This window comes from Babylonia areolata, chromosome 33 (assembly GCF_041734735.1).
Source record: "Babylonia areolata isolate BAREFJ2019XMU chromosome 33, ASM4173473v1, whole genome shotgun sequence".
Taxonomy (NCBI): Eukaryota; Metazoa; Mollusca; class Gastropoda; order Neogastropoda; family Buccinidae; genus Babylonia; species Babylonia areolata.
The window spans coordinates 18,426,395-18,566,765 of NC_134908.1; the positions used below are offsets into that span (position 1 = coordinate 18,426,395).

A 140,371-nucleotide genomic window follows, 5' to 3' on the forward strand; every position below is an offset into this window, starting at 1 on the left:
CACCATTAAAAAGATAAGATAGAATAAACTCCATTTTCTCATGTCATCATGATATGCTCCTCAGGAGCAGGTGTACATGAATGGTTCTGTGCATGGCTGGAGATCAGAAATGGTATTGAGTGTTAAAATGTGCCTGGATTTTTTTTTTTCAGTGTCTGTGAACATAAGCAAGCCTTTATAATAATTATGAACAGTGTGTTCCAATCTCACTTCACCACTTCAGAAAGGTTTGCAGAAACACATGCACAGAAAGGTTTGCAGAAACACATGCACGCATACACTAAAGCATGGATACACACACTCAAACACTAACACACACACATGCACACACACACACACACACACACACACACACACACACACACACACACACACACACATGCGCACACACACACACACACAGACACACACAGAACCAGAACCTCATTACACATGTGTATAATGATGTTTTGAAATTCAGAATAATATTTACAAACCATATTGGGGTTTATCAGTTGTAAAAAACAAAGCTAAAAAAAAGATGATAAACAACAGTGTCATATTTCTAACACTAGTAACAGCAATGAGCACAGTAGCCAAGTGATTCAAGAACTGGAATTCTATTTGCATCCCATTGCCAGTCTCCAAGTTGACATTCACAAATGCGGTCCTGCTTGTGCCTTGATTGCCTTAATCAGTTTATGGAAATAAGCTTACAAAAGATTAGATATGCACATTAAAGATCCTGTAACTGATATCAACACTTTAGTGACTGAGGACAGAAGTTGTCAATATCAATCCACTGACATTCAGTGATTGAGGACAGAAGTTGTCAATATCAATCCACTGACATTCAGTGATTGAGGACAGAAGTTGTCAATATCAATCCACTGACATTCAGTGATTGAGGACAGAAGTTGTCGTTGACAAACCACTTTCAATCAGTGATTGAGGACAGAAGTTGTTGTCATTAACAAGCCTCTTATACGTTCTGTCTGTTGCAGATTATGCATGTGACAGGTCTGTGACTGATGTGAGCACAGCCACCACACCCTGTGAGACAGACACTCAGAATCCATCGGCTGCTGTCATGAAGTCTGAAACAGACAGACACACAGACAGTGGTCCAGGTATTAAAGCTGAACCAGTTGATCAGGATGCAACAAGTGGTGTGTTTCACCAGTTCCAGTCTGTAGTCAAAAGAGAAGGGGATGTGAACATCAAATGTGAATCCTGTACCTGTGTTCATTTGTCTTCTTCACCAGTGACTCCATGGAATGTGAGGTGTCATTTTCAGTGTGAGAGATCAGAAGTTAAGTTTCCTTTTCAGACTGAATCCATCAGCACAAACATAAACCACGATGTTGTAAAAACTGAACCAGTCACAGCAAACATCAGCAGTAATGTCATCAAGACTGAAGCAGTCACAACAAACATCAGCAGTGATGTCATCAAGACTGAACCAGTCACAACAAACACCAGCAGTGATGTCATCAAGACTGAAGCAGTCAGAACAAACACCAGCAGTGATGTCATCAAGACTGAACCAGTCACAGCAAACACCAGCAGTGATATCATCAAGACTGAACCAGTCACAACAAACACCAGCAGTGATGTCATCAAGACTGAACCGGTCATAGCAAACACCAGCAGTGATGTGCAGACTGAAACAATGACAGACATCATGATGACGGTGAGACCTGATGCAGTCAGATCTGAATCCACCTTCAGGAAGGATGAAGACAACAGACCAGCAGGTGATAACCAGGTGGGTAAAACTTCTGGTATGGGGTACTTCATATTTTCTACAAGACATGTAATAAACACTTCTCTCTCTCTCTCTCACACACACACACACACACATATATATATATATATATATATATATATATAGATATATATACTTCCGTTGATTTTTTTAAATTTTTTTATCTCTCTTGGGTTGTGGTTTTGTTTCTTTTCCTTCTAAGTTATACTTTAACCAAGTGCACACAAGTTTTTCAGACAGTTTCTGGTGATCTAAGAACTTGCCATTGTTACTTGTAAATATGTACCATGACTGTCATTCTGTGACCATTTTTGACAGGCGTGACTGTAAACAAAGTGAATCTATGACATAACCCTGTTTTTGGTGTGTGTGTGTGTGTATCTGCGTGCATGCATATATATGTATGTGTGTGTGTGTGTGGTATCTGTGAGAGAGAGATAGAGAGATAAACTTTAGTAAATTAATCTTAATGTGTTGTCTGTTTTGTGTTAGCATCACATTTGACTATAAAAAAAAATTCTTTACACATTCCAATTACAGTGTCAGTGCACTTCTGTGAAGGACACAAGAAATAATGGAGAATTAAACATTTCCACAATCATTTTACTGTTACTATTCTCAAGTTTTGTTGTTTTCCTAATATTTAGCTCTTTAATGACACAAATTGAACATTGATAAATGGGTCAGTCTCCTGAAACGGGTACCATATGTGTTACATGGGGGTCAAAAATTAAAATTGCTATTTTGCCTTCAAAACCCATCACACACTGTAGATCATGACTTTATCCTTTCCTCTATATAATCTCTATACAAGACATTGATTTTTTATATGGTGTTGTTTATGGCATGTGTCATGAGTCTTGGTTGTAACGTTAACACTAAAATGTACTGCAATGTAATTAATTTTACTGTTCTATTTGGTCAATGAATATCAAAACTGATAACAAGTGCTGACTAGCACATTTGACATCAATAGGAACAGGTTTTAGTAAACCACTAGCAAGTATGTTCTACATCTTGATATGCAGGTTGCATATGCCCTCACACATTCACACAATTTTCTTTTTCACACATTAGGAAGCCAGAAGACAGTTATTTACATTACATTTTTTTATCATATTATTTCTACCATTAGCATGACAAAAAATAAAGCATGATAATTACATTAGATCTCAATGAGCAGCCATTCAATTTTATTTGATCTTGGTTGTAACACAGACATCACATGCCATATCTTGATTGTAACACGGACATCACATACAAAGAACTATTTACATTTGGATAATTTTAAGTGAAGTTTGTCTCTTTCTTCAAAGATCAGCTGAACGAAACACATTATCAGAGAGGCATGACAAAAAATAAACATGTTAACTGCACTTGTGTTACATGAGCAGGCAGTTAACTTTTTGTCTTGGTTGTAACACAGACATCAGATACAATACAATTTACTGATTACACACTTATTCAATCAACTTTGTGTCTGTTTTCTTACAAAAAGAAACAGCTGAGAGCAGGAAATTGAAAAAGAAAAGGAAAAAAAAAAAGACAAGTGTCATCTGGCACTAATATCAGGTTTGGCATTATCTTTCCACATCACCTTCATCGACACATGGAATATATTCTTTATCAGCTAAGTGTAATATTTTCCATGTGCTTTGGGCCACTTGATCTGTGGCTCTTGTGTTTTTTCATGTGTTCAACATGGTACAGCACCTAAAACAAAATGAAAAAATTTGCATGTAAAATCCCAGATTAGACAGAAATTTTGTTACCATTTTTCTTTTAATGATGGAGTCTCCCGTCGGAACGACGGATGAGTAGGCAGGCAGGCTTATCTGTCGGTGTGTGTCCCATATGGGAGAAGAGGCCGAATCTGGATGCGCAGCACTTCCCACAGGTGTTGCAAGGGAAAACGTCTCCAGAAGTTGAGCCCTGCTTCCTTCGCTCACTCTTCTCCTTCATGGCCAGCATTCTCTTGTTTTCAAACGTCTTTATGCCACTAGAGCACAGCATCCTCCAGCAAGAGCGGTCAAGGGCATCAGTTTCCCAGGAAGTGATGTCTATGTCACAGGCTTTGAGGTTTGTCTTCAAGGTGTCCTTGAAGCGCTTGCATGGTCTTCCAAGTTCGCGGCGGCCTTCCTTCAGCTGGCCATACAAGAGCATCTTTGGGATCCTGCTGTCTGTCATGCAGACAACATGTCCTGCCCAGCATAGCTGGCACTGGATCAGCAGGCTTTCGATGCTGGGCAGGCCGCTCCTCTCAAGGACCTGGAGGTTGGAGACCCTGTCTTGCCACTTTATGCCGAGGATCTTTCGTAGGCATCTGTGGTGAAACTACTCAAGTTGTTGAATGTGACGGCAATACGTTGTCCATGTTTCACAGCAGTACAGTGTGGTCAGCACAACAGCTCTGTAGGTTTTAATTTTGGTGCTGAGCCTGATGCTTTTGTTGTTCCATAGCCTGTTGTTGAGTCTGCCAAAGGCGGAGCTGGTCTTGGTGATGCGCAGCGTCACTTCTGCATCAAGGGCTCCGTTGCTGCATAGGGTGCTGCCCAGGTAGCAAAATTTGTTGACTGACTTGATCTCTGTGTCATCGATCTTGATTGCAGGTGGGGGGGAGGCACTGGCGTTCTGTGAGCTAGCTGGTTGGTACATGGACTTGGTCTTGCTGATAATGAACTGCATGTTCTCATGGGTGTGTACAGCAAGCGCGCAGTCATCAGCCTAGATGAACTCTCTCAACTGTGCCTCAAACACCCTGGACCTAGCGTGGAGTCGCCGCAAGTTGAAAAGTTTGCCATCTGTACGAAACTGGATGAAGATGCCCCGGTCACAGTCTTGGAAGGCGTCAGTCAGCATGGCAAAGAAGAGAATGGAGAACAGTGTGGGTGCCAGGACGCAGCCCTGCTTCACTCCATTTACCACAGGGAAAGGATCCGACTTGTCATTATTTTCCTGTACTGTCGCCTGCATGCCATTGTGGAATAACGCAATCAGTTGGATTAGGCTCTCTGGGCAGCCGAACTGTAGGAGGATCTTCCACAGACCATGGCAGTTCACTGTGTCGAAGGCCTTAGTCAGGTCTACAAAGACCATGTGGAGCTCCTTGTTCTGCTCACGGCACTTCTCTTGCATCTGGTGTATGGCAAACACCATGTCACATGTTCCCCTGCCTGAGCGGAAGCCGCACTGTGCTTCAGGGATGACTGTGTTGGAGACATGGTCAACCAGTCAGTTCTACTAGTATGATGTGGGCGAAGATCTTGCCGGCGATGCAGAGGAGAGAGATTCCACGGTGGTTATCGCAGGATGTTTTGTCTACCTTCTGTTTGTAGATGTGGACAATTGAAGCATCCTTGAAATCCTGGGGGACCTCCCCTCTCTCCCAGATAGACTGGAACAGGGTTTCGCTCGGGGCTGCTATAGTATATCCACCTGGTAGCGATCAAGCATTCTAGCATTGAGCGCTCTGCGCCTTTCTGGTCTATCGTCTCTGTCTAAAAGGGTGCCAACATTCCAGGCACCCAGACTCAGGGCATGACTCCTGGTTCTTTTCTTCTGTTGTTTTCGACCGCTAGTGTTGGATGTCCAAGTAGGTGCGGTTTCCTACTAGGTACTAGGTGAGGCAGGCTTTGTTTAGGGATCCTTTTATCTCCCCTTGCCCATGTGGGGAGAGCAGTGTTGTCCCTAAAAAGGGCTGCTCTGATGCTGTGGGAGGATACAGGCGCCGCATCTGCCCCAGTCTACGGCAGACGACCATCACCCCACAGCCGCCTGCATGCAGAATCGTGACTAGGAATTGCCAGCAGCATCCTCTGCCTGTCCCCGTTACCACTTCTCCATCGCCGCAGGGCTTGGGAAACTGGGTGTTGAAGGGCTAGCTTGTTCCGGCATCAAACAAAAGAGTATGCAAACACCTGGTCTCAATTGTCTGTATGTACCTGTCTGTCTGCATGTGTACCTGTGTTAATTAAACTTTGTTGGCCTTTGCTTGACAACTACTGTTAGTGGAAACCGTATGCAAATAAAACTCAGTGGTGTCGTAGGTATGAGTGAGACCGGAGATTAGAAAAGAGAGATAAACCACTCGCGGCAGGCCCCTTCTTACTGTCTATAACATTGCTGAAGCCGTTTTGGGGCACACACACAGTGCGGAAGGGTGGGGGTAAATCACCCTCTCCTTCCCCACCTGAAGGAAACTGGTCGGTTCTGACGGTTCAGCTGCAGTAAAGCGAAAGTTAAGTTATGCCTGGAATTTCCCACGTGTAGTAAGATTCGCTGTATACAATGAAAACCGATTCATTTTTGCTTGGTTTTTAGCACGTTTGCATCTGCTTGAATGTAGATAATATAAAAAGAAAATAAAGCAGCTCCCCCCACCACCAACTCCCCCCCCACCCCACCCCCACCCCGCCCCCCACCCCCCAGCGCAATGTTGCACATGAGAGAGACAGTTATAAATTATTGAACTGCGTTTTCGTAACGCTACTTTTTCTTCACACTTTCTGGTTTACATCACCATTTCTTCAATATATATATATATATATATATATATATATATATATATTGGTGTCATATACTGTACCATGTCAAACTGATGCGAACTAGGCCTATTGGTTTGCTCTGCTTGGCCAAATTTCGCGCGGCTAACAGTGAAAAGACGGGCCCGCCCGCTCTCAGCCAATCAAACGCCTCTAAAAGCTATAAGCGCTGAAGCATTCCTTTGGCCAAGGCTCTCCACGCCATCTTGTCAGGTTTATGCTCTGTCTCGTCTTACGCTTTTTTCGGCTATTAAGCGTATCCTTTTGGCCTTATTTTGTTGCATGCGGCTTGTGTTTATTGTATTCTTACATTCTGTGTACTCGATTCAACTCGGCACCCTCGATTCGTTCGTTTTTTTCTGCCTCTAAGTCGATCCTGTCTTTCCTTTCTCTGTTGGGGGTCGGATTTTCGCTGGGTGCCTAAGCGTGGGTTCCATGCCTCGTGTGCCATACCACGAAGGCAGGGGTCATGACGCTGGGATTGAGACTCGGCAAGAGACTCTCCCAGGCCCGGAGCTCATGATTCCTCCCGATACGGACCGCGGCGATGCGTCGTTAGACGCGGATCGCGGAGGCGACTTTCGTACCAGTAAAACGGTCATGAAGGGGACCGTGGGGAAAGAGGTACGAGCGTCGCCTCCCAAGGTGTCCCAGCGCGAGGCAGGGAGGGGGGGAATGGCAAGTCCTCTCCTGGCTATGGGGACTCGCAGCTAGGCGCGAATTCCCAAGGGGAGGCCGCGCACGGCCATTACCCGGGTCCCCACTCGGAGACGGCCCTCACGGGCCCCATTGTTGTTCCCCCTCCTCCCTTCTCTGTCGACCCCCCTCCCCCACCTCCTTTTGGTGGGGGAGAAAAAGTTGGTTCCGGGGGGGGATCTCTACTTTGCCCACCCCGGGCCAAGCCACCCCAGTCTCCCCACGGGAGGGGATTCGGGGCGCGTGGCAACCTGCTCTGCAGGTCTTCCCGCTATCCGGCCGGTCTCCCCTGCTGGGGGAGGCCCGCGTGTGTCAGGCGGTTCCGGGCAGTCAGCCCGCTTGTCTGCGAGCGGGACTGACACCCAAGTCGCACCTGACCTCCCTCCGACTTGGCCAGGTTTTTCCCTTCATGGAGGTCAACGCGCCAATGACCCTTGGGGTTCGGGTCACAGTATGGCTGGTGCCCATGGGTAGTTAGCCCCATTCTACCCATACTGGGGTGCACCTATGGTGCACGCTGGGTTGCCGGGAGTACCAAGGGCCAGCCCCTTGTCCGCTCCCCACCCGACCCAACCCAGCACATCTCACAGGGTGACACACACAGCCCCGACAAGTGGGATCGACTTCTTGTCGGTCAGGTCGAGCTCCTCGACCAATATTGCCACTCTGTCCACAAATCGGGTCTCTGTCAACCCACAGGTGACCTCCACGGTCACAACGGCCTTTTTGTCAGGACCGACGGCGGCTGAGGGGCCCTACTTGGCCCGGGGGAGCCTGCGGTTCCCACCTGCCCAGCCCTCGGTCCTACAGTGAGATGAGTGCGTGTTTGTCCCCTCACAGCACCCGTGGGTCCCTCTTGCATCCAGGGACGCCCTCTCAAGAGGTGGCACCCACCATCCCAAACATGGTTGGACCTACGGTCCACACGCTCCCCACCCGCTTCAGGTGTCAAGGACATAACAGCGGTGGCCATGGTCCCGGCTCGGGATCGTCCCAGCTCATCCCGCTGGGCTGACCACAGCTCACAGGACTCCCCAGTGGGTACATCCACTTGGGATGGCACCCAGCAGGGGATGGACTGCGAACAAGAGTGGGAGCCCCTGTCTTCGGATGAGGACGAACAAGCAGATGAGCACTCTTCGCCCACATCCCAGGGGGGACAGGTTGAGCCCGCGCCTCCCTAGGGACCAGCCTGAACCAAACTCGGACTTTGCCGAGCTCGAACTGACCCTCCCCAATAGGGTCACGTATGCCGAATCAGTCCCTCAGGCTACTTTGTTACCCTTGACCCTCCTTACGCCATGTGACTCTAACTCCAGAACCACAAGGCGACTCAGAGTGCCAGAAATGGTGCAGGAATGGCTTAATAAGCCAACCCGCACTGTCAGGGGTGCTGCTTCCATCCCTCCTCCAGGCAGGGAGTCCCTCTCTGCCCCGGGCGCCTTTTCCCCGGGAAAGTTCCTTAAAGATTCCTCCAAGGGAGGCGTGTGGTCCTGGTACACACAGATCCACCCTGCCTACAGCGGAGCAGAGCCCTCCGCACAGGACAGGATGTTGGTCTCACAGCGCATCACCTTCAGCTACCCTATCCTTTAAAACGTTAGCAGAGTGGGACAAATTGGCCCGCCTCTGCCTCCTCGAGGTTTCCACGGCGTACACCTTCGACGCGTTCCTCCACAGGGCCAATGAGCTGTGGGAACAGTGTCCGGTTAATCAGGACACGGGGTCTCCTTCCTCTGTCCCGCCTGGCCTCTTCACAGACCAGAGGTTACACGCTTTTGGCAATAGGGTAGCATCTGTTCTCACGGCAGCTGCAGACACAGCTACCAGCCTTTACTTCAATACTGTGCTAGCGTGGCGTGATGCCATTCTCAGCCTCTCTAACATTCCTGTGGAGGAGAGGGCTGCCTGCGGTCCATCCCAGCACAGCAGCACTCCCTCTTCGGCCAGTTCCCGCCCCATTTTGTCAGCCACAGGGCAGAGACAAACAGGGAGGTGGCCTCATATTTGGCCCACACCTCTCATGGGCTCCAGGGTTCTATGCCATTGAAGAGACCGGCCACCAGGGCCCCTCCATATACCACGCCGCCTAAGTCAAAGCAGCGTGTGCAGAATCAGTGGCAGAGGAATAGACCACCTTATGTCCGTCCAAGCCGACCGGCCATGCCCAAGGCCAGAAGGCAGCACCCCCAATGACTGGCCCCGATTCAGCACCGCCAGTCGTTCAGCCCCTCCAAGTAGGAAACTTGTCCCGGCATGCACATCAGGGGCGTGCTCTGGGACTCAACGACGGGATTATGTTGGTGCTAGAGTCGGGGTACATGCTGTCTTGGGTGGAGGACCGCCCCCCTCTAAAATCCACTCCTCCTCCTTAGGTGCCCAGCTCGACAGAGCAGGAGAGCGTCCTAGAAAAAGAGATATCGCACCCACTCCTCATGGGGCTATATCTCAACTCTCGGACCCGGGCCCCGGTTTTTACGGCTGGTTGTTGGTGATTCCAAAGGTCTTGGGAGGGTGGAGACCAGTTTTGGACTTGTCCCCCCTCAACAAATTCCGCCCCAAAATCAAATTCAAGATGGACACACAGGCACAGATTCGGGAGACCATCCAACAAGGTGATTGGCCTACCTCTATCGATCTGGAAGATGCTTATTTTCATATACTCATCCATTCGGCATCCCATCGGTACCTGAGGTTCGTGTGGAGGGACAAGGGATTCCAGTTCCCGGCCCTCCCATTTGGTCTGTCCCTTGCCCCTTTCCTGTTTACCAAGGTGGTGACAAGACAGATTGGAACACCCGCAGCTGATCCTCATTGCACCGAAATGGCCAGCCCAGACCTGGTTTCCGGACCTTCAGTCCCTGACACATGTTTCCACCCCTGGATCTTGAAACCAAATCTCATCTGCTGAGGCAGCCTCGCTCGGGCACTCCTCATTCCAATCCTCAACTGCTCCACCAGCACGCATGGCTGCTGTGCGGTCGGAACTGTCAGCATCACCATTTAAGTCCTCGACCCCTCGGTCGGCCTCTGTGTCGGCTGCGCTGACCCAGGGGTGTGCCTCCTCTCACCTCCTCTCCATGGTCACCAGAGCAAGGAGGCAGAGAACGGAGACCTTGTATGACTTTCGCTGGAAGAAATGGTTGCGGTGGTGTACAGCTCAGGGCATTCCCCCTACGAACCCTACGAGCATGGAGCTGGCCAACTTTCTGGCTCTCTGCTCCTCGGTTCTCATCCTGTCTGCTAGTTCTGTGCGAGGGTACAGGTCTGCCATCTGTACCACAATGCAATCAGCTAGGTGGTCCCGCCTTTGAAGCGGATTTCCTGCTGAGAGAGGTGGCTAGGGGTGCCCCTCTGAAGGAAACTAGAGACCCCAGAAGAGTGCCCCTCTGGGACTTGTTCCTGGTGCTGGATTTCATTCGAAAACAGCCCTTCCAACCATTGGGGACTATTCCTTTTGACATCCTCACCCTCAAGACCACTTTCCTTCTGTGGCTGGCCACAGGCAGTCGTAGAGGTGAGCTGCATGGTCTTAGTGGAATGCCACAAGATCTGGCCTTCCACAGAGATGGTTCCATCACTATTCGTTTCCTTCCAGAGTTTCTGGCTAAGAACCAAGACCCTGAGGTTCCTTCCCCCTCTCTTGAGGGTCAGACCTTTGTCTGATATTCTTGCCCAAGATGATGCGGATAGGCACCTCTGCCCTGTTCGGTGTCTCAAATATTATTGGGATAGGTCTCGCCATAGGCGTTCTTCTCAGAGGCGTCTCCTCATCTCCCTCAATGAGAATTACAAGAAAGACATCGCTGCAGGCACCATTTCCCGCTGGGTTCCCCAAGTCATTCGTAGAGCCTACTCTCATGCACACAGGGATATCAGCTGTCTTCATCCCAGAGCACACGAAGTGCGGACCATAGCTACTTCGGCTGTTTTCCAGCACTCAGTGCCAACGCAGCATGTCTTGGAGGCAGCCTTCTGGCGGTCTGAGAATCCCTTCATCAACTTCTACCTCAGGAATTTCCGTATGACCAGGGCTGACGGTTCCAAGGGGATTTCCTTTGTCGCGGCTAACACTGCCGTCTCAGTTACAAGGGCTCCCCATACGAACCAGTAGGCGTTGCCCTCCTCCATTTGTTTTAAATTCTGCATCAGTTTGACATGGTACAGTATATGACACCAAAAGGAGGAGTTTGTATTATACTCCATGTTTGGTGTTACATATATATACCATGTCAAACTCGAATGCCCGCCCGTCCGTCCCCGCGTCTCCGCCGTGGTTCTCATGGGGCATTTTTGTTCATGGCCACGGAATGATTCAGCGCTTATAGCTTTTAGAGGCGTTTGATTGGCTGAGAGCGGGCGGGCCCGTCTTTTCACTGTTAGCCGCGCGAAATTTGGCCAAGCAGAGCAAACCAATAGGCCTAGTTTGCATCAGTTTGACATGGTAAGTATATGTAACACCAAACATGGAGTATAATACAAACTCCTCCTATCAAAACATAAAACACATATTCAGCTCTGTCTCTTTTCTAACATCTGTCTATACATACATACATGCATACATGAATACATACATACATAAATAATTTCATATAGATCTATCAGTATGTAAATCTAAATCTATCTATATGTACATAATCATATATATAATTCATATATATACGAACGCTTCATGTTGCCCGAGCAGGCCGTTGTATTGTGCTCTGTCTCTCTCTCTAAGTCTCTGTCTCTGTCTCTCTCTCTCTCGGGAGTTTTACATGGCTGTTAAAAGCATCTACGATTCTGTACTTGTATGTGTTCGTGACAAAGGTATTTATTCAGACTTTTTTCAGTGTCCAAGAGGGGTTAAACAAGGTTGTATGCTAAGCTCACAGCTGTTTTCCTTTTTCATCGGTGAATTGGCAGTGGAGTTATCAAAGAAGGGGAGACATGGAATACAAATGATACCTGGCGCAACAGATTTGCTCTTAATGCTATTTGCTGATGATGTTGTTCTCTTGTCTGACACACCCATAGGGTTACAAAATCAATTAAATGCCCTTAAGCAAGAAACAGACAGACTACAACAAACAGTGAATCTCGATAAGACCAATATTATAGTTTTCCGCAATGGAGGTCATCTTTCGACTCATGAAAAATAGTGCTGTGGTGATAGGGAAATAAAAGTAACCAATGCATATAAATATTTAGGAATGTTATTCACAACAAAATTGAGTTTGACATCTGCGTGGGATGAAGCAAACAGAAAAGGGAAAAAAGGTGTAATCCAAATTATAAAATCACTCAGGAGACTGCGTTCGACTGACGCTTTCCTTTAGTTTGGGCGGGGCAAAGGCAGCTCATGAATAATGAATGTGTGTCGCGGCGCAGGCTGCCTGGCTTCAGCAATTTCTGCAAGTGGTTTATCTCTCTTTTCTAATCTCCGGTGAGACCTATCCAGTCATAACCTGTACTGTGTACAATGATGTGTTAAGGTGCTCAGTAAGAAGTCAAAGGTCAAGGTCACTTTCAAGACAATATGCTTTACAGTATCCTTTTTATTCCAGTGCCGTAATTCATGTGTTCAAATCAGTGGGTATTATATATGTGTGAGTCTTGAAGGCTTTGCCTCTTGGGGTTTTTTTGTGTGTGTTGAACATACAGCACATTGTGTATTGGTTGTATTTGTATTACTCAATTTACTGTTAACATTGGTTATCAAAACTGATTTTTCATTTCAGAAACTAGTGAAACTTCATTCCTCAGTCATTGACAAAACAACACCTCAGCTGTCAGTGTCTGGAGCGAACAGAACTCCTGTACACAAGTCTGCCAACACTTCTGGGTCACTGCTGTCCCTGAACAGAAGTCATGTGTGTCAGCAATGTTTTGCTGCCTTTGTGACATTCAACAGTTTAAAACTACATCTGATGCATGTTCATGGTGAGAAACTGCATGCTGTGTTACCTGTGCCCTCCACACCTAGTAGTTGTGATGCTGGTAACTACAGCAACATGAATGTGGAAAAGGTTGCTGACCTTGACAAGAGAAACATTGTGCAGAGAAAAAACAACAAATTTGATGATAACACTGACAAGGAAAGTGAGGAGAAAAAGAGCAGGCGCCATGTGTGTGACGTGTGCAGTAAGGCTTTTACAAAGGCTGGTCACTTGAAGACACACAAGTTGATTCATACTGGTCATAAACAGTTTGTGTGTGATGTGTGCAGTAAGGCTTTTACTCAGGCTGGTAACTTGAAGAGACACAAGTTGATTCATACTGGTCATAAACAGTTTGTGTGTGATGTGTGCAGTAAGGCTTTTACTCAGGCTGGTACCTTGAAGACACACAAGTTGATTCATACTGGTCATAAACAGTTTGTGTGTGACGTGTGCAGTAAGGCTTTTACTGAGGCTGGTACCTTGAAGAGACACAAGTTGATTCATACTGGTCATAAACAGTTTGTGTGTGACGTGTGCAGTAAGGCTTTTAATCGGGCTGGTATCTTCAAGATACACAAGTTGATTCATACTGGTCATAAACAGTTTGCGTGTGACGTGTGCAGTAAGGCTTTTACTCAGGCTGGTCACTTGAAGACACACAAGTGGATTCATACTGGTCATAAACAGTTTGTGTGTGATGTGTGCAGTAAGGCTTTTACTGAGGCTGGTACCTTGAAGAGACACAAGTTGATTCATACTGGTCATAAACAGTTTGTGTGTGATGTGTGCAGTAAGGCTTTTAATCGGGCTGGTATCTTCAAGATACACAAGTTGATTCATACTGGTCATAAACAGTTTGCGTGTGACGTGTGCAGTAAGGCTTTTACTCAGGCTGGTCACTTGAAGACACACAAGTGGATTCATACTGGTCATAAACAGTTTGTGTGTGATGTGTGCAGTAAGGCTTTTACTCTGGCTGGTAACTTGAAGACACACAAGTTCATTCATACTGGTCATAAACAGTTTGTATGTGATGTGTGTAGTAAGGGTTTTACTCATGCTTGTACCTTGAAGAGACACAAGTTGATTCATACTGGTCATAAACAGTTTGTGTGTGATGTGTGCAGTAAGGCTTTTACTCAGGCTGGTAACTTGAAAACACACAAGTTGATTCATGCTGGTCATAAACAGTTCGTATGTGACATGTGTAGTAAGGCTTTTACTCATGCTTGTACCTTGAAGAGACACAAGTTGATTCATGCTGGTCATAAACAGTTTGTGTGTGATGTGTGCAGTAAAGCTTTTACTCTGGCTGATCACTTGAAGAGACACAAGTTGATTCATACTGGTCATAAACAGTTTGTTTGTGACATGTGCAGAAAGGCATTTACTCAGGTTGGTGACTTGAAGAGACACAAGTTGATTCATACTGGTCATAAACAGTTTGTGTGTGACATGTGCAGAAAGGCATTTACTCGGGTCGGTAACTTGAAGAGACACAAGTTGATTCATGCTGGTCATAAACAGTTTGTGTGTGACATCTGCAGTAAGGCTTTTACTGAGGCTGGTAACTTGAAAACACACAAGTTGATTCATACTGGTCATAAACAATTTGTATGTGAAGTGTGCAGTAAAGCTTTTTCTCAGGCTGGTCACTTGAAGACACACAAGTTGATTCATACTGGTTATAAACAGTTCGTATGTGACGTGTGTAGTAAGGCTTTTACTCTTGCTTGTTGCTTGAAGAAACACAAGTTGATTCATACTGGTCATAAACAGTTTGTGTGTGATGTGTGCAGTAAGGCTTTTACTGCGGCTAGTAACTTGAAGACACACAAGTTGATTCATACTGGTCATAAACAGTTTGTATGTGACGTGTGTAGTAAGGCTTTTACTCATGCTTGTACCTTGAAGAGACACAAGTTGATTCATACTGGTCATAAACAGTTTGTGCGTTAAGTGTGCAGTAAGGCTTTTAATCAGGCTTGTACCTTGAAGAGACAGAAGTTGATTCATACTGGTCAAAAACAGTTTGTGTGTTAAGTGTGCAGTAAGGCTTTTACTCATGCTTGTACCTTGAAGAGACACAAGTTGATTCATACTGGTCATAAACAGTTTGTGTGCAACGTGTGCGGTAAGGCTTTTAATCCAAGACACACAGGAGAATCCACACAGGGGAAAAACCTTACAGGTGACCACACTGTGATGCTAGTTTTAATCATTCAAGTCGCTTAACAGACTAACATCAGGTCAGTCCATGCAGGTGACATACCCTATGTCTGTGATGTCTGTGGGGCAGCATTCTCTGAGACTGGTCACTGAAAAGGACACAAGAGAACCCACACAGGAGAGAAACTTCACGTGTGCACAGACTGTGGAAAAGGTTTCTCTGAATCCAGTGATCTAAATTGACATCAGTTGACCCACACAGGAGAGAAACCTCACACCTGTCCACACTGTGTGCACACATGTATCTTTCTCTCCATCTTTTGATGAGAACCAATGCTGAACTGATGGGTTAACTCCATGCACTTGTGTAAATAATGTGAAATAAATTGTGATGCACTGTGGTTGGATGGATGGTCAATGATGCATATATTTAAGGTGATTGTTTTCTTCACATGATTTATTTGCATTATCATATTTCTGATTTGTAATTCTTTGAGCAATGTAATTTTTTCCCCTTTGTCATTGTTCTTGTTGATTGTCTCCTTTTGTTTTGTTTTTTTTTAAGGTTTTTTCTTCATTTCTTTGTGTTGTTTCCTCATGTGTTGTAAATATTATAAAAGAATCAAAGAAAGGAACCAAGAAAAAGAAAAAAAGAAACCAGATGACCTAGAAAGTAGATCCAAGTGGAACAGTCACATTTTTCACAGATGTAAGAGGAGACTTCTTGAGGACCGTGAGGGTATTGTTCAGGATTCATAAACGACAAGTTAATGTTATCAAACGAGGTGCAGTTTGATTGGGTTCACCATTTTGATCGGAAAACATGACTCCCCAATTATCACCAGATACTGTTGTTGATTTTATGAGAATCAAATCAGTGTTCTTAAAGAAAAGGAAATTGAAAGGAAATGATGTGAAGGACTTTTCGTTTTGAGTGTGTGAAGTAAGAAGAAAGTTGTCACCATATTCAATAAATGCTCGTAGCAATGGACAGAGGTGCTTGATAGTGTTTGAACATCTTGTTATTGATGGGAAGAAATTCTATCTGGATCAAAATGATAAGTTTAAAAGAATCTGTGTGAAAAAGTGACGACAACACAGCAAAATGGTTCACTGCTCAACTTTACACGGCACAACGGTACATTCCATTATTGTACAACTTTATACTGCTCAATGGTATATTTCAATGCTGTACAACTTTACACTGCACAACGGTACGTTCCATCACTGTACAACTTTACACTGCACAACGGTACACTTCAATGCTGTACAACTTTACACTACACAACGGTACACTTCAACACTGCACAACGGAACACTGGTACTGGTACAGTTGTACATTGCTCAATAGTACACTACACAGTGGTACATTGCTCAGTAGTACAGTGCATAATGGTACACTGCTCAATAGTACACTGCATAGCGGTACATTTGCATATGTAATACAGCACAATGGTACACATTGTTTTTTCTCTCTTACATTAATGGTGTATTCTTTTTGTGCCCAGGACATGTGAGGTGGAGGTTGGCAATTTTTTTTTAATTTTTTTTTTTATGCCAGTTATTCTGGATGATGTGTTTTGTATTATTGTTATGTATTATTAATATTATGTTGAGGTTCAGGTTCTTTTATTTTTTCCTCTGCAGAAAAATTGACAGAATGGTCAACGTCAGAGGCATGTCCTATGTGAGCTTTATGTAAGTGAATATGACTTGACTTGTGCCTGATTTTCTTTTCCAGCATTTTTTTTTTTTTTTAATACCCATTTTAGTGGGATCAGTATGTAGTTTTTCAGTCCTGATATGGCCCTGTGTAGTCGGCTGGACAATAACTGTGTAAGCAACAAAAGATTAGAAATATTTGATTCCGATGGCAGTTGCTAGATGACAGTGGCAACTCACAAAGTTTATTCAACTGTAGTTTGGAAAATGAATACGAATGAAAATTATATCACAGTGTTTCATAAAGGAGTTGGGGATTGAGGAGTGGGGACTGGGGGGTATGCCAATGATTCAGTGGTAACATTGTGTCTGTGACTATGTATTGTAAAAATGCTCATACATTTTATGCCATTGGAATGCCTTCTTTCTCTCAGTCACTGTCACTTTCTCTATGTCTCTTTTTCTCTGTGTGTGCATAGGAGTGTGTCAGTCTGTCTCTATCTCTCTGTATCTCTCTCAGTATGTCTCTCGTTCTCTCTCACTCTCTCTTTCTTTATATATGTAAGCACCAACACTAAAACTTACTGAAATGCCATGGGTTATCATTTTCATACGCATGTGTGTTGGTACGCATGTACTTATTTCCAGTATGGATACATACAGATCAGTGTATGGATTGATGTATTCATATTTGTTCTGTTTTGTTAATTGAAAAAGAATATATAAAAGAAAATCAAAAATCATTTTTGAACATTGTTGTTTATGGATGAATATGTGTGTGTGTGTGCTTGCGAGTATATGTGTGTGTGTGTGTGCGTGTAATATTAATTCCAAGCATGCTTTTCCTCAGTGATTTCTTGCCATGTTAGTATTGCCTAAACAAGTAATGGCATTGCCATATGCTATAATTTGTGTGTGTGTGTGTGTGTGTGTGAGTGTGTGTGTGTAACATTCATTCTGAGCATACTTTCCATCAGCGTTTTCTTGCCACACACAGTTATCCACACAAGTCACAGTATTGCCATATACATTATTACAGATCTGCACAAGTCACAGTCTTACATGCTTTGTTATCATATCAACACAAGTCATGGTTTTGCCATACATACTGTTGTCTACAAAAGTCAGTCTTGCCATATGCACTGTTATCTGCACAAGTCACAGTATTGCTGTACGCATTGTTAGTTACACAAGTCACAGTATTGCTGTACGCATTGTTATGTACACAAGTCACAGTATTGCTGTACGCATTGTTATGTACACAAGTCACAGTATTGCTGTACACATTGTTATTTACACAAGTCACAGTGTTTCTGTACGCATTGTTATCTACACAAGTCACAGTGTTGCTGTACGCATTGTTATGTACACAAGTCACAGTATTGCTATATGCATTGTTATGTACACAAGTCACAGTGTTGCTGTACGCATTGTTATGTACACAAGTCACAGTATTGCTGTACGCATTATTATGTACACAAGTCATGGTCAAAGCAATCACTGACATTTCTTTCTTTCTTTTTTTTAACCATGTCCCATTCATGATATTTGGGAAAGAATTTTTGTTCTAAGATATATTCACATGCAATACATAGATAGTCTGCACTTTTTTGCATGTCATGTACGCTCATGTATCTGTGTGGGCTATTGTTTAAAAAGCATCACCTCCCTTGTATCATTGTACTCTCAAAAACATTAGTACTGGTTCATCAGGAAAAAACCAGAACAATCAACACTTGAAGTTAGCAGTTGTTAATCAGTTTATAAAAATATTCATGATTTGCTTTTAATAATAAGAAGAATAGATCATTTATTATAATCATTCTGTGAGAACATGAGAGTAGTGTTTATTTACTTTCTTTCTTCTTCTTCTTCTTTTCATTGGGAAAAATCTCAATTTTTTGTTCAGTCACCAACAGATTTCATAATTTGGAGCACCAGACATAGCCCACATGGCTGAAAAGGGGTATGTAGTGCATGAGACAATAAACCAAGGTCTCATGTGCAGCAGCACACACTTGCAACGCTGAAAAAGAACTGATGGCAACGAGAGTGTCATTCTCTGCCAAATTATGTAAAAATAGATGGGCACAAGCTGATTAAAGCATTGGACTTTCAATCTGAGGGTCCCAGGTTCGAATCTCGGTAACAGTGCCCGGTGGGTAAAAGGTGGAGATTTTTCTGATCTCCCAGGTCACCATATCTTTTTTATGCAGACCTGTTTGTGCCTGAACCCCCTTCATGTGTATATGCAAGCAGAAGATCTAATATGCACCTTAAAGATCCTGTAATCCATGTCAGCCATACACAGCATGTACACCCCCAAAAACGGAGTATTGCTGCCTACATGGTGGGGTGAAAACGGTCATACATGTAAAAGCCCACTCATGTACATACGAGTGAACGTGGTTGTTGCAGCCCACGAACAAAGAAGCAGAATGTAGAAAGAAATCCACTCTCATAGGTACACAAATATATATGCATGTAATCAAGGCTGACAAGCACGTTGGGTTATCATGCTGTCAGGCATCTGCCTAGAAGATGTGAGGTAGCGTATATATGGATTTGTCTGAACACAGTGATGCCTCCTTGAGAAATTGAAACTCTACCCTATTATATGTTTGAAGGATACCCCAAAAGAAGTACTGGTGACTGTGCAAGCCAGTTGCTGGGCCAGTCAGTCTTGAACCATGTATAGTATTCACTGGCTCTTAGAGTCTGAAAGAATTCAGGAACCTAGGGCAGGGTCGTTATTTTTTCGGTGTGACCCTTTGTGGGATAGAACTCGGATCAAACTTCAATTTATTACTGTTAAGTATTTATTCTACCCAATGAGAGGGCATCACCCCAGAATCATGGTTCGAGTGTGCGTGCTAGCTATCTGGGCACATTGGGTTTAGCCCCAACACTAGCTGCTTTCAAGGGCCGCTTGGACACTCACTGAAGCAGTATTCCCACCCTTTATGACCCAGAGTGCCACCACTAATCACAACCACGCATACAAGTTTTAGAACAGTGACGAGCCCAGAACAGCAAACAGGCCACTACCAAGCCTCATGCGTCTGACAAGATCAAGATCAAGATCAAATAAATTCGTGTCCAACTCGTTCTGGGCGTCGGTCGCTTAAAACTCTTAATGGGATACCTGATGAATGATACATTTTAAAGTCTATTGCAGTTCATTATTTACTGTACTTGGATGTGTCTGTTACTCCGATCAAACTTAAGTCTTGAACAGCAGACAAGTCGTTAGTCATCGTGGCGACAATTGCTAAAGGCCAGATCAGTACGTTGGGTTTACGAACATCAGTCGTCTAACTCCTTTTTTGATTTTCTTCTTTTTTTTCAGATGTGGTGACGGTCTGTCTGGATCAGTCCACACGATTTGACGCCTTGAAACTGAAACAAAACCTGCTAGCTGAAAGATGTAGTTGTCATCCTCAATACGTTTTCCGTGTTCATTCGGATCAACTTCCGGATAGCAAGCGAACTACTCGTCACAGTTCCTTTGAGCCGCTCAGATTCAAAGTTTGCTGAGTGTCACATTAAAATATGTGATATGAAGAGGTATCTGTGCTTGTTATTTTCTTATGTTTCGACAAATGATGGGAAGTAGGCTCTTAAGCATCTGTAGCTGTTGTAATAGCACAAAACGATCTGTCAAGTGTCAGGACAAGTGAAGTTTCTAAACAGTCCGTAAGTTGTGCTTGAAAAAAACACACCCAAAAACAGAAACACACACACACACACACACACACACACACACACACAGATGTCCCATCGGACAACGTTCCACAGAATAACTGCCTTTCAAAAAGAAAAAAAAAGTAACTGATGTTTATCGAGGGGAAAAAACAACAAAAACACACCACCAAACTTGACGTTTCTTTAGAAATTGTTCAGTTAATATTTTTAGAAAATGCATCGGATTAGGAAGCTAATAAGTTGATAAAAAAAAAGATGAAGTGATAATAATAATAATTATATTTTCAAAACAAAATCACTTGAGTTGAAATGAAATGTAATGTCGCACTTTAGCATCCTTAATTCCTGGAGCTGAATTCAGGATGCCAAAGTGCGATTATACCATTTCTTACTAATGTTAGTAGTTCTGTTCCTGAGTGAATATTGATATTTTTGCTTTGTTAGAATTTGAACACTTGTCAACTGGTCAAGAAAAGTTCCATCAACATTATTTGTGGAACTATACCGAGGTGAAGAAAAGAGCACAGCATGTGTTCCGAGATACCATTGGATAAATTTTGAACATGTATCCCAAGATACCATTGAACAAATTTTGAATTTAATTCAGTAGATTTTATTTCATGAGGGTAATACTAATAGAATAAGCAACACAATCCTTTCATTTTTTTTCCATCCAGCCCTTGATCTGTTGAGTCCATTGAGCTAGTTATTTTTTCTTTTAGCTCTGTACAAGATACACTGATCAACATCACATTAATATGTTTATAGCATTCATGACTCAGTGAGATAGCTACATACTCTTCTGATCAACATCATATTAACATGTTTTTGCATTTAGGCCTCAGTGAGATATCCACATAATGTGACATATGTACTCTTCTGTCGGCTTAAGAGAAAAGAAGTGAATATTACATATGATAATTGATCATTGTAGAGCTGGTGTCTGAATTATTCCACAAGCTTTGCAGCACTCACACCAGCTCAGCTCCAACAGACTGGGGCTCAAGGAGCAGGATATATCATGTTCTTGTTTTATTACATAAATTTTCTGGCTTAATATTTATTTGTCCCGGTATGCTTTATGAATTCTCCAGTCATTGTACTACTGTAGAAATGACCAAACATCTGTGGAGTTAAAACTGTGCAAGGTACAGTGACATACTGTTTCTTGACATTAAGGGGGGACTTGGCGTGCATTTTTGATGAAAAATCACCAGAAAATGTGTTTTGGGGTTATTGTAAATTTTGAAAGAATAATATATCTACAAACGCTTTTTGGGTGTCTTTTGCTTTAATTTTGCATAAAAGTGTGTGTAATTGTACTTTTTTTAATGTAGGTGGCCTCAAATATTTATCGGAAATCGAAGTCGAATCACAAAAATCGCTATCTTCAGACCCTAGCAACCACCACTTTCGTTTTACCAATTGAGGTGTGTGACCGCTCGTTTGAAAGCTCTTTCCGGTCAACCTTTCATATGCAAACAACCTCAGTGCGAGAGCTCCGCGAAGCACGAAATGGCTCACCCAACAACAGTGTATAAACCGGTGATTGGGCCTAAGCTGTCACGAGGGTAAATCCATGATTCTGATTGGCCGAAACTCCAGTCATCCACCATCTTTGTTCATAGCGTCTGTTTCGAAGTGAGCGAACTAGGACATTCATTTTGTCAGTTTTAGGCACAGTTTTGCTTTTTTTACAATGCCAAGAAAGTTTGGAATGAAGTTTAGAGTACTCCATAAGTTTGGTACAAAGAAGAGAAAAGGGAAATGTGGAAAAGCCAGCCGCCAATCACAGCAAACTGAGGTCGAATCGACAACCTGTGAGCCGACTCCATCAACGTCGTCTGCTATGGAATACCCGTCCTCTACTTCAAAGAAAAAAAAAAGGACTTTTTCTCAAAAAAGAAGGCAGTGTCTGATTCTAGTGAAGAAGTAGATGAGTCTGGACCCAGCAAAAAACAAAGACTGGAAGAGGAAGCTGTAGAAGAAGTGAGAAGTGACGATCTCAACATCATCATGAACCTGAGCTGCCTTCAGTCTCTCATCGATTCCAGTGGTGCATTGTGTCCAGAATGCAAAGAACCGGTAAGTCAATCGTTGATTTCTTTGTTTATTTTTCGTTTTCTTTATCATTCATACTTCTTCCTGGTCCTTGTGAAGTGTGAGAGGAGAGAATTAGATAGTGGTGTGAGGGGGTGAGTGGGGGGCTGTGTGTGTGTGTCGTGGGGTGTGTGTGAGAGGTTATGTGTTTATTCAATGTGTGTGTGTTCCAGGTTGTGTTTATTCAGTGTGTGTGTGTGTGTGGCTGTGAGTGTGTTCAGTGTATTAGTGTGTGTTTCAGGTTATGTGTTTATTCATAGTGTGTTTGTGTGTGTGATTATTCTGTGTGTTTGAATATGTTTCAGGTTATGGGTTTGTTCATTGTGTATGTGTATGAGATGTGTATATTCCATGTGTGTTTCAGGTTATGTGTTTGTTCAGTTTGTGTGTGTGTGTGTGTGTGTGTGTGTGTAAGACTGCTTGTACAGATGTGTGTATATGTTACAAATGTATGAAGCTGTGCAAAAAAAAGTGTACTGTAATGTATCATGTGTTTCAGAGCCTGAGGGTGACTGAGGGAGGTCAACAAAGGGTCCTCGGCCCTGCTGGATGTGATGCTGGAACTGGAGCTTGTGGGAGGAAGCACTCTGGGTGACTTTGTTTTGAAAGAGGACACTGCCAGGGTGGTGAAATCCAGCAGAAAATCATCAGAAAAGGAGAAAGAGAAAAAGAAAATGGAGATGGTGCGACGCATGGAACGCCAGGAAAGACAAGAAAAAGAAGGGGAGGTGTATGGGCCTGGGCAGTTCTGAGTGTTTGATTTCCAATGCCACATAGAAAAAACTGTACAGAATGTCTTGACAAGGTATCATACTTGATAATTATTGGAAAATGATAGTAATACTATTGAAAATTGTTCCTTTCATTTGTCCACATTAAATTCTATCTTTGGAGTCAAATTTCTCAAAACGACTTTTTATTCCATACGTATGTACTGCCCTCCTTTACTGTACAAGTTCTACAACAGCTATTGCCTTGAAATTTTGCATATAGATGGAAAAATGGCTTCTGAGTGCAATGAAACCATTAGAAAGTATGGATCTTGGACAGTTTTAGTGTTATATTAGGTTAAAAATAATTATTTACATTTGTCAATTTTCTCCAAAGTCTTGGCGATGGTATTTACATTTATGTACATTTATACATACTAATTTATGTCTATTGCACTCTTCTATTCATGTCCTTTGTATTGATTATGATTTTAGCTTCAATACTACCTAACTTTGCAAACTGTAGAGGAGGAGCAGACGTACTCGTTTTCGACAGCACAAAAACAAGAAAAAAAATCATAAAATTATTTCTATGTAACATGAACATTTGAAACTTTGCATTCTAGCTCCAAATCCACTTTGCTGTCTATGTGCAAAATTTCATGGCAATAGCTTTAGTAGAAGTCGAGATACAAAAATACTAGAGAAATGCACGCCAAGTCCCCCCCTAAAAAAAAATCAAACATACACTGATATAAAGGAAAACAAAATCCACATGCGTCTGCCTATGGTTTGCTCACCAAAATGTCATGCAGAGGCATACACATGTTCACACACACACACACACACACACGCGCGCGCGCGCGCACGTAAACACACACACACACGCACACACACAGAAAAAGAAAACGAAAACAAACACATCAATCTGTCAAATATTCCAGATAATAATCTGTCATATATATGCAAATATTATGTATGCAAATATGTATATGCAAATACATGCATATGAACCCATATTTGCAAATATGTATATGCATATACATGCATATCAAGTCATATTAGTATATGTATGATATGTATGATTGTCAGTCATGCCCAACTTTGACCACCAGAACAGCAGAGGAGGCATCTGCTGTCCTGACTACTTGGGCTAGAATTTGATATAAATATTAGTGGAGAGTGTCCAGCCAAAGTTACATCCCCAATCTCGGTCAAGAGTGTTTTAGGACAGTTGGTGCTGGGATGGTTCCCAAAGGACAACTAGCCCACAAGGCTGCAGCACTAAGAGCCAGTGCAAGAACTCATTAATGTTCACATGCAAATGCATGCTCACACGCGCACACACACACATGGACACACGCACATGCACGCACACACACATTTAAAGAAATGAACTTAACTACAGGTGTGTGATACATGCATGCTTTCAGACATTGTGAAAAAATGGCATCCCCTGACCAGCAAGCGATGTCAGAGGTGAAGATAGAGATTGATGTGGCTGAAGAACCACTGTGGATGACACAGGATCAGTGTTCAGGTCAGTTGCACATCCATCATTTTGATTTTAATTTAAGAAGACATTTCCTATCCTGGCCCAGTAGTATGGAACAAACTGCCCTTCTCACTCAGCCACGTGGATTCCTCAATACTGCTCAGCTGTAAAAAGTATCAAAACACAACTCTCCCATTCTGCCTTCCATCTTTGTGACAAATTTGCTTGTCATGAATGTGTGTGGGGGGTGTGCATTGGTTTGCATGTCTGTGTTTGCATACACTTGATTGTGTATGGTGTACCTGATGCAACATGTATTGTAAACACCACAAACTCCCAGGTGTGAGCATCAATCTTCATTATAATGATTTAAAGTCCATGTCACTTGAGAGTGTGCCACAATTTGCAGGGTGAGGTCCCACTAAGAATCAGCCCAGTTTGAATCCTTGTTCTTCAACCAGTACAAACTGACAGCTATATAGAGCTAGTTATAATAATAGTAATTAGTAAATAGTGCTGTACAAATTGTACAAATCCAGTCTTTAACATATCCACCAGCTTTTTTTAGATAAGCTTGTTTGTGTATGTATTTTATTTCTTCTTTTCTTTTTCTTTTTTTTTTTGGAGGGGTGGGGGGGGGGTGCTTTGTTTTCTTTTTGTTTGTTTTGTTTTCTTTTGTTTTGCCATCACAGTCAGGTAGATTATGACCATTGTGGCTGACTGATCAACTGAATGTTAAGCAGTATTGCTAAACCCTTTGAATCCCAAACTTTGTGATAATTTTTTTTTTAGAGGATGATGATTCTTTTATGTCTGATAACAGGTCTGGGCCAAATACTTACATTGTGAACGTAGCTGTGATAGTTTACTTCTTATTCTGATTTTTACATTGATCACCTTAGTGATTGATGATGATAGATGATGGTGATCAGTTCAGGAAGAGAGATGTTGTTCATGACATTTGACTGATAAGTGTTGCAGGTAGCACATGTGAAACATCTGAAAATAATGTGAGCACAGCCTGTGAGACAGGCACTTGGAATCCATCAGCTGCTGTGTTGGAATCTGAACCAGACAGACACACAGACAGTGGTCCAGGTATCAAAACTGAACCAGTTGATCACTATGTGACAAGTGATATGTATCACCAGTTCCAGTCTGTAGACAAAGGGGAAAGGGAAGTAAACATCAAGTATGGGTCTCATACTTCAATGACTTCTGAATACTCTCAAGCAAACTTTTGTAATGATCGTTCAGAGGTGAATTTTGATATCCAGAGTGAATGCCGTAACACAGGAAACACCATCACTAATGTCATCAAGACTGAACCAGTCACAGCAAACACCAGCAGTGATGTCATCAAGATTGAACCAGTCATATCAAACACCAGCAGTGATGTCATCAAGATTGAACCAGTCATATCAAACATCAGCAGTGATGTCATCAAGACTGAACCAGTCACAGCAAACATCAGCAGTGATGTCATCAAGACTGAACCAGTCACATCAAACACCATCACTGATGTCATCAAGACTGAACCAGTCACATCAAACACCATCACTGATGTCATCAAGACTGAACCAGTCACATCAAACACCATCACTGTTGTCATCAAGACTGAACCAGTCACAGAAAACACCATCACTGATGTCATCAAGACTGAACCAGTCACAGAAAACACCATCACTGATGTCATCAAGACTGAACCAGTCACAGAAAACACCATCACTGATGTCATCAAGACTGAACCAGTCACAGAAAACACCATCACTGATGTCATCAAGACTGAACCAGTCACAGAAAACACCATCACTGATGTCATCAAGACTGAACCAGTCACAGAAAACACCATCACTGATGTCATCAAGACTGAACCAGTCACATCAAACACTAGCACCGATGTGCAGACTGAAGCAGTGACAGACATGATGGCAGTGACGTGTCATGCAGTCAGATCTGAATCCACCTCCAGCAGAAATGAAGACAACAGACCAGCAGGTGATAACCAGGTGTGTAAAACATTTACTTGTGATTTCTTCAACAAGAGATGATGTAAAAGAACTTAACATCCTTTGCTTCCTGTAACCATTACAAGTTCTCTGGGCTGTGGCTGTGTCATTGCTCAGATATCTGCCTGTTATTATATTTCTTTTCATTAAAGTTATACTTTAACCTGTTGCACACAGCTGTTGCAATTTATAAAGCTGACAGGGATGATGAGCTTTTTTTTCTGACAATTTTGTGATGATCAGGGAACATGCCATTATTACCTGACAACCTTTTACTAAGATTGATACAAAGAATATGTTATTGTGTGACCATTTTTGACTCGTGTATTTAAACAAAGAGTGTCCATGTAATAACCCAGTTTTGGTTCTCTTTGTGTCTGTATGTATGTCTGTGAGTGAATGTGTCTGTGTGTGGTTGCCATGGGGGGTTACCAGTACTTACATCTTATTGATCCAAATTCTGTTTTGCTCATCATCAGAAAAGAATGTTTGTCAAACTGAAAGTTGCATGCTGGAAGTGGAACAACTCAATCTTAAGTAACCAACATCTGTTGGCATTTCATTGTTTTTTCATTATAATTTCGATTTATGAAATTTTCAAACCATTCCTGCCTTAATCACATCTTTACCTTTTAAACGGATCATAACAAAATTGTCAAATGTATTTCTGGGCCTAATATACACCATAACCACTCTGGAGAAATCCAGAACTTTGGGTAAATTATTATCGGCAGATCTGACCCATTGTCACACTCCGCACAGTACAGACTGAAGGTCCATCACAACCTCTCTGTCTGATCATAGATGCCATTAAAAAAGGCTACTCATTCTCAGAGCCCATGGGAATAAATGCTCATATTTAAAAACTGTGAATATTTCTTTCCAAATAATAATGGAATTTGCCTTCCGTTTGTATACTGGAAAAGTATTATATGCATATGTGTAGTGTGAGTACAGACTGAACGACACATTTTGGACCACAAGTCAAGACGTTTTGCTCATTTATCTGGTAATTTGTGTTTGTCTTACTGTTGGCAGTCATTTTCATTATTTTCATTTCAGAAACAAGTAAAAGTTGAGTCTTCAGTCACTAACAAGACAACACCTCAGCTGTCAGCATCTGAAGCAAACAGAACTCCTCTACACATGTCTGCCAACACTTCTGGGTCACTGCTGTCTCAGAACAGAAGTCACGTGTCTCAGCGTTGTCCTCCTTCCTTTGTGCTGTTCAGGAATTCAAAACTAGATATGGTGCATGTTCATGGTGAGAAACTGCATGCTGTGTTACCTGTGTCCCCCACACCTGGTGTTTGTGATGCTGGTAACTATAGCAACATGGACGTGGGAAAGGTCACTGACAGGAAAGTTGTGCAGAGAACAAACAACAAAGCTGGTGATAACACTGACAAGGAGAGTGAGAAGAAAGAGAGCAGGCAGCATGTGTGTGAGGTATGCAGTAAGGCTTTTACTCGGGCTAGTCACTTGAAGGCACACAGGAGAATCCACTCAGGTGAAAAACTTTACATATGTCCACACTGTGCCGCTGGTTTTAATCGTTCAGGTCACTTACAGAGACACATCAGGTCAGCCCATGCAGGTGACAGACCCTATATCTGTGATGTCTGTGGGGCGGAGTTCTCTGAATTTGGTGATTTGAAAAAACACAAGATAATCCACACAGGTGAGAAACCACATGTCTACAGGAACATGGACATGGGAAAGGTCACTGGCCTTGATGACAAGAAAGTTGTGCAGAGAACAAACAACGAAGCTGATGATAACACTGACAATGAGAGTGAGGAGAAAAAGAGCAGACAGCATGTGTGTGATGTGTGCAGTAAGGCTTTTACTTGGGCTAGTGACTTGAAGAGACACAGGAGAATCCACACATTGGAAAAACCTAACAAGTGTCCACACTGTGACGCTGATTTTAATCAGTCAAGTGACTTACAGACACACATCAGGTCAGTCCATGCAGGTGAGAGACCCTGTATCTGTCATTTCTGTGGGGCAGCGTTCTTTCAGACTGGTGTCTTGAAAAACCACAAGAGGATCCACACAGGAGAGAAACCTTATACCTGTGATGTCTGTGGGGCAGCGTTCTCTCATTATGGTAGCTTAAAAATGCACAAGAGAACCCACACAGGAGAGAAACCTCACGTGTGCACAGTCTGTGGAAAAGGTTTTACTCAGTCCTGTAATCTAAAGCGACATCAGCTGACCCACACAGGAGAGAAACCTCACACCTGTCCTCACTGTCCTGCAGCTTTCACCCAGTCACGTGATTTAAAGAGACACATCCAGAAATTACACCAGTAAAAATGTACACAGTACACTGGCAACCTGAAGAAACGCAAGTTGATTCATACCAGTCATAAACAGTTGGTGTGTGACGTGTGCAGTAAGGCTTTTACTCTGGCTCATCACTTGAAGAGACACAGGAGAAGCCACACAGGGGAAAAACCTTACATGTGTCCACACTGTGCCATCAGGTCAGTCCATGCATGTGCGAAACCCAATGTCTGTGGGACGGCATTCTCTGAGACTAGTGACCTAAAAAGACACAAGAGAATCCACACAGGTGAGAAAACCAATATTTACAGCAAATGGATGAGGGAAAGTTTGCTGACCTAGATGACAGGAAACTTATGCAGAGAAATAACAATGAAGCATGTGTGTGATGTGTGCTGTAAGGCTTTTACTCAGGCAGGTCATTTAAGACACACAAGTTGTTTCATACAGTTTGTGTGTGATGTGTGCAATAAGGCTTTTACTGGGACGGGTCATTTGAAACGACAAGTTGATTCATACCGGTCATGAACAGTTTGTGTGTGACATGTGCAGTGAGACTTTTAATGGGACTGGGGATCAATAAGGCTTTTACACAGGCTGATACCCCAAAGATCTGAATTTCCTGAAAGTGGCAGAATGGTTAAGACGTTTATCTGTCAGTACAGTGTCTGTGAAGGTCAGGGTTTGAATCCCTGTCTCACCCTTTCTCCCAAGTTTGACTGGAAAATCAAACTCAACGTCTAGTCTTTCAGATGAGGGGATGAACCAAGGTCCTGTATGCAGCACACACTTGGCACACTGAAAAAGAACCCATGACAACAAATGTTGTCCTCTGGCAAAATTGTGTAGAAGAAATCCACTCTGATAGGTAAACAAACATGCACTCATGGCCTGACTAACGTGTTGGGTTATGCTGCTGGTCTAGCATTTGCCAAGTAGATGTGGTATGGCATATGTATGTAATTAACTGACCACAGTGACACATTGAAAAACTGACACTAAAGTCAGAATATCTAATGTTAAAGTGTCATAACCAAGTTCATGTCATTTATTCTGTCTCCAGCAACATAACTCATTGAATGGTGAATAAGAATAGTGTCTATTTTAAATATAATGATTTTAATCCTAATTCTGATTTGTCCATGATTGACATTGTCTTGTTAACAACAACAACAAAAAAAGAGAGAAAAAAGGCACTTGATTGACACTGCAGATTTAACTAACACACACACACACACACACACACACACACACACACACACACACACACACACAAGAAAAAAAGGCACATCAATTTGTAACCAAGATGGTGTGTATTTGTGACTTTGTGATTTATCATTCTTAACTGTCTTCAGATTTTTATTTTTCTGTGTGTATATTTACAGTATCTGTGTCTCTGTGTCTGCGCGCACATGTGAGTGTGTGTGTGTGTGTGTGTGTGTGTATGCATCAGATTATGTGTATGTGTGTTTGGTATTATGATAACGTGGATTATGTTTGGATGTTTGCTATGTGGGTGAGGTGACTGTACATTGTATACAATGGAGTGGGGGTAGATTTGTTATAAAATTCTCACTTGTGATTATGATTTTTATGTGATTTTTTTTCTTCTTCTTATATTTTAGTCATGCGATTTGCCTTGAGTATTATTGTATTTGAATGAAAACGCAGTACAAATAAAACATTCTTATTATTTCTGTTATTTGATGTTGATGTGACGATTAACAATTCTAAATCTTTTATCCAATCTAATAGGTGTATACTTTTTCCCCTCCAAACATATCACTCAGATAGCCAGTGTAATTGATTGTGAGTACAATATTCATATCAAATGTGTTCTGTTTCGTATTGGATGAAATATATAATATTTTTATGTACCTCCATGGGGTTTCCTGGAATAAACATGTCTTCACATGTCTTGTCTTGTCACTGATAATAGAATGACTAGCATGTCTGTCTGCCTGTCTACCTGTCTACCTGTCTGTCTGTCTGCCTCTGGATATACATACATACATACATATATATATATATGTATATATGTGTGACGGGGTGGTGAGGTGGTGTTTGTGAAGGTGAAGACAGGTAGAAGGTGTTAGTAGAAGAGAGCTGCAGCCAGGCAAGGTAGACTCGGGATGAGGCAGTGCGCTGGTTTTCTTCTTTTCTTCTTTCATTCTTCCAGACCAGGAGAGTTCTCTATATGTCTGGCACTCGCTCACTCCTTATATTCTGTTCCGCCGAATCGCAAAGCCAGCGCCGCGAAGCGACTCACGAAACCGGCCTCCCGCGAGCCTTGAGGGGCCAAGCTTGTGTTTCTTTGACCAAATTTAGCGGCTTCTGACTTTCGGCTCGGGGAACTAACATAGACATATTATATATCACACAAAACTACAAGAGACGAGCATTTTCTTAAGCTAAACCATTTTCTACAAAACAATGTAGTAAAATACTGTAAACAAAAAGAGTCACTGAATGAACGAGCTTTTAACGAGTTCATGTATCATTTTTGTACATTACAACAATTAATACGTCGCGATATGTAATATAATTGCAACAATTAAATAACTGAACAACCTGAATTTCCAACTATATAAAAATCATCTATAGAATCTGCTTCTAGAGTTAAAAAAAAAAAATTATGTAAAAATTCAACAGAAAACTCAACGGGAGCTCCCGTGTCGACAATGAAATACTTCGTTTAAACCAACAACAACACAGCTATACATGTATGATATGAATCAGATTGATAACAGAAATGCAAACATGAGCAAGACACGCTATAAAAATGTGTAGGTATTGTAAAAACGTATTTTGCTCAAATCGGCACTGACGAATTCCAATGGCTTGAAGAAGAGATAGTTTTGTGGGGCCGAACATTTCGTACAGACATTTCGTACTATCGCATGCCTATAACTTAGGTGTACACGGAAAGCAGTACACGAGAAGAAAGCTTAATCATTTACATTTTAATGCACCATCTAAATTCCACGGCAACTATATTGATTTATAGAAAACGAAGGTATTTTGTATGTTTCAACTGAGTGGATTTCGAAGATCGCGCCAAAACTCATTCACATAAATATTAGTTTAAAAGAGTTATAGGCTTTCTGGCCAAATGATACCATTACAGTTGAGAAGTATGATGTTTCTGAAGTCCCATAACATAAAACTATAATCTCATCTATAAGGAAGTGTTTATAATTTAACAAATTGATGAAAATCATCATACGGTTCCCTGTAAAGGGAGATAACTTGACCGATTTACAAACTTCCTTTGTAATCTTCGGCGAGTCACAAAAGTCGTCTGCTACGCTGGCCCAACGAAGATCGTAGCCAACCTGGCTACACACACACACACACACACACACACACACACACACACACATATATATATATATATATATATTAGTGTCTGAGCCCTTCCCAATTGGAAATGGAGTGAAACAAGGTTGTGTCCTCGCGCCGACCCTCTTCACGATCTTCTTCAGCATGATGCTCCAACAGGCCACTGAAGATCTTGGCGATGACGACGGTATCTTCATCAGATACCGCACTGATGGCAGCCTATTCAACCTGAGGCGGCTACAGGCCCACACCAAGACACTGGAGCAACTCATCAGAGAGCTTCTGTTTGCCGACGATGCTGCCCTCGTCGCCCATACAGAAGCCGCCCTGCAGCGTATAACGTCCTGCTTCGCAGAGGCTGCGCAGCTCTTCGGCCTAGAAGTCAGTCTGAAAAAGACGGAAGTTCTCCACCAGCCTGCCCCACGGGAAGAATTCCACGCTCCTCACATCAGCATCGGTGAGACAGAGCTGAAGTCGGTCCACCAGTTCAGCTACCTAGGCTGCACCATCTCGTCTGACGCCAAGATCGACAAGGAGATCGACAACAGACTTGCAAAGGCAAACAGCGCATTCGGCAGGCTGTACAAGAGAGTGTGGAACAACAAACACCTGAAGAAAGACACAAAGATCAGCGTGTACAGAGCTGTTGTACTGCCCACCCTGTTGTATGGCTCCGAAACCTGGGTCACCTACCGGCACCACATACGACTGCTTGATCGCTTTCACCAGCGCTGCCTTCGCACCATCCTCAGCATCCACTGGAGTGACTACATCACAAATGTCGAGGTCCTGGAGCAGGCAAAGACTATCAGCATCGAGGCAGTGCTGCTAAAGACCCAGCTACGTTGGGCAGGGCACGTGTCCAGGATGGAGGACCACCGCCTGCCCAAGATCGCGCTGTATGGCGAACTGTCCACTGGCCACCGTGACAGAGGAGCACCCAAGAAGAGATACAAAGACTCCTTGAAGAAAGCTCTCGGTGCCTGTCACATTGACCATCGCCAGTGGTCCGCAGTAGCCGCTGATCGAGAGACCTGGCGACGCACCATCCACCAAGCTGTCTCCTCCTTCGAAAACAACCGCAGGGCCAGCCTTGAGGACAAACGCAGAAGGAGGAAGAACCACGACGCTGCAGCCGCGAACCCAGACCAGACTTTCCCTTGCAGCCGCTGCGGCCGACTCTGCTTTTCCCGCATTGGCCTTGTCAGCCATGAGCGTGCCTGCATCAGACGTGGACAACGCCCTTCCTAGATCTTCGTCAGCGAAGCCAGGCCATGATGAGTGTCTGAGTGTGGATAGAGGGAAGGGGAGACAGCTTCTTTCAATCAGTGTTTTCACAGTCTGAGTGCATCATCTCCCTATTTACTGAGTGTACAAGATTCATATATTTGTTTCAGATGTAAAAACATCAAATTCATGCACGCATGCTTCCATGTGCCACACATACACATCCACACTCACGTACAATATGTACAAACAGACACACACACACACACACACACACACACACACACATGAACCAGACCCGCATCTATACACTGACGAACATGTACCACACACACACATAGTGACATACACACAAGTTCACACAAAGGTATATAATACCACACACATTCACACTCGCTCAAACAAACACATACACACACACAGAACACACATACTAACATCCTATCCCAGGATGATTTCTATTTCTTAATTTTTAAACGGGTATGATATATACATATATGATATATATACAGTGCAGGGAAAGATGCACAGAAGTCGAAAAATTAAAAAAAAGATGATATAAAATAGGCCACCGGTACACACCAACAGAAGTGTGCTGACACACACACACAGATACATGTGTGCACACAGGTGCGCGCATGCACACACACACACACACACACACACACACACACAAATGCACAATGTATATGTGAAAATTTCCAGTCTCACATTGAGGTAACTGTACCTAGACCCCACACTACACATTAAAGCACAAAAATCTCAACACACGCACATACACATACACTCTTAAACACACACATACACACACACGCAAATGCACATGCACACATATACACACACACACACACACACACACACGCACACACACACACACACACACACATTCTACATGCGTCAATTCACATACACATGCGCGCATGTGCACGCACGCACACACACACGCATGCACACACGCATGCATGCACGCGCGCGCACACACACACACACACACGTTTCTATATATCTCAACTCCCATAATTCAGATATGCACACAACACACACACACTCAAACACAGAGGGAGAGAGAGGTACAAAAGACATGTACCCACACACACACATACATTTGGGAAGGCCCAGAGAAACTCTGTTCTATTTTGAAGAAATATGCCCAAATGATACCAGTATCTGTGTTCTTCATTTTCCAATGAAAAAAATGTATTGTCTAAAGGCACGCATTTACATAAATGGAACCTGAAACATAATCGAAATCTTTTATATTTCTGCATCCCATAGGATAGTCATCTTCAAACAATGTGATGTTGTCAAGTAACGACACTGACAAAAAGAAGTCAATGAAAGACGTTTATTCACACTGGAAAAAAAATCATTTTAAGAAAATGAGGAAGGTGCAATGTTGATGCATGTGCATGCGCGTGTTTACGTGCGCGTGCACATACACACACACACACACACACACACACACACACACACACACACACACACACACACACGAGACACATTATTTTTCGCGTGTTAGTGTCACTGTTTGTCATCAAAACCCAATTGATGTTGTTGGCACTTTCGCCATAATCGGTCTGTTTCGGTTAAAAGACAGCCATGGAATGTTTTTGTGCAGTGGCATTTGTGCCATTAGAGTTGTCTTACCTTACATAACTGGCGCGGAGAGGCTTTGCAATTTTTATTATGTTCTAATAGAATTCCGTGGAATGTAAGTTAATCAAGATTTTATCATTCTGTTTGCTTTGTTGTGGGCAATATTCCTCCTGTAGACGGAATGATTAATGTTCACAACAAGGCGTGGACGTTCACTCCGCCAGTCACACAGGGGAGGGGAAGATCTGTGCATGTCTTCGTTGTTATGCATGGTGATGTTGTTGTTATTTTATTCCATACAAAGCTTACAGTGCAGCTTTTGTTTTTCGCATGGAGCTCGGCCTCTTGCGCTGGGCAATACCTCTGAAACAGTAGTAGTGACTGACATTTCCCTGATTTTAAATCATTAATTTTTGTTCCTGCTTACACGTGCCTGTGTGCGTACACGCAGTTGCTACTTATCGTCTATAGTCTTTCTTTGTTTTCGTGATTAAAAGTCGATAACAACAGTATTTTGTTGTGTGTGTGTGTTTTGTTTGTTGTTGTTTTGTGTGTGTGTTATCAGTTTAAACAAACCAAGAGCTGGATAGCATTGAAATCAACGAAGACTGTGTTCGAAAGCTCCTAGCTACCCTGCACACCGGAAAATCCCCTGGTCCAGATGGAATCAGCCCTCTGATTTTAGCAAGAGCCGTAGACATCCTAGCGAGTCCACTTGCCCACATCTTCAGACTATCGCTGGAGACGGGAGACATACCAGATGAGTGGCGTCAGGCCAAGGTTACCCCCATTTTCAAGAAAGGCAGTCGATCAGAAGCCAGCAACTACCGCCCCGTAAGCTTGACCTCAATCATCTGCAAATGCATGGAAAAGATTGTCAGGCAAAGAGTGATAGACCATCTCCAGGAAAACAACCTCATCAGCAAACACCAGCATGGCTTTGTCACAGGAAGATCATGCACCACGCAGTTGCTAGAGGTACTGGACGAATGGATAAGCATCCTGGATGATGGAGGGAGTGTGGATGCAGTATACATGGACTTCCAGAAAGCTTTCGACACTGTCCCTCATCGCAGGCTTCTTCTGAAGGCAACTGCCCATGGTATTACAGGCAAGGTTCTGGGGTGGATAGACGCTTTCCTGAGGAACAGGCGCCAACGAGTAGTCGTCAACGGCTCATACTCCAGGGAGGCAAACGTCTCAAGTGGCATTCCTCAGGGGAGCGTGCTTGGTCCCCTCCTCTTCGTCATCTTCATCAACGACCTACCACAAGGCATCAGTTCATCCGTAAAAATGTTTGCGGATGACACGAAAGTGTACACAAGAAGTGATGAGGAGGGTGCCACAGAGCTCCTGCAAGATGACCTGGGCAAACTGGAAGACTGGTCACAAAAATGGCTGCTGAAGTTCCACCCACAAAAATGCAGTGTACTCAAGCTGGGTAACAGAAAGTCAGAGGCGAAGTACCACATGACAAGAAAGAGCGGGGATGGAAAGGATTGCACTGTTGTATTGACAGAAAGCGAAACAGAAAAAGATCTTGGGGTCGTCATTGACAACAAGCTCAAATTTAAGCAGCATATCGCTCAGTGCACATCCAAAGCAAACCGAACATTAGGAGTGATACGGAGATCCTTCGACCACCTGACAGAGGAGACATTTGTCATGCTTTTCAAAAGCATGGTGCGACCAATCCTGGAGTATGGACATGCAGTCTGGCAGCCTTACCAGAAAACCCTCAGCGCCGAACTGGAAGACGTTCAGAGAAGGGCAACACGATTGCTGGCGTCAATGAAGGACAAACCGTACCCAGAAAGACTGAGGGCCCTTCATCTACCATCACTGGAACACAGGCGTCTCAGAGGGGACATGATTGAGGTCTACAAATACCTGCATGCCTTCTACAATGTAGACAATCCCAAATTCGAGCTTGCCGACAATAGCAGAAGAGACCTCTGAGGCAACCCCTTCAAGCTGACGAAATCCAGATTTCGCCTGGATATCAGAGGCAACTTCTTCTCAAACAGGGTAGTTGCCGGGTGGAACAGCTTGCCAGACAGTATTGTCACCGCCCCTTCCCTGAACTCCTTCAAGACAAGGCTAGACAAATATTGGGAGAACCATTCAGCTAGGTTCTCCCCTTCCTGTCTAGAGTAATGGACTCACAAACCAGTGACCAAACCACAAATGCGTAAAGTCGTAGGAACAACGAACAGGCAAATAAGCCTCAATCGTTGATCAAGTCAAGTCAAGTCAAGTCAAGTCAAGATGATACGAGGTGACGAATATTTATTCTCTTGTCAGTTCATTGTGCTAGATTAATTATATAGTTTGAATAATAGCTATTGGTATTAATTACCACTTGAAATTTTTGGCACAGTGACGATGATGAGATCCAAAGAAGACGATGGCAATGATGAGTTGTTGATCTGCAGATTTGTCACTATTTTCTGCATTTTGTGTGTGTGTGTTTTTAGTAGCTATCATGCAAATACTATACATATGTTCAGCTTATAATAAAGCATAGTCTTCCCCATTGGTATGCATTCGCTGTTTTCTGATACATTAATATATTTCTTTTTTCTTATATTTTTTCAGCAACACATCAGCACCAGACTTCTTGCTTGACCTGTGCCCTCCCTCAGCCTTGTCTGGCGACACAGTTCGTCATGTCGTTCAGGTGTACAACCTGTGACTTGACGCTCAAGTCAGGCCGGCAGTATGAGCGACACATGACAGGCAGATCACATGCCAAGAAACTGAAGGAGATAGCTTCCAGTGGACAAGGTCTGTGTGGTTTGAAGTGGTAACATTGATAACAGTTTAACACCATTAAAAAGATAAGATAGAATAAACTCCATTTTCTCATGTCATCATGATATGCTCCTCAGGAGCAGGTGTACATGAATGGTTCTGTGCATGGCTGGAGATCAGAAATGGTATTGAGTGTTAAAATGTGCCTGGATTTTTTTTTTTCAGTGTCTGTGAACATAAGCAAGCCTTTATAATAATTATGAACAGTGTGTTCCAATCTCACTTCACCACTTCAGAAAGGTTTGCAGAAACACATGCACAGAAAGGTTTGCAGAAACACATGCACGCATACACTAAAGCATGGATACACACACTCAAACACTAACACACACACACATGCACACACACACACACACACACACACACACACACACACACATGCGCACACACACACACACACACAGACACACACAGAACCAGAACCTCATTACACATGTGTATAATAATGTTTTGAAATTCAGAATAATATTTACAAACCATATCGGGGTTTATCAGTTGTAAAAAACAAAGCTAAAAAAAAGATGATAAACAACAGTGTCATATTTCTAACACTAGTAACAGCAATGAGCACAGTAGCCAAGTGATTCAAGAACTGGAACTCATTTCCATCCCATTGCCTGTGGTATGTTTTCAGTCTCTGAGTTGCCATTCACAAATGCGGTCCTGCTTGTGCCTTGATTGCCTTTATGGAAATAAGCTTACAAAAGATTAGATATGCACATTAAAGATCCTGTAACTGATATCAACACTTTAGTGACTGAGGACAGAAGTTGTCAATATCAAGCCACTGACATTCAGTGATTGAGGACAGAAGCTGTCAATATCAGTCCACTGACATTCAGTGATTGAGGCCAGAAGTTGTCATTGAGTGATTGACAAATCACTTTCAATCAGTGATTGAGGACAGAAGTTGTTGTCATTAACAAGCCTCTTATATGTTCTGTCTGTTGCAGATTATGCATGTGACAGGTCTGTGACTGATGTGAGCACAGCCACCACACCCTGTGAGACAGACACTCAGAATCCATCAGCTGCTGTCATGAAGTCTGAAACAGACAGACACACAGACAGTGGTCCAGGTATTAAAGCTGAACCAGTTGATCAGGATGCAACAAGTGGTGTGTTTCACCAGTTCCAGTCTGTAGTCAAAAGAGAAGGGGATGTGAACATCAAATGTGAATCCTGTACCTGTGTTCATTTGTCTTCTTCACCAGTGACTCCATGGAATGTGAGGTGTCATTTTCAGTGTGAGAAATCAAAAGTTAAGTTTCATTTTCAGACTGAATCCATCAGCACAAACATAAACCATGATGTTGTAAAGACTGAAGCAGTCACAGGAAACATCAGCAGTGATGTCATCAAGACTGAACCAGTCACAGCAAACATCAGCAGTGATGTCATCAAGACTGAACCAGTCACAGCAAACACCAGCAGTGATGTCATCAGGACTGAACCAGTCACAGCAAACACCAGCAGTGATGTCATCAGGACTGAACCAGTCACAGCAAACACTAGCACTGATGTCATCAAGACTGAAGCAGTCACAGCAAACATCAGCAGTGATGTCATCAAGACTGAACCAGTCATAGCAAACACCAGCAGTGATGTCATCAAGACTGAACCAGTCATAGCAAACACCAGCAGTGATGTCATCAAGACTGAACCAGTCATAGCAAACACCAGCAGTGATGTCATCAAGACTGAACCAGTCACAGCAAACACCAGTACTGATGTCATCAAGACTGAACCAGTCATAGCAAACACCAGTACTGATGTCATCAAGACTGAACCAGTCACAGCAAACACCAGTACTGATGTCATCAAGACTGAACCAGTCACAGCAAACATCAGCAGTGATGTCATCAAGACTGAAGCAGTCACAGCAAACACCAGCAGTGATGTCATCAAGACTGAAGCAGTCATAGCAAACACCAGCAGTGATGTCATCAAGACTGAACCAGTCATAGCAAACACGAGCAGTGATGTCATCAAGACTGAACCAGTCACAGCAAACATCAGCAGTGATGTCATCAAGACTGAACCAGTCACAGCAAACATCAGCAGTGATGTCATCAAGACTGAACCAGTCATAACAAACACCAGCACTGATGTCATCAAGACTGAAGCAGTCACAGCAAACATCAGCAGTGATGTCATCAAGACTGAAGCAGTCACAGCAAACATCAGCAGTGATGTCATCAAGACTGAAGCAGTCACAGCAAACACCAGCAGTGATGTCATCAAGACTGAAGGAGTCACAACAAACACCAGCAGTGATGTGCAGACTGAAATAGTGACAGACATTATGATGACGGTGACTCCTGATGCAGTCAGATCGGAACCCACCTTCGGGAAGGATGAAGACAACAGACCAGCAGGTGATAAACAGGTGGGTAAAACTTCTGGTATGGGGTACCGTACTTCATATTTCCTACAAGATATGTAATAAACACTTCTCCTTTACTTCCGTTATATTTTTATCTCTTTCGCTGTGGTTTTATGTTTCTTTTCCTTCTAAGTTATACTTCAGCCAAGTGCACACAGCTGTTGTAATTTTGAAAGTTTATGTAAAAAGGAGTAGTTTTTCTGACAATTTCTGGTGATCTAAGAACTTGCCATTGTTACTTGTAAATATGTACCATGACTGTCATTCTGTGACCATTTTTGACTGGTGTTGGTCTAAACAAAGTGAATCTTAGCCAGCGGGACAAAGGGGAGGTTACCTACTTCCGGGGGGTTATCGGCCGTAGTTTCGTTTTCTCCGCATAGGCGGATAGTAGTTTGCACAGGACAGGAATGTCAGACCCCTGCCGGAGTCTGCACTAGTTGGGTCACGGTAAGTATGTTATTTAAACGTAATTTTAGATAGAAAATTTCCTTTTTGGTGTGTGTGTGTGTATGCATATGTATGTGTGTGTGTGGCCTTTGCTTGATAACTACTGTTAGTGATATATGCAAATAAAACTCAGTGGTGTGATAGGTATTAGTGAGACTTTTCCAGTCATAACCTGTACTGTGTACAATGATGTGTTAAGGTGCTCAGTAAGAAGTCAAAGGTCAAGGTCTCTTTCAAGACAGTATGCTTTACAGTGTCCTTTTTATATTCCAATGCTGTAATTCACGTGTTCAAAACAGTGGGTATTATCTATGTGTGAGTCTTGAAGGCCTTGCCTCTTGGGTTTTTTGTTGTTGTGTGTGTTGACCATGCAGCACATTGTGTATTGGTTGTGTTTGTGTTATTGATAACAGTGGTTATCAAAACTGATTTTTCATTTCAGAAACAAGTGAAACTTCAGTCTTCAGTCATTAATAAAACAACACCTCAGCTGTCAGTGTCTGGAGCGAAGAGAACTCCTCTACACAAGTCTGCCAACACTTCTGGGTCACTGCTGTCCCAGAACAGAAGTCATGTGTGTCAGCGATGTTCTGCTGCCTTTGTGACATTCAACAGTCTAAAGATACATCTGATGCATGTTCATGGTGAGAAACTGCATGCTGTGTTACCTGTGTCCTCCACACCTGGTGGTTGTGATGCTGGTAACCATAGCAACATGAATGTGGAAAAGGTTGCTGACCTTGACAAGAGAAACATTGTGCAGAGAAAAAACAACAAAGCTGATGATAACACTGACAAGGAAAGTGAGGAGAAAAAGAGCAGGCGCCATGTGTGTGACGTGTGCAGTAAGGCTTTTACTCAGGCTGGTCACTTGAAGACACACAAGTTGGTTCATACTGGTCATAAACAGTTTGTGTGTGACGTGTGCAGTAAGGCTTTTACTTATGCTGGTACCTTGAAGAGACACAAGTTGATTCATACTGGTCATAAACAGTTTGTGTGTGACGTCTGCAGTAAGGCTTTTACTGAGGCTGGTACCTTGAAGAGACACAAGTTGATTCATACTGGTCATAAACAGTTTGTGTGTGATGTGTGCAGTAAGGCTTTTACTCAGGCTTGTAACTTGAAGACACACAAGTTGATTCATACCGGTCCTAAACAGTTTGTGTGTGACGTGTGCAAAAAGGCTTTTACTCAGGCTGGTACCTTGAAGAGACACAAGTTGATTCATACTGGTCATAAACAGTTTGCGTGTGACATGTGCAGTAAGGCTTTTACTGAGGCTGGTACCTTGAAGAGACACAAGTTCATTCATACTGGTCATAAACAGTTTGTGTGTGACATGTGCAGTAAGGCTTTTACTCAGGCTGGTCACTTGAAAACACACAAGTTGGTTCATACTGGTCATAAACTGTTTGTGTGTGATGTGTGCAATAAGGCTTTTACTCATGCTGGTACCTTGAAGAGACACAAGTTGATTCATACTGGTCATAAACGGTTTGTGTGTTAAGTGTGCAGTAAGGCTTTTAATCAGGCTTGTAACATGAAACACAAGTTGATTCATACTGGTCATAAACAGTTTGTGTGTGATGTGTGCAGAAAGGCTTTTACTCTGGCTTGTAACTTGAAGACACACAAGTTGATTCATACTGGTCATAAACAGTTGGTATGTGACGTGTGTAGTAAGGCTTTTACTCATACTTGTGTCTTGAAGACACACAAGTTGACTCATACTGGTCATAAACAGTTTGTGTGTGACGTGTCAGTAAGGCTTTTACTCATGCTTGTACCTTGAAGAGACACAAGATTCATACTGGTCGAAAACAGTTCGTGTGCAACGTGTGCAGTAAGGCTTTTAATCGGCCTTTTCGATTTAAGACACACAGGAGATTCCACACAGGGGAAAAACCTTACAGGTGACCACACTGTGATGCTGGTTTTAATCACTGAAGTCGCTTAACAGACTATCATCGGGTCAGTCCATGCAGGTGACATACCCTATGTCTGTGATGTCTGTGGGGTAGCATTCTCTGAGACTGGTCACTGAAAAGGACACAAGAGAACCCACACAGGAGAGAAACTTCACATGTGCACAGACTGTGGAAAAGGTTTCTCTGAATCCAGTGATCTAAAGTGACATCAGTTGACCCACACAGGAGAGAAACCTAACACCTGTCCACACTGTGTGCACACATGTATCTTTCTCTCCATCTTTTGATGAGAACCAATGCTGAACTGATGGGTTAACTCCATGCACATGTGTAAATAATGTGATATAAATTGTGATGCACTGTGGTTGGATTAGAAATATTTGATTCCGATGGCAGTGGCAGGATGACAGTGGCAACTAACAAAGTTTATTCAACTGTAGTTTGGAAAATGAATATGGATGAAAATTATATCACAGTGTTTCATAAAGGAGTTGGGGATTGAGGAGTGGGGACTGGGGGGTATGCCAATGATTCAGTGGTAACATTGTGTCTGTATCTTAAAAATGCTCATACATTTTATGCAATTGGAATGCCTTCTTTCTCTCAGTCACCGTCACTTTCTCTATGTCTCTTTTTCTCTGTGTGTGCGTCTGAGTGTGTCAGTCTGTCTCTGTCTCTCTGTATCTCTCTCAGTATGTCTCTCTTTCTTTATATATGTAAGCACCAACACTAAAACTTACTGAAATGCCATGGGTTATCATTTTCATATGCATGTGTGTTGGTACGCATGTACTTATTTCCAGTATGATACATACAAATTGGTGTATGGATTGATGTATTCATATTTGTTCTGTTTTGCAAATTGAAAAAGAATATATAAAAGAAAATCAAAAATCATTTTTGAACATTGTTGTTTTTGGATGAATATGTGTGTGTGTGTTTGCGAGTACATGTGTGTGTGTGTGTGTTTATCTTCAGTTTAAGTTTATTCACTATAAGTGTTTTTAGATGGGTGTGTGTGTGTGGTGTGTGTGTGTAATATTAATTCCGAGCATGTTTTTCCTCAGTGATTTCTTGCCATGTTAGTATTACCTAAACAAGTAATGGCATTGCCATATGCCATAATTTGTGTGTGTGTGTATGTGTAACATTCATTCTGAGCATACTTTCCATCAGTGTTTTCTTGCCGCACACAGTTATCCACACAGTATTGCCATATACATTGTTATAGATCTGAACAAGTCAAATTCTTATATGCTTTGTTATCATATCAACACAAGTCATGGTTTTGCCATACATACTGTTATCTACAAAAGTCAGTTTTGCCATATGCACTGTTATGTACACAAGTCACAGTATTGCTGTGCGCATTGTTATGTACACAAGTCACAGTATTGCTGTACGCATTGTTATGTACACAAGTCATGGTCAAAGCAATCAGTGACATTTCTTTCCTTCTTTTTTTTAACCATGTCCCATTCATAATATTTGGGAAAGAACTTTTGTTCTAAGATATATTCACATGCAATACATAGATAGTCTGCACTTTTTTGCATGTCATGCACGCTCATGTATCTGTGTGGGCTATTGTTTAAAAAGCATCACCTCCCTTGTATCATTGTACTCTCAAAAACATTAGTACTGGTTCATCAGGAAAAAAACCCACAACAATCAACACTTGAAGTTAGCAGTTGTTAATTCAGTTTAGAAAAATATTCATGATTTGCTTTTAATAATAATAAGAATAGATCCTTTATCATAATCATTGTATGAGAACATGAGAGTGGTGTTTATTTACTTTCTTTCTTCTTTTTCTTCTTTTCTCTCTCTCTCTCTCTCTCTCTCTCTCTCTCTCTCTGTCTCTCTACAATAACGTTTTTAGTTAGACTATTTAATCATTTATTTGATAATGGCATATATCCACAAAGTTGGTCTGAATCGATTATTCTACCATTGTTCAAGAAAGGTAAAGTCAATAACACGAACAATTACAGAGGAATATCGTTATGTAACATAAGTAGCAAATTGTATAGTTCTGTTATTAACTACAGATTACAGGAATGGGTTAATTTGAATAACATAACAGGTGAACATCAAGCTGGTTTTAAGAAAGATTACTGTACTATCGATCACATGTTTACTTTATTAGCTGCTGTTCAAAAACAATTTGCCAATAATCAAAAATTGTATGTTGCATTTGTTGATTTTGAAAAAGCTTTTGATTCGATTTCTAGGAAGTTACTATGGCCGGTTTTGTTAAAAAATGGAATTAGAGGTAAACTGTATAGATGTGTTAAAAGTATGTATAGAGAAGTTAAAGCTAGGATAAGAAGTGGAGCGAAATTATCAGATTTTGTGAATTGTACAAGAGGCGTGAAACAAGGTGATGTGTGCAGTCCTGTTCTATTTTCGTTGTTTGTGAATGAGATTGCCCTTGAAATTGTTGAAAATGGACGACATGGAGTGACTTTTGATTTGATAGAGTTGTTTATGCTGCTTTTTGCTGATGATATGATCTTGTTATCAATATCAGTTGTAGGTTTGCAAAGACAGCTGAATAGTTTATATGAAGCAGCAATGAAATTGGACTTAAAAGTAAACATGGAAAAAACAAATATCATTGTGTTTCGTAGGGGTGGTTATCTAGGTAGACGTGAACGATGGTCATATGGAAATGAAACTGTAAGAGTGGTAAATGTGTATAAATATCTTGGGATCTTTTTTTCAACCAGACTCAGTTTTACTTATGCCTGTCAAGATTTAGTAAACAGGGCAAAGAGAGCTGTTATGGTTATACTTCATGTTATATATAGATTAGATTGTAGCTCATACACAGTATTTGCTAAGTTGTTTGATTCTCAGGTACAGCCTATTTTACAGTACGGTGCAGAAATCTGGGCTTTTGAGAATGATGTTGAAATAGAAAGATTGCACATGTTTGCCATGAAACGCTTCTTAAATGTTGATAGGCGAACACCCAACGATTTAATTTATGGTGAACTTGGTAGATATCCAATATATATAAACTCATATGTAAAGTGTATTAGATACTGGCTAAAGATAACTAGAATGAATAATTATAGATTACCATACAAGGCTTACATGATGCTGTATAACTTAGACAATAACGGAAAAAAGACTTGGGTTACAGGTATTCGAAAGTGTTTGTGCTCTTATGGATTTTCTTATGTCTGGGATAACCAGGGTGTTGAAAATGTTTCATGGTTCATAAAATATTTCAAACAAAGAATTGTTGATTGTAGATGGCAGGACTGGCATAACCACATTCAGAGTAGTGACAGATTTGCTGAATATAAGATGTTTAAGTTGACAAATAATGTGGAGCCATACATTGAAATGAAAATGAATAGATATGTGAAATGTGCTTTGACCAAAGTTAGGCTTGGTGTATCAGATATTGCCTGTCATCGTTTAAGATACAGTGAAAAAAGAGCTGAGAAAGTGTTGTGTCGTTTATGCCATCAGTCAGAAGAAGATGAAATTCATTTTATGTTTTGTTGTCCTTGTTTACTTGACTTAAGGTTGAAACATATCCAGCCTAAGTTTTATAATAACCCATGCCGCTTTAGATTCAATTTGCTAATGTCATCCAGAAATGAAACTGTATTGTGCAATGTGGCGTTATACATTTACAATGCCTTAAAGCGTTTGCGTATTGCTATAACTTAGATCATAATATCAACATAGATTGTCAAACATAACAAGCATCTGAAGTGTAAATGTTAAACAATGTGTTTTTGAAAAGTGTTTGTGTGATTGATATAATTGTGACTTACCCCTTCAGTAAGGGGCTTAGGCCTAAATCTGAATAAACAATTTCGTATTCGTATTCGTATTCGTATTCTCTCTCTCTCTCCCTCTCTCTTTTCATTGGGAAAAATCTCAATTTTTTGTTCAGTCACCAACAGATTTCATAATTTGGAACACCAGACATAGCTCACATGGCTGAAAAGGGGTATGTAGTGCATGGTATGTGTACATTTGCCTGTATTGTTTCGTTTGGGTTGTCTTTGCTTTTTTGAAATATTGAAATGAAAAAAGCTGGCCTATTTATTTGTTTCAGGAGTGTGTGTGTGTGTGTTTGAGCAGAGTATGACTGCCTATATGGCGGGGCAAAAACGGTCATACACGTAAAAGCCCACTCGTGTACGTACGAGTGAACATGGGAGTTGCAGCCCATGAATGCAGAAGAAGAACAACAAGACATACCTCTACCCTATTAGGAAGGAGGAAGGTGTCAGAATGGTTCAAATGCTCAGCTGCCAATACGGAGAGTCCATGAGGGTGTGGGTTCGAATCCCGCTCTCGCCCTTTCTCCCAAGTTTGACTGGAAAATCAAACTGAGCATTTAGTCTTTCGGATGAGACGATAAACCAAGGTCCCGTGTGCAGCAGCACACACTTGGCACACTGAAAAAGAACCCATGGCAACGAGAGTGTTGTCCTCTGCCAAATTATGTAAAAATAAATGGGCGCAAGCTGGTTAAAGCATTGGACTTTCAATCTGAGGGTCCCAGGTTCGAATCTCGGTAACAGCACCTGGTGGGTAAAAGGTAGAGATTTTTCTGATCTCATACACAACACACACATGTACCACACACACACATAGTGACATACACACAAGTTCACACACAGGCATATAATAGCACACACACTCCCACTTGCTCATACACACTCACACATACACACACACACACACACATACACACACATACGTGGTGTGTCCATCGAGATCGATGATGACCATCGATGTCATCCAGATTGGGGATGGGGGGAGGGTGGTGGTGGGGTGGGGGGAAGGATGCTCATGAATCTATCTGTGAGTGCGCAGATGGCTGAATAGTCCAATCTGCGCACGAAATGTTCGCTGACAGTTGGGGCAGACAAAGACAGGCATATCATTGTCAGGGAGCTTGTTTGCCCGTGACTTTCTGGCCTGCCTCTTCTGAACAGCTGCAGCAGTCCTGTTGGCCTCGCACAACTTGGCGCCTTTGTGCACAGCAGCGCGCCATTTGTTACGGTCCACTGCAGATTCCTCCCAGGAGTCAGGGTTGATATCAAACGCTTTCAGAGAGACTTTCAGAGTATCTCTGAAGCGCTTCTTCTGACCTCCGTGTGATCTCTTCCCTTGTTGCAGCTCGCCATAGAAGAGCCTTTTGGGCAGCCGATGGTCTGGCATGCGTGCCACGTGTCCAGCCCAGCGAAGCTGGGACTGCATCAGGATGGTGAAGATGCTGGGAAGGGTGGCTTTTGCGAGCACCTCTGTGTCTGGGGTCCTGTCTTGCCACTTGATGTTCAGTAGCTTCCTGAGGCATGTTGTGTGGAAGTGGTTCAGCTTCTTGGCATGTCGTTGGTACACTGTCCAAGTTTCGCAGCTGTACAGTAGTGTGGGGAGAACTACTGCTCTGTAGACCTTTAGCTTGGTCTCAAGACTAATGCCTCTTCTGTTCCAGACATTTGCACTGAGTCTACCAAAAGTTGCACTTGCTCTTGCAATCCTGACATTCACTTCATCGTCGATGGTCGCATTTCGTGACAGTGTGCTGCCAAGGTATGTGAACCGCTCCACCGCACTGAGTCTCTGACCGTTGACTGTGATGTTGGGCTCAACGTAGGGTTTCCCTGGGGCTAGCTGATGGAGAACTTCAGTTTTCCTCGTGCTGATGGTAAGGCCGAAGTTCCTGCTGGCAGTGGCAAACTTGTCGACGCTGAGTTGCATGTCAGCTTCAGATCCAGCGTTGAGGGCACAGTCATCAGCAAACAAAAAGTCTCTGATGATGTCTGTCATGACCTTCGTTTTTGCTTGAAGCCTTCTGAGGTTAAACAGCTTGCCATCTGTTCGGTACTTTAGGCCGATTCCAACATCGCCATCTCTGAAGGCATCAGTAAGCATTGCAGAGAACATGAGGCTGAACAGCGTTGGAGCCAGGACGCAGCCTTGCTTGACACCATTTGTGACAGCAAAAGGAGCAGATGTTTCGCCATTGTCCTGGACTCGAGCCTGCATGCCTTCATGGAATTGGCTGACCAAGGAAATAAATTTCCGAGGGCATCCGTACTTGGCCATGATCTTCCACAGTCCCTCTCTACTCACGGTGTCAAAGGCCTTAGTGAGGTCGACATAGGTGGAGAACAGATCAGCATTTTGCTCCTGACATTTCTCTTGCAGCTGCCTTGCAGCAAACACCATGTCCGTGGTTCCGCGCTCTTTCCGGAATCCACATTGGCTCTCAGGCAAATGACCTTGGTCAAGGTGTGCTGTGAGGCGGTTTAGTAGGATCCTGGCAAGTATCTTGCCTGCGATGGAGAGCAAGGAAATGCCCCGATGGTTATCACAGGCTTGCCGGTTCCCCTTTCGCTTGTACAAGTGAATGATAGATGCATCTTTGAAATCCTGGGGGATCGTCTCTTCTTTCCACATGAGTGAGTACAGCTGATGAAGCTTCTCAGTCAGCACAGTGCCTCCATCCTTGTAGACCTCTGCTGGTATGGAGTCTGAGCCAGGTGCTTTGCCACTGGATAGCAGACGGATTGCTTTCTGGGTCTCAAGAAGTGTTGGCGGATCGTCCAGTGCTTCGTTGGTGGGGACTTGTGGGAGACGGTCTATGGCTTCATCATTTATGGAGGAAGGGCGATTTAAGACACTGTTGAAGTGCTCAGCCCATCGTTCGAGAATGTTCTCCTTCTCGGTGATCAAGGTATTCCCATCTGCACTGAGGAGGGGGGATGATCCTGAGGATGTGGGGCCGTAGACTTCTTTTAAGGCATCATAGAACCTCTTCATATCGTGCCTGTCAGCATATCCCTGGATCTCATCAGCTTTGTCACTCAGCCACTTATCCTGCATCTGGCGTAACTTTTGCTGAACAGTCCTGCGGATGGCATTGTACGCATCCTTTTTTGATGTGGATTTTGGGTTGCTCAGGTGGGCTTGATGCAGACGGCGTTTCTCATCCAGAAGCTGCTTGATTTCATCACAGTTTTCATCAAACCAGTCTTTGTGCTTTCTGATCATGGGTCCCAGGGTCTCTGAAGCTGTACTATAGATCAGCTCACGCAGGGTCCTCCAGTCAGACTCCACATTCTGGTTGTTCAGAGAGGCGGATTCCAGACGATCTTCCAGCAGCTCCACAAAGGACTGTTTGATGGTGATGTTTTTCAGCTTAGCGATGTTGAGCCGTTTTGGAGCCTTCTGGCCTTGGGGGCGTCTCTTGGGCTGGATTCGAATATTCAGCTTCGAGACTACAAGGCGATGGTCTGTCCAACACTCGGCGCCGCACATGGTCTTTGTTACACGTACATCTTGCCTATCCCTTTTCCTGACGATGACATAATCGATGAGATGCCAATGCTTTGAGCGAGGGTGCATCCATGACGTCCTGTTACGGGTAGGGAGGCAGAAAACTGTGTTGGTTATCAGCAGTTCGTGCTCTGCACATGTCTGAAGCAAAAGCAATCCATTTGGGTTGCAGTGGCCCACACCGTGCTTTCCAATCACTCCATCCCAGGAGATGTAGTCAGAGCCAACTCTAGCATTGAAGTCCCCAAGAATGATGAGCTTGTCTGCTTTAGGGATGGCAGCAATGACAGAGTGAAGGTCCTCGTAGAACTTCGCCTTCACTTCATCCGGGTTGGTCATGGTTGGGGCGTAGGCACTGACAATGGTGAGGTGCTTCTGGCCAGATGCCAGTGGGAGTTTCATGGTCATAAGCCTATCGTTGACTCCCTTTGGGATTCCAGCTAGCTTGCTGACAAGTGCTGTTTTTACTGCAAAACCAACACCAGCCTCACGTCGCTCTTCGCTTCCTCGTCCACTCCAGAAGAAGGTGTAACCAGATCCCCGTTCACAGAGCTCGCCTTCGCCTGCAAGCCGAGTCTCACTCAAGGCTGCGATGTCGATATTGTATCTGGCGAGTTCGGATGCAACTAGTGCTGTTCTCCTTTGGGGTCTGTCCGCGTTATCTCTGTCCAGGAGAGTCCTTATGTTCCAAGCACCAATGGTGAGAGGAACGATCCTTGCTTTTTTCTTTTCTTTCTCTTTGTTTCGACCGCTGATGTAGGGTCCCCGCCAGCCGCGGTATGCTGGCCAGGGTGATATGGAGCAGGCAATTTTTAGGGCACCTTTTCTAGCCCCTTCCTCATGCCAGGGAGGTGAGCAGTGCATTCCTAAAGAGGGCTGCTCAGACGCTCAGACGGCTGCCGAGCTCCATCGCTGCTCCTGTCGACGAAGAACGACCCTATGGCCTGAGCCGCCTGCGTGCAGGTCTGCGGCTGCGACTGCCAGTGTACCCACACCTGTCGTTTCGTCGCTCGCCTGTCGCCACAGGACTTGGGGGTGATGAAATGATGAAGGATGAAAGGTCATTTTGGATGACTGATGACTTGCGCGATGAGTTTGTTTAAAGTGAAGAGGAGCTGCGCAACGTCGACCTCACTCTCTCGTCCGGGTCCACCAATTTCCAGTGGCAAGACTAAGTCGAGACGACTGGAGGATGAGCACGGATGCAGTGGATGACCAAGATATCCTTTCGGTGTCTCATCTTGCTCTCTGCACTCCACAGTGCGTTGCTGTAACCGCCTTCCTCTCCGTTGAACCGATAGGTTTCTTCCGCAGATTCTGCCGGATCCAGACTTCGCATGCATGGATAGACACACCCCGGGGGCCAACTGCGTGTGGCATGCACACAGCACGGTGGAGCTAGATGGCCGTCGGTGGCTCTCCTGAGCCGACGCCCTTTTATGGATCTCCATAAGGGTGTCTAGCCACCCGCCTCACCAGTCCCAGAAGGGAGTGGTGGGAGTGCCGGTTTAGTCGTCGGCAACCCGACCCTGAACAGGTTGTACTGGATTACAGGTTACCAGTAGCAGATCTCATGACCTGACCTGACACACACACACACACATACACACATACACACACACAGAACACCCATACAAACATCCTATTCTAGGAGGATATTTATTTGGGAAGGCCCAGAGAAACTCTGTTCTATTTTGAAGAAATATGTGCATTGTTTGTTTGGCAATGATACCAGTATCTGTGTTTTTCATTTACTAATGAAGAAGGTGTGTTGTCTAAAGGTCCACGTTTACATAAAAGGAACCTGAAACATAATTGAAATCTGTATGTCTTCTGCATCCCGGAGGATAGTCATCTTCAAACAATGTGATGTTGTCAAGAAACCACATTAACAACAAGGAGTCAATGAAAGACGTATACGAAAAAAAATATTAATCATTAATCATTAAAAAAAAAAAAAAAAAAAGAGAAAGGTGGAGTGTTGATGTGTGCGTGTGCATACACACACACACACACACACACACACACACACACAAACACACGTTCATGCGCGCGCGCGCGCACACACACACACACACACACACACACACACACGAGACACATTATTTTTGGTGTGTTAGTGTCACTGTTTGTCATCAAAAACCCGATCGTTTGATGTTGACTCTTTCGTCTTGACCGGTCTGTTTCGGTAAAAAGACAGCCAGTGACTGTTTTTGTGCAGTGGCATTTGTGCCATAAGAGTTGTCTTACCTTGTACGACTTTCAGAGAGGCCGAGATTTGATCCTTGTTATTTTCTGTAGTTCTTATAGAATTTCGTGAAATGTAAGTTATTCGAGTTTTTATCATTCTGTTTGTTTTTGTTGTGGGCAATATTCCTCCAGTAGACGGAATGATTAATGTTCACAACAAGGCGTGGACGTTCACTCCGCCAGTCACACAGTGGAGAGGGGAGGGGAAGAAGTGTGGATGTAATGTTTTATTAAAATTTATAGCATTGTCTTCTTTGTTATGCATGGTGTTGTTGATTTTTTTATATTACGTACAAAGCTTACAGTGCAGCATTTGTTTTTCCCTTGAAGCTCAGCCTATTGCGCTTGGTGATATTTTAAACAAACCAAGACGATACGAGGTGACGAATATGTCTTCTCTTGTCAGTTCATTGTGGTAGATACATTATAGTTTATACCGTATAGTTTGAATCATCACTATTGCCAGTATTGGTATTAATTACCAGGCACATAGACAATGATGAGATCCAAAGGAGGTGATGTCAATGACCAGTTTTGTTGTTGATCAGTGGATTTGTTACAATTTTCTGCATATTATAATATATATATATATATATATATATATATATATATAATTATATACATATTTCTTCTCTAGTAACTGCCATGCATATACTATATTATACAGTTATTAAGGTTATAATCATAGTCTACACCTTTGGTACACATTCAGTGTTGTCTGATACATATGATATATATTTCTTTTCTTTTTTTAGCAACACATCTTCAGCACCAGATTTCTTGCTTGACCTGGCGGCACAGTTCATCATGTCATTCAACCTGTGACCTCTTCCACCTTCACAGCCGTTGGGAAAGGTTTCCTCCTCCGCCTGATCTGTCTTTGGGAGACTTCACATGCGGCAGGTAGTACTGGGTTACATGGTACCACTAGCAAGGGCTGTGCCCCTGACCTGATCCAAACACACAAAACACACATACTAACATCCTATCCTGGAGGATTTTTATTTCTTAATTCTTAAAAGGGTATGATATATACATCAAAATACAGTGCAGGGAAATATGCACAGAAGTCGAAAAATAAAAAGATGAAAGAAAATAGGCCACCGGCACACACCAACAGCAGTGTGCTAATGCACACACACAGATGCATGTGTGCGCGCTCATGCACGCACTCACTCACTCACACACACACACACACACACACACACACACACACACACACACACACACACACACACACTGAAATTAAATTCTTTACTACATGTGTGATACATGCATGCTTTCAGACATTGTGACCAAATGGCATCCCCTGATCAGCAGGCAATGTCAGAGGTGAAGATCGAGATTGATGTGGCTGAAGAAACAGGACCACTGTGGATGACACAGGATCAGTGTTCAGGTCAGTTGCACATTCACCGTTTTTATTTCATGACATTTCTTATCTTGGCCCAGTAGTAACTAGTATGGAACAAACTGCCTTTCTCAATCTCTTATATGGATTCCACAGTACAGTTTAGTTTTTAAAAAGTATAACAAAACACACTCTTCCAATGTTTCATTGTACCTACCATCTTATTGACTCGTTTTCTTCTAGAAGTTATGATGGACGTGTGTGTACATATGCAGTTTATGTGTTAGTGTGTGCACTCACTCACCTCACACTTGTTTTGTATGGTGTACCTGATGCATACAATATGTTTATATGTATAACTTTTTATTGTAAACTCCACAAACTCCCTGTCTGGGATGTGTGAGCATCAGTCTTCATTATCATTATTACTACTGTGGTTCATTATTATTATTGAAATTATCTCTTTTTTTATCACTGATATCATTATTAAAATTTCAAGTCAATTGACAGTGTACAACATCTTGGTGAGGTCCTAGGAATCAGCCTTGTGTCATCGCTCTTGAACCAGCACACAGTGACTGCTATTATAGAGTTAGATGTGTACAAATCCAGTCTTAGACATATTCACCCTCATATCATCGTTCTTGTTGTGTTCAATTCCAGTCTTAGACATATTCACCCTCATATCATCGTTCTTGTTGTGTACAATTCCAGTCTTAGACATATTCACCCTCATATCATCATTCTTGTGTTCAATTCCAGTCTTAGACATATTCACCCTCATATCATCATTCTTGTTGTGTACAATTCCAGTCTTAGACATATTCACTCTCATATCATCGTTCTTGAACCAGCACACAGTGACAGCTATTATAGTGCTAGATGTGTACAATTCCAGTCTTAGACATATTCACTATATCTTTCACTTTCTGTATATTTCTTTTTTTGTGTGGGTGTGTTTTATTTTTGTGGTGTTTTTTGTTTGTTTTGCAATCACTGTCAGTTGAATTGTGACCATTTCGGGTGATTGATTGATTGATTGATGGATTTAATGTTAATCAGTTACTGTTAATTGAGTTTCAAGCATTTGTGATGAGCTTTTTTGGTGATGTGTGTGTGCGTGCGTGCGTGGCATGCGTGCGTGCGTGTGTGAATGGTGGATCTGGGGAATGTGATGGTGATAGAGGAAGAGAGATGTAGTTGACATTTGATGCATAACTGTTGCAGGTAGCACGTGTGAAACACCTGAAAATAATGTGAGCACAGCCACCACACCCTGTGAGACAGACACTCAGAATCCATCGGCTGCTGTCATGAAGTCTGAAACAGACAGACACACAGACAGTGGTCCAGGTATTAAAGCTGAACCAGTTGATCAGGATGCAACAAGTGGTGTGTTTCACCACTTCCAGTCTGTAGTCAAAAGAGAAGGGGATGTGAACATCAAATGTGAATCCTGTACATGTGTTCATTTGTCTTCTTCACCAGTGACTCCATGGAATGTGAGGTGTCATTTTCAGTGTGAGAAATCAAAAGTTAAGTTTCATTTTCAGACTGAATCCATCAGCACAAACATAAACCATGATGTTGTAAAGACTGAAGCAGTCACAGGAAACATCAGCAGTGATGTCATCAAGACTGAAGCAGTCACAGCAAACATCAGCAGTGATGTCATCAAGACTGAAGCAGTCACAGCAAACATCAGCAGTGATGTCATCAAGACTGAACCAGTCACAGCAAACACCAGCAGTGATGTCATCAGGACTGAACCAGTCACAGCAAACACTAGCACTGATGTCATCAAGACTGAACCAGTCACAGCAAACATCAGCAGTGATGTCATCAAGACTGAACCAGTCATAGCAAACACCAGCAGTGATGTCATCAAGACTGAACCAGTCATAGCAAACATCAGCAGTGATGTCATCAAGACTGAAGCAGTCACAGCAAACACCAGCAGTGATGTCATCAAGACTGAACCAGTCATAGCAAACACCAGCAGTGATGTCATCAAGACTGAACCAGTCATAGCAAACACCAGCAGTGATGTCATCAAGACTGAACCAGTCATAGCAAACACCAGCAGTGATGTCATCAAGACTGAACCAGTCATAGCAAACACCAGCAGTGATGTCATCAAGACTGAACCAGTCACAGCAAACACCAGTACTGATGTCATCAAGACTGAACCAGTCATAGCAAACACCAGTACTGATGTCATCAAGACTGAACCAGTCATAGCAAACACCAGTACTGATGTCATCAAGACTGAACCAGTCACAGCAAACACCAGCACTGATGTCATCAAGACTGAACCAGTCATAGCAAACATCAGCAGTGATGTCATCAAGACTGAAGCAGTCACAGCAAACACCAGCAGTGATGTCATCAAGACTGAAGGAGTCACAACAAACACCAGCAGTGATGTGCAGACTGAAATAGTGACAGACATTATGATGACGGTGACTCCTGATGCAGTCAGATCGGAACCCACCTTCGGGAAGGATGAAGACAACAGACCAGCAGGTGATAAACAGGTGGGTAAAACTTCTGGTATGGGGTACCGTACTTCATATTTCCTACAAGATATGTAATAAACACTTCTCCTTTACTTCCGTTATATTTTTTTCTCTCTTTCGCTGTGGTTTTATGTTTCTTTTCCTTCTAAGTTATACTTCAACCAAGTGCACACAGCTGTTGTAATTTTGAAAGTTTATGTAAAAAGGAGTAGTTTTTCTAACAATTTCTGGTGATCTAAGAACTTGCCATTGTTACTTGTAAATATGTACCATGACTGTCATTCTGTGACCATTTTTGACTGGTGTTGGTCTAAACAAAGTGAATCTTAGCCAGCGGGACAAAGGGGAGGTTACCTACTTCCGGGGGGTTATCGGCTGTAGTTTCGTTTTCTCCGCATAGGTGGATAGTAGTTTGCACAGGACAGGAATGTCAGACCCCTGCCGGAGTCTGCACTAGTTGGGTCACGGTAAGTATGTTATTTAAACGTAATTTTAGATAGAAAATTTCCTTTTTGGTGTGTGTGTGTGAGTATGTGCATGCATATGTATGTGTGTGTGTCCTCCCGAAACCTGGAGGGGGTCAGGCTGGTGTTCTCCTGACCCACTCCCGGGAGGGTCACTACCTTGTCGTGGTCGGGAGGCTTAGTGGCCAGTGATCGAGCGAGCTATGTCGGCGGGGGCATCAGTGCTTCTTGGGGTTTGGTGCTCTGGTCCCAGGTCTTAATTGACAGCCTACATAGCCATCGTAGCTGTTAGGGCTGAATAAGTGGTGGTTTTGTACTGATGCCCCTGATAGGGCTTCCCATGCCGAACAGGTCGTGAGTGAGGCCCAAACTAAACGTGACCCACTGTCCCTTTCGCTATTCTTTGTTCTTCTTTTTACCGCCTCTTTTCTGTCCTCAGCTCCCCATCAAGCCTTCTTTTCCACATTCTTTTTTTCTCTGCGGCCTTCTTTAGGCCCGCCGTGTTTGCCGTGCGGCGCGACCTGTGATGGAGGGGAATGAGATCCTGGGGATTGAGAGAGCACGCTGCTCTCAACACATCCCTTTGGCTCGGACCTCTCCTAAGACAGGCGGCACACATTGGCCCGTGTGTGTCAATCGGCTACCCCTTCGTGGGGCTGGGTCAAGACTGGCAGTTTAGTGGCTGACGAAGGTAACCCCCGTAGTGCTCGGCTCTCTGTCCCCGGGAGCTGGGCATGATCGGGGGGGAGCACGTTGGAGCTGGGCTGCTGGTTGTATATCCCTCCCGAAACCTGGAAGGGGTCAAGCTGGTGTTCCCTTGACCCTGGCCCCTAAGTTGGACCCCATGGTGGGTGGGTAAGGGAGGGATGAATTCACATTTTTCTTTCAACATGAATCCTAAACAAATACACCCCCCCAAACTCGGAAAAAGACGACGACAGGGAACGGACGACTCAGACTCTGAGTCGGAGGTCGTCGAGACCTCTGGTTTTTGGCCATCGTGGCTAGTGATGGAGGGCGCTGATGACGACAAGCCCTTGTCGGCTCTCAGCCCCTTCGCTGTCCAGAAGGGCTTTCAGTGTCTGGCAGGATCGCTCAGATCCATCAAGAGGCTGAGGAGCGGAGCGTTTTTAGTACAGACAGAATCCAAAAGACAGACACAGCTCCTTCTCAAGGCGACCACTTTCGTGGATAGGGCAGTGAAGATTTCCCCTCACAAAGGTCTCAACTGCTCAAAGGGAGTCATCAGATGCCCGGAGTTGAAAGGTGTGTCTGAGGCCGAGATCAAGAGCGAACTGTCCTCTCAGGGAGTGACCGATGTGTACAGGGTGACGGTGAGGAAGGGGTCGGACAGAGTCCCGACCAACACTTTCTTCCTCACCTTCTGCTGCCCGGATGTCCCCAAGGACATTCGGGTCGGATACCTGCTAGTTAATGTCAGCCTGTACGTACCGTCCCCTCTGAGATGCTTTAAGTGTCAGAAATTCGGACACGTGAGAGACAGATGTAAGGAGGAAGAGGCGTGTGGCACCTGTTCGAAGGCGGCGCACCAGGGCGATTGCGTCAGTGCAGCCCTGTGTGCGAACTGCGGAGGTGGCCACCCGTCCTCATCGAAGGACTGCCCCGCCTGGAAGAAAGAAAAACAAATTCAGAAAGTCAAGACAGAACAGAAAATTTCCTTCTTTGAGGCAAGGAAACAGGTGGAGGCCGCGTCGCCTAGGACGTCGTATGCCTCTGTCGTCAGATCCGGGACGGTGGACGTCGCAGTCCAGACGACGTCCACAGGAACGCAGACGGACGACTTAACCGCCTCGTCGGAACCGTTGGCCTTGGGTGGAGGCGCTGTGTCCACCCCTTCCCATCCTGCGCGGCAGTCCTCAGGGGCTGCTGGGCGGGAGAGAAAAGCCTCGGGCGGAGGCACGTTGTCCGCCTCCCGCCCCACCCCACCCCCCGGCCCCCCTCGCCCCGCCTCTCGTCTGCCTGGCCCTCGGGCTGGCGGAAGTGGCCGGAAGCCCCCCGCACCTCCAAAACTCAAGGAGGGGAGGGCTGCGGCCACGGCGGGATCGGGAGGGGCCGAGGTGGTGGATATTCCGACCCGGTCGGAACCCGAAAAATTTATGTCAAAGAACAAATATTCCATCCTGGCGGACCTTGAGCCACCGCAAGTGGAGGAGCAGGGGGTAGCGATGGAATAGGCTGCTGCTTTATTTTTTTTTAAAAAAAACCTTTTTAATGGCAGTGATCCACTGGAATATCCGGGGATTCTATGCCAACTTCCAGGAACTCCAGCTGCTTTGTCGTGCTTTGAAACCTTCAGTGCTGGCACTGCAGGAGACTCTGCAAAGAGATGGCAAGGTTTTATCTCTCTCTGGTTTTAACTCCGTTTTTAAACCCGCTCAACCGAAGCAAGAGGGGTTGACGGGAGGTGTCGCTCTTTTTATTCGAAAGTCCCTTTTATACAGTACAGTTCTTTTAAGCACCCCTTTACAGGCGGTGGCAGTCAGAGTCACGCTCGAGAAAACCATCACTGTCTGCTCTCTCTACCTTCCCCCTTCCGTCCGTGTTCTGAGGCAGGACCTCATGAACCTGGTCGACCAGCTCCCACGTCCGTTTTTACTGTTGGGCGACTTCAACGGACACTCCCCGCTCTGGGGAAGTGAGATGACATCAGCCCGAGGTCTTCTCTTAGAAAACCTTCTCTCTGACATGGACTTGTGCTGTCTTAACGACAAATCTCCCACTTACCTGCATCTGTCCTCTGGAAAGCTCTCGTGTTTAGATCTGTCGGTCTGCGATCCATCGTTGGTCCTGGACTACGAGTGGAAAGTGCACGACGATCTGCACGGGAGTGACCACTTTCCTGTCATCCTCCGCCCCACAGATGGAGAAGGTGACTCTCTGCCTGACCGCCTGTACTACGACAAAGCAGACTGGAGTTTTTTTACCACCAAGATAAGAGCGGAGCTGCAGGAAGAAACAGTATTGAAAAGCAAGGACCCTGCTGACGCTCTGACTCGGATCGTTTTAGATTGCGCCAAAGCAGCAGTCCCATCGTCTACCTCCAAGCCTCAGGTCCCTAGAACGCCCTGGTTCAACGCGGAATGTCGGGAGGCCCGCAAGTCTCGGAAGAGAGCGCAGCGACGCGTCTTTCGGAGACCGGAGTCCGATAGCGTTCGAACCCATCAACAGCTGAGGGCGAAAGCCAGGTATGTTTTTAAAAAGAGCCAGAGGAAGTCTTGGAGAGATTTCTGCTCTTCCTTAACCTCCAACACACCCAAGAAGAAAGTGTGGAGGGTTTTAAAAAGAATTAAGGGCAAAAACGCATGCCCGACCTTCCACCATCTTAAACTTTCAGACGCTCTGGTCACAGAGAAGAAAGCAGTTGCCAATTTGCTTGCCTCCACAATAGAACAGAACTCGAGATCTGCTAACAAATCTGCTCGCTTTCTTAAAACCAAAAACCTGTCAGAAAAAACACCATGTAACTTCTTTTCCGACAACACAGAGAATTACAACCTTCCTTTCACAATGAACGAACTTAAATCTGCCCTTCAGACCTGTACGGATTCCTGTCCAGGAATGGACGAAGTCCATTATAAACTCCTAAAGCACCTTCCCCAAACCTGTCTGGACACCCTGCTTAAAGTTTATAACCACATCTGGGTCACAGGCTTCTTTCCACCCTCCTGGCGGAAAGCCCTCATAATCCCGCTGCCGAAACCGGGAAAAGACCCCTCGAACCCCTCCAACTACCGCCCAATTGCACTGACCAGCTGCGTCTGCAAACTGATGGAGAAGATGGTCAACGGTAGACTGATGTGGAAACTAGAGACCGACGGCCTTCTGGCGAAGGAACAGTGCGGTTTCCGCAAGCATCGCTCTACCGTTGACCATCTGGTTCGTCTGGAAACCACGATAAAAAATGCTTTCGTCAACAAACAACATGTGGTGGCCATATTTTTTGACCTGGAAAAAGCTTACGATACCACGTGGAAATTTGGTATTCTTTCCGACTTGCACAAGCTCGGCTTCCGAGGACACCTGCCTCAGTTTATCCACAATTTTTTACAAGACAGACAATTCCAGGTGAGAGTCGGCACCACCCTGTCCGACATTCACGAGCAGGAGCTGGGTGTCCCGCAGGGGAGCATCCTGTCGCCGGCTCTGTTCAGCATCAAAATTAATGACATCGTTCAATCCGTTCAGAGAGGATCGGACAGCTCGCTGTTCGTGGATGATTTTGCTTTATATGCAACCGGCAGCACGTACGCCAGCATCCAGCGACGGCTTCAGCTCTGCGTCAACAAAATCCAGTGTTGGGCAGAGGAGAATGGCTTCACATTTTCGTCCTCCAAAACTGAATGCATCCACTTTCATAATTTTCGCCAATTCTATCAGGACCCTGAAATCCGTCTGGGAACATCCACCATCCCGGCGGTCAAGGAAGCCAGATTTCTAGGGGTCGTCTTCGATCAGAAGCTGAATTTTCTCAGCCACATTAAACAGCTGAAAATATCTTGCCTAAAAGCCCTGAACATCATCTGAGTTGTGGCACACACGAACTGGGGTGCTGATAAGAGGACTCTCTTGCACCTCTACAGAGCCCTGGTCCGGTCCAAACTGGATTATGGAAGTGTTGTATACGGCTCGGCCAGACCGTCCTACCTGAAACTGTTGGACCCTGTACACCACCAAGGGCTCCGTCTCAGCTTGGGTGCTTTCCGCACCACCCCTGTGCACAGCCTGTACGCAGAGGCGGGGGAACCGCCTCTTTCCAACCGCAGACTGAAGCTGACCCTGAACTATTATTTGAAATTGTTTTCGGAACCTACAAACCCTGCTTACGATGCTGTATTCAACAACCCTTTCGATAAGAAATTTACAGACAACCCAAACTGCATACCTCCTCTTGGACTCCGCATTCAGCCGCACTTGGAAAATGCCAATCTGGATGTCGGTGGCATCTCAGATTTCTCTAAGTTCCCTGACAGCCCCCCGTGGACCTTTACAACACCTGAGGTCCGATTCGATCTGGCCCCGTACCGTAAGGACACCACCAGTTCTCTGGCCTACAGAACCTACTTTTCGGAACTGTGCCACAAATTCCCCACCTTTCAAGGCATCTTCACTGACAGTTCCAAGTCAGAGGACGGAGTCGCCGCATCTGCGTTCTGTCCCGCCTTTCCTGACCGGCCCTCAACGGAACACATCCTGTCTGACAGCTCGGTATACACCGCGGAACTGACCGCACTGGTCCTGGGGTTAAAAATGGTTCTCTCTTCCAAACAGAAGAGATTCATGATCTTTTCCGACTCCTTATCAGCCCTGGAGGCGATCGCCTGCAGGAATATCACTCATCCCAAACTGCTGGAATTTTATGAAACTTTTACTCTCGCAACGAAGAAAGGATACGAGGTTGTGTTGGCCTGGGTTCCCGGACATGTTGGCATTCGTGGTAACGAAAGGGCGGACCTGCTGGCCAGGAACGCTGTAAAGAATGAATTGTCCAGATCCTTGGTACCCTATACAGACATGAAGCGGAAGGTCAGTACTTACGTTAAGGATCTTTGGCAAGAGAAGTGGAACACCCAGATGGACAACAAGCTCTTCCAGATCCGTCCGGACCTAGGGGAGACCCTCCCTTCGGGGGTGAAGAACAGAAAGGAGGAATCTGTGCTGTGCAGACTGCGTACGGGGCACACTTTTTTTACTCATTCTTACTTGTTGAAGGGGGAGGAGGCCCCTCGATGCGTTCCCTGTGACGAGCCTCTCACCGTGAAACACGTGCTCCTTGACTGTTGGGATCTGCATGACGTTAGACACAGACATTACACGGCGGTTTCTTTGAAGACTTTGTTTCGTGATGTCCCTCCGTGGGCGCTGATGGACTTCTTAAAAGAAGTGAACCTTTTTAACCAGATTTGAAGGTTTTAAACTATGGAAGTTTTTTTTTAACTTTGGAGTGGAAAGTTTGAAGTGGTGACTCGTTTTAATTGGTTGTTTTTTTTTAGCCTTGTAGTAGTAATTGACGCGGCGATAGCCTTGAGATGGCCTTAGTGGTCGGCGAGGCTCTAAGCACCATAATTTCATTTCATTTCATGTGTGTGTGTGTTGTTGGCCTTTGCTTGATAACTACTGTTAGTGATATATGCAAATAAAACTCAGTGGTGTGATAGGTATTAGTGAGACCTTTCCAGTCATAACCTGTACTGTGTACAATGATGTGTTAAGGTGCTCAGTAAGAAGTCAAAGGTCAAGGTCTCTTTCAAGACAGTATGCTTTACAGTGTCCTTTTTATATTCCAATGCTGTAATTCACGTGTTCAAAACAGTGGGTATTATCTATGTGTGAGTCTTGAAGGCCTTGCCTCTTGGGTTTTTTGTTGGTGTGTGTGTTGACCATGCAGCACATTGTGTATTGGTTGTGTTTGTGTTATTGATAACAGTGGTTATCAAACTGATTTTTCATTTCAGAAACAAGTGAAACTAGAGTCTTCAGTCATTAATAAAACAACACCTCAGCTGTCAGTGTCTGGAGCGAAGAGAACTCCTCTACACAAGTCTGCCAACACTTCTGGGTCACTGCTGTCCCAGAACAGAAGTCATGTGTGTCAGAGATGTTCTGCTGCCTTTGTGACATTCAACAGTCTAAAGATACATCTGATGCATGTTCATGGTGAGAAACTGCATGCTGTGTCACCTGTGTCCTCCACACCTGGTGGTTGTGATGCTGGTAACCATAGCAACATGAATGTGGAAAAGGTTGCTGACCTTGACAAGAGAAACATTGTGCAGAGAAAAAACAACAAATTTGATGATAACACTGACAAGGAAAGTGAGGAGAAAAAGAGCAGGCGCCATGTGTGTGATGTGTGCAGTAAGGCTTTTACTCGGGCTGATACCTTGAAGAAACACAAGTTGATTCATACTGGTCATAAACAGTTTGTGTGTGATATGTGCAGTAAGGCTTTTACTCAGGCTGGTACCTTGAAGACACACAAGTTGATTCATACTGGTCATAAACAGTTTGTGTGTGACGTGTGCTGTAAGGCTTTTACTGAGGCTGGTACCTTGAAGAGACACAAGTTGATTCATACTGGTCTTAAACAGTTTGTGTGTGATGTGTGCAGTAAGGCTTTTACTGAGGCTGGTCACTTGAAGAGACACAAGTTGATTCATACTGGTCATAAACAGTTTGTGTGTGACGTGTGTGGTAAGGCTTTTACTGGGGCAGGTCACTTGAAGAGACACAAGTTGATTCATACTGGTCATAAACAGTTTGTGTGTGACGTGTGCAGTAAGGCTTTTACTGAGGCTGGTACCTTGAAGAGACACAAGTTAATTCATACTGGTCATAAACAGTTTGTGTGTGATGTGTGCAGTAAGGCTTTTACTCAGGCTGATAACTTGAAGACACACAAGTTGATTCATACCGGTCATAAACAGTTTGTGTGTGACGTGTGCAGTAAGGCTTTTACTCAGGCTGGTACCTTGAAGAAACACAAGTTGATTCATACTGGTCATAAAGAGTTTGTGTGTGACGTGTGCAGTAAGGCTTTTACTGAGGCTGGTACCTTGAAGAGACACAAGTTCATTCATACTGGTCATAAACAGTTTGTGTGTGACATGTGCAGTAAGGCTTTTACTCAGGCTGGTCACTTGAAGACACACAAGTTGGTTCATACTGGTCATAAACAGTTTGTGTGTGACGTGTGCAGTAAGGCTTTTACTTTGGCTGGTCACTTGAAGAGACACAAGTTGATTCATACTGGTCATAAACAGTTTGTGTGTTAAGTGTGCAGTAAGGCTTTTAATCAGGCTTGTTACATGAAACACAAGTTGATTCATACTAGTCATAAACAGTTTGTATGTGACATGTGCAGTAAGGCTTTTACTCATGCTTGTACCTTGAAGAGACATAAGTTGATTCATACTGGTCATAAACAGTTTGTGTGTGATGTGTGCAGTAAGGCTTTTACTCTGGCTTGTAACTTGAAGAGATGCAAGTTGATTCATGCTGGTCATAAACAGTTTGTGTGTGACGTGTGCAGTAAGGCTTTTACTGAGGGTGGTACCTTGAAGAGACACAAGTTGATTCATACTGGTCATAAACAGTTTGTGTGTGATATGTGCAGTAAGGCTTTTACTCATGCTTGTATCTTGAAGACACACAAGTTGACTCATACTGGTCATAAACAGTTTGTGTGTGACGTGTCAGTAAGGCTTTTACTCATGCTTGTACCTTGAAGAGACACAAAATTCATACTGGTCGAAAACAGTTTGTGTGCAACGTGTGCAGTAAGGCTTTTAATCGGGCTTTTAGATTTAAGACACACAGGAGATTCCACACAGGGGAAAAACCTTACAGGTGACCACACTGTGATGCTAGTTTTAATCATTCAAGTCGCTTAACAGACTAACATCAGGTCAGTCCATGCAGGTGACATACTCTATGTCTGTGATGTCTGTGGGGCAGCATTCTCTGAGACTGGTCACTGAAAAGGACACAAGAGAACCCACACAGGAGAGAAACTTCACGTGTGCACAGACTGTGGAAAAGGTTTCTCTGAATCCAGTGATCTGAAGTGACATCAGTTGACCCACACAGGAGAGAAACCTCACACCTGTCCACACTGTGTGCACACACATGTATCTTTCTCTCCATCTCTTGATGAGAACCAGTGCTGAACCGATAGGTTAACTCCATGCACTTGTGTAAATAATGTGATATAAATTGTGATGCACTGTGGTTGGATGGATGGTCAATGATGCATATATTTAAGATGATTGTTTTCTTCACATGATTTATTTGCATTATCATATTTCTGATTTGTAATTCTTTGAGCAATGTCATTTTTTCCCCATTGTCATTGTTGTTCTTGATTGTCTCCTGGTTGTTTTTTTTTGTTGTTTTTTTGTTTTTTTAATGTTTTTTCTTCATTTCCTTTGTGTTGTTTCCTCATGTGTTGTAAATATTATAAAAGAATCAAAGAAAGGAACCAAGAAAAAGAAAAAAAGAAACCAGATGACCTAGAAAGTAGATCCAAGTGGAACAGTCACATTTTTCACGGATGTAAGAGGAGACTTCTTGAGGACCGTGAGGGTATTGTTCAGGATTCATAAACGACAAGTTAATGTTATCAAACGAGGTGCAGTTTGATTGGGTTCACCATTTTGATCGGAAAACATGACTCCCCAATTATCACCAGATACTGTTGTTGATTTTATGAGAATCAAATCAGTGTTCTCAAAGAAAAGGAAATTGAAAGGAAATGATGTGAAGGACTTTTAGTTTTGAGTGTGTGAAGTAAGAAGAAAGTTGTCACCATATTCAATAAATGCTCGTAGCAATGGACAGAGGTGCTTGATAGTGTTTGAACAGCTTGTTATTGATGGGAAGAAATTCTGTCTGGATCAAAATGGCAAGTTCAAAAGAATCTGTGTGAAAACCTGATGGCAACACAGCAAAATGGTTCACTGCACAACTTTACACGGCACAACGGTACGTTCCATCACTGGACAACTTTACACTGCACTACAGTACACTTCAACACTGTACAACTTTACACTGCACAACAGTACACTTCAACACTATACAACTTTACACTGCACAGTGGTATGTTCCACCACTGTACAACTTTACACTGCACAATGGTACATTCCATCACTGGACAACTTTACACTGCACAACAGTACACTTCAACACTATACAACTTTACACTGCACAATGGTACATTCCATCACTGGACAACTTTACGCTTCAACAGTGGACAATGGTAACACTGCACAACAGTACACTGAACAGATGTACATGGCACCAATCAGCAGTACACTGCACAAAGGTACACTACATAATGCTACACTGCTCAACAGTACACTCAGTGGTACACTGTAAAATACTACAATGGTACACTGATCAATGAAACACTGAATAATGCGACAATGGTACACTGCTCAATAGTACACTCAATATTACACTGCAAAATACTACAATGGTACACTGATCAATGAAACACTGAATAATGCGACAATGGTACACTGCTCAATAGTACACTCAATATCACACTGCAAAATACTACAATGGTACACTGATCAATGAAACACTGAATAATGCGACAATGGTACACTGTTCAACATTACACAACACAATGTACAGTTGTACACTGCTCAATAGTACACTACACCGTGGTACATTGCTCAATACTACAGTGCATAATGGTACATTGCTCAATAGTACAGTGCATAATGGTACACTGCTCAGTAGTACACTGCAAAGCAGTACATTGCATTTGTAATACAGCACAATGGTACACATTGTTTTTTCTCTCTTACATTAATGGTGTATTCTTTTTAGTGCCCAGGACATGTGAGGGGGAGGTTGGCAATTTTATTTTATTTTTTTTTTTATGCCAGTTATTCTGGATGATGTGTTTTGTATTATTGTTATGTATTATTAATATTATGTTGAGGTTCAGGTTCTTTTATTTTTTCCTCTGCAGAAAAATTGACAGAATGGTCAACGTCAGAGGCATGTCCTATGTGAGCTTTATGTAAGTGAATATGACTTGACTTGTGCCTGATTTTCTTTTCCAGCATTTTTTTTTTTTTAATACCCATTTTAGTGGGATCAGTATGTAGTTTTTCAGTCCTGATATGGCCCTGTGTAGTCGGCTGGACAATAACTGTGTAAGCAACAAAAGATTAGAAATATTTGATTCCGATGGCAGTTGCTAGATGACAGTGGCAACTGACAAAGTTTATTCAACTGTAGTTTGGAAAATGAATGTGGATGAAAATTATATCACAGTGTTTCATAAAGGAGTTGGGGATTGAGGAGTGGGGACTGGGGGGTATGCCAATGATTCAGTGGTAACATTGTGTCTGTGACTATGTATTGTAAAAATGCTCATACGTTTTATGCCATTGGAATGCCTTCTTTCTCTCAGTCACTGTCACTTTCTCTATGTCTCTTTTTCTCTGTGTGTGCATCTGAGTGTGTCAGTCTGTCTCTGTCTCTCTCAGTATGTCTCTCATTCTCTCTCACTCTCTCTTTCTTTCTGTATGTAAGCACCAACACGAAGACTTACTGAAATGCCAAGGGTTATCATTTTCATACACGGGTGTGTTGGTTCGCATGTACTTATTTCCAGTATGGATACATACAAATTGGTGTATGGATTGATGTATTCATATTTGTTCTGTTTTGAAAAAGAATATATAAAAGAAAATCAAAAATCATTTTTGAACATTGTTGTTTATAGATGAATATGTGTGTGTGTGCTTGCGAGTATGTGTGTGTGTGTGTGTGTGTGTGTGTGTAATATTAATTCCAAGCATGCTTTTCCTCAGTGATTTCTTGCCATGTTAGTATTGCCTAAACAAGTAATGGCATTGCCATGTGCTATAATTTGTGTGTGTGTGTGTGTGTGTGTGTAACATTCATTCTGAGCATACTTTCCATCAGCGTTTTCTTGCCGCACACAGTTATCCACACAAGTCACAGTATTGCCATATACATTGTTATAGATCTGCACAAGTCACAGTCTTATATGCTTTATCATATCAACACAAGTCATGGTTTTGCCATACATACTGTTATCTACAAAAGTCAGTCTTGCCATATGCACTGTTATCTGCACAAGTCACAGTATTGCTGTACGCATTGTTATGTACACAAGTCACAGTATTGCAGTACACATTGTTATGTACACAAGTCACAGTGTTGCTGTACGCATTGTCATCTACATAAGTCACAGTGTTGCTGTACGCATTGTTATCTACACAAGTCACAGTGTTGCTGTACGCATTGTTATCTACACAAGTCACAGTGTTGCTGTACATATTGTTATGTACACAAGTCACAGTATTGCTGTACGCATTGTTATGTACACAAGTCACAGTATTGCTGTACGCATTGTTATGTACACAAGTCACAGTGTTGCTGTACGCATTGTTATGTACACAAGTCACAGTATTGCTGTACGCATTATGTACACAAGTCACAGTATTGCTGTACGCATTACCGTATGAAGATCGCCCACACTGATGAGTGTCCATGTGGCACTGGACCCCAGACCCCTGAACACATCCTCCAACACTGCCCAACCCATGAAACTCTACGGCGTCAAACCTGGCCAGGGGGCACGGAGCTACAGGCGCAGCTTTGGGGAGACCGCCACGACCTGGAGAAGACCGTGGGCTACATCGTGGCGACGGGGGTGACCGTCTGACGCAGCCAAAACATCGAACGCAGAAGAAGAAGAAGAAGAAGAAGCTGTACGCATTGTTATGTACACAAGTCACAGTATTGCTGTCCGCATTGTTATGTACATAAGTCACAGTATTGCTGTACACATTGTTATGTACACAAGTCACAGTGTTGCTGTACGCATTGTTATGTACACAAGTCACAGTATTGCTATATGCATTGTTATGTACACAAGTCACAGTGTTGCTATACGCATTGTTATGTACACAAGTCACAGTATTGCTGTACACACTGTTATGTACACAAGTCATGGTCAGAGCAATCACTGACATTTCTTTCTTTCTTTTTTTTTAACCATGTCCCATTCATGATGTTAGGAAAGAATTTTTGTTCTAAGATATATTCACATGCAATACATAGATAGTCTGCACTTTTTTGCATGTCATGTACGCTCATGTATCTGTGTGGGCTGTTGTTTAAAAAACATCACCTCCCTTGTATCATTGTACTCTCAAAAACATTAGTACTGGTTCATCAGGAAAAAAAACAGAACAATCAACACTTGAAGTTAGCAGTTGTTAATCAGTTTAGAAAAATATTCATGATTTGCTTTTAATAATAAGAAGAATAGATCATTTATTATAATCATTCTGTGAGAACATGAGAGTAGTGTTTATTTACTTTCTTTCTTCTTCTTCTTCTTTTTCTCTCTCTCTCTCTTTTCATTGGGAAAAATCTCAATTTTTTGTTCAGTCACCAACAGATTTCATAATTTGGAACACCAGACATAGCCCACATGGCTGAAAAGGGGTATGTAGTGCATGAGACAATAAACCAAGGTCTCGTGCAGCAGCACACACTTGCAACACTGAAAAAGAACCCATGGCAACGAGAGTGTCATTCTCTGCCAAATTATATAAAAATAGATGGGCGCAAGCTGATTAAAGCATTGGACTTTCAATCTGAGGGTCTCGGGTTCGAATCTCGGTAACAGTGCCCGATGGGTAAAAGGTGGAGATTTTTCTGATCTCCCAGGTCACCATATATGCAGACCTGTTTGTGCCTGAACCCTCTTCGTGTGTATATGCAAGCAGAAGATCAAATACGCACCTTAAAGATCCTGTAATCCATGTCAGCCATACCCAGCATGTACACCCCCGAAAACAGAGTATGGCTGCCTGCATGGCAAGGTAAAAACGGTCATACACATAAAAGCCCACTCATGCAAGTGAACGTGATTGTTGCAGCCCATGAATGAAGAAGCAGAATGTAAAAAGAAATCCACTCTCATAGGTACACAAATATATAACCATGTACTCAAGGCCTGACAAGCACGTTGGGTTATCATGCTGTCAGGCATCTGCCTAGAAGATGTGAGGTAGCGTATATATGGATTTGTCTGAACACAGTGATGCCTCCTTGAGAAATTGAAACTCTACCCTATTATATGTTTGAAGGACACCCCAAAAGAATTACTGGTGACCGTGCAAGCCAGTTGCTGGGCCGGTCAGTCTTGAACCATGTATAGTATTCACTGGCTCTTAGAGTCTGAAAGAATTCAGGGACCTAGGGCAGGGTCGTTATTTTTTCGGTGTGACCCTCTGTGGGATAGAACTCGGATCAAACTTCAACTTATTACTGTTAAGTATTGATTCTACCCAATGAGAGGGCATCACCCCAGAATCATGGTTTGAGTGTGCATGCTAGCTATCTGGGCACGCTGTGTTTAGCCCCAACAGTAGCTGCTTTCAAGGGCCGCTTGGACACTCACTGAGCCAGTATTCCCACCCTTTATGACCCAGAGTGCCACCACTAATCACAACCACACATGCAAGTTTTAGATCAGTGACGAGCCCAGAACAGCAAACAGGCCACTACCAAGCCTCATGCGTCTGACAAGATCAAGATCAAGATCAAATAAATTCGTGTCCAACTCGTTCTGGGCGTCGGTCGCTTAAAACTCTTAATGGGATACCTGATGAATGATACATTTTAAAGTCTATTGCAGTTCATTATTTACTGTACTTGGATGTGTCTGTTACTCCGATCAAACTTCAAGTCTTGAATAGCAGACAAGTCGTTAGTCATCGTGGCGACAATTGCTAAAGGCCAGATCAGTACGTTGGGTTTACGAACATCAGTCGTCTAACTCCTTTTTTGTTTTTCTTCTTTTTTTTCAGATGTGGTGATGGTCTGTCTGGATCAGTCCACACGATTTGACGCCTTGAAACTGAAACAAAACCTGCTAGCTGAAAGATGTAGTTGTCACCCTTAATACGTTTTCCGTGTTCATTCGGATCAACTTCCGGATAGGAAGCGAACTACTCGTCACAGTTCCTTTGAGCCGCGCAGATTCAAAGTTTGCTGAGTGTCACATTAAAATACGTGATATGAAGATGTATATGCGCTTGTTATTTTCTTATGTTTCGACAAATGATTGGAAGTAGGCTCTTAAGCATCTGTAGCTGTTGTAATAGCACAAAACGATCTGTCAAGTGTCAGGACAAGTGAAGTTTCTAAACAGTCCGTAAGTTGTGCTTGAAAAAAACACACCCAAAAACAGAAACACACACACACACACACACACACACACACACACACACAGATGTCCCATCGGACAACGTTCCACAGAATAACTGCCTTTCAAAAAGAAAAAAAAAAAGTAACTGATGTTTATCGAGGGGAAAAAACAACAAAAACACACCACCAAACTTGACGTTTCTTTAGAAATTGTTCAGTTAATATTTTTAGAAAATGCATCGGATTAGGAAGCTGATAAGTTGATAAAAAAAAAAGTGATAATAATAATAATTATATTTTCAAAACAAAATCACTTGAGTTGAAATGAAATGTAATGTCGCACTTTAGCATCCTGAATTCCTGGAGCTGAATTCAGGATGCCAAAGTGTGATTATACTATTTCTTACTAATGTTAGTAGTTCTGTTCCTGAGTGAATATTGATATTTTTGCTTTGTTAGAATTTGAACACTTGTCAACTGGTCAAGAAAAGTTCCATCAACATTATTTGTGGAACTATACCGAGGTGAAGAAAAGAGCACAGCATGTATTCCGAGATACCATTGGATAAATTTTGAACATGTATCCCAAGATACCATTGAACAAATTTTGAATTTAATTCAGTAGATTTTATTTCATGAGGGTAATACTAATGGAATAAGCAACACAATCCTTTCATTTTTTTCCATCCAGCCCTTGATCTGTTGAGTCCATTGAGCTAGTTATTTTTTCTTTTAGCTCTGTACAAGATACACTGATCAACATCACATTAATATGTTTATAGCATTCATGACTCAGTGAGATAGCTACATACTCTTCTGATCAACATCATATTAACATGTTTTTGCATTTAGGCCTCAGTGAGATATCCACATAATGTGACATATGTACTCTTCTGTCGGCTTAAGAGAAAAGAAGTGAATATTACATATGATAATTGATCATTATAGATCTGGTGTCTGAATTATTCCACAAGCTTTGCAGCACTCACACCAGCTCAGCTCCAACAGACTGGGGCTCAAGGAGCAGGATATATCATGTTCTTGTTTTATTACATAAATTTTCTGGCTTAATATTTATTTGTCCCGGTATGCTTTATGAATTCTCCAGTCATTGTACTACTGTAGAAATGACCAAACATCTGTGGAGTTAAAACTGTGCAAGGTACAGTGACATACTGTTTCTTGACATAAAAAAAAAATCAAACATACACTGATATAAAGGAAAACAAAATCCACATGCGTCTGCCTATAGTTTGCTCACCAAAATGTCATGCAGAGGCATACACATGTTCACACACACACACACACACACACACACGCACACACACACACACACAACACACACACTCACACATGCGTACGTAACACACACAACACACACACACACACACAGAGAAAAAGAAAACAAACACATCAATCTGTCAAATATTCCAGATAATAATCTGTCATATATATGCAAATATTATGTATGCAAATATGTATTTGCAAATAAATGCATATGAACCCATATTTGCAAATATTTATATGCAAATACATGTATATGAACCCATATTTGCAAATATGTATATGCATATACATGCATATCAAGTCATATTTGTATATGTATGATATGTATGATTGTCAGTCGTGCCCAACTTTGACCACCAGAACAGCAGAGGAGGCATCTGCTGTCCTGACTACTTGGGCTAGAATTTGATATAAATATTAGTGGAGAGTGTCCAGCCAAAGTTACATCCCCACTCTCGGTCAAGAGTGTTTTAGGACAGTTGGTGCTGGGATGGTTCCCAAAGGACAACTAGCCCACAAGGCTGCAGCACTAAGAGCCAGTGCAAGAACTCATTAATGTTCACATGCAAATGCATGCTCACACATGCACACACACACACACACACACATATTTAAAGAAATGAACTTAACTACAGGTGTGTGATACATGCATGTTTTCAGACATTGTGAAAAAATGGCATCCCCTGATCAGCTAGAGACGTCAGAGGTGAAGATAGAGATTGATGTGGCTGAAGAACCACTGTGGATGACACAGGATCAGTGTTCAGGTCAGTTGCACATTCATCTTTTTGATTTTAATTTAAGAAGACATTTCCTATCCTGGCCCAGTAGTATGGAACAAACTGCCCATCTCACTCGGCCACGTGGATTCCTCAATACTGCTCAGCTGTAAAAAGTATCAAAACACAACTCTCCCATTCTGCCTTCCATCTTTGTGACAAATTTGCTTGTCATGAATGTGTGTGTGTCGGGGGGGTGCATTGGTTTGCATGTCTGTGTTTGAATACACTTGATTGTGTATGGTGTACCTGATGCAACATGTATTGTAAACACCACAAACTCCCAGGTGTGAGCATCAATCTTCATTATAATGATTTAAAGTCCATGTCACTTGAGAGTGTGCCACAATTTGCAGGGTGAGGTCCCACTAAGAATCAGCCCAGTTTGAATCCTTGTTCTTCAACCAGTACAAACTGACAGCTATATAGAGCTAGTTATAATAATAGTAATTAGTAAATAGTGCTGTACAAATTGTACAAATCCAGTCTTTAACATATCCACCAGCTTTTTTTTAGATAAGCTTGTTTGTGTATGTATTTTATTTCTTCTTTTCTTTTTCTTTTTTTTTTGGAGGGGTGGGGGGGGGGGTGCTTTGTTTTCTTTTTGTTTGTTTTGTTTTCTTTTGTTTTGCCATCACAGTCAGGTAGATTATGACCATTGTGGCTGACTGATCAACTGAATGTTAAGCAGTATTGCTAAACCCTTTGAATCCCAAACTTTGTGATAATTTTTTTTAGAGGATGATGATTCTTTTATGTCTGTTAACAGGTCTGGGCCAAATACTTACATTGTGAACGTAGCTGTGATAGTTTACTTCTTATTCTGATTTTTACATTGATCACCTTAGTGTTTGATGATGATAGATGATGGTGATCAGTTCAGGAAGAGAGATGTTGTTAATGACATTTGACTGATAAATGTTGCAGGTAGCACATGTGAAACATCTGAAAATAATGTGAGCACAGCCTGTGAGACAGGCACTTGGAATCCATCAGCTGCTGTGTTGGAATCTGAACCAGACAGACACACAGACAGTGGTCCAGGTATCAAAACTGAACCAGTTGATCACTATGTGACAAGTGATATGTATCACCAGTTCCAGTCTGTAGACAAAGGGGAAAGGGAAGTAAACATCGAGTATGGGTCTCATACTTCAATGACTTCTGAATACTCTCAAGCAAACTTTTGTAATGATCGTTCAGAGGTGAATTTTGATTTCCAGAGTGAATGCCGTAACACAGCAAACACCATCACTAATGTCATCAAGACTGAACCAGTCACAGCAAACACCAGCAATGATGTCATCAAGATTGAACCAGTCATATCAATCATCAGCAGTGATGTCATCAAGACTGAACCAGTCACATCAAACACCATCACTAATGTCATCAAGACTGAACCAGTCACAGCAAACACCAGCAATGATGTCATCAAGATTGAACCAGTCATATCAATCATCAGCAGTGATGTCATCAAGACTGAACCAGTCACATCAAACACCATCACTGATGTCATCAAGACTGAACCAGTCACAGCAAACACCATCACTGATGTCATCAAGACTGAACCAGTCACAGAAAGCACCATCACTGATGTCATCAAGACTGAACCAGTCACATCAAACACTAGCACCGATGTGCAGACTGAAGCAGTGACAGACATGATGGCAGTGATGTGTCATGCAGTCAGATCTGAATCCACCTCCAGCAGAAATGAAGACAACAGACCAGCAGGTGATAACCAGGTGTGTAAAACCTTTACTTGTGATTTCTTCAACAAGAGATGCTGTAAAAGAACTTAACATCCTTTGCTTCCTGTAACCATTACAAGTTCTCTGGGCTGTGGTTGTGTCATTGCTCAGATATCTGCCTGTTATTATATTTCTTTACATTAAAGTTATACTTTAACCTATTGCACACAGCTGTTGTAATTTATAAAGCTGACAGGGATGACGAGCTTTTTTTCTGACAATTTTCTGATGAACAGGGAACATGCCATTATTACCTGACAAACTTTTACTAAGATTGATACAAAGAATATGTTATTCTGTGACCATTTTTGACTCGTGTATTTAAACAAAGAGGGTCCATGTAATAACCCAGTTTTGGCTGTCTTTGTGTCAGTATGTATATATATGAGTGAATGTGTCTGTGTGTGGTTGCCATGGGGGGTTATCAGTACTTACATATTATTGATCCAAATTCTATTTCGCTCATCATCAGAAAAGAATGTTTGTCAAACTGAAAGTTGCATGCTGAAAGCGGAACAGTTCAATCTTAAGTGACCAACATCTGTTGGCATTTCATTGTTTTTTCATTATAATTTAGATCTATGAAATTTTCAAACCTTTCCTGTCTTCATTGCATCTTTACCTTTTAAACGGATCATAACCAAATTGTGAAATGTATTTCTGGGCCTAATATACACCATAATCACTCTGGAGAAATCCAGAACTTTTGGTAAATTATTATCGGCAGATCTGACACATTGTTGGTAAATTATTATCGGCAGATCTGACACATTGTTGGTAAATTATTATCGGCAGATCTGACACATTGTCACACCCCACACAGTACAGACTGCCAGTCCATCACAACCTCTCTGTCTGATCATAGATGCCATTTAAAAAAGGCTACTCATTCTCAGAGCCCATGGGAATAAATGCTTATATTTAAAAGCTATGAATATTTCTTTCCAAATAATAATGGAATTTCCTTCCGTTTGTGTACTGGAAAAGTATTACCCCGTCTCGCCAGCTCCGTTCTTCCTCTGATACTTGACTTCTCAGGATACCTCACGTCAGAAGTAAGACCTATGGACACAGATCATTTTCTTTTCAATCGCCAAAGACGTGGAACAAGCTCCCTGATAACCTCCGTCATTCTGATTCCCTCGCATCTTTTAAATCTCGTCTCAAAACTCACCTTTTCCCTCAACAATAAGTTCAGTTGTGGCAGGCCCACAACTACATGCATGTATATGAATGTGTATTGTGTGTGCGTGTGTTTATGTAAGTTTGTGCCTGCCTATGTGTGTGTATGTGTTAGGGTAGCTGTTAGATACACATGTATGTTAAAATGTATGTATGCAGTGTGTGTGTGTGTGCGTGCGTGCGTGCGTGCGTGCGTGTGTGTGTGTGTGTGTGTGTGTGTGTGTGTGGTCACATTTTGGTGTGTGTATGTAACATAGATATAATGTTTTATGTTATCAAAAGCGTTTTTGTAAAGCACCTAGAGCAGATTTCTGGATAGTGTGCTATATAAGTATCCATTATTATTATTATTATTATTATTATAAGCATATGTGTAGTGTGAGTACAGACTGACTGACACATTCTGGACCACAAGTCAAGACTTTTTGCTCATTTATCTGGTAATTTGTGTTTGTCTTACTGTTGGCAGTAATTTTCATTATCTTCATTTCAGAAACAAGTAAAAGTTGAGTCTTCAGTCACCAACAAGACAACACCTCAGCTGTCAGCATCTGAAGCAAACAGAACTCCTCTACACAAGTCTGCCAACACTTCTGGGTCACTGCTGTCTCAGAACAGAAGTCATGTGTGTCAGCGATGTCCTCCTTCCTTTGTGCTGTTCAGGAATTCAAAACTAGATATGGTGCATGTTCATAGTGAGAAACTGCATGCTGTGTTACCTGTGTCCTCCACACCTGGTGTTTGTGATGCTGGTAACTATAGCAACATGGACGTGGGAAAGGTCACTGACAGGAAAGTTGTGCAGAGAACAAACAACAAAGCTGGTAATAACACTGACAAGGAGAGTGAGAAGAAAGAGAGCAGGCAGCATGTGTGTGAGGTATGCAGTAAGGCTTTTACTCGGGCTAGTCACTTGAAGGCACACAGGAGAATCCACTCAGGTGAAAAACTTTACATATGTCCACACTGTGCCGCTGGTTTTAATCGTTCAGGTCACTTACAGAGACACATCAGGTCAGTCCATGCAGGTGACAGACCCAATATCTGTGATGTCTGTGGGGCGGAGTTCTCTGAATTTGGTGATTTGAAAAAACACAAGATAATCCACACAGGTGAGAAACCACATGTCTACAGGAACATGGACATGGGAAAGGTCAGTGACCTTGATGACAAGAAAGTTGTGCAGAGAACAAACAACAAAGCTGATGATAACACTGACAAGGAGAGTGAGGAGAAAAAGAGCAGGCGCCATGTGTGTGATGTGTGCAGTAAGGCTTTTACTCAGTCTGGTAACTTGAAGATACACAGGAGAATCCACACAGGGGAAAAACCTTACAAGTGTCCACACTGTGACACTGGTTTTAATCATTCAGGTTACTTACAGAGACACATCAGGTCAGTCCATGCAGGTGACAGACCCTATGTTTGTGATGTCTGTGGGGCAGCGTTCTCTGAGGCTCATAACTTAAAAACACACAAGAGAACCCACACAGGAGAGAAACCTTACACCTGTGATGTCTGTGGGGCAGTGTTCTCTGAGACTGGTGTCTTGAAAAGACACAAGAGAACCCACACAGGAGAGAAACCTTATACCTGTGATGTCTGTGGGGCAGCGTTCTCTCAGACTGGTGACTTGAAAATACACAAGAGAACCCACACAGGAGAGAAACCTTATACCTGTGATGTCTGTGGGGCAGCGTTCTCTCATAATGGTAACTTAAAAAATCACAAGAGGATCCACACAGGAGAGAAAGCTCACGTGTGCACAGACTGTGGAAAAGGTTTTGCTCGTTCCAGTCATCTAAAGCGGCATCAGCTGACCCACACAGGAGAGAAACCTCACACCTGTCCTCACTGTCCTGCAGCTTTCACCCAGTCAAGTGATTTGAAGAGACACACAGAGAAATTACACCAGTAAAAATATACACAATACACAGGCAACCTGAAGAGACACAAGTTGATTCATACCAGTCATAAACAGTTGGTGTGTGACGTGTACAGTAAGGCTTTTACTCTGGCTCATCACTTGAAGAGACACAGGAGAAGCCACACAGGGGAAAAACCTTACATGTGTCCACACTGTGCCATCAGGTCAGTCCATGCATGTGCGAAACCCAATGTCTGTGGGACGGCATTCTCTGAGACTAGTGACCTAAAAAGACACAAGAGAATCCACACAGGTGAGAAAACCAATATTTACAGCAAATGGATGAGGGAAAGTTTGCTGACCTAGATGACAGGAAACTTATACAGAGAAATAACAATGAAGCATGTGTGTGATGTGTGCTGTAAGGCTTTTACTCAGGCAGGTCATTTAAGACACACAAGTTGTTTCATACAGTTTGTGTGTGATGTGTGCAATAAGGCTTTTACTGGGACAGATCATTTAAAACGACAAGTTGATCCATACCGGTCATGAACAGTTAGTGTGTGACATGTGCAGTGAGACTTTTACTGAGACTGGTGACTTGAAGACACACAAGTTGATTCATACAGTTTGTGTGTGTCATGATCAATAAGGCTTCTACACAGGCTGATACCCCAAAGACCTGAATTTCCTGAAAGTGGCAGAATGGTTAAGACGTTTATCTGTCAGTACAGTGTCTGTGAAGGTCAGGGTTTGAATCCCTGTCTCACCCTTTCTCCCAAGTTTGACTGGAAAATCAAACTCAACGTCTAGTCTTTCAGATGAGGGGATGAACCAAGGTCCTGTATGCAGCACACACTTGGCACACTGAAAAAGAACCCATGACAACAAATGTTGTCCTCTGGCAAAATTGTGTAGAGGAAATCCACTCTGATAGGTAAACAAACATGCACTCAAGGCCTGACTAACGTGTTGGGTTATGCTGCTGGTCAAGCATTTGCCAAGTAGAAGTGGTATGGCATATGTATGTAATTAACTGACCACAGTGACACATTGAAAAACTGACACTAAAGTCAGAATATCTAATGTTAAAATGTCATAACCAAGTTCATGTCATTTATTCTGTCTCCAACAACATAACTCATTGAATGGTGAATAAGAATGGGGTCTATTTTAAATATAATGATTTTAATCCTAATTCTGATTTGTCCATGATTGACATTGTCTTGTTAACAACAACAACAACAAAAGAGAGAAAAAAAGGCACTTGATTGACACTGTATATTTAACACACACACACACACACACACACACACACACACACACACACACACACACACACACACAAAAGAAAAAAGGCACACCAATTTGTAACCAAGATGGTGTGTATTTGTGACTTTGTGATTTTTCATTCTTAACTCTCTTCAGATTTTTATTTTTTTATTTTTCTGTATGCATATTTACAGTGTGTATCTATGTCTCTGTGTGCATGCGCACATGTGAGTGTGTATGTGCGTGTGTGTGTGGTTGTGTGTGTGCGCGCGCGCGTGTGTGTGTATGCATCAGATTATGTGTATGTGTGTTTGGTATTATGATAACATGGATTATGTTTGTTATGTTTGGATGTTTGCTATGTGGGTGAGGTCACTGTACATTGTATGCAAGGGAGTGGGGGTAGATTTGTTATAAAATTCTCACTTGTGATTATGATTTTTATGTGATTTTTTTCTTCTTCTTATATTTTAGTCATGTGATTTGCCTTGAGTATTATTGTCTTTGAATGAAAATGCAGTAGAAATAAAACATTCTTATTATTTCTATTAATTGATGTTGATGTGACAATGATTAACAATTCTAAATCTTTTATCCAATCTAATAGTTGCATACTTTTTCCCCTCCAAACATATCACTCAGATAGCCAGTGTAATTGATTGTGAGTACAATATTCATATCAAATGTGTTCTGTTTTGTATTGGATGAAATATGTCATATTTTTATGTACCTCCATGGGGTTTCCTGGAATAAAAACATGTCTTTACATGTCTTGTCTTGTCACTGATAATAGAATGGCTGGCATGTCTGTCTGCCTGTCTGTCTCTCAGTCTGTCTGTGTACTTGTCTGTCTGTCTACCTCTGTCTCTGTATATTTATATACATATTAGTGTCTGAGTGTGGATAGAGGGAAGAGGAGACAGCTTCTTTCAATCAGTGTTATCACAGTCTGGGTGCATCATCTCCCTGTTTACTGAGTGTACTAGATTCATATATTAGTTTCAGATGTAAAGACATCAAATTCATGCACACATGCTTGCATGCATCACACATACACATCCACACTCACACACAATATGCTACACAGTACACACACATGCATGTACACACCCACACACACACTGTACACCCACACATGTACAAACAGACGCGCGTGCACACACACACACACACATGTACCAGACTCGCATCCATACACAACACACACATGTACCACACTCACACATAGTGACATACACACACGTTCACACACAGGCATATAATAGCACACACACTCCCACTTCCTCACACACACACACACACACACAAAACACAGATACAAACATCCTATCCTAGGAGGATATTTATTTCTTAATTCTTAAAAGGGTATGATACATACGTCAAAATACAGGGCAGGGAAAGATGCACAGCAGTTGAAAAATAAAAAGATGAAAGAAAATAGGTCACTGGCAAACAACTGTACCCAGACCCCACACTACACATAAAAGCACACAAATCCCAACACACACACATACCCATACACTGTTAAACACACACATTCACACACACGGAAAAAACACATGCACATGTATACACACACACATGCACACACACACACATTTCTACATGCCTCAATTCACATACATGTGTGTGTGTGCACGCACGCACACACACACACACACACACACACGTTTCTATGTGCTTCAACTCCCATAATTCACACACACACACACACAAGTGTGCAAGTGGAGGGTAACACACACACACACATATTTCACAGCTCCTATGATATGCACACAACGCACACACTCAAACAGAGAGAGAGAGGTACAACAGACATGTACCCACGCACACATATACATTTGGGAAGGCCCACATCAACTCTGTTCTATTTTGAAGAAATATGTGCATTGTTTGTTTGGAAATGATACTAGTATCTGACTTTATATTTACCAATGAAGAAGGTGTGTTGTCTAAAGGCCCACATTTACATAAAAGGAACCTGAAACATAATCGAAATCTGTATGTCTTCTGCATCCCAGAGGATAGTCATCTTCAAACAATGTGATGTTGTCAAGAAACCACATTAACAACAAGGAGTCAATGAAAGACGTTTAGATATATTATAATATGATTTTTTTTTTTTTAAAGAGGAAGGTGGAGTGTTGATGTGTGCGCGTTCGCATGCGTGCACACACACACACACACACACACACACACACACACACACACGAGACATTATTTTTCGTGTGTTAGTGTCACTGTTTTTCATCAAAACCCAATTGATGTTGTTAACACTTTCGTCATAATCGGTCCGTTTCGGTTAAAAGACAGTCAGTGAATGTTTTGTGCAGTGGCATTTGAGCCATGAGAGTTATCTCATCTTATATGACTTGTGTGGAGGGACCTTGCAATTTTTCTGCAGTTCGAATAGAATTCTGTGGAATGTAAGTTATTTGAGTTTTTATCATTCTGTTTGCTTTTATTGTCGGCAATATTCCTCCTGTAGACTGAATGATTAATGTTCAACAATAAGGCGTGGACGTTCACTTCGTCAGTCACACAGACAGTGGAGAGGGGAGGGGAAGATCTGTGCATGTAATGTTTTATTTTTCAGCCTTGTCCTCTTTGTTATGCATGTTGTTGTTATTTTATTCCATACAAAGCTTACAGTGCAACATTTGTTTTTCACATGGAGCTCGGCCTCTTGCGTTGGGTGATACCTCTGAAACAGTAGTAGTGACTGACATTTCCCTGGTTTTAAATCATTTGTTCCTGCTTACACGTGCCTGTGTGCGTACACGTAGTTGCTGCTTATCGTCTGTAGTCTTTCTTTGTTTTCGTGATTAAAAGTCGATAACAACGGTATTTTGTTGTGTGTGTGTGTGTGTTTTGGTTTGTTGTTGTTGTTGTTGTTGTTGTGTGTGTGTGTGTGTGTGTGTGTGTGTGTGTGTGTGTGTTCGTTCTTTAGTTTAACGTCTTTTCACTGTAAGTGATATTAGACGAGGGAAGGAAAAAAATCGAGTGGGAGGAGGGGGAGTGGGGGGGGGGGGGATTACTGTGTACACATACGAGTAAGTGAAAGTGTGTGTGTGTGTTATCAGTTTAAACAAAACAAGATGATATGAGGTGACGAATATTTATTCTCTTGTCAGTTCATTGTGCTAAATTAATTATATAGTTTGAATAATAGCTATTGGTATTAATTACCACTTGAAATTTTTGGCACAGTGACGATGATGAGATCCAAAGAAGACGATGGCAATGATGAGTTGTTGATCAGCAGATTTGTCACTATTTTCTGCATTTTGTGTGTGTGTGTTTTTAGTAGCTATCATGCAAATACTATACAGATGTTCAGCTTATGATAAAGCATAGTCTTCCCCATTGGTATGCATTTGCTGTTTTCTGATACATAAATATATTTCTTTTTTCTTATATTTTTTCAGCAACACATCTCCAGCACCAGACTTCTTGCTTGACCTTTGCCCTCTCTCAGCCTTGTCTGGCGACACAGTTCGTCATGTCGTTCAGGTGTACAACCTGTGACTTGACGCTCAAGTCAGGCCGGCAGTATGAGCGACACATGACAGGCAGATCACATGCCAAAAAACTGAAGGAGATAGCTTCCAGTGGACAAGGTCTGTGTGGTTTGAAGTGGTAACATTGATAACAGTTTAACACCATTAAAAAGATAAGATAGAATAAACTCCATTTTCTCATGTCATCATGATATGCTCCTGAGGAGCAGGTGTACATGAATGGTTCTGTGCATGGTCGGAGATCAGAATTGGTATTGAGTGTTAAAATGTGCCTGGGACTTGGATTTTTTTTTTTTTTTTTTTTTTTTTTTTTAATGTCTGTGAACATAAGCAAGCCTTAGTAATAATTATGAACAGTTTGTATTTGTATTTTTATTTCTTTTTATCACAACAGATTTCTCTGTGTGAAATTCGGGCTGCTCTCCCCAGGGAGAGCGTGTCGCTAAACTACAGCGCCACCCCTTTTTTTTGTTATTTTTTCCTGCATGCAGTTTTATTTGTTTTTCCTATCGATGTGGATTTTTCTACAGAATTTTGCCAAGAACAACCCTTTTGTTGCCGTTGGTTCTTTTACGAGCGCTAAGTGCATGCTGCACACGGGACCTCGGTTTATCGTCTCATCCGAATGACTAGCGTCCAGACCACCACTCAAGGTCTAGTGGAGGGGGAGAAAATATCGGCGGCTAAACCGTGATTCGAACCAGTGCACTCAGATTCTCTCGCTTCCTAGGCGGACGCGTTACCTTTAGGCCATCACTCCACATCTCCACATTTTGTTCCAATCTCACTTCACCACTTCAGAAAGGTTTGCAGAAACACATACACGCATACACTAAAGCATGGATACACACACTCAAACACTAACACACACACATATGCACACACACACACACACACATTCAGAACCAGAACCTCATTACACATGTGTATAATGTTTTGAAATTCAGAATAATATTTACAAACCATATCGGGTTTATCAGTTGTAAAAAAACAAAGCAAAAAAACAGATGATAAACAACAGTGTCATATTTCTAACACTAGTAACAGCAATGAGCACAGTAGCCAAGTGATTCAAGAATTGGAACTCATTTCCATCCCATTGCCTGTGGTATGTTCTCAGTCTCTGAGTTGACATTCACAAATGCGGTCCTGCTTGTGCCTTGATTGCCTTTATGGAAATAAGCTTACAAAAGATTAGATATGCACATTAAAGATCCTGTAACTGATATCAACACTTTAGTGACTGAGGACAGAAGTTGTCAATATCAAGCCACTGACATTCAGTGATTGAGGACAGAAGCTGTCAATATCAGTCCACTGACATTCAGTGATTGAGGCCAGAAGTTGTCATTGAGTGATTGACAAATCACTTTCAATCAGTGATTGAGGACAGAAGTTGTTGTCATTAACAAGCCTCTTATATGTTCTGTCTGTTGCAGATTATGCATGTGACAGGTCTGTGACTGATGTGAGCACAGCCACCACACCCTGTGAGACAGATACTCAGAATCCATCAGCTGCTGTCATGAAGTCTGAAACAGACAGACACACAGACAGTGGTCCAGGTATTAAAGCTGAACCAGTTGATCAGGATGCAACAAGTGGTGTGTTTCACCAGTTCCAGTCTGTAGTCAAAAGAGAAGGGGATGTGAACATCAAATGTGAATCCTGTACCTGTGTTCATTTGTCTTCTTCACCAGTGACTCCATGGAATGTGAGGTGTCATTTTCAGTGTGAGAAATCAAAAGTTAAGTTTCATTTTCAGACTGAATCCATCAGCACAAACATAAACCATGATGTTGTAAAGACTGAAGCAGTCACAGGAAACATCAGCAGTGATGTCATCAAGACTGAACCAGTCACAGCAAACACCAGCAGTGATGTCATCAAGACTGAACCAGTCACAGCAAACACTAGCACTGATGTCATCAAGACTGAACCAGTCACAGCAAACGCCAGCAGTGATGTGCAGATTGAAATAGTGACAGACATCATGATGACGGTGACTCCTGATGCAGTCAGATCTGAATCCACCTTCAGGAAGGATGAAGACAACCGACCAGAAGGTGATAACCAGGTGGGTAAAACTTCTGCTTCGGATCCCTTACCGGTGACTGCCGCAGTTACTTCCCTTGCACCGGCACTGCCCCTTGCCTACAGTGCTGGTGCGTGCACGGTTCCAGAAAGCTATGCAGTGATGTCCACATCTGCCACGCCAGCTGCTGCTGTTTCCCAGCCACTAATGGTCTCTCAGCAAGCTGCTCTACCAAACAATCAGCAGCTCATTGTCAACTTGCTGCAGCAATTATGCTCCACTCTTCTTCCTGGTGCCACACCTTCTCCTGCTACTGCTCCTTCTTCTTCTGCAGCACATCTCCTTCCACCACCCTCTGCCACCCCCCAGCAGCTCCTCTCTACTACAACGGGACACACTCAGAGCACCCAGTGCAACCACACCGGTCACGTGCCCAGCACACAGCCTGACCCATCATTCTATGCCACTGAAGAGACATTTTCTTATGGTGACACAGACACAGAGGAACCACCTTCGGAGGAAGATCAGCTGGTTTCCCTGCAGGAAGCATTAGCCCTCCTAGCTTCCTACACTCCAGATAGGGTGGAGGCAATTCAAGCACAGGGCACGCCTCAAATCCGCGGTGCTATGGAAATTGTGGGCATCCACAGATCCTCCCATGGCCCTCACTACGCCCTTACACAGTCGCCCATGGTACTTGACGCCCTGCAAAACACACTGGCACGCATCAGGGGCCAACCCATCAGCGATGTCCCCTCTGACTCTGTCCCCAATTTCCCAGCCGCAATGGGTCGAGGGAAATTCTTGAAAACCCTGCCCAGACCCACTTCAAAGCCCCCACTTTTAGCTCCGGGTCCTATTCCTCAAAGACCCCTGCCTCTTTCTCAGGAAGATCTACTACTCTTCCCGCACAACTCACATAGCAATCGCACAGTAACGTTGCCCGACAGATTCCTTATGGATCTGGAGGAAGCTACCAGATTATCCCTTGAATCAACTGCCGCCATAGACAACTTCCTTGCGGGCCTTGCCACAGCACTGATGGAAACCCCCACTGATCAACCAGCCGGCCTTGACATTACCATCTTCTCCCCCTTTGTACAGCAGATCAGCCAGCTCCTCATGCGGTCTGCCAATATACAGTCACAGGCCTACATGAATGTTATTTTGGCCAGGAGGGACGCTGTGCTTGACCACTCTCCATACGTGCGCTCTCCGCCAGAGCACACTTCCCTCAGAGCGCTTCCTCCCACGGACGGTTCCCTATTTGGTCAGAGCTTCCCCACCGCGGCCATAAAACGCCGCGCAGACTTGGGTACGGACCTTGCCCTTGGCACAGGCCCTCTCCGCGCTTCGGCACACTTGCGGCACGCTCCACGGCATCAACCCTACACCTTCAGGCGCAACATCATATCCGCCTTCAGACCGTGCCCGTGTCAGTCTTCATCCTCTAACGCCAGAGCGCAACCCAGGGCACAACCCAGAGCGCAACCCAGAGCGCAACCCAGGGCGCAACCCAGGGCGCAACCCAGGGCACAACCCAGGGCGCAACCCAGGGCACAACCCAGAGCGCAACCCAGGGCACAACCCAGGGCACAACCCAGAGCGCAACCCAGAGCGCAACCCAGGGCACAACCCAGGGCACAACCCAGAGCGCAACCCAGGGCACAACCCAGGGCACAACCCAGAGCGCAACCCAGAGCGCAACCCAGGGCACAACCCAGGGCACAACCCAGGGCACAACCCAGAGCGCAACCCAGGGCACAACCCAGGGCACAACCCAGAGCGCAACCCAGAGCGCAACCCAGGGCACAACCCAGGGCACAACCCAGGGCACAACCCAGAGCGCAACCCAGGGCACAACCCAGGGCACAACCCAGAGCGCAACCCAGAGCGCAACCCAGGGCACAACCCAGGGCACAACCCAGAGCGCAACCCAGAGCGCAACCCAGGGCGCAACCCAGGGCGCAACCCAGGGCCAAGCCCAGGGTGTACAGGCGCCAGCCGCACACATTCCGCCCTCCACACAGGCCATCAGCCACCTCCAGACCGGCCCACCCCCAATGATTTACCCCACCCTTCACCCGCCACTCATGCTACAGCAGCCTATCCAGGCACATGCCAGCGTGGCTGTCTCTCCCAGCTTGCGAGTGGGTCCTCCAGGTGATAGGGTCGGGGTTCTGCCTGCCTTGGCTCTCCTCCAAGGCACCTCTCACTCTCTCTCCTCCTCCCTTCCCCCCCCCTCCCCCCACACAGGGCGATGCAGCCCGCGCAGCCCTGCGGGATGAAGTCCTCTCTCTTCTCCAAAAAGAGGCCATAGAGGAAGCTCCTCCTCTGTCACCAGGCTTTTTCGGCCGTATTTTCGTCGTCCCCAAAACCTCCGGTGGATGGCGGCCGGTCCTAGACCTTTCTCCTCTAAACAAACACCTCCAGCACAAACCATTCTGCATGGAATCACCTGCGTCAATCAGGGAATCCATCAGGCAAGGAGACTGGGCAGTCTCCATAGACCTCACGGATGCATACTTCCACATCCTCATTCACCCCAGGGACCGCAAGTGGTTCCGCTTCTCATGGGACAGCAAGTCCTTCCAGTTCAGAGCCCTTCCATTTGGCCTTGCACCAGCCCCATGGGTCTTCAACAGGGTGGTCAGGGAACTATGTTTAGCCCTCAGGAGCAAGGCCATACGCCTGAGGGTCTGCCTAGACGACTGGTTGATCCTTGCGGAGAGCAGGGCCCTCTGCTAGCACCACCTGAACCTTGTCAGGAACCAGTGCCAATCACTGGGCTTTCTCATGAATGCAGAAAAATCGGAACTGGAACCCTCCCAACAGTTCGAATTCCTGGGTATGGCGATCGATTCCGTATCAATGACCATACGTCCGGCCATGCCTCGCCTCCACAGGCTACACAGCCTCCTCTCTCAACTATCACAGGCAACCTCAGCGTCTGCCAGGGAACTTGCCTCTCTGCTAGGCTTCATGGAGTCCCTCGCTGCACTAGTTCCGCTGGGGAGACTACACAAACGCCCGTTTCAGCGTCACTCCCAGGACAGGTGGTCCCAGTCTTCACAGACATGGGACACCTGTATACCTCTAGGCACATGGTTCTCACAGTCAACCCAGCACTGGATGGACATGCAATGGCTCAACGCTGGGGTTCCAATCTCGGACCCAACACCGGATGCAGAACTGTACACAGATTCCTCCAACATGGGCTGGGATGCACACATGGAGAACCACACAGCGTTGGGGACTTGGACCCCACAACAGCAGTCATGGCACATCAACAAACTGGAACTGGAGGCGGTCTTCCTTGCCCTCCAGCACTTCCTCCCCCACGTTGCTCACAGGTCGATCTTGCTATGCACGGACAACACAACGGTAGCATGTTATCTGATCAAACAGAAGGGAGCTCACTCACACCAGCTGTCCCTGCGTGCGGAGACAGTCCTCCTCTGGTGTCAAGAGCACAACATCCACCTGATAGCACGGCATGTCCCAGGCAAGCTCAACATTCTAGCAGATTACCTCAGCAGATCCTACACAGTGCTACAAACAGAGTGGACCCTGTCACACTCAACACTCCAGCTGATCTGGGACCATTGGCACAAACCACATGTGGATCTCTTCGCCACAAGATTCAACTTCCGCATTCCGGCATACGTCTCCCCAGTCCCAGACCCGCAGGCCTGGGCCGTGGACGCCCTGTCGATCAGCTGGCCCAGCCTTTCAGGGTATGCCTTCATCCCCCACGAAAACCCAGAGGTCCTCAACCTACACGCCTGGCTACTGTGCGGGAATCTCTGTCAACACTAGGCGCCTCCGATGACACAGCTGACCTTGTGTGCAGGTCACATCGCAAAGGCACTCAAGGCGTTTACTCTGCACACTGGAACCGCTGGCTCTCCTGGTGCTCAACCCACTCAGTCAATCCCACACACCCATCCAATATGGATCTCGCCAACTTTCTTGCCTTCCTCTCCTCCTCCAAAGGCCTCTCTGCCTCTGCAGTACGTGTCCATTGCGCTGCAATCAGCTCCATTCTTCGGCAACTGGGCGGGCCCTCTTTCTCAGATGACCCCCTGCTCAGAGCACTGGTTCGAGGGGCTTCCCTCAGTCACGCACGTAAATCCCTTCGGACCCCTTCTTGGGACCTTTTTCTGGTCCTACAATACCTCCGCAAGGCCCCCTTCGAACCCCTTGCTATAGCTCCTTTCAAGCTACTCTCCATGAAGACACTCTTTCTCATCTCACTCGCCTCAGGCAGGCGGTGTAGTGAGGTTCATGCCCTCAGTGGCATCACACAAGATATAGCCTTTGAGCCGGACGGATCTATCTCACTTAGATTCCTCCCTGAATTTCTTGCCAAAAATCAAACTCCCTGTACACCCTCTCCCATTCTTTTCATCAAACCGCTCTCTTCCATTCTGGCCCATGACGACGAGGACAGATTCTTCTGCCCGGTCAGGGCCCTGCGCATATACCTTAAAAGGTCTCGAAGCTTCCGAGCGTCCAAACGACGCCTCTTCATTAGCTGGAACCTGGACCATCCGTGTGACATTAGCAAAACGTCTCTGTCTCGATGGATAGTCAAGGCGATTAAAGGTGCGTATGCAGATGTAGGATTGAGACTTGATGCCTCCTCAGCCAGAGCGCATGAAGTCAGAGCGTGGTCCTCTTCTCTTGCCTTAGCGCACTCAACACGGCTGCAAGACATCTTGGATGCCGCCTACTGGAAAAATCCTGCCACCTTCATCGACTTCTACCTGAGAGACGTCACATGCCTGCGGGATGATGGCTCAAGAGGCATTGCTTCTGTGGTAGTTGTACAGCAGGCCATCGCAGCACACAGACAGTAGAACAGGCTAGCCCTCCACCTTGTCGCGCTATTCTGCACTAGTTGGGTCACGGTTAAGTATGTGTAATTAAAAGGACATTTTCTATCTAAAATTACGTTTAAATAACATACTTACCATGACCCAAATTTAAGACTCTCCCGGCCTCCCCGCTTCCTGTTCTCCCTGCTCGCTGCGCTGGTGATGGCATATCGCCGTCAAAAGAGGGTGCTAGCCAAGGGGATAAAGGGGACGTTACCTACTTCCGGGAGGTTATCGGCCGTAGTACTTTCATTTTCTCCGCATAGGTGAATAGTAGTTTGCACAGGACAGGAATGTCAGACCCCTGCCGGAGTCTGCACTAGTTGGGTCACGGTAAGTATGTTATTTAAACGTAATTTTAGATAGAAAATTTCCTCTTGATCTTCTGCTTGCATATACACATAAGGGGGTTCTGGCACAAGCAGGTCTGCACATATGTTGACCTGAGAGATTGGAAAAATCTCAACCCTTTACGCACCAGGCGCCGTTACCGAGATTCGAACCCAGGACCCTCAGATTGACAGTCCAATGCTTTAACCACACACACACACAGAGCAAACTACAGCTAACAATATACACTGCATTAGATTCTTGTTCTTTTGTATATGTTTTCTGTGTAAAATCACACTACATTAATTGATTTTAAACTGAAGAACACACACACACACACACACACATCCTGAAACAAATAAATAGGCCAGTTTTTATTTCAATATTTTAAAAAAGCAAAGACAACCCAAACAAAACAATATAGGCAAATGTGAATAAAGGATCTATTCTTATTATTATTAAAAGCAAATCATGAATATTTTTCAAGTGTTGATTGTTGGGGTTTTTTTCCTGATGAACCAGTACTAATGTTTTTGAGAGTACAATGATTCAAGGGAGGTGATGTTTTTTAAACAACAGCCCACACAGACACATGAGCATACATGACATCCAAAAAAGTGCAGACTATCTATGTATTGCATGTGAATATATCTTAGAACAAAAATTCTTTCCCAACATCATGAATGGGACATGGTTAAAAAGAAAAAGAAAAAAAAAAGAAATGTCAGTGATTGCTTTGACCATGACTTGTGTACATAACAATGCGTACAGCAATACTGTGACTTGTGCAGATAAGTGCATATATGGCAAGAGTGACTTTTGTAGATAACAGTATGTATGGCAAAACCATGACATGTGTTGATATGATAAAAAAAAGCATGTAAGACTGTGACTTGTGCAAATCTATAACAATGTATACGGCAATACTGTGACTTGTGTGGATAACTGTGTGGCAAGAAAACACTGATGGAAAGTATGCTCAGAATGAATGTTACACACACACACACACACAAATTATGGCATATGGCAATGCCATTACTTGTTTAGGCAATACTAACATGGCAAGAAATCACTGAGGAAAAGCATGCTTGGAATTAATATCACACACACACACACACACACACACTCGCAAGCACACACACACATTTTCATCTACAAACAACAATGTTCAAAACTGATTTTTGATTTTCTTTTATATATTCTTTTTCAATTAACAAAACAGAACAAATATGAATACATCAATCCATACACCGATCTGTATGTATCCATACTGGAAATAAGCACATGCATACAGTGATACAACACACATGCATATGAAAATGATAACCCATGGCATTTCAGTAAGTCTTAGTGTTGGTGCTTACATATATAAAGAAAGAGAGAGAGAGAGAATGAGAGACATACTGAGAGAGATACAGAGAGATAGAGACAGACTGACACTCAGATGCACACACAGAGAAAAAGAGACATGGAGAAAGTGACAGTGACAGAGAGAAAGAAGGCATTCCAATTGCATAAAATGTATGAGCATTTTTAAGATACAGACACAATGTTACCACTGAATCATTGGCATACCCCCCTCCTCCTCAATCCCCAACTCCTTTATGAAACACTGTGATATAATTTTCATCCATATTCATTTTCCAAACTACAGTTGAATAAACTTTGTGAGTTGCCACTGTCATCTAGCAACTGCCATCGGAATCAAATATTTCTAATCTTTTGTTGCTTACACAGTTATTGTCCAGCTGACTACACAGGGCCATATCAGGACTGAAAAACTACATACTGATCCCACTAAAATGGGTAAAAAAAAACCCAACAAACAAACAACAACAAAAAAACGCTGGAAAAGAAAATCAGGCACAAGTCAAGTCATATTCACTTACATAAAGCTCACATAGGACATGCCTCTGACGTTGACCATTCTGTCAATTTTTCTGCAGAGGAAAAAATGAAAGAACCTGAACCTCAACATAATATTAATAATACGTAACAATAATACAAAACACATCATCCAGAATAACTGGCATAAAAAAATAAAATAAAGTAGAACTGCCAACCTCCCCCTCACATGTCCTGGGCACAAAAAGAATACACCATTAATGTAAGAGAGAAAAAACAATGTGTACCACTGTGCTGTATTACAAATGCAATGTACCGCTATGCAGTGTACTATTGAGCAGTGTACCATTATGCATAGATACCGACTTCTCCTTCACCGCGGCACAGCCTTATTTCATTACAAAGAGGATGATAAAGGAATTTACAGCATGTGATGTTCTCACTGATGTGAAAAGTAGCATGACAACACATGCCTTCTGATGCAGTTATTTCTATTTATTTGTTTTTCCTATCGAAGTCGATTTTTTCTACAGAATTTTGCCAGACAACCCTTTTGTTACTGTGGGTTCTTTTTTACGTGTGCTAAGTGCATGCTGCACTCGGGACCTCACATTATCATTTCATCCGAATGACTAGCGTCAAGACCACCACTGGTCCAGACCACAAGGTCTAGTGGAGGGAGAGAAAATACTGGTGACTTTGCCGTGATTTGAACCAGTGCACTCAGATTCTCTCGCTTCCTATGCGGACGCGTTACCTCTAGGCCATGTTGTTTTGCTTTAGAGTACTGGTCTGAGCAAAATCTTTTTCACGGTCTGGGCACACGTGAGGTTTCTCTCCTGTGTGGATCTTCTGGTGACTTTTTACTTTGAAGTGACCACGTTTTTCCCCTGTGTGCATTCTTCTGTGTGCCTTCACTTTACCAACACGAGTAAAAAATTTACTGCGTATGTCACGCATGAACTGTTTATGACCAGTATGAATCAACTTGTGTGTCTTCAAGTGACCAGCCTGAGAAAAAGCTTTACTGCACACGTCACACACAAACTGTTTATGACCAGTATGAATCAACTTGTGTGTCTTCAAGTGACCAGCCAGAGTAAAAGCCTTACTGCACACGTCACACACAAATTGTTTATGACCAGTATGAATCAACTTGTGTCTCTTCAAGTCACCAGCCTGAGTAAAAGCCTTACTGCACATGTCACACACAAACTGTTTAGGACCGGTATGAATCAACTTGTGTGTCTTCAAGGTCCAAGCATGAGTAAAAGCCTTACTGCACACATCACACACAAACTGTTTATGACCAGTATGAATCAACTTGTGTATCTTCAAGGAACAAGCCTGAGTAAAAGCCTTACTGCACATGTCACACACAAACTGTTTTAGTTGATGACCAGTATGAATCAACTTGTGTCTCTTCAAGGTACCAGCCGAAGTAAAAGCCTTATTGCACACATCACACACAAACTGTTTTTGACCAGTATGAATCAACTTATGTGTCTTGAATTTACCAGCCTCAGTAAAAGCCTTACTGCACACGTCACACACAAACGGTTTAGGACCGGTATGAACCAACTTGTGTCTTCTCAAGGTACCCGCCCGAGTAAAAGCCTTACTGCACACATCACATACAAACTGTTTATGACCAGTATGAATCAACTTGTGTGTCTTCAAGTTACAAGCCAGAGTAAAAGCCTTACTGCACACGTCACATACAAACTGTTTATGACCAGTATGAACCAACTTGTGTGTCTTCAAGGTAACAGCCTGAGTAAATGCCTTACTGCACACATCACACACAAACTGTTTATGACAAGTATGAATCAACTTGTGTCTCTTCAAGGTACTAGCCTGAGTAAAAGCCTTACTGCACACGTCACACACAAACGCTTTATGACCAGTATGAATCAACTTGTGTGTCTTCAAGTGACCAGCTTTTGTAAAAGCCTTACTGCAGATGTCACACACATGGCGCCTGCTCTTTTTCTCCTCACTTTCCTTGTCAGTGTTATCATCAAATTTGTTGTTTTTTCTCTGCACAATGTTTCTGTTGTCAAGGTCAGCAACCTTTCCTACATTCATGTTGCTATGGTTACCAGCATCACAACCACCAGGTGCGGAGGACACAGGTGACACAGCATGCAGTTTCTCACCATGAACATGCATCAGATGTAGTTTTAAACTGTTGAATAAAACAAAGGCAGCAGAACATCGCTGACACACATGACTTCTGTTCAGGAACAGCAGTGACCCAGAAGTGTTGGCAGACTTGTGTAGAGGAGTTCTGTTCGCTCCAGACACTGACAGCTGAGGTGTTGTTTTGTCAGTGACTGAGGAATGAAGTTTCACTTGTTTCTGAAATGAAAAATCAGTTTTGATAACCACTGTTAACAGTAAATTGAGTAATACAAACACAACCAATACACAATGTGCTGCATGTTCAACACACACAAAAAAAACCCAAGAGGCAAAGCCTTCAAGACTCACTCATATATAATACCCACTGATTTGAACACGTGAATTACGGCACTTTATTTGCCTACCACTAACAGTAGTTGTCAGGCAAAGGCCAACAAAGTTTAATGAACACAGGTACACATGCAGACAGACAGGTACATACAGACAACTGAGACCAGGTGTTTGCATAGGCTCTTTGTTTAATGTCGGAATGAGCTAGCCCTTCAATACACAGCTTTCCCAAGCCCTGCGGCGATGGAGAAGTGGTAAAGAGGACAGGCAGAGGATGCTGCTGGCAGTTCCTAGTGGCGCACGTATCCTCCCACAGCGTCAGAGCAGCCCTTTTTAGGGACAGCACTGCTCTCCCCACATTGGCAAGGGGAGATAAAAGGTTCCCTACACAAAGCCTGCCTCACCTAGTACCTCGTAGGAAACCACACCTACTTGGACATCCAACACTAGCGGTCGAAAACAACAGAAGATAAGAACCAGGAGTCCTGCCCTGAGTCTGGGTGCCTGGAATGTTGGCACCCTTTTAGACAGAGACAACAGACCAGAAAGGCGCAGAGCGCTCATTGCTAGAATGCTTGATCGCTACCAGGGGGATATAGCAGCCCTAAGCGAAACCCTGTTCAAGTCTATCTGGGAGAGAGGGGAGGTCCCCCAGGATTTCAAGGATGCTTCAATTGTCCACATCTACAAATGGAAGGTAGACAAAACATACTGCGATAACCACCGTGGAATCTCTCTCCTCTGCATCGCTGACAAGATCTTCGCCCGCATCATACAGAACAGAACTGGTTGACCATGTCTCCAACACAGTCATCCCTGAAGCACAGTGCGGCTTCCGCTCAGGCAGGGGAACATGTGACATGGTGTTTGCTGTACGCCAGATGCAAGAGAAGTGCCGTGAGCAGAACAAGGAGCTCCACATGGTCTTTGTAGACCTGACTAAGGCTTTCGACACAGTGAACCGCCGTGGTCTGTGGAAGATCCTCCAACAGTTCAGCTGCCCAGAGAGCCTAATCCAGCTGACTGCGTCATTCCATGATGGCATGCAGGTGACAGTACAGGAAAATAATGACATGTCAGATCCGTTCCCTGTGGTAAATGGAGTGAAGCAGGGCTGCGTCCTGGCACCCACACTGTTCTCCATTCTCTTCTTTGCCATGCTGACTGACACCTTCCAAGACTGTGACCGGGGCATCTACATTCAGTTTCGCACAGATGGTAAACTTTTCAACTTGCGGCGACTCCACGCCAGGTCCAGGGTGTTTGAGGCACTGTTGAGAGAGTTCCTCTTCGCTGATGACTGCGCGCTTGCTGTACACACACATGAGGACACACAGTTCATTATGGACAGGTTCTCAACCTCCTGCAGGCGCCTTGGACTCACCGTCAGCCTCAGCAAGACCGAGTCCATGTGCTGTACCATGCTGAACACATGAAGAAACACAAGAGCCACAGATCAAGTGGCCCAAAGCACATGGAAAATATTACACTTAGCTGATAAAGAATATATTCCATGTGGCGATGAAGGTGATGTGGGAAGATAATGCCAAACCTGATATTAGTGCCAGATGACACTTCTTTTTTTTTCCTTTTCTTTTTCCATTTCCTGCTCTCAGCTGTTTCTTTTTGAAAGAAAACTGACAAAAAGTTGATTGAATAAGTGAGTAATCAGTAAATTGTATTGTATCTGATGTCTGTGTTACAACCAAGACAAAAAGTTAACTGCCTGCTCATGTAACACAAGTGCAGTTAACATGCTTATTTTTTGTCATGCCTCTCTGATAATGTGTTTCGTTCAGCTGATCTTTGAAGAAAGAGACAAACTTCACTTAAAATTATCCAAATGTAAATACCGTAAAGTTCGGTCTATTGAGCGCACTGGTATATAAGCCGCACCCACTAAATTTGGGAAAAAATTCAATTTTATACATACATACATAAGGCTTATAAGCTGCATTTATTTCCGGTACCGGAACACATAGTGATACTACAGAAAAGCTGTCGATACTGTACGTCATGAAATAAAAACAAGCGGGAACAACACAAAGAAAAGCAAGCGAAAATACTGCTAGTGCCACAAAAAAATAAAAAATAAACACAACGAAAATGAGATCCATAATTTAGGGATAGTCACATTTATTCAACATCATCCTGCTAACTGAATCCACTAAAATCTTCGTCTTCAGTGTCCGAGTTGAAGAGAACCAGCACAGCTTCCTCCACCATCTTGTCACTGACTTCAACCTCGCTTTCACTTCATGAACATGAAGGTGGAGGTTGCTGCTGGTTCGTCGCTTGCACTGTCGTCTGCTAGGTCGATTCCCTTCAATTTGAAGGCTGCATCATAGGCATAAAGTTGCGTTTTCGGCATGATGAAGGTGTACGCTTGAGCAGAGTAGAACTGAATGCTGATCTGAAGGCTTTAATGTGAGGATCTGATTTATAAAACGTGAACAGTTAGCAACTATCCTGAAGCTCATCCAAAAATTCATGGACAGAAATCATGATTTTGGTGAGTTGAAAGGCAGCTAAGAATAGACGAGAACGTGACACTCCTGGGATCGTTAAAATCCGCAAATAAGCCGCATCATTGTATAAGCCGCAGAGGTTGAAGCTGGGGTAAAAAGTCACGGCTTACAGACTGAACTTTATGGTAGTTATTTGTATGTGATGTCCGTGTTACAATCAAGATATGGCATGTGATGTCTGTGTTACAACCAAGAAAAAATAAAACTGAATGGCTGCTCATTGAGATCTAATGTAATTATCATGCTTTATTTTTTTGTCATGCTAATGGTAGAAATAGTATGATAAAAAATGTAATGTAAATAACTGTGTCTTCTAGCTTCCTCAAGTGTGAAAAAGAAAATTGTGTGAATGTGTGAGGGCATATGCAACCTGCATATCAAGATGTAGAACATACTTGCTAGTGGTTTACTAAAACCTGTTCCTATTGATGTCAAATGTGCTAGTCAGCACTTGTTATCAGTTTTGATATTCATTGACCAAATAGAACAGTAAAATTAATTACATTGCAGTACAGTTTAGCGTCAACGTTACAACCAAGACTGATGACACATGCCATAAACAACACCATATAAAAATATAAAAAATCAATCTCTTGTATAGAGATTATATAGAGGGAAGGATAAAGTCATGATCTACAGTGTGTGATGGGTTTTGAAGGCAAAATAGCAATTTTAATTTTTGACCCCCATGTAACACATATGGTACCCATTTCAGGAGACTGACCCATTTATCAATGTTCAATTTGTGTCATTAAAGTGCTAAAATATTATGAAAACAACAAAACCGAAACAAAAAACTTGAGAATAGTAACAGTAAAATGACTGTGGAAATGTTCAAGTCTCCATTATTTCTTGTGTCCTTCACATAAGTGCACTGACACTGTAATTGGAATGTGTAAAGAGTTGTTGTTGTTTTTTTTAAGTCAAATGTGATGCTAACACAAAACAGACAACACATTAAGATTAATTTACTAAGTTTTATCTCTCTCTCTCTCTCACACACACACACTGATACCACACACACACACACATATATACATATGCATGCGCGCAGATACACACACACACACACACCAAAAACAGGGTTATGTCATAGATTCACTTTGTTTACAGTCATGCCTGTCAAAAATGGTCACAGAATGACAGTCATGGTACATATTTACAAGTAACAATGGCAAGTTCTTAGATCACCAGAAACTGCCTGAAAAACTATTCTTTTTTATATATAAACTTTCAAAATTACAACAGCTGTGTGCACTTGGTTAAAGTATAACTTAGAAGGAAAAGAAACATAAAACCACAACCCAAGAGAGATAAACAAAAAATTAACGGAAGTATATATCTGTGTGTGTGTGTGTGTGTGTGTGTGTGTGTGTGTGAATTGTTTATTGCATATCTTGTAGAAAATATGAAGTACCCCATACCAGAAGTTTTACCCACCTGGTTATCACCTGCTGGTCTGGATTCCGATCTGACTGTATCAGGTCTTACGGTCATCACGATGTCTGTCACTATTTCAGTCTGCACATCACTGCTGGTGTTTGTTGTGACTGGTTCAGTCTTGATGACATCATTGCTGGTGTTTGTTGTGACTGGTTCAGTCTTGATGACATCACTGCTGATGTTTGTTGTGACTGCTTCAGGTGTTTCACATGTGCTACCTGCAACAGTTATGCATTAATTGATTAAATGTCAACTACATCTCTCTTCCTGAACTGATCACCATCATCTATAGTCATCAACCTCTGCTGTTATTTTCTAAAGTTCAGAATTAGAGTTCATCTATCACCATCACATTCCTCAGATCCACCGTTCACACACACACGCACGCATGCCACGCACGCACGCACACACACATCACCAAAAAAGCTCATCACAAATGCTTGAGACTCAATTAACAGTAACTGATTAACATTAAATCTATCAATCAATCACCCGAAATGGTCACAATCCAACTGACAGTAATTGCAAAACAAAAAACACCACAAATATAAAACACACCCACACAAATAATGAAATATACAGGAAGTGAAAGACTTTGTGAATATGTTTAAGACTGGATTTGTACACATCTAGCTTATATAGTTGTCACTGTGTGCTGGTTCAAGAATGATGATATGAGGGTGAATATGTCTAAGACTGGATTTGAACACATCTAGCACTATAATAACTGTCACTGTGTGCCAGTTCAAGAATGATGATATGAGGGTGAATATGTCTAAGACTGGAATTGTACACATCTAGCTCTATATAGCTGTCACTGTGTGCTAGTTCAAGAACGATGATATGAGGGTGAGTATGTCTAAGACTGGATTTGTACACATCTAGCACTATAATAGCTGTTATTGTGTGCTGGTTCAAGAATGATGATATGAGGGTGAGTATGTCTAAGACTGGATTTGTACACAACAAGAATGATGATATGAAGGTGAATATGTCTAAGACTGGAATTGTACACAAGAATGATGATATGAGGGTGAATATGTCCAAGACTGGATTTGTACACATCTAGCACTATAATAGCTGTCACTGTGTGCTGGTTCAAGAGCGATGACACAAGGCTGATTCCTAGGACCTCACCAAGATGTTGTACACTGTCAATTGACTTGAAATTTTAATAATGATAACAGTGATAAAAAAAAAGATAATTTCAATAATAATAATGAACCATAGCAGTAATAATGAAGACTGATGCTCACACATCCCAGACAGGGAGTTTGTGGAGTTTACAATAAAAAGTTATACATATAAACATATTGTATGCATCAGGTACACCATACAAAAACATGTGTGAGTGCACACACTAACACATAAACTGCATATGTACACACACATGTCCATCATAACTTCTAGAAGAAAACGAGTCAATAAGATGGTAGGTACAATGAAACATTGGAAGAGTGTGTTTTGTTATACTTTTTAAAAACTAAACTGTACTGTGGAATCCATATAAGAGATTGAGAATGGCAGTTTGTTCCACACTAGTTACTACTGGGCCAAGATATAAAATGTCATGAAATAAAAAAGGTGAATGTGCAACTGACCTGAACACTGATCCTGTGTCATCCACAGTGGTCCTGTTTCTTCAGCCACATCAATCTCGATCTTCACCTCTGACATTGCCTGCTGATCAGGGGATGCCATTTGGTCACAATGTCTGAAAGCATGCATGTATCACACATGTAGTTAAGAATTTAATTTCAGTGTGTGTGTGTGTGTGTGTGTGTGTGTGTGTGTGTGTGTGTGTGTGTGTGTGTGCATGTGTGTGTGTGAGTGAGTGCGTGAGCGCGCACACGTGTATCTGTGTGTGTGTGCATTAGCACACTGCTGTTGGTGTGTGCCGGTGGCCTATTTTCTTTCATCTTTTTATTTTTCGACTTCTGTGCATTTTTCCCTGCACTGTATTTTGATGTATATATCATACCCTTTTAAAAATTAAGAAATAAAAATCCTCCAGGATAGGATGTTAGTATGTGTGTTTTGTGTGTTTGGGTCAGGTCAGGGGCACAGCCCTTGCAACTGGTACCATGTAACCCAGTACTACCTGCCGCATGTGAAGTCTCCCAACGACAGATCAGGCGGAGGAGGAAACCTTTCCCAACGGCTGTGAAGGCGGAAGAGGTCACAGGTTGAATGACATGATGCACTGTGCCACCAGGTCAAGCAAGAAATCTGGTGCTGAAGATGTGTTGCTAAAAAAAGAAAAGAAATATATATCATATCGACATATGTATCAGACAACACTGAATGTGTACCAAAGGTGTAGACTATGATTATAACCTTAATAACTGTATAATATAGTATGTGCAGGGTAGTTACTAGAGAAGAAATATGTATATAATTATATATATATATATATATATATATGACGTGCAGAAAATAGTAACAAATTCACAGATCAACAACAGAACTGGTCATTGACATCATCTCTGTTGGATCTCATCATTGTCTATGTGCCTGGTAATTAATACGAATACTGGCAATAGTGATGGAACTATACGGTATAAACTACTATACGGTATAAACTATAGTATAATGTATCTACCACAATGAACTGACAAGAGAAGACATATTCGTCACCTCGTATCGTCTTGGTTTGTTTAAATATCACCAAGCGCAATAGGCCGAGCTCCAAGCGAAAAACAAATGCTGCACTGTAAGTTTTGTATGTAATATAAAAAACAACAACACCATGCATAACAAAGAAGACAAGGCTATAAATTTTAATAAAACATTACATCCACATTTCTTCCCCTCCCCTCTCCACTGTGTGACTGGCGGAGTGAACGTCCACGCCTTGTTGTGAATATTAATCATTCCGTCTACTGGAGGAATATTGCCCACAACAAAAGCAAACAGAATGATAAAAACTCGAATAACTTACATTTCACGAAATTCTATAAGAACTACAGAAAATTACAAGGATCAAATCTCGGCCTCTCTGTAAGTCGTACAAGGTAAGACAACTCTCATGGCACAAATGCCACTGCACAAAAACAGTCACTGGCTGTCTTTTAACCGAAACAGACCGGTCAAGACGAAAGTGTCAACATCAATCGATCGGGTTTTTGATGACAAACAGTGACACTAACACACGAAAAATAATGTGTCTCGTGTGTGTGTGTGTGTGTGTGTGTGCGCGCGCGCATGTGCGTGTGTGTGTGTGTGTGTGCACACGCGCACACGCACACATCAACACTCCACCTTCCTCTTTTTTTTTTTTTTTTTTTTTTTAATGATTAATATTTTTTTCGTATACGTCTTTCATTGACTCCTTGTTGTTAATGTGGTTTCTTGACAACATCACATTATTTGAAGATGACTATCCTCCGGGATGCAGAAGACATACAGATTTCGATTATGTTTCAGGTTCCTTTTATGTAAATGTGGGCCTTCAGACAACACACCTTCTTCATTGGTAAATAAAGAAATAGTATCCTTTCCAAACAAACAATGCACATATTTCTTCAAAATAGAACAGAGTTTCTCTGGGCCTTCCCAAATGTATGTGTGTGCGGGGGTACATGTCTGTTGTACCTCTCTCTCTGTGTCTGAGTGTGTGTTGTGTGCATATCATAGGAGCTGTGAAATATGTGTGTGTGTGTTTCCCTGCACTTGCACACTTGTGTGTGTGTGCGTGTGTGTGTGTGTGTGTGTGTGTGTGTGTGTGTGTGTGTGTGTGTGTGAATTATGGGAGTTGAGGCATGTAGAAACGTGTGTGTGCGTGTGTGCATGCGTGCATGCACACACGCGCATGTGTATGTGAATTGAGGCATGTAGAAATGTGTGTGTGTGTGCATGTGTGTGTGTGTATACGTGTGCATGTGTTTTTCCGTGTGTGTGAATGTGTGTGTTTAACAGTGTATGTGTATGTGTGTGTGTGTGTGTGTTGGGATTTGTGTGCTTTTATGTGTAGTGTGGGGTCTGGGTACGGTTGTTTGCCAGTGACCTATTTTCTTTCATCTTTTTATTTTTTTACTTCTGTGCATCTTTCTCTGCACTGTATTTTGATGTATATATCATACCCTTTGAAGAAATAAGAAATAAATATCCTCCTAGGATAGGATGTTTGTATGTGTGTTCTGTGTGTTTGTATGTGTGTGTGTATGAGCAAGTGGGAGTGTGTGTGCTATTATATGCCTGTGTGTGAACTTGTGTGTATGTCATTATGTGTGTGTGTGGTACATGTGTGTGTTGTGTAAGGATGCGAGTCTGGTACATGTGTGTGTTGTGTATGGATGCGAGTCTGGTACATGTGTGTGTTGTGTATGGATGCGAGTCTGGTACATGTGTGTGTGTGTGTGTGTGTGTGTGCGTGTGTGTGCGTGTGCATGTGTGTCTGTTTGTACACGTGTGGGTGTACAGTGTGTGTGTGTGTGTAAATGCATGTGTGTGTACTGTGTTGCAGTGTGGTACACATGTATGTACATAGTGTGTGTGAGTGTGTATGTGTATGAGTGACACACGCAAGCATGCATGCATGAATTTGATGTCTTTACATCTGAAACTAATATATGAATCTAGTACACTCAGTAAACAGGGAGATGATGCACTCAGACTGTGATAACACTGATTGAAAGAAGCTGTCTCCTCTTCCCTCTATCCACACTCAGACACTAATATGTATATGAATATCCAGAGACAGAGGTAGACAGACAGACAGGTACACAGACTGAGAGACAGACAGACAGGCAGACATGCCAGTCATTCTATTATCAGTGACATGACAAGACATGTAAAGACATGTTTATTCCAGGAAACCCCATGGAGGTACATAAAAATATTAGACCTACATATTTCATCCAATACGAAACAGAACACATTTGATATGAATATTGTACTCACAATCAATTACACTGGTTATCTGAGTGATATGTTTGGAGGGGAAAAAGTATGCAGCTATTAGACAACATATAAAGGATTTAGAATTGTTAATCATTGTCACAGCAACATCAATTAATAGAAATAATAAGAATGTTTTATTTCTACTGCATTTTCATTCAAATACAATAATACTCAAGGCAAATGACATGACTAAAATATAAGAAGAAGACAAAAATTACATAAAAATCATAATCACAAGTGAGAATTTTATAACAAATCTACCCCCACTCCCTTGTATACAATGTACAGTCACCTCACCCACATAGCAAACATCCAAACAAAATCCACGTTATCATAATTTGAAATCAGTGTTTTGTTTTTTTGTCACATTTTCAACTTGTTCATTACAAACATTAGTCAGGTAATTTGCACAAAACATCATATTTTCTGGACAAATGGATACCTGCAAACACAAAATCATACTAGAACAACCACAATATATATATATATATTTAAGAGATAGATACACAATACATTGTGACTTCTCCAAGTGATAAGATGGATGTGAGGCCACACCCCCTCAGTCTCCACCCCCCTCCTCCTCACCCCTCTCACACGGTCACTTGATTCAGTTCTCATCAGACCGTGTTGGCTGCGTGCCAAGAATATCGCTCTGCTGCTAATTCAGTCATGTTCTGTCGACTGCTAACATCTGTTGGTGGTGGTGGTGTGTCCATCGAGATCGATGATGACCATCGTTGTCATCCAGCTGGGGGATGGGGGGAGGGTGGTGGTGGGGTGGGGGGGGGGAGGATGCTCATGAATCTATCTGTGAATGCGCAGATGGCTGAATAGTCCGATCTGCACACGAAATGTTCGCTGACAGTTGGGGCAGACAAAGACAGGCATATCATTGTCAGGGAGCTTGTTTGCCCGTGACTTTCTGGCCTGCCTCTTCTGAACAGCTGCAGCAGTCCTGTTGGCCTCGCACAACTTGGCGCCTTTGTGCACAGCAGCGCGCCATTTGTCACGGTCCACTGCAGATTCCTCCCAGGAGTCAGGGTTGATATCAAACGATTTAAGAGAGACTTTCAGAGTATCTCTGAAGCGCTTCTTCTGACCTCCGTGTGATCTCTTCCCTTGTTGCAGCTCGCCATAGAAGAGCCTTTTGGGCAGCCGATGGTCTGGCATGCGCGCCACGTGTCCAGCCCAGCGAAGCTGGGACTGCATCAGGATGGTGAAGATGCTGGGAAGGGTGGCTTTTGCGAGCACCTCTGTGTCTGGGGTCCTGTCTTGCCACTTGATGTTCAGTAGCTTCCTGAGGCATGTTGTGTGGAAGTGGTTCAGCTTCTTGGCATGTCGTTGGTACACTGTCCAAGTTTCGCAGGCGTACAGTAGTGTGGGGAGAACTACTGCTCTGTAGATCATAACATCTGTACAGCCAGCATCACTCACTGACAGTAGCATCTTGGCCACTCTCTTGATTGCTCCCTTTATTTTCTATCAGATCGTCCTATAAATGTTCATCACTATCTTCTCCGAATTAACGCTTCAATTCTTTCTGAGCATCAGCTAAAGAAAGAAATCTTGGTTGATTTAGTTCGTCACGATCGCATGTCTTGAGCTGGGACTGCATCAGGATGGTGAAGATGCTGGGAAGGTCGTATAAATGTTCATCACTATCTTCTCCTTCGAATTAACGATGCAATTCTTTCTGAGCATCAGCTAAAGAAAGAAAGAATCTGGGACTGCATCAGGATGGTGTCGATGCTGGGAAGGTCCTATAAATGTTCATCACTATCTTCTCCTTCGAATTAACGCTTCAATTCTTTCTGAGCATCAGCTAAAGAAAGAAATCTATCACTATCTTCTCCTTCGAATTAACGATGCAATTCTTTCTGAGCATCAGCTAAAGAAAGAAAGAATCTGGGACTGCATCAGGATGGTGAAGATGCTGGGACTGCATCAGGATGGTGTCGATACTGGGAAGGTCCTATAAATGTTCATCACTATCTTCTCCTTCGAATTAACGCTTCAATTCTTTCTGAGCATCAGCTAAAGAAAGAAATCTTAGTTGATTTAGTTCGTCACGATCGCATGTCTTGAGCTGGGACTACATCAGGATGGTGAAGATGCTGGGAAGGGTGGCTTTTGCGAGCACCTCTGTGTCTGGGGTCCTGTCTTGCCACTTGATGTTCAGTAGCTTCCTGAGGCATGTTGTGTGGAAGTGGTTCAGCTTCTTGGCATGTCGTTGGTACACTGTCCAAGTTTCGCAGGCGTACAGTAGTGTGGGGAGAACTACTGCTCTGTAGATCATAACATCTGTACAGCCAGCATCACTCACTGACAGTAGCATCTTGGCCACTCTCTTGATTGCTCCCTTTATTTTCTATCAGATCGTCCTATAAATGTTCATCACTATCTTCTCCTTCGAATTAACGCTTCAATTCTTTCTGAGCATCAGCTAAAGAAAGAAATCTTAGTTGATTTAGTTCGTCACGATCGCATGTCTTGAGCACGGCGTCAGTCCGACATTTTGTTGAGAGAAGTCAGGCAAACACTTGAACAGTGACCCAACCAAAACGTTCAAATAAAGGACTGCTTCATGACGTAGATGGGGTTTCTAGCTATGAACAGAATCTAGAGAGATTCCCCAGGCTAAAGCTACCACTATTTTTGTCAACGAAGTGAATGCAAACCAGGGAAAAGTCAGAATATCTCATCTGAGTTATCTCGTCATTGTGGCAGCGAAGCATACATGCTTGCCATGACGAGTTATCTCGTCATGCAGGCAGCCTAGGGGTTAAGAATGAAAAATCACAAAGTCACAAATACACACCATCTTGGTTACAAATTGGTGTGCCTTTTTTCTGTGTGTGTGTGTGTGTGTGTGTTAAGTCTACAGTGTCAATCAAGGGCCTTTTTTCCCTCTTTTTTTGTGTGTTGTTGTTAACAATGTCAATCATGGACAAATCAGAATTAGGATTAAAATCATTATATTTAAAATAGACCCTATTCTTATTCACCATTCAATGAGTTATGTTGTTGTAGACAGAATAAATGACATGAACTTGGTTATGACATTTTAACATTAGATATTCTGACTTTAGTGTCAGTTTTTCAATGTGTCACTGTGGTCAGTTAAGTACATACATATGCCATACCACATCTACTTGGCAAATGCTTGACCAGCAGCATAACCAAACACGTTAGTCAGGCCATGAGTGCATGTTTGTTTACCTATCAGAGTGGATTTCTTCTACACAATTTTGCCAGAGGACAACATTTGTTGTCATGGGTTCTTTTTCAGTGTGCCAAGTGTGTGCTGCATACAGGACCTTGATTCATCCCCTCATCTGAAAGACTAGACGTTGAGTTTGATTTTCCAGTCAAACTTGGGAGAAAGGGTGAGACAGGGATTAAAACCCTGACCTTCACAGACACTGTACTGACAGATAAACGTCTTAACCATTCTGCCACTTTCAGGAAATTCAGGTCTTTGGGGTATCAGCTTGTGTAAAAGCCTTATTGATCATGACACACACAAACTGTGTGAATCAACTTGTGTGTCTTCAAGTCACCAGTCCAAGTAAAAGTCTCACTGCACATGTCACACACAAAGTGTTCATGACCGGTATGGATCAACTTGTCGTTTCAAATGACCTGTCCCAGTAAAAGCCTTATTGCACACATCACACACAAACTGTATGAAACAACTTGTGTGTCTTAAATGACCTGCCTGAGTTAAAGCCTTACAGCACACATCACACACATGCTTCATTGTTATTTCTCTGCACAAGTTTCCTGTCATCTTGGTCAGCAAACTTTCCCTCATCCATTTGCTGTAAATATTGGTTTTCTCACCTGTGTGGATTCTCTTGTGTCTTTTTAAGTCACCAGTCTCCAAGAATGCCGTCCCACAGACATCATGTTTGACACATGAATGGACTGACCTGATGTCACAGTGTGGACACATGTGTAGCCATGTACCGAATGGTTATTCAAGGGTACGGCACAAAAGACTAAACTAAATATGATTAATTGAAGGATAGACAAGATCCCACGCACAGGCAAGGAACATATAGAGGCCAGTCACAAAATGATGTAAGCGGAGTGACGTCACACATTCTGTGCGAGGGTTAGGAGGGAAAACGTCGTCTGCTGTAGCTTGTGTGTGAGCAGTGTTGGCGCAAGCATAGCGCGCTTGGTCACATCTCCCCCCATCTTTTGAAAACCATCGTCCGCGATGGTTAATTAAAAGTAACTCTTGTGAGCAGACTTAGCTGGGCATCAAACAAGAATTATTGGGCAGGTAAGGGAGATAATTTTGCTGATAACTGATAGCTAAGTGAATGTGAAATGACTGCAACATTCTTAGGAATAACACCCTACTTCTATATTCAAAGTGGCTTTAGCCAGGTTAAGTTATGGATTTGGACTTAGTTGAATGCACCCTAACTTAACTTTGAACAGTATGGATTTGGACTTAGTTGAATGCACCCTAACTTAACTTTGAACAGTTTTGATTTTGAGAAGGGGTCCCAAATAGGTAAATACTCTATGAAGATGGAAAGCATTCATTTGTGTGCCTATCAATCAATCTATCTTATCACTGTCAGACGCACATGTAGAATAGCATACATGTATAATAGCATAGATTATGAACATACTTTGCATTGCTAAGACCTTGTGACAAGCTAGATCACAGGTTAAATTAAGCAAGAAGAGAAGTAAAATAACACGAAACATGAATTATGCAGAAATATCTGAAAACAAAATTACAGCATGAACAGGAACATGAAAAACAAAATCAGCATTGCTTCAGTTCAGCAAGAATGAAAAAATGAAACATGAGTGTTTTTGCAGTGTCACTGTTCTGGCTGTTAAATGTTTGACATCAGTCTCCTCACATGCTCAGTGATGCCCTGGATGCCAGTCGTGTGGATCACCTAGGGGTGGGATCTGGTGGTAGTGGAGGCGGTTCTGGTACAGCTCGCAGGGTTGATGTCCTGGGTCTTGGCATGGGCCTGGTCAGCCACATACCACTGTCAGTGTCAGTGTCAATGTCAGTCACTTTGTCACCCTGGTGGTGCAGTGGGACCGGGTGAGTTGGCGTGACAACAGGTTGTGGTTGTTGGCTGGACCTCTGTGGTGTGGGGCTGAGTACAGGTGAGGATGGCACCTGTGTGACCACAGTGTCAGGTGTGCTGTGGCGCCTCCGTCTGCGTTGGCGTCTTGGTGCTGCTGCTGAGGATGGTACTGACCTGTTTCCCACAGACTGGGTCTGGATACAAGCAGTCTGGATGGTGTATGGTGTTGCTGTTGGATGGGCCACTGGAGAAATATTGCTCCACGTCGCGGTACATGCCAGGCCAGTAGACCTGGGGTCGCAGCATCTCTGCAGCCTGTTGGAAGTCCTGGTGACCAGTGCGTGGTCGTATGGATGACAGTACCTGGGGGTGGAGCTTGCTGGGAAGCACTAGCTGCTCAGACGCCCCAAGCTTCGGGTCCATCACCCGTCGATGCAGGACACCCTTCCTGCAGATCAGCCTGTCATGCTGCTGGGTCAGCACATTGGTCTGCCAGTTGGAGCTGAGGGCTGGCGTGGCTGGCCATACAGACAGGACTGGCCCAATGGTGGGGTCAGCAAGCTGAAGTCTGCGCAGCTCTTCTGGTGGCAGCTTGGGTCGTAAGTGATGCTGGCAGGGGGTAGGCATGTGGTTGGCAGTGACATGCTGTTTGTTGACCGCATGTGCTGTCAGTCGTCTCCCCTTAGATGTGGCTGGCGTTGGTCCAGGTTGCTCAGTGTATGTGGCAGGAACACACTGGTTGTGGGCTGGAACTGGTGGCTTGTCGTCAGTATTCTGTTGCCAGACCTGGTAGCGTCGCTTGTGGCGACACTGGTGCTCGGTGTGGTCAGACCTCTCACACCAGACACAGTGTGGAGGGTCTGGGGTGTGGTCAGCAGCACAACGTTGAGGATGAAGCGCTGGTTTTGGAGGATGTGGGCCATGTGCTGGCATGGGAGACTGCAGCTGATGACGCAGGCTGGTGTTCTCAGCTGCGAGTGTGGCCAGCTGGGCTTCCAGGCGGACAACAGTGGTGTTGTCTACACCGGGGCTGGTGTTGTAGGTGTGGCTGTCCTCCCGCAGCCATCGCAGGGCCTCCTTCTTAGCTGCCTCGAAGGTGGTGTCAGGGTGGTCTCGTATGAAGCGCCTGACATCGCGCCTGAGTGCAGCTGGCTGAAGACCTCTGGCGAAGACATCACTGAGTATCGTTGCTGGCACCTGGATCACCCCATCTTCAGCCTTGTTGACCTTGGTCCGTAGGTGCTGAAGATGGGATGCATAGTCGATCACTGTCTCCTTGGGCTGCTGCTGTCTGTTGAAGAACGCAGTGGCAAGGTCAGTGGCGTCTTTCTGATCTCCCCAGTTCTCCTCGATGATGTGAAGGATCTTGGATGGGGTGTCCACTTCGGTCGCTGGCAGCCTGACGATCTGCTGGCGAGCTCTGCCGACAAGGGCCGAGATCAGCCAGAGAGAGGCTGTCGCGTCATCCAGGGGCTGTAGCTGGAGCATCAGTCTGGCCTCCTGGACGAAGTCATCGACTTCTGTGCTGCTTTCCTCACCGGATAGCGTCGGGAGTTTGGGAAGTTAGTCGGTTGAAGGCATATTGATGGGCCGACGTTTCTTGTTGTGGACTTGATGTACCTGCTGCACTGTCTTCTCCTATGTTAGATTATCCCTATGTGACTGATAATGAAACCTCTTGTCCCTTTACGATCCTAGCTCACAGCTCACAGCTGTGATTTATTATTAGAGATATTTAAAGAATCAGCACATCCTATGCTCACAGCGCCAAGTTGTAACAAGGTACACTTGGTGGTAAAGGGCTGTGGTTTTGGGATGGATTGAATTTGGTTAAAAGAACTGAAACCTTAAAGGGAATAATTGGACTATTTTATAATGGATCTTTATCCTGTCGGCGACGCCACTTTTGTAGCCGTGTACCAAGTGGTTATTCAAGGGTACGGCACAAAAGACTTAACTAAATATGATTAATTGAAGGATAGACAAGATCCCACACACAGGCCAGGAACATATAGAGACCAGTCACAAATCGGTTTTTTCTATTGTTTTATTTACAATAGTTATAAGAACATAAAAAGAGCAAACTAAGAAGAGAAGACTGAGAAGAACTAAAAGAAGAAGACAATAAGAAGACAAAAAGAGAAGACAGTGCCTGGAATGACACAAACAAATGTCATAAGCACAACATGTCGGCACAAGTGAACAGTAAAGCACATGTATACATGGAAAGACTATCACTCAGGTTTGGGATACGCAACAACATAATGCATAAGTGTGAAGACCAAACGCTGACATTTCTGATACATTTAAATAGCGCAGTTAAAGTGATTGAAGCGATGCTGCCTTGGTGAAAGTACACTGACAGTATAGATTAGGTTAAGCTTATACTGTGTCAAAGTGACTCAAATGAATCAGTTTATCATATTGCAATATACTGGAGTAAGCCGTATAGGAGACAGCATGACAACTAAATTACAATTAACAGACTGATACATATCAGGTGGTTTTAACCAATAACTGATATCAATCAAACACTATCTTGTAATCACAACAGCAGAATACTACACACATACTGAGCACACTGTAGCAGTACAACTGATATTAGCATGAAAGATAATACCTGAATAACAAACAAGATAGAGAATCAGTGGCTTAGATATAATACTGGCAAACTGATAGACCAGATAGTAAGTGAAGAACCATCATGGCTTAACCATTAAGTGGTGAATGAACTTTATGCACTCACTAGAACATTCTGGAACAAACTATTACAAGTGTTCAGAGACGTCACTGACTGTGACGTTATGAAGAATCAATGGAACACTGCTCCGAGCATATGACAACATGGCAATTATAGCCGAGCTGTGACTGACATGTCAAAGCAATAACTGAACAAAGAATTAACTGAACAAAGCAATAACTGAACATACTCATATGAACACAAGTACTGTGTCGAATAATACAATTTACAAATCAACACATTCTACACACTAGTACTTACAGCAATACGTAGCGAGGTGTCAGCCGTTGTGGGGACACACACTGCTCGCGACACAACAAGAGAGAGAGAGAGGGAGAGAGAGAGAGAGAGAGAGAGAGCAGGCTCTGGTCAGATGACTGACCAGGTATGAAATGACCACTCATCACTCACTGTGCCAATTTATGCAAGTGAAGCGGACCACAAAGGCCGTCACGTGTGCTGCAAACAGATCGACTCTAATGAAGCCAAATCTTACAAGAACTGTGTTTGTTTCAAGGTGTTCAGTGATAGATTTCTAGTGACGTCAACCATTCTGTAGCTTGTGTGTGAGCAGTGTTGGAGCAAGCATAGCGCGCTTGGTCACACATGTAAGGTTTTTCCCCTGTGTGGCTTCTCCTGTGTCTCCTCAAGTGATGAGCCAGAGTAAAATCCTTACTGCACACGTCACACACCAACTGTTTATGACTGGTATGAATCAACTTGCATTTCTTCAATGTACTGTGTACATTTTTACTGGTGTAATTTAGGGATGTGTCTCTTTAAATCATGTGACTGGGTGAAAGCTACAGGACAGTGAGGACAGGTGTGAGGTTTCTCTCCTGTATGGGTCAGCTGATGTCGCTTTAGATTACTGGAACGATCAAAACCTTTTCCATAGTCTGTGCACATGTGAGGTTTCTCTCCTGTGTGGATCCTCTTGTGCTTTTTTAAGTTACCATTATGAGAGAACACTGCCCCACAGACATCACAGGTATAAGGTTTCTCTCCTGTGTGGGTTCGCTTGTGTATTTTCAAGTCACCAGTCTGAGAGAACGCTGCCCCACAGACATCACAGGTATAAGGTTTCTCTCCTGTGTGGATCTTTTTGTGCTTTTTTAAGTTACCATTCTGAGAGAACGCTGCCCCACAGACATCACAGGTATAAGGTTTCTCTCCTGTGTGGGTTCTCTTGTGTTTTTTAAGGTACCAGTCTCAGAGAACGCTGACCCACAGACATCACAGGTATAAGGTTTCTCTCCTGTGTGGGTTCTCTTGTGGTTTTTTTAAGGTACCAGTCTCAGAGAACGCTGCCCCACAGACATCACAGGTATAAGGTTTCTCTCCTGTGTGGGTTCTCTTGTGTTTTTTTAAGGTACCAGTCTCAGGGAACGCTGACCCACAGACATCACAGGTATAAGGTTTCTCTCCTGTGTGGATCCTCTTGTGCTTTTTTAAGTTACCATTCTGAGAGAATGCTGCCCCACAGACATCACAGGTATAAGGTTTCTCTCCTGTGTGGGTTCTCTTGTGTTTTTTTAAGGTACCAGTCTCAGAGAACGCTACCCCACAGACATCACAGGTATAAGGTTTCTCTCCTGTGTGGGTTCTCTTGTGTTTTTTCAAGGCACCGGTCTGAGAGAACGCTGCCCCACAGACATCACAGGTATAAGGTTTCTCTCCTGTGTGGGTTCTCTTGTGTTTTTTTAAGGTACCAGTCTCAGAGAACGCTGCCCCACAGACATCACAGGTATAAGGTTTCTCTCCTGTGTGGGTTCTCTTGTGTTTTTTTAAGGTACCAGTCTCAGAGAACGTTGTCCCACAGACATCACAGGTATAAGGTTTCTCTCCTGTGTGGATCCTCTTGTGCTTTTTTAAGTTACCATTCTGAGAGAACGCTGCCCCACAGTATTCACAGGTATAAGGTTTCTCTCCTGTGTGGGTTCTCTTGTGTTTTTTTAAGGTACCAGTCTCAGAGAACGCTGCCCCACAGACATCACAGGTATAAGGTTTCTCACCTGCATGGACTGACCTTATGTGTGCCTTCAAGTGACTAGCCCGAGAAAAAACCTTACTGCACACGTCACACATATGGCACCTGCTCTTTTTCTTCTCACTCTCCTTGTCAGTGTTATCATCAGCTTCGTTGTTTGTTCTCTGCACAACTTTCTTGTCATCAAGGTCAGTGACCTTTCCCATGTCCTTGTTCCTGTAGACATGTGGTTTCTCACATGTGTGGATTATTTTGTGTTTTTTCAAATCACCAAATTCAGAGAACTCCGCCCCACAGACATCACAGACATAGGGTCTGACACCTGCATGGACTGACCTGATGTGTCTCTGTAAGTGACCTGAACGATTAAAACCAGCGGCACAGTGTGGACATATGTAAAGTTTTTCACCTGAGTGGATTCTCCTGTGTGCCTTCAAGTGACTAGCCCGAGTAAAAGCCTTACTGCATACCTCACACACATGCTGCCTGCTCTCTTTCTCCTCACTCTCCTTGTCAGTGTTATCACCAGCTTTGTTGTTTGTTCTCTGCACAACTTTCCTGTCAGTGACCTTTCCCACGTTCATGTTGCTATAGTTACCAGCATCACAAACACCAGGTGTGGAGGACACAGGTAACACAGCATGCAGTTTCTCACCATGAACATGTACCATATCTAGTTTTGAATTCCTGAACAGCACAAAGGAAGGAGGACAACGCTGAGACACATGACTTCTGTTCTGAGACAGCAGTGACCCAGAAGTGCTGGCAGACATGTGTAGAGGAGTTCTGTTTGCTTCAGATGCTAACAGCTGAGGTGTTGTCTTGTTAGTGACTGAAGACTCAACTTTTACTTGTGTCTGAAATGAAAATAATGAAAATGACTGCCAACAGTAAGACAAACACAAATTACCATATAAATGAGCAAAAGGTCTTGACTTGTGGTCCAGAATGTGTCATTCAGTCTGTACTCGCACTACACATATGCATATAATATTTTTCCAGTATACAAACAGTAGGCAAATTCCATTATTATTTGGAAAGAAATATTCATAGTTTTTAAATATAAGCATTTATTCCCGTGGGCTCTGAGAATGAGTAGCCTTTTTCTTAATGGCATCTATGATCAGACAGAGAGGTTGTGATGGACCTTCAGTCTGTACTGTGCGGAGTGTGACAATGGGTCAGATCTGCCGGTAATAATTTACCAAAAGTTCTGGATTTCTCCAGAGTGGTTATGGTGTATATTAGGCCCAGAAATACATTTGACAATTTTGTTATGATCCGTTTAAAAGGTAAAGATGTGATTAAGACAGGAAAGGTTTGAAAATTTCATAGATCTAAATTATAATGAAAAACAATGAAATGCCAACAGATGTTGGTTACTTAAGATTGAATTGTTCCGCTTCCAGCATGCAACTTTCAGTTTGACAAACATTCCTTTCTGATGGTGAGCAAAATTGACTTTAGATCAATAAAATGTAAGTAATGGTAACCCCCCATGGCAACCACACACAGACACATTCACTCACAGACATACATACAGACACAAAGAGAACCAAAACTGGGTTATTACATGGACCCTCTTTGTTTAAATACACGAGTCAAAAATGGTCACACAATAATAATGATAATAAAAGGACATTTGGTACGCCCAATCTAATGATGCAAAACTGTCACATGATAACATATTCTTTGTATCAATATTAGTAAAATGTTTACCAAGTAATAATGGCACGTTCCCTGATGATCAGAAAATTGTCAGCTTTATAAATTACAACAGCTGTGTGCAATAGGTTAAAGTATAACTTTAATGAAAAGAAATATAACAGGCAGATATCTGAGCAATGACACAGCCACAGCCCAGAGAACTTGTAATGGTTATAGGAAGCAAAGGATGTTAAGTTCTTTTACAGCATCTCTTGTTGAAGAAATCACAAGTAAAGGTTTTACACACCTGGTTATCACCTGCTGGTCTGTTGTCTTCATTTCTGCTGGAGGTGGATTCAGATCTGACTGCATGACACGTCACTGCCATCATGTCTGTCACTGCTTCAGTCTGCACATCGGTGCTAGTGTTTGATGTGACTGGTTCAGTCTTGATGACATCAGTGATGGTGTTTTCTGTGACTGGTTCAGTCTTGATGACATCAGTGATGGTGTTTTCTGTGACTGGTTCAGTCTTGATGACATCAGTGATGGTGTTTTCTGTGACTGGTTCAGTCTTGATGACATCACTGCTGATGTTTACTGTGAATGGTTCAGTCTTGATGACATTAGTGATGGTGTTTGCTGTGTTACAGCATTCACTTTGGAAATCAAAATTCACCTCTGAACGATCATTACAAACGTTTGCTTGAGAGTATTCAGAAGTCATTGAAGTATGAGACCCATACTTGATGTTTACTTCCCTTTCCCCTTTGTCTACAGACTGGAACTGGTGATACATATCACTTGTCACATAGTGATCAACTGGTTCAGTTTTGATACCTGGACCACTGTCTGTGTGTCTGTCTGGTTCAGATTCCAACACAGCAGCTGATGGATTCCAAGTGCCTGTCTCACAGGCTGTACTCACATTATTTTCAGATGTTTCACATGTGCTACCTGCAACATTTATCAGTCAAATGTCATTAACAACATCTCTCTTCCTGAACTGATCACCATCATCTATCATCATCAAACACTAAGGTGATCAATGTAAAAATCAGAATAAGAAGTAAACTATCACAGCTACATTCACAATGTAAGTATTTGGCTCAGACCTGTTATCAGACATAAAAGAATCATCATCCTCTAAAAAAAATTATCACAAAGTTTGGGATTCAAAGGGTTTAGCAATACTGCTTAGCATTCAAATTTCAATTGATCAATCAGCCACAATGGTCATAATCTACCTGACTGATGGCAAAACAAAACAAAACAAGAAGAAGAAAAAAACCGAATAAAATACATATACAAACAAGCTTATTTAAAAAAGCTGGTGGATATGTTAAAGACTGGATTTGTACAATTTTTACAGCACTATTTACTAATTACTATTATTATAACTAGCTCTATATAGCTGTCAGTTTGTACTGGTTGAAGAACAAGGATTCAAACTGGGCTGATTCTTAGTGGGACCTCACCCTGCAAATTGTGGCACACTCTCAAATGACATGGACTTTAAATCATTATAATGAAGATTGATGCTCACACCTGGGAGTTTGTGGTGTTTACAATACATGTTGCATCAGGTACACCATACACAATCAAGTGTATGCAAACACAGACATGCAAACCAATGCACCCCCCCCCCACACACACACACACACATTCATGACAAGCAAATTTGTCACAAAGATGGAAGGCAGAATGGGAGAGTTGTGTTTTGATACTTTTCACAACTGCGCAGTATTGAGGAATCCACGTGACCGAGTGAGATGGGCAGTTTGTTCCATACTACTGCGCCAGGATAGGAAATGTCTTCTTAAATTAAAATTAAAAAGATGAATGTGCAACTGACCTGAACACTGATCCTGTGTCATCCACAGTGGTTCTTCAGCCACATCAATCTCTATCTTCACCTCTGACATTGCTTGCTGATCAGGAGATGCCATTTTTTCACAATGTCTGAAAGCATGCATATATCAAACACCTATAGTTACGTTTTTTGTGTGTGATGTGGTGTGGTGTGGTGTGGTGTGGTGTGGTGTGGTGTGTGTGTGTGTGTGTGTGTGTGTGTTTCTTTTTGTGTGTTGTGTGTGTGTGTGTGTGTGTTTTCAGTAGTGTTTGTGACTGTGAGTGTTCAGTAGTATTTTTGTGTGTGGTGTGGTGGTGGTGGTGGTGGTGGTGTGGTGTGTGTGTGTGTGTGTGTGTGTGTGTGTGAACATGTGTATGCCTGTGCATGACATCTTGGTGAGCGAACTGTAGGCAGATGCATGTGGGTTTTGTTTTCCTTTATATCAGTGTATGTTTGATTTTTTTTTTTATGTCAAGAAACAGTATGTCACTGTACCTTGCACAGTTTTAACTCCACAGATGTTTGGTCATTTCTACAGTAGTACAATGACTGGAGAATTCATAAAGCATACCGGGACGAATAAATATTAAGCCAGAAAATTTATGTAATAAAACAAGAACATGATATATCCTGCTCCTTGAGCACCAGTCTGTTGGAGCTGAGCTGGTGTGAGTGCTGCAAAGCTTGTGAAATAATTCAGACACCAGATCTACAATGATCAATTACCATATGTAACATTCACATCTTTTCTCTTAAGCCGACAGAAGAGTATATATGTGGATATCTCATTGAGGCCTAAATTCTATAAACATGTTAATATGGTGTTGATCAGAAGAGTATGTAGCTATCCCACTTAGTCCTAAGTGCTATAAACACATTAATGTGATGTTGATCAGTGTATCTTGTACAGAACTAAAAGAAGAAAAAAAACTAGCTCAATGGACTCAACAGATCAAGGGCTGGATGGAAAAAAATGAAAGGATTGTGTTGCTTATTCCATTAGTCTTACCCTCATGAAACAAAATCTATTTAATTGAATTCAAAATTTGTTCAATGGTATCTTGGGATACATGTTCAAAATTTATTCAATGGTATCTAGGAATACATGTTAAAAATTTATCCAATGGTATCTTGGGATACATGTTCAAAATTTATCCAATGGTATCTCGGAATACATGCTGTGCTCTTTTCTTCTTTTGTTCAAATTCTAACAAAGCAAAAATATCAATATTCACTCAGGAACAGAACTACTAACATTAGTAAGAAATGGTACAATCGCACTTTGGCATCCTGAATTCAGCTCCAGGAATTAAGGATGCTAAAGTGCAACATTACATTTCATTTCAACTCAAGTGATTTTGTTTTGAAAATATAATTATTATTATCACTTCATCTTTTTTATCAACTTATTAGCTTCCAAATCCGATGCATTTTCTAAAAATATCAACTGAACAATTTCTAAAGAAACGTCAAGTTTGGTGGTGTGTTTTTGTTTTTTCCCCTCGATAAACATCAGTTACTTTTTTCTTTTCTTTTTAAAAGGCAGTTATTGTGTGGAACGTTGTCCGATGGGACAGGTGTGTGTGTGTGTGTGTGTGTGTGTGTTTTCTGTTTTTTGGTGGTTGTTTTTTTTCAAGCACAAGTTACGGACTGTTTAGAAACTTCACTTGTCCTGACACTTGACAGATCGTTTTCTTCTTCTTTTTTCCGTTACACGACCAACATCGATTTGCCGATGACTCTGTCGTGGTTCATGCATGCTGGGTATTTTCGTGTCTCCATAACCCACCGAACACTGACATGGGTTACAGGATCTTTAACGTGCGTATTTGATCTTCTGCGTGCGTATACACACGAAGGGGGTTCAGGCACTAGCAGGTCTGCACATATGTTGACCTGGGAGATAGGAAAAATCTCCACCCTTTACCCACCAGGCGCCGTCACCGTGATTCGAACCCGGGACCCTCAGATTGAAAGTCCAACACCTAAACCACTCGGCTATTGCGCCCGTGCTTTTGTGCTATTACAACAGCTACAGATGCTCAAGAGCCTACTTCCCATCATTTGTCGAAACATGAGAAAATAACAGGCACAGATACCTCTTCATATCACATATTTTAATGTGACACTCAGCAAACTTTGAATCTGCGCGGCTCAAAGGAAGTGTGACGAGTCGTTCGCTTGCTATCCGGAAGTTGATCCAAATGAACACGGAAAACGTATTAAAGGGTGACAACTGTATCTTTCAGCTAGCAGGTTTTGTTCCAGATTCAAGGCGTCAAATCGTGTGGACTGATCTAGACAGACCATCACCACATCTGAAAAAAAAGAAGAAAATCAAAAAAGGAGTTAGACGACTGATGTTCGTAAACGCAACGTGCTGATCTGCCTTTAGCAATTGTCGCCACGACGACTAACGACTTGTCTGCTATTCAAGACTTGAAGTTTGATCGGAGTAAAAGCCACATCTAAGTGCAGTAAATAATGAACTGCAATAGACTTTATACTGTATCATACATCAGGTATCCCATTAAGAGTTTTATGCGACCGACGCCCAGAACGAATTGGACACGAATTTATTTGATCTTGATCTTGATCTTGTCAGACGCATGAGGCCTGGTAGTGGCCTGTTTGCCGCTCTGGGCTCGTCACTAGTGGTGGCACTCTGGGTCATAAAGGGTGGGAATACTGGCTCAGTGAGTGTCCAAGCGGCCCTTGAAAGCAGCTAGTGTTGGGGCTAAACCCAATGTGCCCAGATAGCTAGTATGCACACTCAAACCATGATTCTGGGGTGATGCCCTCTCATTGGGCAGAATCAATAATAAGTTGAAGTTTGATCCGAGTTCTATCCCACAGAGGGTCACACTGAAAAAATAACGACCCTGCCCTAGGTCCCTGAATTCTTTCACACTCTAACAGCCAGTGAATACTATACATGGTTCAAGACTGACTGGCCCAGCAACTGGCTTGCACAGTCACCAGTAATTCTTTTGGGGTGTCCTTCAAACATATAATAGGGTAGAGTTTCAATTTCTCAAGGAGGTGGCACTGTGTTCAGACAAATCCATACATACTCTACACCACATCTTCTAGGCAGATGCCTGACAGCATCATAACCCAACGTGCTTGTCAGGCCTTGAGTACATGGTTATATATTTGTGTACCTATGAGAGTGGATTTCTTTTTACATTCTGCTTCTTCTTCATTCATGGTCTGCAACACCCACGTTCACTTGTATGTACACGAGTGGGCTTTTACGTGTATGACCATTTTTACCCTGCCATGTAGGCAGCATACTCTGTTTTCGGGGGTGTACATGCTGGGTATGGCTGACATGGATTACAGGATCTTTAAAGTGTGTATTTGATCTTCTGCTTGTGTATACACATGAAGGGGGTTCAGGCACAAGCAGGTCACACATGTTGACCTGGTAGATCGGAAAAATCTCCACCCTTTACCCACCAGGCGCCATTACCGAGATTCGAACCCAGACCCTCAGATTGAAAGTCCAATGCTTTAACCACACACGCACACACAGCAAACTACAGTTAACAATATACACTGCATTAGATTCTTGTTCTTTTGTATATGTTTTTTTTCTGTGTAAAATCACACTACATTAATTGATTTTAAACTGAAGAACACACACACACACACACACACACACACACACACACACACACTCCTGAAACAAATAAATAGGCCAGCTTTTTTCATTTCAATATTTTAAAAAAGCAAAGACAACCAAAACAAAACAATATAGGCAAATGTACACATTCCAAGCACTACATACCCCTCTTCAGCCATGTGGGCTATGTCTGGTGCTCCAAATTATGAAATTTGTTAGTGACTGAACAAAAATGTGAGATTTTTTCCCAAAGCAAAAAAAAAAAAAAAAAAAGAAAAAGAAAGAAAGAAAGAAAGAAAGTAAATAAACACCACTCTCATGTTCTCACAGAATGATTATAATAAAGGATCTATTCTTCTTATTATTCAAAGCAAATCATGAATATTTTTCTGAACTGATTAACAATTAAGTGTTGATTGTTGTTGTTTTTTTCCTGATGAACCAGTACATGTTTTTGAGAGTACAATGATACAAGGGAAGTGATGTTGTTTTTTAAACAACAGCCCATACAGATACATGAGCGTACATGACATGCAAAAAAGTGCAGACTATCTATGTATTGGATGTGAATATATCTTTGAACAGAAATTCTTTCCCAACGTGCAACATCATGAATGGAACATGGTTAAAAAAAACAGAAAGAAAGCAATGTCAGTGATTGCTTTGACCATGACTTGTGTACATAACAATGCGTACAGCAATACTGTGACTTGTGTACATAACAATGCGTACAGCAATACTGTGACTTGTGTACATAACAATATGTACAGCAATACTGTGACTTGTGTACATAACAATATGTACAGCAATACTGTGACTTGTGCAGATAACAGTGTATATGGCAAGACTGACTTTTGTAGATAACAGTATGTATGGCAAAACCATGACTTGTGTTGATATGATAACAAAGCATATAAGACTGTGACTTGAGCAGATCTATAACAATGTATATGGCAATACTGTGACTTGTGTGGATAACTTTGTGTGGCAAGAAAACACTGATGGAAAGTATGCTCAGAATGAATGTTACACACACACACATGCATAAACAAAATATGGCATATGGCAATGCCATTACTTGTTTAGGCAATACCAACATTGTACATATGGCAAATCTGTGACTTGTGCAGATAACGCTGACAGTGTATATGGCAATACCATAACTTCTGTAAGTAACACTAACAGTGTATGTGGCAATACCATTACTTCTGTAGGTAACACTAACAGTGTATGTGGCAATACTGTGACTTGTGTGGATGATGTTCAGTGTGTATGGCAAGAAATCACTGAGGAAAAGCATGCTTGGAATTAATATTACACACACACACACACACACACATGTACTCACAAGCACACACACACATATTCATCTATAAACAACAATGTCTCAAAAATGATTTTTGGAATTTCTTTTATATATTCTTTTTCAATTAACAAAACAGAATAAATATATGAATACATCAATCCATACACCTATTTGTATGTATCCATACTGGAAATAAGTACATGCATACCAACACACATGCGTATGAAAATGATAACCCATGGCATTTCAGTAAGTCTTAGTGTTGGTGCTTACATACATAAAGAGAGAGAGAGTGTGAGAGAATGAGAGACATACTGAGAGAGAGAGACAGAGACAGACTGACACACTCAGACGCACACACAGAGAAAAAGAGACATAGAGAAAGTGACAGTGACTGAGAGAAAGAAGGCATTCCAATGGCATAAAATGTATGAGCATTTTTACAATACATAGTCACAGACACAATGTTACCACTGAATCATTGGCATACCCCCCAGTCCCCACTCCTCAATCCCCAACTCCTTTATGAAACACTGTGATATATTTTCATCCATATTCCTTTTCCCAACTACAGTTGAATAAACTTTGTGAGTTGCCACTGTCATCTAGCAACTGCCATCGGAATCAAATATTTCTAATCTTTTGTTGCTTACACAGTTATTGTCCAGCCGACTACACAGGGCCATATCAGGACTGAAAAACTACATACTGATCTCACTAAAATAGGTTAAAAAAAAAAAAAAAAAAAAAAATTTAAATGTTGGAAAAGAAAATCAGGCACAAGTCAAGTCATATCCACTTACATAAAGCTCACATAGGACATGCTTCTGACATTGACCATTCTGTCAATTTTTCTGCAGAGGAAACAATAAAAGAACCTGAACCTCAACATAATATTAATAATACATAACAATAATACAAAACACATCATCCAGAAAAAACTGGCATAAAAAATAAAATAAAATAGAATTGCCAACCTCCACCTCACGTGTCCTGGGCACAAAAAGAATACACCATTAATGTAAGAGGGAAAAAACAATGTGTACCACTGTGCTGTATTACAAATGCAATGTACCGCTATGCAGTGTACCATTGAGCAGTGTACCATTATGCACTGTACTACTGAGCAGTGTACCATTGTGTAGCGTACTACTGAGCAGTGTACAACTGTACATTGTGTTGTGTAATGTTGAGCAGTGTACCATTGTCGCATTATTCAGTGTTTCATTGATCAGTGTACCATTGTAGTATTTTACAGTGTACCACTGAGTGTACTGTTGAGCAGTGTACCAGTGTAGTATTATGTCGTGTATCATTGTGCAGTGTACTGCTGATTGGTGTTGCCATGTACATCTGTTCGGTGTACCAGTGTTCCGTTGTGCTGTGTAATATTGTGCAGTGTTACCATTGTACACTGTTGAAGTGTACCACTGTGCAGTGTAAATTTGTACAGCATTGAAGTGTACCGTTGTGCAGTGTAAAGTTGTACAACATTGAAGTGTACCGTTGTGCAGTGTAAAGTTGTACAGCATGGGAACGTACCATTGTGCAGTGTAAAGTTGTACAGCACTGAAGTGTACCGTTGTGCAGTGTAAAGTTGTACAGCATTGGAACGTACCGTTGTGCAGTTTAAAGTTGTACACTGATGGCATGTACCGTTGTGCAGTTTAAAGTTGTACAGCATTGAAGTGTACCATTGTGCAGTGTAAAGTTGTGCAGCACTGAAGTGTACCGTTGTGCAGTGTAAAGTTGTGCAGCACTGAAGTGTACCGTTGTGCAGTGTAAAGTTGTGCAGCACTGAAGTGTACCGTTATGCAGTGTAAAGTTGTGCAGCACTGAAGTGTACCGTTATGCAGCACTGAAGTGTACCGTTGTGCAGTGTAAAGTTGTACAGCATTGAAGTGTCCCGTTGTGCAGTTTAAAGTTGTACAGCATTGAAGTGTACCGTTGTGCAGTGTAAAGTTGTGCAGCACTGAAGTGTACCATTGTGCAGTGTAAAGTTGTGCAGCACTGAAGTGTACCGTTATGCAGTGTAAAGTTGTGCAGCACTGAAGTGTACCGTTGTGCAGTGTAAAGTTGTACAGCACTGAAGTGTACCGTTGTGCAGTTTAAAGTTGTACAGCACTGAAATGTACCGTTGTGCAGTGTAAAGTTGTACAGCACTGAAGTGTACCATTGTGCAGTGTAAAGTTGTGCAGCATTGAAGTGTACCGTTGTGCAGTGTAAAGTTGTACAGCACTGGAACGTACGGTTGTGCAGTATAAAGTTGTACACTGATGGAATGTACCCTTGTGCTGTGTAAAGTTGAGCAGTGAACCATTATGCTGTGTTGCCGTCACTTTTTCACACAGATTCTTTTAAACTTATCATTTTGATCCAGATAGAATTTCTTCCCATCAATAACAAGATGTTCAAACACTATCAAGCACCTCTGTCCATTGCTACGAGCATTTATTGAATATGGTGACAACTTTCTTCTTACTTCACACACTCAAAACGAAAAGTCCTTCACATCATTTCCTTTCAATTTCCTTTTCTTTGAGAACACTGATTTGATTCTCATAAAATCAACAACAGTATCTGGTGATAATTGGGGAGTCATGTTTTCCGATCAAAATGGTGAACCCAATCAAACTGCACCTCGTTTGATAACATTAACTTGTCGTTTATGAATCCTGAACAATACCCTCACGGTCCTCAAGAAGTCTCCTCTTACATCTGTGAAAAATGTGACTGTTCCACTTGGATCTACTTTCTAGGTCATCTGGTTTTATTATTTTTTCTTAGTTCCTTTCTTTGATTCTTTTATAATATTTGCAACACATGAGGAAACAACACAAAGAAATGAAGAAAAACATAAAAAAAACCCAAAACAACAACAAAACAACAGGAGAAAATCAACAACAACAACGGCAAAGGGGAAAAAATTACATTGCTCAAAGAATTACAAATCAGAAATATGATAATGCAAATAAATGATGTGAAGAAAACAATCACCTTAAATATATGCATCATTGACCATCCATCCAACCACAGTGCATCACAATTTATATCACATTATTTACACAAGTGCATGGAGTTAACCCATCAGTTCAGCATTGGTTCTCATCAAGAGATGGAGAGAAAGATACATGTGTGCACACAGTGTGGACAGGTGTGAGGTTTTTCTCCTGTGTGGGTCAACTGATGTCACTTTAGATCACTGGATTCAGAGAAACCTTTTCCACAGTCTGTGCACACGTGAAGTTTCTCTCCTGTGTGGGTTCTCTTGTGTCCATTTCAGTGACCAGTCTCAGAGAATGCTGCCCCACAGACATCACAGACATAGGGTATGTCACCTGCATGGACTGACCTGATGTTAGTCTGTTAAGTGACTTGAATGATTAAAACCAGCATCACAGTGTGGTCACCTGTAAGGTTTTCCACCTGTGTGGATTCTCCTGTGTGTCTTAAATCTAAAAGCCCGATTAAAAGCCTTACTGCGCACGTTGCACACAAACTGTTTATAACCAGTATGAATCAACTTGTGTCTCTTCAAGGTAACAGCCTGAGTAAAAGCCTTACTGCACATGTTGCACACAAACTGTTCATGACCAGTATGAATCAACTTGTGTCTCTTCAAGGTACCAGCCTGAGTAAAAGCCTTACTGCACATGTCACACACAAACTGTTTATGACCAGTATGAATCAACTTGTGTTTCTTCAAGTTACAAGCCTGATTAAAAGCCCACAACACAAATTGTTTATGACCAGTATGAATCAACTTGTGTGTCTTCAAGATACAAGCATGAGTAAAAGCCTTACTACACAAGTCAGATACAAACTGTTTATGACCAGTATGAATCAACTTGTGTGTCTTCAAGATACAAGCATGAGTAAAAGCCTTACTACACACATCACATACAAACTGTTAATGACCAGTATGAATCAACTTGTGTCTCTTCAAGGAACAAGCCTGAGTAAAAGCCTTACTGCACACATCACATACAAACTCTTTATGACCACTATGAATCAACTTGTGTGTCTTCAAGTGACCAGCCTGAGAAAAAGCTTTACTGCACACTTTACACACAAACTGTTTATGACCAGTATGAATCAACTTGTGTGTCTTCAAGTGACCAGCCAGAGTAAAAGCCTTACTGCACACGTCACACACAAACTGTCTATGACCAGTATGAATCAACTTGTGTCTCTTCAAGTCACCAGCCTGAGTAAAAGCCTTACTGCACACGTCACACACAAACTGTTTAGGACCGGTATGAATCAACTTGTGTGTCTTCAAGGTCCAAGCATGAGTAAAAGCCTTACTGCACACATCACAAACAAACTGTTTATGACTGGTATGAACCAACTTGTGTATCTTCAAGGAACAAGCCTGAGTAAAAGCCTTACTGCACATGTCACACACAAACTCTTTTAGTTGATGACCAGTATGAATCAACTTGTGTGTCTTCAAGGTACCAGCCCAAGTAAAAGCCTTATTGCACACATCACACACAAACTGTTTATGACCAGTATGAATCAACTTATGTGTCTTCAGGTTACCAGCCCGAGTAAAAGCCTTACTGCACGTGTCACACACAAACTGTTTATGACCAGTATGAATCAACTTGTGCCTCTTCAAGGTACCAATCTCAGTAAAAGCCTTACTGCACACGTCACACACAAACGGTTTAGGACTGGTATGAATCAACTTGTGTGTCCTCAAGGTACCAGCCCGAGCAAAAGCCTTACTGCACACATCACATACAAACTGTTTATGACCGGTATGAATCAACTTGTGTCTCTTCAAGGTACCAGACTCAGTAAAAGCCTTACTGCACACATCACACACAAACTGTTTATGACCAGTATGAATCAACTGATGTGTCTTCAAGTGACCAGCCTGAGTAAAAGCCTTACTGCACACATCACACACAAACTGTTTATGACCAGTATGAATCAACTTGTGTGTCTTCAAGGTACCAGCCTCAGTAAAAGCCTTACTGCACACGTCACACACAAACTGTTTATGACCAGTATGAATCAACTTGTGTCTCTTCAAGTTACCAGCCTGAGTAAAAGCCTTACTGCACATGTCACACACAAACACGTTATGACCAGTATGAATCAACTTGTGTCTCTTCAAGCTACCAGCCTTTGTAAAAGCCTTACTGCACACATCACACACATGGCGCCTGCTCTTTTTCTCCTCACTTTCCTTGTCAGTGTTATCATCAAATTTGTTGTTTTTTCTCTGCACAATGTTTCTCTTGTCAAGGTCAGCAACCTTTCCTACATTCATGTTGCTATGGTTACCAGCATCACAACCACCAGGTGTGGAGGACACAGGTGACACAGCATGCAGTTTCTCACCATGAACATGCATCAGATGTAGTTTTAAACTGTTGAATAGAACAAAGGCAGCAGAACATCGCTGACACACATGACTTCTGTTCAGGGACAGCAGTGACCCAGAAGTGTTGGCAGACTTGTGTAGAGGAGTTCTGTTTGCTCCAGACACTGACAGCTGAGATGTTGTTTTGTCAATGACTGAGGAATGAAGTTTCACTAGTTTCTGAAATGAAAAATCAGTTCTGATAACCACTGGTAACAGTAAATTGAGTAATACAAACACAACCAATACACAATGTGCTGTATGTTCAACACACACAAAAAAACCCCAAGAGGCAAAGCCTTCAAGACTCACACATATATAATACCCACTGATTTGAACACATGAATTACGGCACTGGAATAAAAAGGACACTGTAACGCATATTATCTTGAAAGTGACCTTGACCTTTGACTTCTTACTGAGCACCTTACCACATCATTGTACACAGTACAGGTTATGACTGGAAAGGTCTCACTCATAGTCATACCAATCACACAATTGAGTTTTATTTGCATACCACTAACAGTAGTTGTCAAGCAAAGGCCAACAAAGTTTAATTAACACAGGTACACATGCAGACAGACAGGTACATACAGACAATTGAGACCAGGTGTTTGCATAGACTATTTGTTTAATGTCGGAATGAGCTAGCCCTTCAATACCCAGCTTTCCCAAGCCCTGCGGCGATGGAGAAGTGGTAACGGGGACAGGCAGAGGATGCTGCTGGCAATTCCTAGTCACGATTTTGCATTCAGGCAGCTGTGGGGTGATGGTCGTCCGCCGTTGACTGGGGCAGATGTGGCGCCCGTATCCTCCCACAGCGTCAGAGCAGCCCTTTTTAGGGACAGCACTGCTCTCCCCACATGGGCAAGGGGAGATAAAAGGACCCCTAAACAAAGCCTGCCTCACTTAGTACCTAGTAGGAAACAGCACCTACTTGGACATCCAACACTAGTGGTCGAAACAACAGAAGAAAAGAACCAGCAGTCATGCCCTGACTCTGGATGCCTGGAATGTTGGCACCCTTTCAGACAGAGACGACAGACCAGAAAGGTGCAGAGCACTCATTGCTAGAATGCTTGATTGCTACTAGGAGGATATAGCAGCCCTGAGCGAAACCCTGTTCCAGTCTATCTGGGAGAGAGGGGAGGTCCCCCAGGATTTCAAGGATGCTTCAACTGTCCACATCTACAAACAGAAGGTAGACAAAACATCCTGCGATAACCACCGTGGAATCTCTCTCCTCTGCATCGCCGGCAAGATCTTCGCCCGCATCATACTGAACGGACTGGTTGACCATGTCTCCAGCAAGACTGAGTCCATGTACCAACCAGTTAGCTCACAGAATGCCAGTGCCTCCCACCCACCTGCAATCAAGATTGATGACACAGAGATCAAGTCAGTCGACAAGTTTTGCTACCTGGGCAGCACCGCCAAGGCCAGCTCCGCCTTTGACAGACTCAACAACAGGCTGTGGAACAACAAAGGCATTAGCCTCAGCACCAAAATCAAAACCTACAGAGCTGTTGTGCTGACCACCTTGTTGTACTGTTGTGAAACATGGATGATGTATCACCGTCACATTCAAAAACTTGAGCAGTTTCACCAGAGATGCCTACGAAAGATCCTCGGCATAAAGTGGCAAGACAGGGTCTCCAACCTCCAGGTCCTACAGAGGAGCAGCCTGCTCAGCATCGAACGCCTGCTGATCCAGTGCCAGCTACACTGGGCGGGACACACTGTCTGCATGACAGACAGCAGGATCCCAAAGATGCTCTTGTATGGCCGGCTGAAGTAAGGCCACCACGAACTTGGGAGACCCTGCAAGCGCTTCAAGGACACCTTGAAGACAAACCTCAAAGCCTGTGACATAGACATCGCTACCTGGGAAACTGATGCCCTTGACCGCTCTTGCTGGAGGATGCTGTGCTCTAGTGGCATAAAGACGTTTTAAAACAAGAAAATGCTGGCCATTAAGGAGAAGCGTGAGCGAAGGAAGCAGGGCTCAACTTCTGGAGACGTTTTCCCTTGCAACACCTGTGGGAAGTGCTGCGCATCCAGAATCGGCCTCTTCTCTCATATGGGACACACACCGACAGATAAGCCTGCCTGTTTGGGTTTTTTTTTAAGTCAAATGTGATGCTAACACAAAACAGACAACACATTAAGATTAATTTACTAAAGTTTATCTCTCTCTCTCTAACACACGGATACCACACACACACACACACCCACATACATATATATGCATGCACGCAGATACACACACACACACAACCAAAAACAGGGTGATGTCATAGATTCACTTTGTTTACAGTCATGCCTGTCAAAAATGGTCACAGAATGACAGTCATGGTACATATTTACAAGTAACAATGGCAAGTTCTTGGATCACAAGAAACTATCTGAAAAACTAGGTATTCTTTTTTTATATAAACTTTCAAAATTACAACAGCTGTGTGCACTTGGTTAAAGTATAACTTAGAAGGAAAAGAAACAAAACCACAACCCAAGAGAGATAAAAAAAAAAAAATTAACGGAAGTATATATATATATATATATATATATATATACACACACACATATATATATTATATATATATATATATATATATATATATGTGTGTGTGTGTGTGTGTGTGTGTGTGTGTGTGTGTGTGTGTGTGTGTGTGTGAGAAGTGTTTATTACATATCTTGTAGAAAATAAGAAGTACCCCAAACCTGAAGTTTTACCCACCTGGTTATCACCTGCTGGTCTGTTGTCTTCATCCTTCCTGAAGGTGGATTCAATTCTGACTGGATCAGGTCTCACCGTCATCATGATGTCTGTCATTGTTTTAGTCTGCACATCACTGCTGGTGTTTGCTGTGACTGGTTCAGTCTTGATGACATCACTGCTGGTGTTTGCTGTGACTGGTTCAGTCTTGATGACATCACTGCTGATGTTTGCCATGGCTGCTTCAGTCTTGATGACATCACTGCTGGTGTTTGCTGTGACTGGTCCAGTCTTGATGACATCACTGCTGATGTTTGCCATGGCTGCTTCAGTCTGCACATCACTGCTGGTGTTTGCTGTGACTGGTTCAGTCTTGATGACATCACTGCTGATGTTTGCCATGGCTGCTTCAGTCTTGATGACATCACTGCTGGTGTTTGCTGTGACTGGTTCAGTCTTGATGACATCACTGCTGGTGTTTGTTGTGACTGCTTCAGTCTTGATGACATCACTGCTGGTGTTTGCTGTGACTGCTTCAGTCTTGATGACATCACTGCTGGTGTTTGCTGTGACTGCTTCAGTCTTGATGACATCACTGCTGGTGTTTGTTGTGACTGCTTCAGGTGTTTCACATGTGCTACCTGCAACAGTTATGCATTAAATGTCAACTACATCTCTCTTCCTGAACTGATCACCATCATCTATGGTCATCAACCTCTGCTGTCATTTTCTAAAGTTCAGAATTAGAGTTCATCTATCACCATCACATTCCCCAGATCCACCGTTCATACACACACACACACACACACCACCACCACCAAAAAAGCTCATCACAAATGCTTGAGACTCAATTAACACTAACAGTAACTGATTAACATTAAATCCATCAATCAATCAATCACCCGAAATGGTCACAATCCAACTGACAGTGATTGCAAAACAAACAAAAAACACCACAAATATAAAACACACCCACACAAATAATGAAATATACAGGAAGTGAAAGACTCTGTGAATATGTCTAAGACTGGATTTGTACACATCTAGCTCTATAATAGCTGTCACTGTGTGCTGGTTCAAGAGCGATGATATGAGGGTGAATATGTCTAAGACTGGAACTGTACACATCTCGCTCTATATAGTTGTCACTGTGTGCTGGTTCAAGAATGATGATATGAGGGTGAGTATGTCTAAGACTGGAATTGTACACAACAAGAATGATGATATGAGGGTGAATATGTCTAAGACTGGAATTGTACACAACAAGAACGATGATATGAGGGTGAATATGTCTAAGACTGGATTTGTGCACATCTAGCACTATAACAGCTGTCACTGTGTGCTGGTTCAAGAGCGATGACACAAGGCTGATTCCTAGGACCTCACCAAGATGTTGTACACTGTCAACTGACTTGAAATTTTAATAATGATAACAGTGATAAAAAAAAAAAATTTTTCAATAATAATAATAAACCATAGCAGTAATAATGATAATGAAGACTGATGCTCACACATCCCAGACAGGGAGTTTGTGGAGTTTACAATAAAAAGTTATACATATAAACATATTGTATGCATCAGGTACACCATACAAAAACAAGTGTGAGTGCACACACTAACACATAAACTGCATATGTACACACACATGTCCATCATAACCTCTAGAAGAAAACGAGTCAATAAGATGGTAGGTACAATGAAAGATTGGAAGAGTGTGTTTTGTTATACTTTTTAAAAACTAAACTGTACTGTGGAATCCATATAAGAGATTGAGAATGGCAGTTTGTTCCACACTAGTTACTACTGGGCCAAGATATAAAATGTCATGAAATAAAAAAGGTGAATGTGCAACTGACCTGAACACTGATCCTGTGTCATCCACAGTGGTTCTGTTTCTTCAGCCACATCAATCTCTATCTTCACCTCTGACATTGCCTGCTGATCAGGGGATGCCATTTGGTCACAATGTCTGAAAGCATGCATGTATCACACATGTAGTTAAGAATTTAATTTCAGTGTGTGTGTGTGTGTGTGTGTGTGTGTGTGTGTGTGTCTGTGTGTGTGAGTGAGTGAGTGCGTGAGCGCACACACGTGTATCTGTGTGTGTGCATTAGCACACTGCTGTTGGTGTGTGCCGGTGGCCTATTTTCTTTCATCTTTTTATTTTTCGACTTCTGTGCATTTTTCCCTGCACTGTATTTTGATATATATATCATACCCTTTTAAGAATTAAGAAATAAAAATCCTCCAGGATAGGATGTTAGTATGTGTGTTTTGTGTGTTTGGGTCAGGTCAGGGGCACAGCCCTTGCTACTGGTACCATGTAACCCAGTACTACCTGCCGCATGTGAAGTCTCCCAATGACATACCAGGTGGAGGAGGAAACCTTTCCCAACGGCTGTGAAGGCGGAAGAGGTCACAGGTTGAATGACATGATGCACTGTGCCGCCAGGTCAAGCAAGAAATCTGGTGCTGAAGATGTGTTGCTAAAAAAAGAAAAGAAATATATATCATATGTATCAGACAACATTGAATGTGTACCAAAGGTGTAGACTATGATTATAACCTTAATAACTGTATAATATAGTATGTGCAGGGTAGTTACTAGAGAAGAAATATGTGTATATATAAATATAAATATATATATATATATATATATATATATATATATATCATCTCCTTTGGATCTCATCATTGTCTATGTGCCTGGTAATTAATACCAATACTGGCAATAGTGATGATTCAAACTATACGGTATAAACTATAATGTACCTACCACAATGAACTGACAAGAGAAGACATATTCCTCACCTCGTATCGTCTGGGTTTGTTTAAATATAATGAAGCTACGCACAGCAGTGTACACATCCGGTTAGGTCCGCCATCTTGGTTTTTCGTCTGCCGCTGATTGGTCAAAACATGGATAACGTTAGTCCGATGTTGTCTGCACTTCCGTTTTCGTTTTCTCTTTTTGCGCGAAATACGATTCTGCGAAACGCAAGTTGACATTCCTCATTTCTGTCAGTGTTAATCGGTTTTTCTGCTTCATCAACATACTTGCCGAGGAGCATGGATTACGCTACGAAAGGTAAGTGGCTTATATCTTTTCTTTCCATTCACTTTTCCTGTTTCTTGATATGTTGAAGGAACATTTGGTTCAGAGGGGGGATGGGCGATTGCAAGGTATTTTACAGTATGTGTGTGTGTGTGTGTGTGTGTGTGTGTTGCTAGTATTTCAATGTGTTTGAAATGTGTGCAGTTTATATTCGAAATGTGAACATTTTAAAGTTGAATGTCAGGAATGAGCAGTGTAATATTTACTTGATTTTACTTGTGTGTGTGTGTGTGTGTGTGTGTGTGTGTGTGTGTGTGTGTGTGTGTGTGTTTCCCTTGAGTTAAATGCTATTCAGGAATGCCCCCCTCCCCCCTTCCTATCCCCCCCCACCCCTCCCCCCACCTTTCCCCTCCTCACCCCCCACCCCCTGCCCCAGGGCACCGGCAACCACTCAGCCACCTCCCAATGTCGGATCCCTGGTAGCATTGGTTTATTATTATTTATTACTATAATAATGTGCAAGGACTGGTTTTACGTTTGTGGACTGATTAATGGATTGTAAACTTGTATATCAACCATGTGTTCTCTTTGCAGATGAATCCGAACACGCTCATGCATCGAGAAAGGATCAACTGCCTGACCAATGTGCTAAAGAACTGAGGTGGTTCAATGCTTCATTTGAGTGTCCGCCCATGGGGAAGGACCAATGGGCCACACTGTGCCATCTGATGTCACAGTTTCGGGACATCATTTTTGAAAATGAAGCAAATGTAATGCTTCCTCAGTATGGTAAGTTTACGGGTTATGTGATGATGTGAGAAACATTTTGGTTTAGTAAAACAATGTGGACAATGACCATTTATGTTACCAAAAATATCATGGAAGATAATAAAGAAAACCAATGTTTCCTGGCTGTACACTGGATGCTTCCTTTACACCTTCCGAATTCAGTACCAATTTTGAAAACTGAAATATGGTATTGTCATGTATTAGTATAAAAGTGATGTGCTCAAGGGGTACGCCATTTGCATACTTTAGAATAGAAAGAGATAGGATACTGTTTTCTTTGATATAGTCTTTGAGGTGGATAAATATAATCGAGAAGTCTGTGTTTGAATTATGTTGAATGGAATTAGTGCCTGATTTATTGGTAAACATATGTAATAGTGTGCAAATCTATTTGCCCTTATTTTTTTTTTTTTTCAAAACCATTCGGTGTGCTACACTGTTTCTAAATTTGGTAAGTCTGTTTTTACACTGTTCCAAAAGTAGGCGCTTGGTAAACTGATAAATAATTCGTGTAGAGATGTGACAATCTCAGTCCTACATAGGGACAGATCTCCGTCCAATTACAGATAGTATAATCTGTTTTACATTGGCTCACGGCACATGAGCCTTTTCAGTATTACCTGCCTATGCAGTCGGTGCTAAAGGAAGTTGATCTCTTTTGCATATCCGTGAGATTACACGCCGGTGTTGTTCTGTCCAGTGGGCTATCATTTTATGCTGTGACCATGTGTGTGTGACGTGAATGCATGTGCCTGTGAGTTCATTCTGTGAGTTCATTCTTGTTGCAACAAAGTTATTTCCCTTTTCTCTTGTTCTGTATGATTGCGAGACTGAAAGCAAGTATTTGGGTGAAAGATGTGTTGTGGTGTACATCTGTCTGGCACAAAGCGATACACATGTTTAGTCGCACTGTTTTCAAGAAGTTCTGTGACAATGTTAGATTGGTGCTAATATGTTTATTATGCTGGTTGACATTTTTATAGGTCGGTCCGCGGCCACTGTGGCTGTGGTTAACAGCGCAGTCCAGACCCATAATTTGACCATTTTCAACTCGCTCGTTTCACTACCAAACTTAATTAAATGACACCAATCTTATACTGGAATAAAGTTCATTCTTTCATCTATTTTCGTGTGGTATTTGTTTTTATCATTCGAGTCAAACTGGTATGTGCCGGGCGTTCAAACACAAAAGGTGTCGCGTCGATTTTTACTGCGGTGACAGACTCCGCCGTGCTTGCCGCGCGAGCAGAATAACATGTGTGTCACTCGATCGTTTCGCGCTGCATTGTTTGGCCATGTAAAAATTTAGAAACTATGTCACTGGCAAGCCAGGATTCTCAAGTTTTGATTGGCTAGAAATTTGTTGGGGTTTTCACAGAAAGTAGATCTGAAAGTCGCAGCGAAAGTGTGAGACTGATGTTTGCGACCCTATAACATACGAACCAGTGTTTCAAATCACGAGCAAATTACAAGAAAAGAAAGTTTAAACTATGCACTTTCAAGTGCAATTCGTGGCTTTTCTATAAAGAAAGAGTCTCGAACGCGCTTTGGAAGAAAAACGAGTGACCGATTTCGGATCCCGCAACGCTGCTCGACCATGGCGGCGATCGAAGCCGTCTGCTCGTCATCATCGTTTGAAGAATGGAAAACACGCCAACTTACAGGCTTGTAAGCAAATTTTTTTTCAATATGTTTATTTTGAAAATAAACGTAAATCATATTTTTTATATTTTTGTGGGTTTGGATGAATCCTAACAACTTTGCTTCAGCAGTGTTGATGTGTAACTGGGAACAGTAACGCTTCGTCAGTCACGTTTTTTTGTTTTTTTTTAGCACAATTATGATCTTTTATTCAAAAATTTACCGCGATCGACAGCTGTATCTAGAAGATGAAGTGTCAGATTATTCAGTAATTTTTTGTTGTACAAGGGTTTTGAGTTAGTGAGAGCGGATTGATGGTTTAATATTGTGACCGACGTCGGACAGCATGGGAACACTGTATCTTTCCACTTCTGTTCTGGTCATCAAACGCCAAGACAATTTCACGCGTCTGTGTGTGTGTGTGTGCGTGCGTGCGTGCGCGCATTAGTATGTATCTTATATACTAAGAGTGTATGCACAGAGTTAGTGTCTGCTGAACTGATGTAGCATGCATACATGAGGTTGCCTGAGTATGGATTAGTTAGTGTGTGTGTGTGTGTGTGTAAATGATGTAAAGAATAAATAACTTATATGATTAGTAAACATGAAATAAGTTTAAGATATGTTGTTACATAAAACTTACATCAATTTAAGTGAAACCATTACAGTGGAGTAGTAATGAAATTAGTAGATCATGTATCAGTGCACATTCATCACACACTCATGCACACACACATATAAATGATATATATGCAAAAGCATCTATGAAATGAAAAAAAAAGAAGTATTTTAAAGCATTAGAGCTGTCTCAAATTTCATGACTGTGTATTTCAGATGATGATCAGTATAAAGCCTTAAGGGTGACTGTTGCACACAGTGGACGAGGAAGACCACCATCAGCACCCAAGGGTCCAACAACAAACTCTTGATGCAGTTAGATATGTTAAAGTATCAAGAAAACAAAACCTGGGGGGAAATGGAACATTTTCTACACAAATTGTTCCCAGAGTGTACCTTTCCACGTGTGGTGTCAATAGTTAAGGAATTCAGCAAGTGTGAAACGATCAGTGGTGCTGAATGTTTTTTACAAGAAAGGAAAGATTCATGCATCTTCCCTGGTCCCTTCTGTCAGAAGTTTGGAATTACACATGCAGATCTTTTGAAAGGAACAGTAGAGGACTGTGAGGCTTTACTCAGTTGTCCTATTGGTCTTGTGTCTGAAGTATGTCACTTAGCTAGGATATTGAGGATAAAGGATGCAACATTGCATAAATGACACCTGGTCAGAGATTTGCCACCAACCCAACAGCTCAAATTAAAACTGGGGAGGCTCAGAGCAGATGAGGCTCGCCTGCGTAAAAACAGAAGTAAACCAGGGGGAGAGAGTGCACTTCAAGATTTTTTAGAACTTCCTTTTGAAAGTGCAGAGGTCATCAGAGACAGCAGGAAGAAGCAAAAAACTGTCAAACAGCTACCTCCTACTTCAGACCCAGAGCCAGCATGCAGCAAAGAAAAAAATGAAGACATTATCACACAGGAACTAAGAACAACGACAGAGGAGGTGTCATTTCTTAAAGCAAAGCTGAGTGAAAAAGAAAGGGAACTGCAAATCAAGGATGCTGAAATGACTGGACTTCTGTTATGTCAAATATGCACATTTACAATTACTCTGGTGATATCTGACAGCATAGTATCATCATGATTGTAAAAAACTTGCTCATTTGTTACTAAAAACCATATACTTTGTGACTGTTTTCATTGTTATTTGCATTTCTGATAGCATTAAGTCTTCCAAAAAACTGTATTCTACATGCTTTTCTGAACATGCACATATCTGAAATGTTTTTGTAGCATGAAAACTTTCTGAGATATCAGCATTATAAGTCAGCATGTTATCACTGTGAAATCAGGCCATTCGACACTTGACAAAACTGAATATTTTGCTATTTTGAAGGCACTGTCTCTCTCTAAGCATGTTCTTGAGTAGGCCAGAAAAAATTCAGCATAAACCAGGTATTGGTGGAACCAAGTACAGCAAAGAACAATGTGGTAAGTCTTCATCTTAAAATTTTATGACAGTCTAAAAATAGCAATTTGTTAAATCTGTCAAAACGCGTCATTTTTGCACATTTTTAGACGCCGTTTTCTTAAAAACTACTCGGTATAATGCAATGAAAATTTGCATGTGAACTTAGTTTTTATGTTCTTTCCAATGGTGTAATTAGTTTTTAGATATATTGAATTTCAAAATTTAAGTGGTCCTACCTAATTTTTATGACTTGGTGTTATGCACACCACTTAGTGTTAGACTTGGTTGTTTTGTCTTATTACTTTATATGGCTGAGTCACATGGGTGGATGTGGATATATGTATGTATGTAAGTGTGTGTGCTTGCGAGTATGTTTGAGTGTGCGTTGGTGAAAGGTGTATGGCGGCTGTGTAATTTTGTCCGGCACCCAGCAATGTGTTAGTCGCTTTATTTTATTTTGTTCATAGTGATGTGAGTAGGTGCTTGAGGGTAACTGAGTAGTTATAATATGCATATATGATGATTTTTGGTGCAACTCTTAGCAGTTGGACTTGCTGGTTTCACTATTATTTATTTGCAGGCTGAACTTGACGCATGTGTGTGTGCATGCGTTGTGTATGTGAGTGTGCATGTATAGTGTGCATTAGAAAAGGTATTGTTTTATGGTGGAGTCCTGTCTGGCTCACAGATATGTGCTAGTCATTTTATGTTAACTTATTCAAAGTATCTACTTGCTTGCGAGTTAACCATTCAAGGTATGCTATGTATGACATTTTATGATTTAGTGTGCACCACTCAGCACGTGTACTATATGGTTGTATTATTTTTAGTCAACAACATGCCTGTTTCTTTGTTGTTATATGATACTCATGATGTTCTTTTTGTGTGTCATTTCAGGCACTGTTCTTTTCCCGAGTAGTAGTTTTCTAGTTCTCCTTCCCCTTCTACAATAAAGGAGGCTCAGAAGTTCAGTGTTGTATCACCCTCATATATGTTAAAAAAAAGAAAAAGAAAAAAAAAGTGCAAATAGATTTGCACACTATTACACATAATTTTATGGCACTAGACCAACTTTGTGTCTACTGTAATGCCACTAACCTACAAATACAGCATATTTATTGTGGGTTTCAGCTTCAACACCAAGTGAGTTGGCAGTACTGTGTTCCGAGGGTTCCGGGGGCTGGCTTCTGTCAAGCCATATCGTCTGGGTACTAGAGCAAGTGAACCGAACATCCAGGACATCGGTCGCTCTTTGCCTGAATGCAGCCACTGTCAACGACCTCAAAGGGCTTCAGCAGAAAAGGAATCTCCGTGAGGTGAAAAAGCTGATCTTCATCTTGAATGTTGGCATTGACTATCGGGGGACCTTTGTGTCATCGGCGTCAAAATCAGGCTGTCACTGGGCCCTTGCAGTGGTGGATATCGCAGTGAGGGGGAACCCAACAACCATCTATTGTGACAGCCTGGGTTGGGAATGCCCGCAGAACTTTGGCACTTGCGTCCAACCATTTTTACAATTTTTTGGATGTGGTGTTCCCAGTATGCTGGTTGCCTTGGCCCACGACACTACTGCACTGATGAAGCAATGCTAGTATATTTCATCCCATCTCATGGATGGATTTACTCAAAAATGCCAATGAGACATTGTCTCCTTCACCAGTCACCATTTTTTTTTTTAGACAATTAAACATATCACGGGCTGTCATGTCAGAATTGACTAAGTATTACATAGACGTTGATATGTGTGCATGTGCATGTCTTCTTCTTCTTCTTCCTTTTGAGTGCTCATCGGTCAATGGCTGACCATTACTAGCACTTTTTGATGCATGCTGGGTATGTTTCTGTAGCTGGCACTGATATCATCTTTGGACATCAGCGTCAGGATCTTTTAAGTCCGAGCTTGATTTTGAATGCATGCGTGCTCAGACTAGACCTCGGTTTATACTCTCATCCGAGAGTCTGATTGGATGTCCGGCGACTCTACCCCTCGACCACCGACGCATGTCATTGTCATGATGTGTTCTTGTGGATTTGCAAATTATCAACATTACAAGAAATAAAGATTTTTGATCTTCTCAACTCTCCTGTTGAATTGTTCACTCCACAGACAATACAACACAATTGAAAACATACACACACACACACACACACACACACAGAGTCACACACAAGAACAACAACAACAACACAGATAAAACATGACTACACTCACCACTATAGAAGTCACTGCAAAATTTGTATTTTTACTATTTGTCAAATCCCAAGAACTGAAGCCACTGACAGAACCTCACATTCTGATTCAATTTACCTTTACTCACATCATATACTGAACAGTTACTCCAAGCATAATGACAAATGTGACTGTAGGTGATTGGATGGAATCGCAACTGTCCACACAGCAAACCAACACGGCGCAACAGAGCTTTGTGCTGAAACGAAGGACGCAGCCATATGATATGTCATATGATACGAATCTTGCCCTCAAAGTGAAAAGTAGGAATTAAGTCATTAGAATAGCTCTACTGGGACAATTTAGTACGCGGTCATTGTTGAGACAAAATGTGTTAAGATGCAGTTAAGCACTCATACAGACAGTCTGTGACTGTACAAGTTTCGGTTCAACTCAACAGTCGGACACTGTATGCAGACGACAAAATCGAAAACGGAAGTGCAGACGAAAAACAAAATGGCGGACCTAACCGGATGTGTACACTGCTGTGCGTAGCTTCATGTGTTTAAAATATCACCAAGCGCAATAGGCTGAGCTCAAGCGAAAAACAAATGCTCCACTGTAAGCTTTGTATGTAACATAAAAAAACAACACCATGCATAACAAAACAGACAAAGCTATAAATTAAAATAAAACATTACATCCACATTTCTCCACTGTCTGTGTGACTGGAGGAGTGAACGTCCACGCCTTGTGAATATTAATCATTCCGTCTACAGGATATGTGTGACGGGACATTAAACAAAATTCCTACAGGAGGAATATTGCCCACAACAAAAGC

General features: G+C 42.7%; 10 protein-coding genes and 2 long non-coding RNA genes across 12 annotated transcripts in view; 7 read left to right on the top strand and 5 right to left on the bottom strand.

Moving 5' to 3' along the window:
• Positions 1-1,652: 1,652 nt before the first annotated feature.
• On the top strand, positions 1,653-15,113 carry LOC143277215 (uncharacterized). The gene is made up of 2 exons (XM_076582002.1): positions 1,653-1,747; positions 12,705-15,113. Exons 1-2 carry the CDS (start codon positions 1,664-1,666, stop codon positions 14,862-14,864), a joined length of 2,244 nt encoding a protein of 747 aa, XP_076438117.1. The 5' UTR covers positions 1,653-1,663; the 3' UTR covers positions 14,865-15,113.
• A 6,862-nt stretch (positions 15,114-21,975) lies between these two features.
• LOC143277237 (uncharacterized) lies at positions 21,976-23,440 on the top strand. Its single transcript, XR_013053700.1, has 2 exons — positions 21,976-22,526; positions 23,041-23,440. It is a non-coding gene; the product is annotated as an uncharacterized LOC143277237 (long non-coding RNA).
• Positions 23,441-27,825: 4,385 nt separating this feature from the next.
• LOC143277230 (uncharacterized) lies at positions 27,826-29,897 on the top strand. Its single transcript, XM_076582017.1, has one exon. The coding sequence runs from the start codon at positions 27,902-27,904 to the stop codon at positions 29,072-29,074; it is 1,173 nt and encodes a 390-aa protein (XP_076438132.1). The 5' UTR covers positions 27,826-27,901; the 3' UTR covers positions 29,075-29,897.
• A 10,309-nt stretch (positions 29,898-40,206) lies between these two features.
• LOC143277231 (uncharacterized) lies at positions 40,207-43,668 on the top strand. Its single transcript, XM_076582018.1, has 2 exons — positions 40,207-40,415; positions 41,305-43,668. Exons 1-2 carry the CDS (start codon positions 40,332-40,334, stop codon positions 42,370-42,372), a joined length of 1,152 nt encoding a protein of 383 aa, XP_076438133.1. The 5' UTR covers positions 40,207-40,331; the 3' UTR covers positions 42,373-43,668.
• An 8,698-nt stretch (positions 43,669-52,366) lies between these two features.
• Positions 52,367-64,707, top strand: LOC143277088 (uncharacterized). Its single transcript, XM_076581825.1, has 6 exons — positions 52,367-52,436; positions 53,119-53,266; positions 53,650-53,762; positions 54,942-55,067; positions 55,998-56,251; positions 63,171-64,707. The coding sequence occupies exons 3-6, from the start codon at positions 53,663-53,665 to the stop codon at positions 64,488-64,490; spliced, it is 1,800 nt and encodes a 599-aa protein (XP_076437940.1). The 5' UTR covers positions 52,367-52,436; positions 53,119-53,266; positions 53,650-53,662; the 3' UTR covers positions 64,491-64,707.
• A 12,716-nt stretch (positions 64,708-77,423) lies between these two features.
• Positions 77,424-78,808, top strand: LOC143277233 (uncharacterized). Its single transcript, XM_076582021.1, has 2 exons — positions 77,424-78,303; positions 78,361-78,808. The coding sequence occupies exons 1-2, from the start codon at positions 77,562-77,564 to the stop codon at positions 78,654-78,656; spliced, it is 1,038 nt and encodes a 345-aa protein (XP_076438136.1). The 5' UTR covers positions 77,424-77,561; the 3' UTR covers positions 78,657-78,808.
• A 3,145-nt stretch (positions 78,809-81,953) lies between these two features.
• Positions 81,954-88,937, top strand: LOC143277089 (uncharacterized). Its single transcript, XM_076581826.1, has 7 exons — positions 81,954-81,988; positions 82,991-83,182; positions 84,523-86,675; positions 86,725-87,281; positions 87,590-87,815; positions 88,236-88,366; positions 88,760-88,937. The coding sequence occupies exons 2-7, from the start codon at positions 83,065-83,067 to the stop codon at positions 88,935-88,937; spliced, it is 3,363 nt and encodes a 1,120-aa protein (XP_076437941.1). The 5' UTR covers positions 81,954-81,988; positions 82,991-83,064.
• Positions 88,938-91,538: 2,601 nt separating this feature from the next.
• On the bottom strand, positions 91,539-94,531 carry LOC143277226 (uncharacterized). The gene is made up of 2 exons (XM_076582014.1): positions 92,540-94,531; positions 91,539-92,462 (listed from the first exon to the last, which is right to left on the bottom strand). Exon 1 carries the CDS (start codon positions 94,343-94,345, stop codon positions 92,933-92,935), a length of 1,413 nt encoding a protein of 470 aa, XP_076438129.1. The 5' UTR covers positions 94,346-94,531; the 3' UTR covers positions 91,539-92,462; positions 92,540-92,932.
• Positions 94,532-98,550: 4,019 nt separating this feature from the next.
• On the bottom strand, positions 98,551-101,654 carry LOC143277238 (uncharacterized). The gene is made up of 4 exons (XR_013053701.1): positions 101,561-101,654; positions 100,721-100,868; positions 100,221-100,333; positions 98,551-98,837 (listed from the first exon to the last, which is right to left on the bottom strand). It is a non-coding gene; the product is annotated as an uncharacterized LOC143277238 (long non-coding RNA).
• A 7,044-nt stretch (positions 101,655-108,698) lies between these two features.
• On the bottom strand, positions 108,699-116,916 carry LOC143277090 (uncharacterized). Its single transcript, XM_076581827.1, has 8 exons — positions 116,823-116,916; positions 115,275-115,329; positions 113,730-113,761; positions 112,623-113,345; positions 112,102-112,541; positions 111,874-111,968; positions 109,751-109,881; positions 108,699-109,561 (listed from the first exon to the last, which is right to left on the bottom strand). The coding sequence occupies exons 1-8, from the start codon at positions 116,914-116,916 to the stop codon at positions 108,699-108,701; spliced, it is 2,433 nt and encodes an 810-aa protein (XP_076437942.1).
• An 8,594-nt stretch (positions 116,917-125,510) lies between these two features.
• Positions 125,511-130,125, bottom strand: LOC143277221 (uncharacterized). Its single transcript, XM_076582007.1, has 2 exons — positions 129,868-130,125; positions 125,511-127,310 (listed from the first exon to the last, which is right to left on the bottom strand). The coding sequence occupies exons 1-2, from the start codon at positions 130,081-130,083 to the stop codon at positions 125,664-125,666; spliced, it is 1,863 nt and encodes a 620-aa protein (XP_076438122.1). The 5' UTR covers positions 130,084-130,125; the 3' UTR covers positions 125,511-125,663.
• Positions 130,126-130,174: 49 nt separating this feature from the next.
• Positions 130,175-140,371, bottom strand: part of LOC143277091 (uncharacterized) — a 10,315-nt gene continuing 118 nt past the window's right edge. Inside the window, exons 2-5 of the mRNA XM_076581829.1 lie at positions 132,185-132,332; positions 131,703-131,815; positions 130,233-130,487; positions 130,175-130,179 (exon numbers count right to left, since the gene is read on the bottom strand). Of these exons, the coding sequence (XP_076437944.1) occupies positions 130,175-130,179; positions 130,233-130,487; positions 131,703-131,815; positions 132,185-132,213 (402 nt within the window). The 5' untranslated portion in view covers positions 132,214-132,332. The remainder of the gene's footprint in view (positions 130,180-130,232; positions 130,488-131,702; positions 131,816-132,184; positions 132,333-140,371) is intronic.

Coding starts and splice junctions, on each gene's coding strand:
- LOC143277089 (XM_076581826.1), top strand. CDS start 83,065: ATGTCGTTCAGGTGTACAACCTGTGACTTGACGCTCAAGTCAGGCCGG. Junction 86,676..86,724: donor AACCCAGGGCGCAACCCAGG/GCACAACCCAGA, acceptor CACAACCCAGAG/CGCAACCCAGAGCGCAACCC. Junction 88,367..88,759: donor CACATGGAGAACCACACAGC/GTTGGGGACTTG, acceptor CTTCGCCACAAG/ATTCAACTTCCGCATTCCGG.
- LOC143277221 (XM_076582007.1), bottom strand. CDS start 130,083: ATGGCAAACATCAGCAGTGATGTCATCAAGACTGAACCAGTCACAGCA. Junction 127,311..129,867: donor GACCAGCAGGTGATAACCAG/GTGGGTAAAACT, acceptor TTTTCATTTCAG/AAACTAGTGAAACTTCATTC.
- LOC143277233 (XM_076582021.1), top strand. CDS start 77,562: ATGGACATGGGAAAGGTCAGTGACCTTGATGACAAGAAAGTTGTGCAG. Junction 78,304..78,360: donor TGCAGCTTTCACCCAGTCAA/GTGATTTGAAGA, acceptor CACAATACACAG/GCAACCTGAAGAGACACAAG.
- LOC143277230 (XM_076582017.1), top strand. CDS start 27,902: ATGTCTGCCAACACTTCTGGGTCACTGCTGTCTCAGAACAGAAGTCAC.
- LOC143277231 (XM_076582018.1), top strand. CDS start 40,332: ATGATGACGGTGACTCCTGATGCAGTCAGATCGGAACCCACCTTCGGG. Junction 40,416..41,304: donor GACCAGCAGGTGATAAACAG/GTGGGTAAAACT, acceptor TTTTCATTTCAG/AAACAAGTGAAACTTCAGTC.
- LOC143277226 (XM_076582014.1), bottom strand. CDS start 94,345: ATGCATGTTCATGGTGAGAAACTGCATGCTGTGTCACCTGTGTCCTCC.
- LOC143277215 (XM_076582002.1), top strand. CDS start 1,664: ATGATGACGGTGAGACCTGATGCAGTCAGATCTGAATCCACCTTCAGG. Junction 1,748..12,704: donor GACCAGCAGGTGATAACCAG/GTGGGTAAAACT, acceptor TTTTCATTTCAG/AAACTAGTGAAACTTCATTC.
- LOC143277090 (XM_076581827.1), bottom strand. CDS start 116,916: ATGGCATCTCCTGATCAGCAAGCAATGTCAGAGGTGAAGATAGAGATT. Junction 112,542..112,622: donor GGCAGCGTTCTCTGAGACTG/GTACCTTAAAAA, acceptor GCGTTCTCTGAG/ACTGGTACCTTAAAAAACAC. Junction 109,882..111,873: donor CAAGCTACAGAATGGTTGAC/GTCACTAGAAAT, acceptor GTTCTTCAACAG/ACAGCAGCAGCCCAAGGAGA.
- LOC143277088 (XM_076581825.1), top strand. CDS start 53,663: ATGGCATCCCCTGATCAGCAGGCAATGTCAGAGGTGAAGATCGAGATT. Junction 53,763..54,941: donor GACACAGGATCAGTGTTCAG/GTCAGTTGCACA, acceptor TAACTGTTGCAG/GTAGCACGTGTGAAACACCT. Junction 55,068..55,997: donor ACACACAGACAGTGGTCCAG/GTATTAAAGCTG, acceptor AACCAGTCACAG/CAAACACCAGCACTGATGTC.